The 137,697-nt window shown below is 39.4% G+C and overlaps 18 protein-coding genes across 29 annotated transcripts in view; 8 read left to right on the forward strand and 10 right to left on the reverse strand.

Annotated features, from left to right (window-relative positions):
• The first annotated feature begins 5,638 nt into the window (after positions 1-5,638).
• Positions 5,639-13,414, forward strand: LOC116254192 (pumilio homolog 1-like). The gene is made up of 9 exons (XM_031629385.2): positions 5,639-6,609; positions 8,223-9,739; positions 9,824-9,965; positions 10,053-10,160; positions 10,629-10,841; positions 10,940-11,050; positions 11,832-12,026; positions 12,203-12,377; positions 12,953-13,414. Exons 1-9 carry the CDS (start codon positions 5,959-5,961, stop codon positions 12,988-12,990), a joined length of 3,150 nt encoding a protein of 1,049 aa, XP_031485245.1. The 5' UTR covers positions 5,639-5,958; the 3' UTR covers positions 12,991-13,414.
• A 1,658-nt stretch (positions 13,415-15,072) lies between these two features.
• LOC116253869 (hsp70 nucleotide exchange factor fes1-like) lies at positions 15,073-23,150 on the forward strand. Of its 5 annotated transcripts, none has more exons than XM_050077763.1 (7): positions 15,073-15,425; positions 18,143-18,285; positions 18,393-18,443; positions 19,092-19,313; positions 19,422-19,524; positions 20,760-21,328; positions 22,555-23,150. In XM_050077763.1, the coding sequence occupies exons 1-6, from the start codon at positions 15,340-15,342 to the stop codon at positions 21,310-21,312; spliced, it is 1,158 nt and encodes a 385-aa protein (XP_049933720.1). In that variant the 5' UTR covers positions 15,073-15,339; the 3' UTR covers positions 21,313-21,328; positions 22,555-23,150. The 5 variants fall into 5 exon arrangements, with proteins under 5 accessions (XP_049933720.1, XP_031484701.1, XP_031484700.1 ...); XM_031628841.2 differs by having other exon boundaries at positions 22,619-23,149; XM_031628840.2 differs by lacking the exon at positions 22,555-23,150 and adding an exon at positions 21,524-21,970.
• A 4,106-nt stretch (positions 23,151-27,256) lies between these two features.
• Positions 27,257-29,083, forward strand: LOC116254855 (transcription factor PCL1-like). Its single transcript, XM_031630468.2, has 2 exons — positions 27,257-27,517; positions 27,657-29,083. Exon 2 carries the CDS (start codon positions 27,776-27,778, stop codon positions 28,763-28,765), a length of 990 nt encoding a protein of 329 aa, XP_031486328.1. The 5' UTR covers positions 27,257-27,517; positions 27,657-27,775; the 3' UTR covers positions 28,766-29,083.
• LOC116254854 (pentatricopeptide repeat-containing protein At5g59600) lies at positions 28,750-32,579 on the reverse strand. 4 transcript variants are annotated; one of them, XM_031630462.2, is made up of 5 exons: positions 32,481-32,579; positions 30,485-32,373; positions 30,011-30,196; positions 29,846-29,908; positions 28,750-28,886 (listed from the first exon to the last, which is right to left on the reverse strand). In XM_031630462.2, exon 2 carries the CDS (start codon positions 32,305-32,307, stop codon positions 30,634-30,636), a length of 1,674 nt encoding a protein of 557 aa, XP_031486322.1. In that variant the 5' UTR covers positions 32,308-32,373; positions 32,481-32,579; the 3' UTR covers positions 28,750-28,886; positions 29,846-29,908; positions 30,011-30,196; positions 30,485-30,633. The 4 variants fall into 4 exon arrangements, with proteins under 4 accessions (XP_031486322.1, XP_031486327.1, XP_031486326.1 ...); XM_031630467.2 differs by having other exon boundaries at positions 30,011-30,159; positions 30,485-32,568; XM_031630466.2 differs by having other exon boundaries at positions 30,011-30,159; positions 30,473-32,568.
• Positions 32,580-34,151: 1,572 nt separating this feature from the next.
• LOC116254231 (thaumatin-like protein) lies at positions 34,152-35,463 on the reverse strand. 2 transcript variants are annotated; one of them, XM_050077847.1, is made up of 2 exons: positions 35,306-35,463; positions 34,152-35,071 (listed from the first exon to the last, which is right to left on the reverse strand). In XM_050077847.1, exons 1-2 carry the CDS (start codon positions 35,412-35,414, stop codon positions 34,392-34,394), a joined length of 789 nt encoding a protein of 262 aa, XP_049933804.1. In that variant the 5' UTR covers positions 35,415-35,463; the 3' UTR covers positions 34,152-34,391. The 2 variants fall into 2 exon arrangements, with proteins under 2 accessions (XP_049933804.1, XP_031485321.1); XM_031629461.2 differs by lacking the exon at positions 35,306-35,463 and adding an exon at positions 35,174-35,300 and having other exon boundaries at positions 34,153-35,071.
• A 3,897-nt stretch (positions 35,464-39,360) lies between these two features.
• On the forward strand, positions 39,361-42,504 carry LOC116254230 (uncharacterized). Of its 2 annotated transcripts, XM_031629459.2 has the most exons (5): positions 39,361-39,785; positions 41,417-41,576; positions 41,809-41,841; positions 41,966-42,060; positions 42,182-42,504. In XM_031629459.2, the coding sequence occupies exons 1-5, from the start codon at positions 39,480-39,482 to the stop codon at positions 42,389-42,391; spliced, it is 804 nt and encodes a 267-aa protein (XP_031485319.1). In that variant the 5' UTR covers positions 39,361-39,479; the 3' UTR covers positions 42,392-42,504. The 2 variants fall into 2 exon arrangements, with proteins under 2 accessions (XP_031485319.1, XP_031485320.1); XM_031629460.2 differs by lacking the exon at positions 41,809-41,841 and having other exon boundaries at positions 39,362-39,785.
• Positions 42,488-47,970, reverse strand: LOC116254229 (protein TOC75-3, chloroplastic). The gene is made up of 7 exons (XM_031629458.2): positions 46,792-47,970; positions 45,765-45,986; positions 45,550-45,657; positions 44,572-44,763; positions 44,240-44,488; positions 43,037-43,291; positions 42,488-42,958 (listed from the first exon to the last, which is right to left on the reverse strand). Exons 1-7 carry the CDS (start codon positions 47,914-47,916, stop codon positions 42,719-42,721), a joined length of 2,391 nt encoding a protein of 796 aa, XP_031485318.1. The 5' UTR covers positions 47,917-47,970; the 3' UTR covers positions 42,488-42,718.
• Positions 47,971-49,445: 1,475 nt separating this feature from the next.
• LOC116254930 (low-temperature-induced 65 kDa protein-like) lies at positions 49,446-51,604 on the forward strand. Of its 2 annotated transcripts, none has more exons than XM_031630584.1 (5): positions 49,446-49,531; positions 49,815-50,078; positions 50,685-50,747; positions 50,835-51,212; positions 51,302-51,604. In XM_031630584.1, exons 1-5 carry the CDS (start codon positions 49,477-49,479, stop codon positions 51,328-51,330), a joined length of 789 nt encoding a protein of 262 aa, XP_031486444.1. In that variant the 5' UTR covers positions 49,446-49,476; the 3' UTR covers positions 51,331-51,604. The 2 variants fall into 2 exon arrangements, with proteins under 2 accessions (XP_031486444.1, XP_031486443.1); XM_031630583.1 differs by having other exon boundaries at positions 51,321-51,604.
• Positions 51,605-52,016: 412 nt separating this feature from the next.
• LOC116254365 (putative cyclin-D7-1) lies at positions 52,017-55,657 on the reverse strand. Its single transcript, XM_031629742.2, has 7 exons — positions 55,314-55,657; positions 53,798-54,090; positions 53,631-53,717; positions 53,435-53,533; positions 53,079-53,283; positions 52,509-52,642; positions 52,017-52,365 (listed from the first exon to the last, which is right to left on the reverse strand). Exons 2-7 carry the CDS (start codon positions 54,047-54,049, stop codon positions 52,120-52,122), a joined length of 1,023 nt encoding a protein of 340 aa, XP_031485602.1. The 5' UTR covers positions 54,050-54,090; positions 55,314-55,657; the 3' UTR covers positions 52,017-52,119.
• Positions 55,658-56,801: 1,144 nt separating this feature from the next.
• Positions 56,802-61,585, reverse strand: LOC116254326 (uncharacterized). Its single transcript, XM_031629663.2, has 8 exons — positions 61,437-61,585; positions 59,736-59,791; positions 59,450-59,593; positions 57,954-58,027; positions 57,694-57,748; positions 57,534-57,596; positions 57,316-57,443; positions 56,802-57,173 (listed from the first exon to the last, which is right to left on the reverse strand). The coding sequence occupies exons 1-8, from the start codon at positions 61,579-61,581 to the stop codon at positions 57,095-57,097; spliced, it is 744 nt and encodes a 247-aa protein (XP_031485523.1). The 5' UTR covers positions 61,582-61,585; the 3' UTR covers positions 56,802-57,094.
• A 1,932-nt stretch (positions 61,586-63,517) lies between these two features.
• On the reverse strand, positions 63,518-67,476 carry LOC116254325 (ribulose bisphosphate carboxylase/oxygenase activase, chloroplastic-like). 2 transcript variants are annotated; one of them, XM_031629662.1, is made up of 7 exons: positions 67,328-67,476; positions 66,243-66,565; positions 65,812-65,917; positions 65,624-65,709; positions 64,546-65,018; positions 63,883-64,164; positions 63,518-63,755 (listed from the first exon to the last, which is right to left on the reverse strand). In XM_031629662.1, the coding sequence occupies exons 1-7, from the start codon at positions 67,367-67,369 to the stop codon at positions 63,643-63,645; spliced, it is 1,425 nt and encodes a 474-aa protein (XP_031485522.1). In that variant the 5' UTR covers positions 67,370-67,476; the 3' UTR covers positions 63,518-63,642. The 2 variants fall into 2 exon arrangements, with proteins under 2 accessions (XP_031485522.1, XP_031485521.1); XM_031629661.1 differs by having other exon boundaries at positions 63,518-64,164.
• Positions 67,477-73,472: 5,996 nt separating this feature from the next.
• LOC116254806 (subtilisin inhibitor-like) lies at positions 73,473-74,226 on the forward strand. Its single transcript, XM_031630389.2, has 2 exons — positions 73,473-73,712; positions 73,795-74,226. Exons 1-2 carry the CDS (start codon positions 73,601-73,603, stop codon positions 74,040-74,042), a joined length of 360 nt encoding a protein of 119 aa, XP_031486249.1. The 5' UTR covers positions 73,473-73,600; the 3' UTR covers positions 74,043-74,226.
• Positions 74,227-79,113: 4,887 nt separating this feature from the next.
• LOC116255163 (uncharacterized) lies at positions 79,114-87,412 on the reverse strand. Its single transcript, XM_031630934.2, has 11 exons — positions 87,158-87,412; positions 86,227-86,391; positions 85,168-85,320; positions 84,569-84,623; positions 84,385-84,440; positions 83,198-83,323; positions 80,502-80,633; positions 80,372-80,411; positions 80,085-80,257; positions 79,841-79,924; positions 79,114-79,586 (listed from the first exon to the last, which is right to left on the reverse strand). The coding sequence occupies exons 1-11, from the start codon at positions 87,278-87,280 to the stop codon at positions 79,563-79,565; spliced, it is 1,131 nt and encodes a 376-aa protein (XP_031486794.1). The 5' UTR covers positions 87,281-87,412; the 3' UTR covers positions 79,114-79,562.
• A 5,770-nt stretch (positions 87,413-93,182) lies between these two features.
• LOC116254366 (LOB domain-containing protein 33-like) lies at positions 93,183-94,702 on the reverse strand. Its single transcript, XM_031629743.1, has 2 exons — positions 94,424-94,702; positions 93,183-93,569 (listed from the first exon to the last, which is right to left on the reverse strand). Exons 1-2 carry the CDS (start codon positions 94,700-94,702, stop codon positions 93,183-93,185), a joined length of 666 nt encoding a protein of 221 aa, XP_031485603.1.
• Positions 94,703-103,420: 8,718 nt separating this feature from the next.
• Positions 103,421-109,680, reverse strand: LOC116254367 (probable LRR receptor-like serine/threonine-protein kinase At3g47570; the record flags this gene model as incomplete). Its single annotated transcript, XM_031629744.2, has 5 exons — positions 103,421-103,740; positions 104,781-105,786; positions 105,875-107,500; positions 108,801-108,851; positions 109,663-109,680. Coding segments are annotated over 5 exons (3,021 nt in total), but the record flags the coding sequence as incomplete, so codon positions are not given.
• Positions 109,681-111,749: 2,069 nt separating this feature from the next.
• On the reverse strand, positions 111,750-113,919 carry LOC116254922 (protein PSK SIMULATOR 1-like). The gene has a single exon (XM_031630571.2). It carries the CDS (start codon positions 113,787-113,789, stop codon positions 112,128-112,130), a length of 1,662 nt encoding a protein of 553 aa, XP_031486431.1. The 5' UTR covers positions 113,790-113,919; the 3' UTR covers positions 111,750-112,127.
• A 10,909-nt stretch (positions 113,920-124,828) lies between these two features.
• Positions 124,829-130,131, forward strand: LOC116254844 (uncharacterized). Its single transcript, XM_031630450.2, has 13 exons — positions 124,829-124,993; positions 125,206-125,295; positions 125,372-125,494; positions 125,820-125,987; positions 126,113-126,199; positions 126,398-126,522; positions 127,103-127,150; positions 127,267-127,329; positions 127,448-127,924; positions 128,015-128,140; positions 128,239-128,490; positions 128,598-128,681; positions 129,058-130,131. Exons 1-13 carry the CDS (start codon positions 124,973-124,975, stop codon positions 129,836-129,838), a joined length of 2,445 nt encoding a protein of 814 aa, XP_031486310.1. The 5' UTR covers positions 124,829-124,972; the 3' UTR covers positions 129,839-130,131.
• A 7,522-nt stretch (positions 130,132-137,653) lies between these two features.
• Positions 137,654-137,697, forward strand: part of LOC116255175 (protein PLASTID TRANSCRIPTIONALLY ACTIVE 16, chloroplastic) — a 3,798-nt gene continuing 3,754 nt past the window's right edge. The window contains exon 1 of the mRNA XM_031630954.2: positions 137,654-137,697. This exon is cut by the window's right edge and continues 496 nt beyond it. The gene's annotated coding sequence lies outside the window, so the exon portion shown is untranslated.

Below are 137,697 nucleotides of genomic sequence, written 5' to 3' on the forward strand. Positions count from 1 at the left end.
ATTAGGATACTACTTTGATAATATACCTAATACGCACATGTATTCCGTCTTAACTTTATCTAGTAAAATTAAGAAATGTAAATCCAAACTATAGTTAAGCATAACACCTTTGGGTGTAAAATGACAGAACTATATAATGATCTATTTTCCTATTTTACTCTACTTATTCTCCTGAACATAACACACTACCTTTAGGTAATTATGCTATTTCAAATGAGAATAAGTACAACATGAAACACTAATGTGCTTTTAAATAATGCGTAGTCACTTTAGTGAGGTATGACATGATTTAACTAATCATAGGCTCTTTACATTAGCGTTATCGTACAACTTTATGATCATGCAATAAAATTTAACTTTAGCATAATCCTAAACAAAACATGATACAAAAACATAATATGTCACAATAACACATTTAAATATGAAATACATGAATCACATGAATCATTTCTGCATAATCAACTTAATGCTATCTAAATTATTCATTAAAGCTCCATAAAACGTAATGAATCGGTCCCGTATCGATCTAAAATGATCGAACCAATCCATTAAACACCTTAAATGGGCATAAAAACACATATACCAGCTTCCTCTAGCTTAGAACTGGTCCTGTATCGGTCCTAAATGGATCGAACCGATGGAAAACTAGATGACCCGGTCCGAAAAGGGAAAGAACCGGTCTCAAACAACTCTGAATCAGTTTGAAAAAGCCTGAATCGTTTTTGAAACGGAATGAACCGGCCTGAAAATCAATTGAACCGGTCTAGAAAAGATCCGAATCGGTCCCAAAATGTTCGAACCGGTCTTAAAACAGTCCGAATCAGTCCCCAAAAGCCTGAACCGGTCATGAAACGGACCGTATCGGTTTCGAAACGAACCGAAGCGGTTCTGTTTATAAAATAACACCAAATGGATACGGATCGGGGTCGACAGGACCCGACCCGATCCAAAAAGAAATGAAAAAAGGCGGGCGGGCGGAAGACGAGCGGGAACGGGGGTTTTTTTTTTTTTACGAGACGTCTTCCACCATGGGCCTGGATCAGTTCCGAAAAGAACCCCGACCCGGACCCGCCCGACCTGTCGGGCGCGGCGGTTTCGGGAAAACGAAACGCCTCCCACCGCCGCTGCCCTAGCCCAACGGCAGGGGTGATGGGGCGGCGGGAGATGTTTCAGACGGCCCTCCCACCGGCCGTGGGACGTCTTCGGCGGTTGCTTGGTGCCGTCCAGCACCCGGGGACACCGCCGGCCACTCCCAGTTGCTAGTGGGCAAGGACGCCCCACCTCCTTCTTCTTTGATGCTGTAAACAGAAAACGAAGGGGGAGGCGTCGGGCGATCCTCATACCCGCCTCCCGCCGCCTGAGGATGGCGGCCGGACGTCGCAATGGTTTGAGCGGTCCACGGCTCCACGCCTGAATGTCCATCCCTCTTCCTGTTTCCCCTTTTCCCTTTTTTTCCTTTTCACTTCTTTCACGTTTCTGCCCTATTCCCATTGCGTGAAAACATAATGCAAAGGGAAAATGCGCAGAGGAATCGTGGCGTGGGCCCATAACCCATTGTTGGAGCTTTGCTAGAAATCTAGATAGCGCACAAATGAAAATGCAGAAATTCGAAAGAAGCATTCATGATTCATGTGTTTCAAATAGGGCGGAAGTAGAACCTGTAGAGGCGACCGCCGACTGAATGTCAGCGGCTGTAGGAAGAACGGCTACAGTCCCCATAGAGTCGTTTCCCTGCGGAGGTAGCAGCGGCGGTGGCGTTAATGAGTTTGTCTCCTCAGCCATAGCAGCCCAGTGATGGGGACAGGCAATTCACATATGGATAAGGAGACCGATTACCTAGACGGTAAAAACTGAATGTGTCTCACACCATCACAAGACACAAGTATTTATACTTAAGGGTTCGAAACGGATATGGACCCGTATCGACGCAGGACTATCGAGATGGGGAAATCCCAACAAGATAGAGATGAGTTTCCTTAAGCGCAGCCCATTGTTTCTTTTAAGCCGTCTAAAATGTTTTGGACTATGAAAAAAAGCACTTGGCTTTTATATTTGCAAGTTAGTCTCTATCTTTTAGTTATTCTTATACTTTATTATCTAAATGATTCTCATTAAATACCAGACTCTGGTATGCCAGACTTTAATATACCAAACTTTAAAAATTATGTGAGCTGTTTATTCTACAAAGATCAAACTGTGAAATTTAAGTTGCAAATATAAAAGCAAAATCGTTTGTTCAAGATTCTAAAATACCCTTCGAAGGACAGTAAGAGAGAAAAAAAGAGTAATAAACGAGTTTCTCTAAGTGGAACCCATTGTCTCATTTTGAATTCTTCAAAAAACAACTTTACTTTTATATTTGCTACTTAATCTCTACTATCTGATCTTTTTATTTTGGACGATCAACCTTTATATGTCAAACTTTGATAGAAATTATTTGGGTCGTTGTTGATTTTAGAGATATTACATAATTGAAACTAAATTGCAAATATAAAAGTGAAGTTGTTTTTTTTCAAAAAAATCTGAAATACTCTTGACAGAATGAGGGAGAGAGAAACAAAGAGAGAAATAAATGACTTTCCTTAAATGAAACCTTTTGCTTTCTTTAAGCAATATTTTGGATTTTAAAAAACTCAACTTCATTTTTATATTTGTAACTGAATCTCCACCATCTAATTTTTTTTTTTCAACAATGTAGATGATTCCCACCAAAGTCTAGTAGACCCTCATGCGGCATACTTTGATGGGAATCATTCGATTCATGAATATCAAGTAGTAGATATCAGGTTGCAAATATAAATGACAAAATGTTCTTCAAGAGTCCAAAATATTTTTCAAATGAATTAAATAAAAGGAAAGAAAGATAAAAACAAATGATTTTCCTTAAATGAATCCTTTGTCATCTTTAAGGGGTATTTTAGATTCCTTAAAAAATAACTTGGCTTTTATATATTGTAACTTAATCCTTCTAATCTCCTTATAATCAACAACCTAATTGGTTGTCATCAAGTTTAGTATATGAGAGTTTGGTGTGTGTGTGTGTATATATATATATATATATATATAAAATTTATGATATTGGCGGATGATTAAAAATCAAAAATTTGTTACAAGAAAGTATTATAAACCATTGGTACTGCTAATATGTATGTAACGACCGTTTCTAATGACAAGTTTTAAATTTTTAGTTATTTGAAAACATGGGGAATCCAAGATATGTTGACTTTCATATAAACAAATTTAATGCCAATATTTATTAGTGTTGTTTTGAATAGGCAATTAATTAGAATTAAATTCGTAGCTAATTTAAGAGTTCCATGTATCAGTTTTAAAACAACCCCAAGAACGATCGGTTCCGGTCGCTAGGAACCTCTCTTTCTCTCTATTACTAAAACAGTTTCTCTTTGTCAATGGTGAGAAAGACACGGAAAAATGACGCACGTACATGATTATGAACAGATACTAAAAGTAGCGTGTCGCTGTGATGTAGATTATTTGATATGATTTCCTTCACAATCTGCCCATATTATTTTTCTTGATGCAGAAGCAAGTGTGGGTTACATGTGGGCAAATGCCCATAAGAACTCCAAGAAAACATCTCATTTTATATTTGATATTTCTAAGCAATTTTTCTCATTTACTTATTAGCATCTCTTAAAAATTTATAAAATTTTTATACCTACTAACCTGAATTTGACGCTGCTCCTGACCGAAAATATGTATGATAAACATCCAGGCTGACGGAATTTATGGGACATCTGAACAAGTTTAAAAGTTAGGCTGAAATTGGATCTGGTACAACAAAAAATGACAAAACCCTTCTATCGAATTCAAGGCATTTGCATCTGTGATGCCAAAAATATGTAGTGGTTGGTGTGGGCAGTTGCTCACACCAACCTCACAAAAATAATTTAATTTATATGTTAATTTTTGATATATTTCATTGTTATACATATAAGTGCCTCAAATAAATTATAGGTATTAAATGAATGCCAAAAAAAAATTTTCTGGCTATTATGTAATTTTTGAATAAGCATAATACGATTTTGGGCCTTTTTATTATACTGAATTATTTTATCTGCTGATGTAAGCATTGGCCCATACCAACCCTTATGTATCTCCGCCGTTGTTTCTAAACAAGCGCCGCCAACTTTTTTTGGTAGCGTAAGAAAAGTATCCTTGGCATTGAATTTCATGTTTAATAGTTGCAGGCAATCGTATGAAAAGAGTTACTTTACGTGGGACTTTGCAATCGTGGCAGTGAATGGTTGCACAAAAAAGTATATAAATTTCACTTTAGAATGGGATTTGCCAAAGGAGCATGTATCCTGTTATTATTTATTGAAACTTCACCAAGAAAGCGAACAGATTCTTTGAATGTTTGTATAGTTGTTCCATGAAATATGTTATATTTTTTAAATAGATTCATAAAATAAAATAGTAACAAAGTTTTACTGTTGCTATATGACACATAAAAGTGTTTGATAACAAGAAGGCTTTATACAAAAAGGCTGTGTTCCATTACCAAAGCTCACCACACATCTAGAGGTGCAGCTAAAATTTTTTATGAGAAAGATCAAATTAAAGTTTTTAAATTTTGACAAGAACTTTTTTTATGAGAAAGATCAAATTAAAGTTTTTAAATTTTGACAATAACTTTTCAAAATTTTTATGTAAAACAACTGTAAATTTTTTTATATAAAACAACTAAAATTTTCTAAACTTTACATCTAATTTTTTAAATATTTTTCAACAGAGGGCTAAGGCCTCTACGAGCCCCCATGGCTCTGCACACATCCCCACCCTGACTCGCACCTATACTTATTTAACCAGATCTAATAAAAAAACCGTCCGATATGGATTTAAGCAATCAAAATTGAAAACGGGTTTGAGATACAATAGGATTCGAACCAAGTTCCTGTTGGATTTGTACCAGAATTTAAAAATCCAGATCTAAAATGCGATCACGGTAAATCTGACTAGGTCCAAACTCCTCGCCCTACTGCGGCGGGGGGTGAAGAAAGTCGCGAACTTGGTCGGGTTTTCAAGACCCCAAACGCGTCGCAGGGGGAACCGAAGACCCGCGAAGGGGCATTCCCGTCATTCGAGGCAAAAGTCAGGTTCCTTCAACACACGAACCAAAGGCAAAGAGATGCCCAAACTCGGACGCGTGCGAAGGAGACTGGGGCAAAAGTAAGCCCCTTGCGGGCCCCACAAAGTATCATAAATGACGTGGCAGTAGGGCGCTCCGTGTATCTATCCACTCCCCCCCCCCCATGAAAATGCCGTTTTAAAACCAGCTTCTGTCTTTCCTCATAAAACTGAAAAATGATTTCGTATCTCCAGATCAAGCCAAGCTTCTTTCTGCTGCCCACGTTGCGGGAAGGAAGTCCACGGTCTACGTGGGACTTTATTTTTGACTAGCATTGACGTTAGGATGCATCACAGGGTCGAGGGGGGGGTTTATTGGAAAGGGTAGAACTATTCGTTTCGGTTATTTATTGCGTGTTCTTATTTAAACGGAAATAAAACCCTAAAGGAGCGCCTCGCGAGAACCGCCCCGGTGCGATCCGGGCCGTCCGTTGGCCGATCGAATGGCTGATCTTCTCCGGGGCTGGCGCTTTTATCGCCCCTAAGTACCAAGCCGTTGCTTCCCTCTTCTTCGTAGTACTCGAACAAAGACACAGAGCGAGCGAGAAGCTACGGGGGGGAAATGGCGGCCGATCGGCAACTGAAAGCCGGGAAATCCCGCCGATCGACGCGATCGTGACAGGTGCTCTTGAATCCGCCGCCCGCGCGGGTGATTCGCCGGGACGATCGCCGTTCTCTGGTCGCTCATCGGTGAACGATAATTTGTTGTGTAGCTTCGTACGTTGAAATTCGTGTTTTTCGTGCTTGTTTCCGGCGGGCTATTGGGATAGGAGGTTGAGGAGTTTTAGGCTTTTAGCGTTTGAGGTGATGGTTACTGAGAGTCCTATGAAAATGATTTCTGAGATGGGAATGAGGCCGGGGATACTTGGAGAGAATCGCGGTGAGGGATCGTTCGGTGACGATTTGGGGAAGGAGTTGGAGTTTCTTCTGAAGGAGCAGCGGCGGCAGCAGGTGAGCGAGCGGGAGAGGGAGCTGAACCTTTTCCGGAGTGGAAGCGCGCCGCCGACCGTTGAGGGCTCGCTCGCGGCTGTCGGCGGGCTTTTTGGCGAGGGCGGTGGCCCCGCGCCTGTGGGGCTCGGCTCCGATGAGGAGATGAGGAACGATCCGGCGTACCTCTCCTATTACTTCTCGCACGTCAACCTGAACCCCAGACTGCCGCCTCCGGCACTGTCTAAGGAGGATTGGCGGTTTGCGCAGAGGTTCCAGGCCGGTGCGGGCGGAAGCTCAGTGCTTGGCGGGATTGGTGACCGGCGGAAGGGGAGCCAGGCTGCTGCCTCTGGGGGCGCACAGGCCGATGGGGGAAGCAGGTCTTTGTTTTCGTTGCAACCAGGGTTCAATTCGCAGGCGGAGGAGGCGATGCAGCAGTCGGCTGAGTGGCTTGAGCATGGGGGGGATGGACTGATCGGGTTGTCTGGATTGGGTTTGGGAAGACAGAAAAGCTTCGCTGATATTCTGCAGGTAAGATTTGAGACCATTTTTTCCCCCAAAATTTCGTTCTTTACTTAGGCAGCGGTTTCGTTTTTGAATGAAATGATCAAAATGTTGTAACTTCTCTTGATTACCAGTCGAGTGCTATTATTCTTATTGCAGTTACTGGTCGATATGACCAATGCAGAACTATCATACCCTTCTGCACCCGATGGTGCATACTTAGTCATTACCAGTCTCCGGGGATATTTTGAAACATCTTAACCATCTTTAGGTGGTGACTTCACTCTGTATTTAAAATTGATCAATCCATCTGAATAATGTTCTTTAGGTTCAGACAACATATTTATTTCCCGATATCTTTACTTTCTCCCGATATCTTTACTTACCCGCATCTGGTTGAATATAACTTGACTTGGCTATCAGGGCTTTGCAGAAAGGCCATTGGTCGGATGATACCGCCATTAGCTAGTCCGACAAGTAGATTAGTGGGTCTATCTCAGTTTCTTAGATCGACATGATGAGAGACGCAGAGATGGAATCTTAAACGTATTTTAGTCTATGCCTTGAAAGGTGCATGCGTTATCGCTTTTCATTTTTCTCATTGCGCTTTTGTTTTAACTCCTCATTAACTGAAAGTTTGAAGTTGCTCCCCTGGATTTGAATGGATTCCGCTAGTTTCTTGAAAGTTTCTTTTGCTTGTACTTCCCTACATCGTACTTTTTCAAGAACGCACCATTTGTGCGGATTAAACATTCTATAACAGCAACTTTATGTCCATCTTTGGAAAACCTCGCTATGTCCAGGAAACCATTCTCCATGAGACTCTGGCAACAGGTTCTCCGTTAATCTGTACGTATGGTACAGAAGAATAACCATTTATACTACTTTTTTGTCTGTTCTATAGTACGTACAACTAGACCCGTCATTTAAGGGTATTGTGGTTGGTACAGAGATGCATGTGAATGAGCCAATGAGGGGTGCTGGCTTGGGGCTTGCTCCTTTTGGCATTTTAAGCAAGCAGCAGTTGTTTGGTACAGCTGTGGTTAGGCACTAGTAAGTGGTTTCCTCCTTCAGACTAGGTTCTCCCTCATGTTGTTCCAATTCTGCAGCTAATCTATTCCATGTGTACTTGCTCGTAAGTTGAAAAACCACATGCTTCATGTTTGTTAAGCTTCTGGTTGAGTAAGCCTCCTAATAAAATTGTTAGCTTCAAAGTTTGTGACTCCTGGATATCAAGGCTTTTGCGGCTGCTGTTATATAACCAGATCTTGCTATACTGGTCCGGTGGTTCCACATTGCCATCTTCAACCTAAACCGTATATGCTGTTCTGTGGTTTCAAATTGTTCAATGTTCCACTGCTATTGCTTCAGCATGGCACTTGATTTGTTTATTGTGCACATGCAATCTTGAAGTTGGTGGCTGATGGAAGTTTCTCCTGTAACTTTTTGGGAGGCTTCATGGAATTGTGAAGCAAAGCATTTGCAGCACTGATTTTATTTTCACTATTCCCTTGAGTTTAACTTTGGTTCTATTTAAGAGATGCAATGAGGGACCAAAACTAAGTAGCTGTCCATTTCTTTTATGCATACAGATCTACTCTATGCTCTATCTTGGTAACTTTTTTGACTTGTGATAGCAGGAAGACCTTGGCCGCTCTAGTCCTGCTCCAGGTCATATTTCTCGTCCAGCAAGTCGCAATGCTTTTGGTGATGGTGATGAAGCCAAATTTGTGCATTTTCATCATGAAATCACGTCTTTGGAAAATCTGCAGCCTAGTACGACCATGCAAGGAACAGGTGGAGCACCACACCTTGGTTCATCAGCTTTTCCTTCTACTTTAGGTGCATCAATTCCACGAAGTGCGACTCCAGACCCCCAGCATGTTTCAAACTCTATCAATGCCAGCCTTTCAGCTGTGGGGGGCCGGCTTGCTTCTTCTGATAAGATGACTGTTGGTGGCCCAAGTTCACTAAGTCACGTTCCTCCAAATGTGACAGACTCTGACCTTGCAAACACTTTGTCAGGCATGAGCCTATCCAGAAATGATCTGGTTGATGAGGATCATCTATTGCAATCACAACTTCATCAGGAAATTGAAGGCCATTCAGATATCCTGTTTGAATTGCAGAGTAGCCATAGTAATGGCAAGCACCATCCATACTTGAAAAGTACAGAATCTCTGAATCTCTCAGTTGCATCTAAACCTATAAAAGCTTCATATGCTGACTTGGCAAAAAACAATGGAGCTGCAGGAGACCTAAACAATTCTTCAATTACTTCTGATGGGCAAGTTGACATGCCCAAACGGTCTGCTTCTTCTGGTAATTCATACAGGAAAATGCCAATTGCTGATTCCATTGCTAATACCATGGGGTCTCCTCATTATGATACCATGGATCGGTCAAATGATGGATTTGGAGGCTATGGTTTGGGTGCATATGCTGTTGATCCATTATTGTCGTCGATGATGACTAGTCAGCTTGCTGGTGGCAATTTGCCTCCTTTATATGATAGTACATCATCCATATTCGCCCCTGGAATGGATTCACAGGCATTAGGTGGTGGAATTTCCGCAGGTACAACTTTGAACAGGATTCCAAGTATGCAAAATCCCAATAGACTTGGAAGCCATGCTGCAGCTGGTCTTCAGTTGCCTGTGGTAGATCCTTTGTATATGCAAAGTTTGCATAGGAACTCAGAATATGCTGCACAGGTTCCTGCCAATTTTAATGATAGAAATTTTATGGGGAATTCTTATGTGGACTTATTACAAAAAGCCTATATTGGGGCATTGCTGGCACAAAAATCACAGTATAATATGCCATTTTTAGGGAAGCCTGGTGGACTAAATAACGGATTTTGTGGCAATCCTTCCTATGGAGTTGGTATGCCATATCCAGGGAGCATGTTAGCTAATTCTGTTATTCCTGGTTCTCCTGGTGGACCAGGAAGCCCCCTCAGACAGAACGAAAGGAATTTGCATTTTCCTTCTGGTATGAGGAGCTTGGGTGGTGGAGGTGTCATGGGTTCATGGCGCCCAGATAGTGGAGGTAATATGGAGGAAAGTTTTGCATCTTCCTTGTTGGAGGAATTTAAAAGCAACAAGACAAGATGTTTTGAGCTGTCAGAAATTGCTGGCCATGTTGTTGAGTTCAGGTGCTTGTTTGAATTTTAATTACATTTTGTAGTTTAATTGGAGCCCTTTTCAGATGGTTCTAATTTTGTTTCTGTATGAAACAGTGCTGATCAGTACGGGAGTAGGTTCATTCAACAGAAATTGGAAGCTGCCACTATTGAGGAGAAAAACATGGTCTTCCAAGAAATAATCCCTCAAGCCCTTTCTTTAATGACAGATGTGTTTGGAAATTATGTGATCCAGAAGGTACCTACTTTATCTTTTGGCAATCTGATTGATTTACTTATATCTTTTGAGCAAATTGTATATGGAATTGATAATTTGGCATGTCAGTTTTTTGAGCATGGGACTGCAGCCCAGAGAAGGGAACTAGCTGACCAACTTACTGGTCATGTTTTGACCCTAAGCCTTCAGATGTATGGCTGCAGAGTAATTCAGAAGGTAATAATTCTCTTTATTTTTGTGAATAAAAACTAGTCATGCATTCCAGTTTGTGTTTTTCTCCTGCAGCTCTTCTTGTTTTTATTTGCAATAGTATCCAATGTCATGCTCTTGTGCATTTAAGTGGAAGTTGGAAAATTCATGTATACAAGAATTTGTTTGCCATGGATGCATATGCCTTATGATACAATTTCAGTATCTATAAAAGTTTCAGGATCTGCTTCATGAGGAAATTTAATGTGGTTTTTTTAGTTTAGGAATTTGAAAAATTTGAAAAATGATAATCCTTTTGCTCATAAATGACCTGGCCTATTTTTTGAGTGGCATTGTCATAGACATGCATCAAGATTTTACGCCAAAAAAAAAAAGACAATTTATCATGTTTCTTTATCAGCATGTTTTTCTCCTGTTCTGATGTTGCTTTGAGAAAAAGATCCATTGTGGTTTTACTGATGAACTGGCATACAGGCAATTGAAGTGGTGGACTTGGACCAACAGACTAAAATGGTTTCGGAACTTGATGGCCATGTCATGCGATGTGTTCGGGATCAAAATGGCAACCATGTCATCCAAAAGTGCATTGAGTGCATCCCTCAAGATGCAATTCAGTTTATTATTTCTTCATTTTATGATCAAGTAGTAACATTGTCAACACATCCATATGGTTGCCGTGTCATCCAGGTTTGGGCCTTTCTTAATGTGTTTCATACTTTCATCTATTGTGCTGTGGCCTCCTGGTTTCATGTTTAATGAACATACTTTTTTTTACTGTGCAACAGAGAGTTTTAGAGCACTGTGATGATCCCAAAACTCAGCGTATCATGATGGATGAGATTATGCAATCTGTGTGCATGCTAGCACAGGATCAATATGGGAATTATGTTGTTCAGGTGTGTTACATGTATTTTTTCCTATTGTTGGGTTTTAGCCTGTTTCTATGATCTAGAGAAGCATGAACACTAGTAGTTTGAAAGAGCATGTTGGTCATAAAAATGGAATTCTTTTACTGAAATAGCAATTTTCCTGCCCTATGATAGTTGCTTTTTTTGTGTGCTTAAAGTGGTTCTTAAGCCATGTTAAGAGAACTTGGGGATGGCAAAAAGCTGCCTTGTTAATCAGAGCTGCTTCTTTTTTGTCTCTGATTGTTAATTTTGTCTGAATGTTGGATGCAATAATACGTGTTGAACCTCATCTCATGGAATGCGGACAAGGAAATCCTGTTTGGTTTAGTATACTACTGGATGCTACCTTTAGTGTTCCCAAAAGCTGTTTGTAGTTGGGCCTTTAAGAAAAGTATTTTGTCTAACATTTAAATGAAAATAGTAAAATGTATTCCCATGTTTCACTAAACAGGTGATGCTTCTTGGGGGTCTGTAGCAGTAGTAACTGCCTTTTGTTTTTATCATATTGTTTCTAAGTAGACATATGTAATATAAAACTGACTTCTTCTAAATGATCACCCCAAAATAAAAGTTAGGATAGTATGACACACGTGTCTGTTGACATTATGATTTCTACTTCATATAGTCTTCATTTATGATTTTTGTTTTCCATGTGTTGCTGTTGCTATTGGTCATGCAGTTTTAGGTTTTGTTTCTCTCATTTATTAGTCATTTTATGTTGACTGGCTTTCTGTAAAACTTTATGTTGGTATGAATTGCATTGGAACAGCATGTTCTAGAGCATGGGAAACTACATGAACGATCAGCTATAATAAAACAGTTAGCTGGACAAATTGTTCAAATGAGCCAACAGAAGTTTGCTTCTAATGTGGTTGAGAAATGTCTCACATTTGGTGGGCCAGAAGAGCGTCAGATTTTGGTCAATGAGATGCTTGGTTCAACTGATGAAAATGAGCCGTTGCAGGTTTGTAACTCTGTTCTCTAGCAAATGCAAAAGTCCTTATTTTTCATGGCTAGATGCTAGTTCTTAGTTTGTTGACCTATTCCAGATTATGTCCTGCAAGTTCTACTTCTGAATAGTGGATTTACTTTTTTATATAGGTCAATTATTTCCTTGATATTAATGTTGTCTGGCTGCAGGCAATGATGAAGGATCAATTTGCAAATTATGTTGTACAGAAAGTATTAGAAACCTGTGATGACCAGCAGCGTGAGCTTATCCTCTCACGAATTAAGGTTCATTTAAATGCTCTGAAGAAGTACACGTATGGAAAGCATATTGTAGCACGTGTAGAGAAACTTGTAACTGCCGGAGGTGTGTTGGTTTCTTCATTTTTCTGGTTTGTTTTCTCCTTTCTAGTCTGTAGTTGCTTGTTGACAATTCGAGGGTCTGTCATCACTTGAAAAGCCATGTTTTGGTTGGTGTTATCAACTCTAAGGCATCAGTTCTACTAAATAGTATGAGTCCAGGTTCCTTAAATTTGAGTTGTACCAATCGTCTTAGGGTTGGTATAGAACGCACAACCGAGTCTCATGACTCGAATACAGGTAGCTAATTTGACTATATTTTCCGATTTCATGACCAGGGTTACAAGCATGGTCCATCTGACATGTGATGGACATGCTTTTCTTGGCGTGCATGATAAATATTGTAGCCAATCTTACAAAAATGAGGCTGATGAGCCAACCCCCATCTTCCATGCTCGACCTACATTGTAGACGAGCTGCTTGTGGCTCAGGTTTCTTAGATCATTGATAAGAATGGAACTTCATTCTGGTTGAACCAGATCGGACCATTATAACCTGCTTTGGTTATTTATCAATGGGAGGTTTTAGCCCTTACGTTCTTCAAGTTTTGGAATTCACTAACTATACGTCTCCTGATTGCAGAGAGGCGCATTGGAGTGCAGGCTTCTAATTCATCTTAGGTGAGATGGATTGTGCAGGATGTTGTACAGCTAACCCGAGGCTTGGAGAGTGTACAAGCTTGACTGGAAATAAAGGTGTTTCCTTTGTACTGAAACTTGTACATTGTGTAGTTTGAGTTGAGAGGGTTTGTTATTGAAGATGGTAGGAGTTGCTGAGAGGCCCAGATGGTGAATATTTCACGTGCCCCTGCAAAAAAAGCATTTGCAGCAGAGACGATAAAAGAGACTGCAAAATCTCTTTGTTGTACAAAGAAGTGAGGTGATGTTAGGAGTAAATTAAGGTAACTGTACAAATGTCACCATGTGGAGAGCCGTCACTGTTTTAGGTTCGCTAGGAAATTTTCCATAGAGATAATTTATTTATTCTTATGAATATGAATTAGCCTGAATATTTGATGGTTAATTTCATGAGTTGATTTCTGTATGTGGCTTTGGTTTCATTATCTCTTTCTTTGTCTTTTTTTTTTTTTTTTTTTTTTGGGTATGCGTTGTCATGGTTGTAGATAATTATGTAATTACTGACTGCCACGACATGGATTAAGAATCAAAGCTTTTACTTAAACTGCCAGATGTGGATTTTCTCATATCTTATCACGTCATGTTGTTAGGTGATCAGACTTTTCAAGGCTCCTCTTGCTATGTTGAATATGAACTGTAAGTTCATTCAGGAGGACTGACCTCTCTCTCTCTATCTCTCTCTCGCTGAAGGGCAGGGGTCCCCCACTCTTCTTCCCTCTCATCTCTCCCTGGAGGGCGGGGAGCAACTTTCAGAAATTCGGAGGGGGTCTGTCATGTCCTTCCCTGTTGGATGGGTTGAGCCTCTCTCTCTCTCTTACACACACACACACACACAATACACATGTGCGGAGGCTTGAGGCATTTGCAGACCTCAAAGGTTGGACTACCTTCATTTTGAAGTGTAGAACATAATGGCAAAACACCTTAGGCTTTGATTTTAAACTTATCTCCTTCAATTTGAAGTTCGCAAGTCTAATAATAATTGAATAAGAGGTGGCGGAAGCCTTTGGTTGGGCTTAGGAGATTGTTAGGTATTGATTCTATTGAGATGAAGTCAACAGGTTTTGGACATTGATGTAATGGCCTATCTCCGCTTAAGTGTCCAGATGGATGGTTTAGTCACTATCATGGCGGACTTCAGTTCCTAGTTACAAAAGCACGAAACATGGTAATTGGTAGTATGACTATACATGCTCCCTGAGTGTTTTGATATGTCCTTTCCATGCATATATCAGGTGTGAAAATTCCCTACTCACCAGAACTGACCCAACTTTTTACAGGATTTGTACTCTTAAACAATTCTTTTTTCTGATTGGCACGAGATCCAATATTTACGTCATTTGGTCCGCTTCTCAGATCTCCAACGCAGTTAGTTTGGTCACTTGAAAAGCATTCCGAATCTGGCTGGTACGGCGTCGTGCCTTTTCTACTGGATTCATCTAAATAATTCCATTAAGGAACGTATGGGCTATCGTCTTTCATTATAAATAAACATACAGGTATGATCCGCCGATCCCCACTATCATAGTGAGAACTCGTCAGGTTTTCTACTAGAAAGCAACGAGTTTCTCATAATTGAGAAACGAAGTTGAAATGAGTTTCCCGTATATGAGAATTGAGAAATGAGCTTCTCTCTCTGTGGTGTTTAATAGAAACAAAAAACTTTTGAAGATGGGTGCTCGTACGCCCCGTAAACTGGCCCGTCAACCAGAAGCAGGAAGTATCCAACTTCAAACAACACGCTTTTCTATTATATAGAGGCATCACTATCGTTTATCACTTCCAATGGATTGTGTCAAACATTTTATTGTTGGATTTAAGAACAACATCCATAATCTCACCATGTTCATTGGAGGAGAACACGGTATTCTTACGTGTATTTCGCAGAAGGACAATGTTTTTTCTTTTTAAACGCTTTCGAAGGGTTCAAATCTAGATCATATTCTCAAAACCGTTTCCAAACTTCTTTTACCGGATTCGGTTCCTAGCGTGGTTCGGATTCTGAGAGCATGCCATATCCACTGCTGAGTAGGGGTGTAAATATGCGTGCAAGTGGTTGGTCGGTTTAGTTACGCTTGTTCGGGAAAGGCGGTAGAACTAGAAGATCCGAGACCTCCCTCCTTCCATGAGGATTGAGGCGTTTTTCTAAAACCTTCTCCCTCTCACTCTCCCTGGTTCTTCCTCTTCATCTTCTTCAGCAGGAGGAGTCGAGTCTAATCGCCTTGACATCTTCGTGAATACTGAGTGTAGTGGCTGCGGCAAGAGGTTTATTCGGAGGCAGTCCAAGGACATCTCACTCTTCGCTACGACTTCTGTTTTTGAAGCTTGGAAATGGCGGGAGAGAGACCGAAGTGGGACGGGTTGCTGAAATGGAGTCTCTCGCACTCTGAGGGAACCAGAACTACTCGGAATTTGAGGTGGCTATCCTTTTCCCGACGTCCTTTTTTCTTGATTTATTCGGCAACTCGGAGTCGATAACTCACGAGTAGTTGATGATCCATCAACTCGTGTCACTTCTTTCGTTTCGTACTCGGATCGATCTTGATGACAGAAGATTTTAGTTTTTACTTCTAGTTTTTTTGTTTGTTTCCGATGTCTATTAGAAATTTTCTCTGGTTTTTCGTTCTGTATTTTGTTCCTCGCTGTTTTGATCATTACATTGTGGGATTTACCAAGGATTCAGGACTTCTCTTGTCATGGATTATCCTCTAGGCCATAGTTCTTTCTCGTCCACAAGTAACGACTGGTAAGGACGTCAACGATAACATCCCTTAATTGAAAAATGACAGTTAGCCATTGGAAATGACAGTGCGTGAGTAGGCTACCGTTCTTTCACAGAACTGCAACTGAAAATCAAATATTTTATCCTTTGTTAATATCAAGCATCACAATTGTTTTCCGACGGTAGGATACAGAATTCAGAATGTGCATGGATTCTTTAAGCGAGGAATGTTGCAGGATGTAATTTTGCTTGTTCACAAATGTAACTGTGCCTAGGGAAAAGTATTTGTGCTTTCCGTTTGTATCGAAGTTCTATGTTTACAACTTTGATATGACATTGAATTATCGATACAACGGGAATTATGCATTTCGAGGAGTAATTGTTGTACGAGGATAGTTTAAGATCTAATTTTTCTAGTTGCTTTGGATGGATAGTTATCTGTTTATTTCTTCTTCACATGGAAGTTCTCGTGAAACGTATCTATCTGTTTCCTTGCATTGGAGTTTTCTGACATGACGATGCTGCAAAGAAAATAGAAATTGTGGAAATGTCTGACCCCCACGATACCTTGGAATACAAAAATCTGACCTCGTAATAGGTCTGTCCGTCTGTGATTGTCATCTAATCTTGAATTCACGAATATTCTGAGCATATCCAGTGGTGAATGTTGGTTTTGTTGAAGGCTTGAAGCAACATTTTGTGACTCTTATTCTAAAATATGTAGTTGGTGCCTCAAATAATAGTTGGTGCCTCAAATAAAATCTATCACCATGTTGTGCACTGTGAAATCCTTGAACGGTTGAACCCATGAAAAATCTGAGAGGTTTTTGCATATAGACGCTGAGAATGGTGAGATGTAGTTTAGCTGCACGGTTTGGAAATATTAGCCAAAAAGAAATAGTGATGTCTGAATCTGCCTTATAAAGAGGAAAAGCTGGTACGCCCTTTGCATTTTCCATCCATATTTGCCTTAGAAACGTCTGTCATTCATTCGTAAATAGAAATTTCAAGACCAAGCATGTATTAAAATTTGTTTCTGGAGAGCAGGTATTTGACAGCTAAAAGAGCATGAAAGGAAATGATCAAATAAGTCAGCTAGAAAAGTGATTAGTAAACTAAGAAGAAGGCATCAGAAAACTTGATATTCTCCAAGAAAAGGGATGGATGTTCGAGGATTTTGGTGAGGAGGCATATTGTGATTTTATGAAACCACTAACAAGGTTCAAGTATCTGTTTAATCGTTGCCTAAATTGTCAAAATCGGAAAGCAAACATAAGTCAGTCATGATCCTAAAAAGACTAATCAGGATTAGTCAAAACTAATACGTTTGAATTCATCCAAGTCAGTTAGCTAAAGTAAAATTAATAAAAAAAATTGTAAAAACACTGTCAGCCAGTTATATATATATATATATATATGCAAACAGTGCCATCTTGGAACTAATTTTTCCAATCCCTTTCTCTCTACCTTGCACTCTTTTTCTCTTTCTCAAAGTATTCTTCTGTTTTTCTTTTCCACAACCATGCTTCTACCCTATGATTGGTGGATCATGGGTGGGAAAGGGAAACTAGGGCTAGCTGACATGGTTAGTCAACTAGTCCATGACCTAAGGCCCTACCTGCTGCATGGTGATGGTTTAGTTAGCCGACTAATTGCCTAAGTTCACAAGAAAGTGGACTATGTGGTCTAAGTGAAGGTATCAGATGGTGAAGCTTGCCCCTTGTGAGAAATCCTACATCCATGGAACATCATTTGGGAGGCCTTTCCTTTCTGCCTTGAATTAAATCACGAATGCAAGTGCAATGTTACAACCATTTGAGTACTTAGGGGTCGGGTGTGATGCACTTGGACCTCAACCTCTTAAGTCATTACTCATATATGAGAGGTAAGTAGGTGGGTAACTGTGTGACCATCTTAAATATGTGGATAGCTTTGTTTGAGAGTTAGAGATCACTCCTTTAAAGGGTTCCTAATATAAATAAAACTAAAATATTTTAAGCAACGGACAAGAAAGTTGTGGTTAATCTAGTTTGGCCGCATGTGTGTTGCCCACGAGCTGGTTTTAGTGTGGTGCATTTGCACAATTATAACGCTTTACTGCTCAATTATGTGTCTGTGGCAGTGTAGTTTCTTATATTGTAGCCTTTGAGTTATTTGGATTATGTAACAGGTAATATACTAATTGTGTTTCTTTTGGAGAAGAGTTATGGTTTTTCTTTTGCCTCTTAAAGAGGTTTTTTAATATAAAATCTCTTGTGAGATTCCACTATAATTGTGACTACGGGAATCTGGGTTAATGGAACTTTTAAAAAAATTGAGTTATTTTAGGATAGTTATGTGAATTCCTGTAAACTACTCTTTTATGCTAAAGTCTTGGTTTTATGCTCTTATTTATGATAATGTTGCCTGCAGTGAGGAGGATAGAAAATGGTTCCTAGAAGCAATGGAAGGTCAAACAGTTAATGTTCTCAAGAGAATGAAGGAAATTACTCTTGTTATGAAAACTCCAGAGAACATTTTGGAGACTCAAGGTGTGACAGCTGCTGATATTGAAGGTATTCAATTATATTACCAATGTTTGTTAATGTGATGGTTTTAACTTCACTTGAATATTCTAGAGTTTGCTGTCAATATGTCATTTGGCCGAAGTTTTGCTTTGCAGGTATGTTAGATGAGCTGCAAGAACATGTTGAGTCAATAGACATGGCTAATGGTAAGTATGTCTATTAGCTTCTTGTATAGGCTACTTTTCTGCAGCATTTTATAAATGATGGTGGAATTATCCGCTTCGCACTTCACAGTTAACTTGCAGTCACAAAAATGTTGTATACTGCAATTCATTTATATGTTTAGTATCTCAAGACTTGAATTTCATTGTTGATAGCATGTGAGTCTAATGACCTGTAAATTAACCTTTTATTTGTTCACAGTTCTCTAGCCATTAGGTTGCGTGGGTGAATGGGAAAAAAGATATGGTACTAGTAGTTATGTTCTCTGAAGCATGGTCACAAATAACGTTTTGGAATTTTAAACGGTGTTTTTTTTTTGTTTTTGACGTTTTTTAAAAAAAACGTGTTTTTTTTTAAAGTTTTAAACGACAATTTAAGTTATCGTGTTTTTTGTGACTATGCTCGGAAGTGCTGCTGAACAGGAGGCATCAAGAAGAAAAGTGGGTTATGAGTAAAATAACACATTATTGTTCCCTCGTAATGAAGAGTTCTTGGTTTTCACTTTGTCTATTCACTTTGCCTAATTGCTTGGGTTTCTGCTCAATGTGCTCATCTTGCTCTATTGTATAAGGCATCCAATTTTTGCTCATCAATGAATATAACTATGAGATCTGTTTGTTTTGGTCAATCAGATCTGCATGCAATAGGTGGGCTGGTACCTTTACTAGGTTACTTGAAGAATTCACATGCTGGAATTCGAGCAAAAGCAGCTGAAGTGGTAACCACTGTTGTGCAAAACAATCCTAGAAGCCAGCAACTTGTGATGGAAGCAAATGGGTTAGAGCCTCTTATGTCGAACTTCAGTTCAGATCCAGATGTCACAGTCCGGACGAAAGCACTTGGTGCAATATCCTGTGTGTAATTCTTGAAACATTCTTTTTGTTGGATTTACAATTGGGTGGACCTCGTATCTACCTGTTCTTTTTATGGTAATGTGTCTACCTTTTCCTCTACACTTTCAGCTCTGATTCGTCATAACAGACTAGGACTCTCTGCATTTCGACTGGCAAGTGGATATGGTGCGCTGAAGGATGCTCTTGGTACAGATAGCATAAGATTTCAAAGGTAATCCTTGATTTGTCCACAAATTTAATTAAAATTTCACCCTTGTCTAATGATTCTTGTCTAATTAAACGAAAATTTGCATTCTTGTCTAATTAACAGAATGCAAGTCACTATGACTTGGACTTCGGAAAGTAGGTCCAGACTCCAGTTGCTGATGTGTTTAAATTTACTTCCTCTTCTAGCTACCACACGACGCACTATTAAAGAAAAATCCATGTTGACAAGCATACAATGCTCTCAAATAAAGATGTGCTTATTTGGAAAAGTAGTGATCACATCCATTTGGACTGTTGAATGAATGAAGTATTTGCTTGGGATTCCTAGTGTTCGACACAACTGAATTGAATATTTGGTGATCTAGTTTCTTACATTATCATGATCACCATCACTATCCAATAGCAAATAGCAAAAACATCCTAAACGTAAATCGAGTCATGTGTGCTATGTTTCATGGACACTTCCAAAAATATGAAGTGTCGGTATCTGGCAGTGTCTGATGCTGGCACCCGTTGGCACTTTTGAGACAATCTATTTTTGAACTGTGATGAGGCACTGTGCCGTTTTTATTTCCCTCTTTTTTTCCCTCCTTGTTCTCCCCTTCTCACTTCTCCTTTTCTTTTGTTCTCGTTTTCCCTTCTCTTTTTTGTTAAGTCACCCCCTCACTCTCCTTTTCTTTTCTACAGCTCCTTGTCATCTGTTTTAAATTGCGACAGGAGGTTTGTCGTCCTTTTAAAAAGGACAACAGGAGGTTTCTTCATTCTCTCTGCATCTCCTGACATCCCTTAAAAAGGATGATAGGGGTCTATCATCCTTTAAAAAAAGATGAGCAGGGGTCATTTTTAAAAACAATATTTAAAAAAAAATTATTTAATCAAATTTTAATTAGACTAGAATAACATTAATATAAAAAAATTTAATGTAAACAAATAAAGCTATCACATAGTTAATTAATTTATATAACGGATTTTAAATTATCATTTTATTATTTTTTATTTGTAAAGGTTTTTTATTTCCCCATAAAATTATATATATATATATATATACACACAGGTGTGTCCAGTTGTCTAATTTCTTAGGGTTTTTAATATCTGTCCCTCGTGTTTGTGTCTACCATTGACCCCCGTGTCTGTGCAGTGTGCCCATGCAACATTGGTATGTTTCTTATGCTATAGTTCAGTGTCCTTGTGAATAACTAGTACATTGGGTATTGTTGATCGTGCTAATAAATTTTGCAGGAAGGCCCTTAACTTGATCCAGTACTTGATGCAAGAGAATAAGGCCGACTGCATGGTGCTCTCAGAGCTTGGTTTTCCTCGCATGATCATGCATCTAGCAGCAAGTAAATCGGCAGATGTTCGTGAAAGTGCTCTTGGTAGCCTTCTTGAGCTGATTAAAGGGGGTGGTATGGGCATAATAAGTGGTGCTAGTGCTGAAGAAGGTGAGGAGTTAAAGCAGATCCTCCAGCAGCGCATTGATGGAATCATCACAATGGCTCCCGATGACCTTGGGGCTGCCAGGGAAGAGCGACAGCTGGTGGATTTGCTTTGGCGGGCATGCTACAATGAGCCATCATTGCTACAAGAAAAAGGATTGGTTGTGCTTGCTGGAGAGGATGAACCAGCGCCTGATGTCGCAGGCAAGATGTTCGAACCACCACTTCGCAGATGGGTAGCCAAACAAATATCAGATGAAAAGAATTATGACCCTAATCCATTGTTCCTAGGTTATGCACCTCCAACAGAATCTCACGCTGAAAATGCGAATAATGAAAATGATGGTGCTCCATGATGCTATACCGAGGGAGGTAAAAATTAAAAGGGTTTTAACCTTGCCAGTTCCTTTTGGTGCTCTCTGTGGTTGTCCGAAGGGAATTTTTTGCATGATGCATCCTTTATCACTGGTGCTTCTTTTTTCTTAAATTGATTAGAAGATATAGAAATGAAGTTGTTTGAAACTAAATGTGGACCGTGCTTATTAGCTTTCATTATTTCATTTTCAGAGGTTTCTGTCATCCATGTCGATGGTTGTCATATGTATGGCGTATATATTGAGCATCATTTTCTACCCTCATTGTTGTTTGAGCTGGGGAAGCTTTGTAACATGGATGCGTCAAAAACGGCGCCGCACCTGAGTGTTGACTTAGATGTAGGTGTGGCTTGGTTGCACCATCCGATGAGCTGAGGAAGCTTTGTAACATGCACGCTTAGTGGTGGAGTTAGGATTTTCTTGCTCGAGGAAGTGCAAGTTTGGTGTAGGCACCCTATGTAAATTTTTGGGTTGTCATGTCACGATTTCATGTCATTCATAAAAATAAAAATGACGCACATCTGCCCTCATTAGTCTCTGCCACTGGTATTACAGAAGCTCTTTATCGTACGATGTACAGATAACATTGTTAGGAACCACAAAAAGTGTTATGAATATGATGGTACTGGTTGGTGGCTTGGTTGACTGATGGAAGATTTTGTAGTTCAAGGCTCCTTTTAATTTAAAACCTTACGAACTTGAAGCCTGAGGAGGACGAACAATTGCAGGTTAACCTTGAAAATGAAAGGGAAGATGAGCGAAAACTCGATAAAAAGGGGTGTCAGGCTTCCTTTCTGAAAAACATAACCATATCTTAAGATGCAATCTCCGTATCATATATAGGTAACATATGGTCTACGATACATAAGCATTTTGTCTATCGATGTCATATTGTATAGGTTTTTCCAACCTATACGATATGCTTGCTTATTGGTGGAGATCGGATTTTTTGGCCGAACGCTGCTTGAGTCACTAGCGCAGGTTTGGTATAGGTACCTTTGTAAATTTTTGAGTTGTCATGTCACGATTTTATGTCATTCATAAAAATAAAAATGACGCACATTAGTATCGTACGATATGCAGATAACATTTCTATATGGTGGTACTGGTTGGTGGCTTTGGTTGGCTTTTGATGAAGGATTTCGTAGTTCAAGATTCCTTTTAATTTAAGACTTTATGAACTAGAAGCCTGAGGAGGACGATGACATGTATAATAAATTGCAGGTTAAGCTGGTGAAATCGGATTTATCAGTCTCGATTCTCACCTTAATGGTTTCCCCTTTGTCAGGAGGGCAAGATGAACGGCAAATGGAGAGAAGCCCAGCCGTTGCATCGCGGAAAATTTTAAAGGTCTGTAGTTCTTCCGAGAGATCTTCGACACTGAGACACTGCCAGTGGGACAGCATCCATTATTTTGCTGGGAAGATATGAAAATATTCGAGCAAGTTCATGGCTTCTCGTGGGGCATTCTAAGGGAGGCGAGCCTCTAAGTTGGCGTCAATTATTGATGTGGAACTTGTGTTCCCAAAATCTCCACGTATGCGGCGTTCCGGTGGTCTCTACTTTGAGTGGTAGATGGCTTCCCTGCGCCTGACTCATGCTTTATGTCTTCCTGGTTGAAAGGGAAAGAGCAACTTTGCTTCTCGTCTTTTTGCCTTTGTTCCCTTTTGCTCCTAACCTTTTTCTTCGTCTTTAAAGCTTTAATTTTTCTTACTCTCTGGATTTTAACAGGAGGGCGCAAAACATTATGGTAATACTTGTAACTCAGCTGTCCACTGGGTTTGGAAAAACTATTTAGCTGCTTTGCTGAAATGGGAAAATGATTTTTTTTTTTTTGCCGTTGACTATGGAAGAAATTATTCATTCTTATCTTCCCCAGAAATCATCGACAAGTCTAACTATTTTTGTATTGAACAGAATTCGACCAATTAATTCAGGATCGCACCCATTTTTACTAGGTATTGCCTGTTGCTGCTAAGTGAGCGGGGATGGGAACTGACAAACACAAAGTCTAAAGCGGGTGGATGGAACTAATGGGATGTTTATGAAATTCAATAGTAACGACGACGATGATGAAGATGCTGATGGCATAGTGGTCGGATGAGGTGACTTTATTAGTGGAAGGCAAGTTGGATCTGCGCGTCAAAATCTTGTGCAGAAAGAAGCATTGATTATTGACACCATCGCCTCGTTGGCATGAAGGCATGACAAATTTAACGCATCCACACTTGCAGTCTTCAATAAATTTTCTCTCTCAAATTGAGTGACGCGAGGTTCTTGGCCTTACCTTTTTCTCTCCTCTTGTTTCTTTCTGCTGCCTGTAATTTCCGTTGTCCTTTGATCATGACGATGATGAACTGAAAGGGCTTCAGAGTTCCAATGTGGTATCGTCCATTTAGGGCAATGCTCACGAGACGTCGGCAAAGAACCTCCCACTGTTGGGCTCTGACTGTAGAGGCCTGAAACGATGAGGCTTCATTGAATAGGGAGGATCACCCTTTGTCGGAGAGATTAAAACCTCTTTCTTTTTACCCTTATTTTCGGGCATCTTGGAGAATTTGGTGAGAGTGGAAGACTCGTCAACTTGAATGTAGAAGAATAACATTCAGAAGAATCGAATTAACGATCAGGTTTATACTACCAACTATGCCCTGGACTTCAGGGCCATGCTTTTCATAAAATATAATAATATGTCCACACAGCACTTTTTCCACTTCTGATTTGCAAATTCTTCCATCTGATCTGAGAGCCAATTAATTTCACTTGGCATCGATTTCAATGCCGACGGGGCTTTCAATGTATTTTATCTGCATCTCGAAAAAACAGTTTCCTTTGGGGCAAAGGAACTCTTTCTTCTTTCTTCTGGAAGGATACTTGGGAAAAGGTTTGTTGTTTTCCAATCTGTGATGCAGTAAAATTTAGACTCAGCCAGCTCGTTTGTATTGATGAATGCATTGGAAATTGGTATCTTGGTGATTATGATTTCTTGAAAGAAAATTGTTATTGTTTGAGACATAAAAGCTTGTTGCAGTACGTGATCGTGACCTTTTCTGCTGTTAATGGTTTAAAACTTGCATTTCGATTAGATAAACTATGTCGATCACATCTACCAAATTGTTTTGACTACCATCTGATGATCTGTTCTTAACGATTTTGAGACCGAAAAAGTGAGACACTAAAATTTGAAACACAGATCCAACTTATATAAAAACATCTGGTTGTGTCTGTGTACTGATCTTTATGAGATTACCATGTACTCCTTGGTACTTGTGTCCCACCCCACGCTGCACCCATACCTTTCTAACATAGATCGCAAGTGTTTGTGGTTAAGGGATATAGAAAAACTTTAGTTGCCGTATCATTTGGGATGTAAGGAATTCCAATTCAGGCCAGGAAATTTCTTGAAAAATCTGTGCGCAAAAATGGCTGACCAAGTCCAATTTTGAAAAAGGGAATCGTGTAAAAAAAAAAACACATTACATGAGCTTTTTTAATGCACTTTTAATATTTTAAACTGTCATTTTATTTGTATGCTAACACGCTTAGACCCATTGATCGGAGAGGGAGGAGAGGCGGAAGTAGTACCCTGAAGAGGATGAAGTCTCTTCTTTTTTCATTCTGTTTTAGAGTTTACTGTTTTGGGACTTGAATAAAAAGCAGAATACCCAATCATCTAAGCATCATGCCATCGTCCATAGAAATCGAAATGAGTCTTTCAACACTTTGTTAATTCAACTATGGACGAGCAAGGGACAAACATCTGTTTGGTTGTGAAATTTTTGACATTATAAAGTTGCAACATGGGTTGAGAGACAGGATGCTGCACGCTGAACTCTGTGAAACCATGTGGCCCTTTATTCCGCCGGCAGCACAAGGACTCACCTCGGCTGATGCATAAGGTGGGCGCCTTTTAATAAGTCAACTGAGGCTTGAAGGCAGGCTTAATCGAGTACTTATTTCGTAGACACAGCTCTTAAGTAGCTATTATTATGGACCTATCGTATTGCAGAGTTAGATGTCTGGGACCATGGAAATCCGACACCTCTATGCAAAACAGGCGGCTCGGCTGCTGGTTTTAGGGTATTCTTCTACAAAGTCTCTGCTGTAGGTACGGCACTGTCACATGGTCCAAGATGGCTAACATATAAAAAGATACTGAAGAAAAGTTTGTTGCTCAAAGAATTAGGGTTTCAGTCTTTGAAAGAGAAAATACCCATTTAGGAGTTTGAATTCTTATTATAATTTCAAGGACTACCCTTTTTTGTTTTACTTTTCTTTTTTCATTTTTCAATCAGTAAAATTATGTCTTGTTAAAACATGTCCATGCTTTTGGTACCCAGTTAGAAAAGTTTCACTTTTAAAGAAAAAAACTTCAGTTTCACTAAGTGCTCAGAATGATGTGACAACCATAAATGGTAGCTTTTATGAATGAGTTGTCATCTGTAGGTAGGTTCGTACTAGAACAATAAGAAAACATAACCCCTATTTCTGAAATTACAGTTAAAATGCCCAGGATATTTGGAAATTTTTTGTATTTGAGAATTACATTAGAGTTGAAAACTGGCTCATACCCTTTTAGTTTATGTGCATATCTGTAGATTTTGAAGGCGCTCTTTCCTCTTTATGTACAAAAAGTGCAAAGTTTTCTAATCGTTTCGGAATCTTTTTTTCGCAACTTATTATAATATTTCTCTATCCACCACCATATTGGATAATGCCCCTGTGAGAGCTCTCATAACAGGACAAAAGTCTTCCACTGATATCCTAGTTTGAATAAGATTTTCAGGACAGTGCCTCAACAACTTACCTTTTAGTAGAAGACTGCTAAATGAGACTGGTCCTGGCATTTCATGTCTTTGATATTTAGATGTAGCAAAACTGAGTTTGAGCTTAACTGAGATTGTTGTCTCAAGTTAACTGAGTTTGAACTTAGGATGCGCACTGCTCTCCTAAATTTCAAATTAAGGTATGCTTGATTCATTATACATTCTTTGTTTTAGGTGAAGGATGTTCATGTTTTTGCATAGATCATGATGCACAGGTGAAGTTATTCAATATATCTTTTTGCTTTTGTACCTTGGTGATGTACGATGCACCTTTTAAGAGGTGTTGCGATCCCATTATTTATGGTCTCAAGAAGGTAACATTCACAAGTATTTATGGTCTCAAGAAGGTAGCATTCACAAGAATTAAACCATTGACTTGCCTTTTACAACCCACCTACACTAGCCAACCAGCTACGCTTGAATAAAATTTAAAATTATAAAACTAAGAGTATTGCTGTAACATAATCTGCAATAAGAGTCACCACAACGAGTTATTCTCCCTTTAAGCTTACCCTTAAAGATATTATTTAACATAACTTCGTTAACTTTTCCAGGCTATAAAGCGCACTTGTCCCATCCAGAGTTACATGTGGGCAAGATGACACTTGTCCCATCCTGAGCTATATATGGCTCCATCTTTGTTAACTAGAACATTAACCACTCAAGTTTTAGATAATCTAAATATGAAAAATCAGATCGGATCAGGTTAGATACATTCAAGAAACCAAAAGCAGAGAAACCGTCGTGCGGACGTCTGCATCGTATGGCTGACAATCTAAAAGAACTTAATTCTTCTTGCACATCAAAATACTAACCAACCACTCTTGGCAGATAGATCCAGGAACAGTTTGGAAGAAAAAAATATTCTGGTGGTGTATACAAATTGAGAGACTTAGGAGGAAACCTTTCCAAAGTAGAGAGGGGCCAGGTGCAATTGTTCATAAAAATCTGTACTGCCATTGTGTTTCTTTTATTAGATTGGTTCTTTCTGTGTTTTTTGACAGAAGCAGGGCTTGGATTTGGTAAAGGCCCAAGAATGTAAATAATCAAAAGAAAAGGTGAAAAGCGAATCAAATATATCTGGCTAACGCTTCCACGTGGACGCTCGGACCGGGCTGCGTGGCCATTGTTGGTGCACTTTTTCTGCCTGGAACAAAGCGTTAAATCTAGATAGAATCTGCTCAGAAAGATATTTCCACTCGCTCAATCGCTCCCTTTCTTTCTTTCTCTCTCTCTCTCTCTCTGGTTTCATTCATCCGATCATTAGATGGAAGCTGGATTTATATATGGTTTTGTTCTTTCTGTGAATCTGAACGAGACCATCGCTCGCTTTTTTGCCCAATTTTTGCAGTGAATTTGAGGTATGTATAGGAGATTGCCATGGTTCTTATGGTAGGAAGAAAAAGTGATCTTTGTTTCGGAATTTGGTAGACGGGTTTGAGCAATACAGCAAAACGAGTTGCGTTCTTGAATTCGCGAGATGAATTTTGTTGTTTTCAGCGTTTGACCGTGTGGGCAGCGTCTGAATAAGGGGAAGGGAGAGCCCTAGCCCTTGAACTCCGATTGGTGTCGGTTAGATCGTAGAAGGCTTGGTTGGTGGCGGTGTTTCTGGTTCCTGGATGGGAGAAGATGAGGAAATGGTCGATTTTGATGCCGCGCAGGAGAGGGTGGTGGACTGGGAGCAGGGTTTGCCGACCTTAGAGGATTTGACGCCCCTCTCGCAGACGCTGATCCCGCCGGAGCTCGCTTCGGCGTTCAGCATCACGCTGGATCCTTGTCGGACCATGCTGGATGTGAACCGTGCTTCCCAAAACACTATCACGAGGCTCCGGCGCCGTGCCGACCCGCTCTCTGAAAATCTGAAATCTCTTCCTTCGTTTTCGATGCGTAATGGCTCGTTCGATCCCGAGGGTGAGGATGGTGGTAGTGGTGGTGATCCATGTTCCCCCCAGGAGGATGATGATGAAGCCACCAAAGGCCGCAGCTATTCAGACAGAGAGGCGGACATGGCGTTTAGAGCCGAGAATTCGAACGACGATCCGTCGGCCAGGGCGCTGAAGAGGCCGCGGTTGGTCTGGACTCCTCAGCTGCACAAGAGATTTGTTGATGTTGTTGCTCATTTGGGCATCAAGAATGCGGTGCCAAAGACAATTATGCAATTGATGAACGTCGAGGGCTTGACAAGGGAGAATGTGGCCAGCCATCTTCAGAAGTATCGGTTGTATCTCAAAAGGATGCAGGGCTTCCCCAATGAAGGGCCTTCTTCTTCAGATCAGCTCTTTGCGTCGACTCCTGTGTCCAATAATGTTGCAGGACCATCTTTCTTGGCCGGTCACCGTGAAGAATCATCAGGCGCTATGCCCATTCCGGTGCCTTATGGTGCACCTTTCGTCTCAATGCCTGTTATAGGGATGCCGCATGGCCATGGCACTGTGGCAATGCCTGTAAATCCCCCTCCACAGAATGGGTTTGCGGCTCACCCATATAACGCCTACGGTAGAAATCTTGTCCCGCAGAGAATGTCATCTGGGGAGCAGCACAGAGATTGGTCATATAACAAGTTTGAGACTGTTATGCGGTATTCTCATGTTACACCTAACAATAAATGAAGAGATCGTTGGCCGTTTGCCGTGCGTCCAGATCCTCTATAAATTTCTTAGTGCTGATTCTTGGTGTAACCTTTCACTGATAAAAAGCATAGCATCAGAAATTCCTATGTCGAATCTGTACCTGAAATTGAAAGAGCAAATTTTCAGTATTGATCCCTTGTAACGTTTTTTATTGCATTAAATGAAATCGATGTCAAGTGCCTTATGTATTCCAATACCTGTGTATTATGGTCCGTTACAGGCCTCATCTCCATAATTTCCAAGTATTAGCAGAAATTTTTGGATCTTGACCTTTTCAAGATTGTTTTCATCTATGCATCATCTTTTGCATGTTTTCATAGTGCTGTTGATTAAGAATGATTTTGTTATGGGTGCCTATGGTGGTGTATCTATGACCGTTTATAATACATGGTGGTGTATCTATGACCATTTATAATACTGCTATCGCCCAAGTAACATTACCTAACCTGCCTTACCTGCTTAAATTTTGGCAGAAACCGAATCTCATTTGGAAATATAATTTTAGTCTATGCCGACTCAGAGAATTTGACCACCTTGATGGACGCTCCTGTCTGTCAGTTGAAGAAAAACTTTTTCATCCTATTGAATAATAAGCTAAAAGTCACAATTGGGTGGAGGATGTCCTGTTATTACCATATTGGATTCACATATTATGACTTCTTCTTCATGCTTCTACTTTACAAGAGCAGCGACAAGTAAATAATGAGCATCAATGGATATCACTTCATAGGCAAGAATGATCGACAATTAATAAGCTTGCCACGGTCGCTATTTGTCTTCTTGAGATAATCCATATGAAATCATATTAGCAAATGAAAGTGCAAGACTTGCAGCAGAAAGTCGAATTAACCATTGGTGGACACTACAGCAAGCACTCCGCTTAATGCTTTTTTCTGATCAAACTCAACCGGCAGGTTTACTTAATCCACCGAGTCAGTTAGAAAGAGGCCTAGATCATAACAAATGATCCTCTCCGCTACAAGCGATGGGTATCTTCAACATGTATTAGTGACAAGAACTTTCCTTCTCTACACTGTTGAAATATGTTGATTCACCAACCTGTGAACACCTGCCTTTCTGGACCAACTAGGTGAAGTCACATGCAATGTAATCGCCCTGGAACTGCATGAAACATGCACACCATTCTCACAAAACTATTGAAGAAACGATGCCTGCATAAGCATGAAGCATGAACTTTACTCGTGTCAGAAGGATCAAGTTCACCTATTTGTTAGACTTCAGGATTGCTCCCTGCAAATACGGAGTTCGCCCGATCTTCGAACATGAGAATGTCAACTTAGTGCAGATGACGCATCACCACTTGTAGGTCTCTTCCAAACTCCACGCATACTCCAACATGCTCAAGATACATGCTGGGAAGTGGGAAACGGGGAACAGAGAATGATAAACCTAAGGAAAGAACCATTTCTCACTTTAAAAGAACGGGACAAAGTATGTTTGTGAAAAATAAAGCTCTAGAAACGGTATACAACTAGTGGATAAGTAACTTTGAGGGACTTGTAAATATAATTACAAAAAAACAATAGATTAAAAAAAAAGCAGGAACAATTTTCTCTCACTTAACAAATTTTTTTTTTTTGAAAAAAAAAAGGTCTATGGAAACTAAAGCTGCGGAAAAGGTGTATAACTGTTGCTCAAGAAAAATGACTTGAGGGATGATGTTACCAGTTCACGTACACTAAGAAAATCAAGTATGACGGTAGCATCCAGTCCCTCCAGCTACAGCCTTTTATATCTTCAACATTAATTATTCATATCAACCTTCTTTCCCCACAAGGTCATCCAGCTTCCTACTCAATTTCATTCAGCCTTCTTTCTCAACAGTGTTATCCAGCTTCAACCCAACTACATCCAGCTTTCTTTTTTATCTTTTTATTTTTCATCATCTTCTCTATGTCTGCTGCATCTCTCCACCTACCTGCTTCTGCCAGTATATTTGACAGTAAAATGTAGCTTCCAGAACCACGAGGCTCAAGCTCAAACAGATGAGAAGCTGCAATCTCAGCAAGCTCAACGTTACCATGAATCCTGCAAGCACCAAGCAAAGATCCCCAGACATAAAAATCTGGCTTCATTGGCATCGTATTGACAAATGCATAAGCTTCCAATAGCATCCCAGCTCTCCCGAGAAGGTCCACTATCGCAGCATAATGCTCCATTCTTGGCTCTATGCCGTGCTTAAGCTGCATATTTTCAAAATATGCCCGACCTTGATCTACAAATCCTCCATGGCTGCATGCAGTGAACACGATAGTATAAGTAATATGGTCAGGAATTACGCCCTCGCTCTGCATTTGATAAAAAAGGCGTAGTGCATCAATCCCATGCCCGTGCATGGCATAGCCGTATATCATGGAATTCCATGACACTGTGTTCCGCTTAGGCATCCTGTCAAACACTTTACGAGCTTCAGAAACAAACCCACATTTTGCATATACGTCTACAAGAGAGCTGCTAACGAATACCTCTTCCGCAACACCTATAATCAGTGAGTAACCATGTATTTCCTTTCCATGTTTCAAATTCTCTAAATTTGCACAAGCTGGCAATAGACCACTTATGGTTACCGAACTTGGCATAAAACCAGATAGTAACATTCTGTGGAACATTCCGAAGGCCTCCTCATTGAGATGATTCTGTGCAAAACCAGAGATCATAGCAGTCCAAGAGACAATATCTGGCTTAATTCCGTCAGCCTGCATATCACGGAATGACATTAAGGCCATAACGACATTCCCCATCTGAGAGAATCCCACAATTACAGCATTCCAAGTGACTGAATCAGGCTTAATACCTGAACTTCTCATCGCCCTGACCAACTTGAGTGCTTCCTCAACCATACCACATTGAGAATAACTAGAGACCATGGTGTTCCATGAGACAAGATCTCTCTCAGACATCATATCAAACACTCGGCGGGCGCTTTCCAGGCACCCGCATTTAGCATACATATCGACCAATGCGCTATCAACGAAAACATCTGTATCGAATCCCGAGTTCCTAACCAACGCATGGATCCTTTTACCAGTCTCTAGATCAGAAAGATTAGCACAAGCTCTTAACGCACTGGGAAAGACATACTTGTTGGGTGCAAATCCTTCCTCTAGCATCCGATCAAACAATTCAAGCGTGCCTTGCCAGTAGCCATAACGCGCATAAGCACCAAGTAGGACTACCCAAGACTGCAAATTCCTCTTAGGCATTTTCTCGAACACTTTCCTGGCGTCCGGTATTCTGCCACACTGGCAATAAAAAAGGATGAGTTTAGAATACAAATAGCTCGACTGCTTCACTCCGTTCACCACCATGATAGCATGCAGTAGCCTGCCCGCATTCACCGATCGCGTGCGAGCAAAAATCTGAAGATAAACTCCGCATGACCTGGAACTGACGTGATATGACCGACCTACCGATTGAGTTAGCCAGTAGAATCTAGAAATGGAGGTGGGTCTGCCGTGGTTTTGGCGGAAAATGCTGAATATTCCCTGTGGTCGCTGCATTCTACATTATCGAGAATGCTCATCATCGTCTCGAATTTGCAAAGAATGCCCGATCGTTATAATAAGCTGGTGCACCAAGTTGTACTAAGTTACACAACCTTCGTGTCATTTCGAAGTCCAAGACAGATTTTCCCCGTAAAATAATTAGTAAAGAATTATTTGGTCTTCCTCACCTTTTTTCTTTATTCGGCAGAAAGATCAAGACAGGAGCGTGTTTGTTTTGAGCGTTAACTGGAATCCGGAACAGACCTGTTTTGGGGGTTTGGCATTTCTGTTTCTCCGAAATTATGTATAATGTTCGTAAGATTGTGGTCAATAACAAATCATCCCAGTTCCCGCAACTTTAGAAGTTAACAACAACCGCTCAGTTTTTTTAGAGAAATTCAATCGAAAAAACATTATTTTTTTATAACAAAAATAATGTTTTACAGACAACCATGATTCGATTGACTTAGAAAATGATTTTTTACATGAAGTGTTTTGTCCTTTACAATATATTTTTTTTATCAGTAAGCAGTTTTTTTAAGATTATGTCCAAAATTGAGCGCTCATTTGTTAACTTTTAAAATTGAACAATAGAGAAGGCACGAACTGCCGATTTCTTTTTTCTCATAGGAGCCGTATAATTTTTAAATGGGAAACAGTGTGTTGAGGGAAGAACTTAGATCCTCTCCTCCACGATTCAAAACACTCTATAAATGATTCTTTCCACCTCCAGAAGTGGTAAAAAAGTTTAAACATGGAAAAATTTAACCATCTTTTGATGGTAAGAGTACTCTGAATAACTTCCAGCCTATCAACCGCTTCCTAAGACAAAAACATGTGGTAAAAACAAGAAAGAAAGAATGTGAGTGGAGTTCGCACCATGTTCAATCTATCAATTCGTGTTTGTCACTTTCACGCGGTGCTGCCCTATTAAAGCATGATGTTTAAAGTTAAATCCACTGACCAAAAAGGTTCTGCTTAATAATGACACTGACAATTTTCTCAGCCATTAGTTTCTCGTAATGATTTTAGTTTGTTTAATTCTTACAATTTCTTTCGAAAATTCTCAAAAAATCAAGTAAACTAAAAACTTGAACAAGAAACTATTATCAGATACTAATATTAGTGAGGACTTGAGTTCATTTGAAGTCCTTGCGATTTAAACTTGGAGTTCTCTTGCTAAAGGCTGAAACCATGTGCCATAAGATTCTTGTCGACCAAGTTGAGGAATGTGATTCCTTTTCTTTTCTCATATTGGTCGTTATCTTAGACGCTGGGCCGATCGTGTTCCATTCTAAATGAACTGCGCATGAGACATCTGCATTTCAGTGCTATTCTAAGTTGGTTTGTCCTGTCGTTCGATGGAAGTAAACATTTGCTTGTATTTTTGTTTGACAGGAGCTCTCCTCTGGGAATCTCCATCTTCCAAGAATTTGATATAGGACCATCAAGACTAAGTTCAGAAACTTCCAGAGTACTCAATTCACCAACGCCAATGCAAGAGATCTCCACTGCGAATCTCCATCTTCCAAGAATTTGGTATGAGACCAGCAAGGAAACTAAGTTCAGAAACTTTCAAAGGTCAATTGACCAACGCCAATGCAAGTATAAACAATTGAACCACTACTCATCGCTCGGAAAACAAAAACAAAAACAATAGTCCAGAGCTGTCCTAATAGCTACTGTTCTCCAAGGACCGCTTCAGGTCTCATTCCCAACAGAAATTAGACTGGCACAAGCTAAGTCCTGGGCAATGCTGCAGAAGCCATTGACTCTATGTGCATCTCTGTGTGTGTGTGTGTCTAAGAGAGAGAGAGAGAGAGAGAGAGAGAAAGAGCGAGAAAGGGAGAGAGGGAGAAGTCAAGTTTTCTTCACATCAACATCATGGTTGAGCCTTCTTCCAACTAAATGCCGCTTTCTATGGGCTACAATTTTGATCACCTCAGAACATGGGTGTGACCAAATCTTTTTCTAAGAAAAAAATTACAACTAGTACAAGGGCCCAAAAAAAAAAACTACAAGCCTTCCTAACTTACATCTGAAGATTTGTGCGACAACTTGGGCAGAGGCCATCATCTGCTCTACTGATCCAAATTACACTAGTAGGGACTGGGAGGGCAGAAGGTGACAAGGTACCGGGAAGCCATGCACTTGTGAAGACTACTGGAATCATCATATGCAAAGCTGTAGGCTCTTGGGCATATGGCCTTGAAGAGATGGGAGTAGATTGTGGGCTTGCAAGTATTGGGTGTAGAATAGTTTCCTGTGCAGCAAAACTTGGCTGTGTTCATGGCCAAGCATGCACTCTTGCAACCAACCACCCTGCCCCCTTTCCTCACCTCCAGAGCTGATGGGCAACACACATTCAAGTCAGACTCACATGAAGCCACGCCGCAGCCTATGCCACCGCCCACCGGAACCATGGCAACTGGAAGATTGTAGCCATCCACTAAGCTCACATCATAGAAATGCAGAGGTGAGTTGGATGTGCCGAGCGTCATCTCGACGACTGTCGCTGGCGGCACACCTGAAACACCGTTGCAGTGCAGCAGGCCAGAGCAATCCCCTGTTTCGCATTCGCCATGGCCTTGTTCATTGAAGCAGCAGCCTTGGCGGCCCCATATCCTGCCCGACCAGCCTTGAGGCACATTCAGGATGATTTCCTCACCGAAACCCAAGTGAAAGCCACCATCTGCTGGTGTGCCATGGCCAGCACCTCCCACCATACCAGGCCAGATGCTCTCCTTGCAGTTGTTCACTAGTATGAGATCTATTCCAGCTGCAACATTCCAGAACAAGCTTCCAGTTAGCCGCATTATACATAAGGAGAAGAAGCATAATGAACTCGCCAATTAAAACCAATATCAGAAAAATAGTGTACATGAAGCATGTGAATGACATATGAAGAAGAGCACAAAGAAGGAAGAGAGAGCTAGCATCTTTGGTGTTCAAGTATAGGCAATAAACGTCGCGTATGTAATGTGATATATAGTAAGAAAGCCAGTGGACTCACACTTTTGGGCCGCGCACAAACGCTGCAATGGTCTGCCAAGTATGAAGAACGGATTTCGAGGAGATTGGGAGTTTTTAAACTGGAGCTTTTGCTTTCCAACAACTGGCATATATTCTTTGCTTCATTTTTGGGGTCTCCCAGCTTTTCTATGCCTTGATATTGGCAAGAAATTGGGCACTGTCTGCGCTTTTTTAGAGAGAGAGAGCGCGCGATGAGCTTAGTGTTCTCATTGCAAGATGCACTGAATACTTAGTGCGTCAAATGACGGACTTGCTAGATCTCGTACGAGTATAATTTGTCTTTAGAGTTGTTGAAAGCATCATTATGCTTCTATAGAATCTTATCAAATTCTGCAGAAATTGAAGCAGTTAAGTTGGAGCAAAACTTTACTAAGTTAGGAGTTTTGCTCAACTGATGTATACCACAAGGTAGAACAAACATTTTAATCTTCAGAAACAGGCACATAATCGCAGATATTCCATGGAAGCACGGAGGAACCTCCTTTCTAAAAGATGTGGGCATGGGGAACGGGCATTGGTTTGCTTTTAGTAAAGAACGATAGTGACGTCATCGTAATTTGAACAAGTGCAGAAAAGCATGGTTGGCAGAGCTACTTTCCCCTATGAGTCCATGTGCTTTCTTCTTTTATGATGAAGAATGCCTCAGGCTCAGGCCATAGTTGCTGTTTTTCACTTAATGAGTCCCGGGGTGCAAAAAATACCATCTTAGTTGGATATGTAACTAAAATTTTAGTAAACCCAAATTCAAAGACTCACCAAATCCAGATTCAGTTATAGCATTCTGGCATCTCAGTTTCCAAACTGAAGCTTCAGGACGCTATTCTTTTTTCCTTTTCTTTGACCGTGAATCAGAAGAGAAAACAGAGACATGAACTCTCCTGTGAACAGCAGTCAGAACCCACTCCTCCCACAGTACCAACAGCTTATAGTTGCGAAGGAAGCTTCCGTCCAAATTGAATTGTAAATCGTAATTACCCATATAAGAGCCGCAGCCAGCCCCTTGCGCCAACAGAAGTGGATCTTTAAGCCACCAGCTTTATTATAAACTTGGGTAAGCTTCTCTTTTCAGTCATCTCTATCAGAACCACAAAGCATCTGCCATTTTTCTTGCCCAGTTTGAAATCATAGAATTTGCTGCTCTATTTGCTCTGGTCATTGGAAAACCTTTCTTCCCATCGGTGCATGATTTACTCAAAATAAGCTGCATTGGCTTTTATTAATAAAGAAACTGTCTGCACAAAGTTTTTTCTGTTGAATCATCGATCGGCCATTTCTGTTGAGAAAATGTCTGCGGAAGACATACCTTCTGTGAAGGCGATAGCTTGTGACATGATTATGGTCTATGGCAGATCGCAACAAATTGGGTTCCTTGTGTAAATATATTATAAAAATATGGAAACTTTAATACAGATAGTGAAAGAAATTTGAGAGTTAAATTGCAAATTGATAATAGTGTCGACCACAACATTTCACGAGATGAACATGGGGTTTAAAGAGCCTTAAATAAACTGACGTGCCGTTACAAAAGCTTCATAACTGATCTTCATAACCCCGTGAGGCTAGCACTCGTCTCGTTTAGAAATATGGACTAACGAGAGCTATTCTGCACTTCCACTATTTTGTCCCCTTTTCCTCATCACTTCCTCAAAAGAATTCATAGTCAAGAATTCTATGACGACTTTCCTCCCCTTTTTTTCCAGTACTTCTCTACTGAGAATTCACAGTGACGACTTTTCCAGTCAGTTTTCTTCTCATTTACAGAAAAATCGTAAAGGTGTAATTCACCATATCCAACTCAAACAGTTTAAAAGTTACCGCTGCTCTCGAACACAGAAGGACCTCATAAACGCGAAGAACTTTACTCTGCTTTGCAACGAGTCAAGTGAGTCAATTAATCGTCGGTTTCAATCGTTCACTATTCTCCTCCATTTTCAGTAGTCTTCATTTTTCAAGTACTTTTATAGGTTAAGGCAAGGCAGCAGGTATAGTTTCCTACATATCAATCATGGATATCGTCCAAATCGCAGCGTCGGGTGAAAAAACAAGGGGATAATAGTGGGGTACCGGGTTTCCGGCCCATACTGATTCTCCATTCGACAGGCCTGGAGGATGCTCCTTCCCTGCATCACCTTCGCGACAACTTTGCCCTCTCATTGCAGGAGTTCCCCCTTGTTGCATGCTGGCTTGTCTCTTGAGAGATTCAATGCTGCTTCATGTAACACCACTCTTCTTATAAAAGGAGGCTTTAATGAGAGGATTGTCCTTCCTACTTTTTGGCTAAAGCCAAAACGGTTAGGAAGCGGGTTGGATCCATCGAACTAGGGGTCCGAACCTAAGAGTGGGTCGGATCGTTATAGTGGTATTAAAGCCGGACGTCCGTGTGCCTTAAGGGGTGAATTGTAACACCCCACACTATCTCTTTTCATGTAAAACTTGTTGGAGCGAGTGAATGGTCTTCCCACCACTGCCACTCTGCTCCGAGGGTTATCTCTTTTCATGTGAAACTTGTTCGAGCGAGTGAATGGTCTTCCCACCACTGCCACTCTGCTCCGAGGGTTAGCAGGTGGACCATCTTCATTTCCTCCATTCGACTGAACCCTTGTGGGTTAGAGACATACATCGTTTGTAATAAACCACCTTTGACCCATAGAACATCTTCATCTCTCCCTCGGTATTGTCTTCCACCCTGATACGAACCAGAGAGAAAGACGTCCTGCAACTCCTCTTCTGTGTTGACTCTTACCAGAATCATATCGTTCCCAATAATGGAGGACTTTGGGCTTCCAATCTTCTTTTGCTGTTTCATTAGGGGTAGCCTGTGTGCCTGGCTTTCCCGGTCTTCCAGCAGTGCCAAAACTGAAAGGCTGAATTAAATTCATGCAAAAACATATAAGTAAATTTTTTTAAAAAATTTATATATAAATTAAAGAAAAAATGAAGTGAGGTCAGGACCCATAGAAACCCCCACCGAGCATACCCTTCTCTAGAAAGAGTCACCATCAAAACTTCTTAGTTGTTGAGAACAATCCACCTTCCTTTCACACTTATGACTCGAGATAGACCTTGAGGACTATTAATTTTAAGACCCGCCACCCAAAAACAACCCACTACTCGAAAACAAAAAACAAAGTCACAAGGCCCTTATTCCTCTTACTTTTGCTTCATGATCAATGATGACAATAACATACTCTTCAACTTAGTTACCGTGTCTTGTCACCTAAGATGTAAGGACATAATGTTCATAAGAATCAAATTAAAAACCTGTCTTAAACCAGATCCTAACCCAACCAAGTAAGTTATCCCTCCCTCGAGACAATTAAACCATTATTTGATAGGTCTAAATTTCAGTGGACTTTGTCTAAAGTCATATTCGTGCTGATGCAGTGATTCTGGCAATGATCTTGAGGGGTCGGGTGGCTGAGATTTTCACTGGGCGTTGGTGTGAACCATTCAAGTTGGTGGAGGATTGAGGAGTGATCCTGCTTCTGGCTCTAGAAAATTTTCTAACAATACAACAAAGGATGTAAACAGATTGTATTAGTTTGGACTTTGGAGATAGGCATTACTGCAGATGATGCAGTAGAATTGGGTTCCAGAAAAACACAAATCTAAGCTTCAAGCTAGAGCAAGTATTTATCTGCAAAATGAATTACAGCTTACATAAGACGAGTTAAATTTACCGGACGCATTATGCAAGAATATGCAGGAATATCTAAGATAAACCGAAGAAACACCCATGATACATTCACATGTTTACATCTTGAGGGAAGATAAAATGGGATATCAGTGCCTCAGATGTAACCTTAGATTTGATATCAATCCAACTTCAAGTCATTGGATCTCGCAAGAACACTCGCGTTGGATTAATAATCTGATTCATACATGGTATAGAATGTCAATTTGCTTATAATCCAATCATTCAAAAAAAAAAAAAAAAAGGAACGGCGGAGATAGTGGATCTCGTTTACAAGTAATTTGAAAAGTTATGTGGCAAGTCGACAACCATTTTCTTGTAGTATTCGGACGCTAGCCTCCCAGGTGGAGTTGTTCAAACAATCGACCATCCCTCCGTAGGAAAAAGAAAGATGAGGACCTCCACACGATCAGGATGATACACTAAAGGGGGAAGAAGAGAGACTCGGACATGCAACGGAATGCTGTATTCTGTAAAATCCATCTCATCGTCTCTTCCCTCTCTTCTGCCCCTACCGCCATTTATTCCCGTCCCTCCTCGAAAACCCAATTGTGGGTTCCTTTTTAGCACTGGTTTCGGGTTGCATCCACGGTCACCGACGAGCTCTAGGTGCTCATGGAAGAGAAGGAGATCAGTAGTTGTGAGGGCAGCTTCTAGGGAGTCCCCATACGATGTCTTGGGCGTTTCGCCGTCGGCAAGTCCTCAAGAAATCAAGCGTGCATATAGAAAATTGGCTCTCAAATACCACCCTGATGTCAACAAAGAGGTACCCATCAATCTTTTCACCACGATTTTGCTTTCTTTTGTTCTTGAAATGCATAACCTGATTTGCTTTTACTGAGGTAGGTTTTCACTGAGGGGGAATGATTTGTGGTTGCAGTGGAAATTATACTTGGTGGAATAACTTTTTCGGGTTTTAGAGTAGCTGGGGTTTTCTATATAGAATGAATTTTCTGGATTCGATAGTTAGAGTTACTTGAAGATGGGATATGGTTTTTGAGTGTTCCTCATTTTGGTGAAAGCAGTTGAAATGTTAGGTTTTGTAGCACTAGGAAAAGAATGGTTTAAATTATCCGATGCATCTGGAAGCTTCACTTATTCTCCTCTTCCTCACTGTAATGTCGAGACAACTTGCCTACTTTACCGAACATAATGGTGCAAGGGTTAAAGAGATTGCTAGTTAGGATTCTTTCGTTACCGTGCTTTACATCTAATGGTTCTTTGAAATCATTCCTAGGAACACTAATTCCGGAAGGTTACCAATTGATGTCTTGAGCTATACTAATGAGAATTGCCGACTTGGTGTACATGAACGAGAAATGTTAGCTGTCGTCGTCCTTGGGAATATGCCTTGATCAATTTGATTGGTAGAGAATAATCAACAGAAGAAGAGTTTTTCTACACACAAGACTGTTAGAAGATCCGGATCCAAAGGCAGCTTCGACAGCACTGCTAGGCTGAGTTGGAAATAGAGTCCTGATATTGCACGAGTGATGGTGGGCATATGCTTCACAAACCTAAAAGCTAAGATTTGGAAAAGCTGCGGGTTATGCTACATTCCAAACCATACCAGACTCTCATTATCAGTAAGGTCAAGGGTCTACACGGACTATCGAGCGAATCCTAGGTGGTTGACTAGAAAGGAAAAGTAAATGAGCTATAGGTCTCTTGACATTACTGAACAGTTTTATTTTCGACCACTTTACTTGATTTTCTTGTAGCAAAGGGAAATTATGTTTTAATTCATCGAAGTATATCTGCAACGCCTGCTAATGTGGAGAAGAATTGTTCTTCATGCTTCTTTGAGAAAACATATTAGTAAAAGAATGAAGGTATGCATTGAGGCTAGAGAAGAAAATGACCTCTCACAAGGTATACTGATGTATGCAATCGTTTCCCTTTTTATTTATGCACGAAGAAAGAAATTGATTCTGCTTTTTTTGCATCATGATCTTTAACAGAGAAATGCTCTTTGTATCAGTCCCACAGTATAGTGGCAGCCATTGCAAATTATCATCTCCTTAACAAGTTGTTTGCTTTCTGATAACAGATGGCAACTAACTTCTGTTGAGTTTTTGGCACTCGAAGTCAAATTCAACGTTGTAGTTGTGATATTCTGAAAAATGTTAAATCAGCGTTAGATGTGATAGCTGGGCCTTGTTAGCTCTTTCACAAGCAAAGAGCTTTGGACACAGTTTCCGCTTCTGGTCATCGACATGGGAGTATTGATGGCTTTTGGACTTTCATCACAATTGAACACCAAGTTTTAGTTCATTGCAGCATGTTGCTTGTCAACGAACAGGACTCTTTGACACATTAGCATTTAGAATACAACTACAGACCCTTTCCACCACTTTGTTTTATTATATGTTCACCAATTGTCTCTTCATCATACAGGCAAATGCTAAGGAAAAGTTTATGCGAATCAAGCATGCGTACAACACCATACTGAATTCCAAGTCCCAGAAAAAGTATGACTACCAGGATCGCCAGACGGGATATTCAACAAGGAACTACAATGGGAATAAACGTGAGGAAGAAGACTTCTATGGATTTGGTAAGAATTTTTTTTGTGGGGCGCTTTCGGAGTTCCAGAGCCTTTTTAACACTGACTAGTTTAATTTCTAGCCTTTTTAACACTGACTAGTTTAATTTCTTTGACAACATTCATTCTTATGGTCACATGAACCATGCGAGCTTTTAAAACGTCAACCATATGCCTGCAAAATCAAAAGCTGTTGACACGCGGTTGATAAACATGATTCTTATATTAACTCTTTATTCTGCAGGTAACTTTTTGAGAGATGTCCAAATAATGATAGGTAGAGAGATTGCCTGCTCCTTGCCGGATAGACTGAAAATATATATGCTTTTCTTATTGATAGCAATCAGCATCTCTTGTGAAAACCATACTTAGTGATACCTTTCTGACTGTTTATGCAACAGAGGACTTCTTTAGGGACTTGCAAACAGAGTTCCGCAACTGGGAAGCAAACATCAATTCACAAGGCAAGCCCAAAAGCTTGTGGGAAGAATTGGCGGTAGGTTTCGCACACACACACATATGCATCCATTGTGACGCCTCCTTCAGTCCACATGACGATATAGGAGGCCATATTGCTGAGTTCTTACTAAGCCTTGTGAAACTTTTGTTACCAACAGGACATCGGTGAAGAATTCGTTGAGTTCTTAGAGAAGGAGCTTAACATCGAAGAATCAAATGCTGACATGCAGAATGACACTGCCAAGGAAGCCTGGTCAGACAGGAAAGAGGAGAAGACAAGCAAAAGCAAAAACACGAGTAGCATCGAAGAAAACATTGATGAGATTGAGGCTGCACTTGCTCAACTGAAAAAGGAGTTGGGTCTATAAGAGGCAAACCATTTGAGAGTCGGTTGAAAGGAAGCTCACCTGGAAAGGCTCTCTAAATTTTCTTCGTCACACCATCATGTTTCTCGGAAGCAATCAAAAGTACAAATTCTATTTTTTGTGATCATATAACTTAATAAAGGTGATGGCATCCAACAAGGTCCGTTTATCGTAGTTGAAATGAATAACATGGTAATGTCGAAGACAGAGCCAATTATTTGTCTGCAAATAACTTTAATTTGTCGAGCCATAACAACAAACAAATAATCTAAACAAAATTTTCGACCCCAGGGGCAAGTCAAATGCACAAGCCTCATCGCTGTCCCTGCCTCAAAATCTCTCCCCAAATCGAAAGAACACAGCCCCTGTGCCAGAATTGTGGTCGACAGCATATTCAGCTCTCACAAGTCCCAGCTTGACACCAACACCGTAAGAGGAACCATTCCCTACTCTCCGGAAGAACTCGGTTGGGTTCCCTTTGACATCCTTGGAACTCCCTAGATCGTTTCCATGTTCAGCAAAAACATAAACATGTGTCTTCCTTATTGGGACACGCAATTCCGCCGCCAGCTGAATACAAAATAAATTTAAATTGGTTACTCTGCAAAGCAATCAAATGGAAATGAGATAATAGTTATCTGATCTTACCTCGAGGATATTTCTGCAAGCGCCTAACTCACCCATGTTATAGCCTCTTACAGAATAGGGACCACCGAGAGTGAAAGCATCGTAACTAGGGAGGTCACCTACACATCCACCATAATGTCCATGAAGCACCATCACTGGTGGTGGTGGCTTTCCGGCGCCTTCTTCCACTTGCTTCAACTGAATGAAGCGGGTTATGGTCAGCTGGTGACGGTTGAAGAATGGAAGCTTGCTCCCGATGCCTAGACCTTGGTCCAGCTGCAACAAGGAAAAAAAAAATGGGTCAATGAAGGACAATCCGTGAAGGGCAATCCAATCTTTGTTTACTGCCCCAAATACATGAACAAACATTTAAAGTGAGCTTGGGGATTAACGGGCATCTAGAGTATTTAATAAATATCTGAACACAACCATCTAGCACACATGCTGCTCCCAGAAGTAGATACAGACACGGTGACAAGGAGGCCAACCAACATAGAGGAAAAAAATAAAAAGCAGGTCAAAAATGCGTTTTTCCATGTCCAAATCAATGTAACTTTACAAGCATAATAGGTGGGAATAAAAGACCAATCAGCAAACTAATTGAAAAATTGAAAGATGGATCACCTTTCAAGAATGTATGGTAACAGGAGAGAGGGATTGACATCCTATAATCTCCTCTGCTTCTCAGTATCCTATGAATGAACTGAACACTTTTGAATAGTTTAGGCAACAAAGGCATGAATGTAAGGCATGCACGTTAGAGGGAAAAGGGGGGAAATCATCACACTATAAAGCAGAAGGGTGGATGACGGCTGAAGAAAAAGTTCGCTCAGGAGACAGAACCTAAAGATGATAGGAGCTATGCTCAATAGTGGTGTCTGACAAGACTGCTATGTGTAATAGTTTATTTAGAAGAAAGAGATTTTGTTACTTGAAAAGCCACTATTTTGATAAACTACTTGCACAACTCACTATTTTAATTGTTCTCAACAAATCCTAAGAAATGGTTATTTTCCTGCATGAACCAACAAAAGGATTGGCCAAGAGAAGAACATTTCTAGTGAAGGCCATTTCTTCCATAAATAACAAGAAGTTTGTATCGGTGTATCCTGTTCTAGCTTTGACTGCATGTTATGTTTAAGATATTAGAAAATAGTTCTATTGTCACTATGGCTGAAATAGAAATAACTATGTTTCAGACAACACTATAAAATATCAGCTTACCTGAAACACGTTCCTATCCCCAACAATAGTGCCATTTATGAACTTTGTATTGTCACGCGTAATATTTGCTTGAAGAAAAGCCATGCGATCAATTCCCGTGCCACTCAATGTTGTAGGAGGGCCATCCATGCTCAATCCTCCACTTGGCAAGGCCCTGGCACCATGGGTACAGATACTACTTGTTTCATCACGAGTAGTAATCTCTTCCATGACGACTCCATATGTGAACTTACTTTGTCTGGTAAAATTCTGATGAAAGGAAAAACAAAAACCATATATGGTATTAACGTATGATATGGAGCAAATGAAGCCCATTGAACTGCCAAACCAACCTCTGTAATATTTGCTTTAACGCCAACCCTGTCCACCCATATAGCAGGCACATCTTCCATCCCAGGGCCACCTGTAAAGACTGGACTCAACTTTCGACTGTTGAAGCAACTTGCACGGAACGTACGATTACGTGGATTATAAACGCCATCTAGATAAGGGTGCACATATTCAAGCTTGAAGGCAAGATCATCCTATCCAAAATTAGAGTAAGTGTTAAGCACAGTACAGAAGCAATATGCTGGAAATGGAACCATGAAAAGATGCCCAAAAAGCAAGTTGTATCTAAAAATAAGCTGGGCAAAATAAAACTTTTCTGTCTAGTGAACACCTAAGAAGCATTGGAATTATGTATTGATATTTGATTCATTTATCATATCTCATGAAACTCATTACTCATGTCTCACCATGTAGATTTTAAATAGACAAGCACAAATGAGACTTTTCAAATGCACAGTTCAAAACTGTTACTTTCTCCTAACATTGCAATTTCCATCATCATTCACTATGTTCTCACAATATAGAGAAGCAACAACCTTGACAATTGCATCAGCAAAATAGTCTAGCACCTGGAACTTCTAGCTTTATCTTTTAAATGGGATTAGATGAGCAACCTGCGCAACAGTGCCTACAGGATTGCATCAAAACAACCCAGAAATGGAGTAATTAGCTTCCAGTCTCTCTCCTTGAAACAGGAATGTCTAGCGCACTATTAGAAACAAGAATGGCTTGCCCATACAGTTCCAGGATGCACTCTCTGCACGTGCAAGTGAGTGAAAGAAAGAACAACATGGGAAAACCTTCAGGAGGTTTTTATACTTGACATCATCAAGGTCCTTCATACATGCATCTATATGAGAATACATATTCAAACAAGTTAAACAGTCATTGAAAAAAATTGATAATTCACGAGAACTCTTGTTGCAATCTTTCAAGCTCAGTGCTCCAGGTTTCAAGTTTTAAGTCAACAAGGATTGTACCTGAGGATTAAGAAGGTTGCTGGAAGTAACAGAACCAAGAATGGATCTGTTCAGCCCTTTTATATTCCGATGTTCAAAAGAAACGGTTCCACCAGGTTGTATAGATGCCTGAAAAAGGATGTATAAGAAGTCACTTATGCACTAAAAAAAGACTAGATTAAGAGGAAATAACAACATTGGAAAGCATAAGCAACGTGAAACCAATAACCACATACCAAGGTTGGCCGCCCTTGACGTCCAGGTACAATACTCCATTCTGTGCTGACTTCAGCTGTCTTTTGTTCAAGCTCTTTAAGTTTGATCTCCACAATTATCCCGCCTTCACTTTTTTCATCAGGTCGGGGATTTACTTCAATATTAGAGAATAAGGCAAGAGAATTAATATTTCGAAGCGCTTGTTTCCCTGCTTCTATGTTAAAAACATGTCCTGGTCGAAGCTGCATAAATCACAATGCCATGAGAAATTGAAGGAAACGCTGGCAACAATAATTTATAAGTAAAACATAATGGAAAATAAAAGATAACATAACATCTAGACATGAAATATCCTTCCAGAACAGCTTATCCTAACTTCCCCAGGTAATGGAGAATAAAAACAGACAACCATGAAAAGAAAAATGTAGCTACCGTCAACTACGCTCGTGCAGTTTTTTTTACACACAAGCAGCAAAAGCGCAACTTATCAAACTGAATTTTCTAAAAGGAAAATACGGAATCAAGAGTTTCAGAAATTTCTGAGGAAGCTACCCATATATTTACTCCATAACCTACTCAAGCCACCAAAAGGTTAAAATTTAAGAGATTGCAGTGAAATAAGCTGAAACTTACATGACTCGAAACCAACAAACTGACACCACGCAAGTAGCAAAACATTATGACAAATGAAATTCTGGGCAAGCGAGTTCCATGCAGGTTCCCAAAGAAAGAGAAAAGAGCAAGCTCGTGTTTATGTTAACAATCTGATGTAGAGAAATAATCTTATTTGCCAAACATGGAAAATGAACGGTCTGATACCCTGAAATCAGAAAGATATTAGCTACCTACATTGTACAATCAACAGCGCAAAAGTTTCTATATTAGCAACCTGGTGTTTGTCTAAAATTTCAAGCTACATTGATATCTTAGAAGAAAGTCATTTGCTACCATGATGATATAGATTGATAGATAGGTGGATAGAACTGTTAAAGCACAAACACGGAATCATCAAAATCACACAGAGTGATAGAGGACTGAATAAATTACCTGTGGTGGCAACTCCCTGCGAACAACTGGAAGCTGCGTGTTGCCCTCGCAGACATTTCCAAGTTTATCCTGGAATTGAACGACTAGCTGAGTAACATCACCCTCCACTACTTCACACACGACTTCCCTCGTGTTCAGGTTGCCAAAATTCACAACCTGAGCGCAAGCATAGCCCTCATCGTGGTACCATTTCTGCACTCGATCCCGTATCCTCTGCAGCAGCCGCGCGCTGACCTTCCCATGCTGCTTCAGCAGCAGGATAATTTCCCTTTGCACAGGAATGGGCAGCAGACACGGCCGCGATCGGTCGATCCTCCGCCGGTAATCCGCTTCCTGACGCCGAATGTACTCCATCTTCTCCTTGTCCGTCATGTCGGGGTCCATCTCGAGCGGCTTCGACTGCGGCATCAGCCCGACATTGATGCAGCGGAAACTATCGGCCGACTGCCATGTGCTCTCAGAGAAGGAGATCTTCAGCCCGAGAGTCCCGTCGGGCTTCGTCACGCCGTCAATGTCAACCTTCTCAAACATGCCACAGGTAGCAAGGGATTCAAGCTCCTTCTGAAGCACGGCCTTCGTGTACACCTTCCCCGGCTGAAGCGAGACCATCTCAAAAAATGAATCTTCGGAGGGAATAGTCCGGCCTCGGCGCCGGTCGAAGAAAATGATGTCAGAGATCTTGTAGCGCTTAAACCCGCTGAGCTTGTTCAGTTGCACCACAATGTTCGCCGGAAGTCCGTGAGAGTCCCATTCAGACGATTCCTCCTCCTTTGCATTTGCCTGCACAGAAAATATCCTACGCCACCACCCACCTTCTCCGCCGCCGCCACCACCTCCTCCTCCTCCTCCACCGCCACCACCAGCTGAGTTCCCTCCACCCCCACCACCCGAGGAGGAGGCTAGGTGGAAGACAAATACAGAGAGGAGACTCCCGCCTAGGGTTTTGCGGACGGTGGAGGAGTTCTTTTTGGCCCATTGTGATAGGTCGAAGGAGGTGCCCTTGCTGGAGACGTCGCGCAGGGACGAGGCGACGAAGGTGGCATTGGTGGGATTCTGTCTTCTTCGAGGTGGCGCCGCCGGCGTAACGCTGGGGAAAGACGGAGAAGGCCGCCCGGCGAACGCCATTGCCAAGAGGAGAGCGAAAGATAGAAAGGAGGGGGATAAGGAGGGTTTGAGGGTCCGGCACTACCCCCATTTTTATGGGTGGTCCGGCCCTTTTGTTCTGGGTGCAGGTGGGCGTGGTCAAAGTACGTAGCACACATTCATGGAGGCTCCGTTCGTTGTCTAGTTCGTTGACAACAACACGACTCGATATCGGATCAGTTGCAGTATCGGAATTTGAAGGGTTCGATAATTTAATCTCGTTTGTCAAAAAAATTGGGCATAATAAGTTTATTTATGCTTTCATAAATAATTACTCTTTTTATCATCGGAATTTGCAAAAACAAGATTCGATTTGTGTCATATAATTCTAACGCAAATATGAGTTTCTCGGTATTTTGAAAAATCAACGACTCCGCGAAGTGCTAGTTTTGAGAGCTTGAAAATTCGTTTATGATGTTCACAATATGATATCTAAAATGCAGTTTTATTAGGCGAGATTCTTTATTTTCAATTTTTATAAGTACATAATCATTTCTAAAAAATTAAAAAAAAAGCTGATTCATTTTTTAAAAAAGAAAAAAAAACCCAATAATAAGATCTTCAACATTCAATTGATTTTTATCATAAAATTGTAAATAATTAAAAAAAAAATTATGGACCGTTTGTGAAGCTATACCAAGACAATATAGGAATTTTTTGTTAAAGACACTTAGCATGATATGGTTCCATTGGTGATTTACTTGGTCACCACTTCATTTGCAAGCCAATTTTGTTTTTAATTTAGAGAAGTAATTCGAAACGCCCTAAAAAATTTGATGATAATCAAAAGTGTACTTGATTTTTTCTCATATTGTTGAAAAAATACAGGTGCTCTTAATTTGTTAAAGTTACCATATAGAATATTCATAACATCGTTCTAATGGTTCCCTCGGATAACATTCGAGCACTAAGAAGGCGTAAAAGACAACTAATCAAATGTTATTATATAGAGTGAAAGTGAATAACGCAAACTAGTAAACTTGAAATTTGGCTTTATTAAAAGCTTTTTAGGCTTTCAAATCATTTAATCGCCTAGGTATTTTTCGAAAAACCAACTAATAGTTACTTTTATGAGTTGATGAATTTTTTAATTTGGCATTTTTTATATCTGAAACTATATATATATATATATATATATATATATATTAGACAGTAATCAGATCACCGCAGGAGAAGGCGGTAAACAGATCAGACTTATCTGAACCCCACAATAAATCCAATAACCCGATAAACCCGACTCAGTTCATCTTAGGATCCACCACCGAATTTATATGTAGCTCAATTTGGATTTTCAGAACAAGGAATCATTGGACCCGATCCATTCGGATGACGTCATACTCAACGTGCCCAATTTTCGTCTGCCACGTGGAGGGCTCCCAGCAATCGATCTCGCTGATCTCGGGCGAGACGTGGTTGGTCAAGCGGGTAACGGTTACGCCGACCGTTATTCGCTGGGAAAGAAAGTCGGTGGCGTTCAAATCTGGTCCATGTTTTCTCGAACCCATAAATTCCCCCGTCGGACCGAACCAAGCGCCATGCACCATGGCTCACTTCACCGACGCCAAGTACGTTCCCATCGGACAGTCCTCACTTCCCCGTAAGTCACATCCCAGTTTTTCCTGGATAATCCCGGAAAACCACCTCCTTGAAGACAGTGCAGAATCTCATTTATATGCAACGATTCACAGTTTGGCAGCAATTTTGGCTGTTTTTAGTTAAATTGTGCATATAATTGATAAAATGGAACAAAGGGGGAGGTGGGAATTTTTATATCAGCGAACTTGGCCGGCGAGATGGTTTTTTCGGCGGAAAAAATGAGACATGTTTCGATTGTGGCATAAATTATGCCGATTGATTACTTGTCTGGCGTTTGATTTCAGGTGAGGACTCACCGCGCGGCCATTACTCAACGCCGCCCGGAGTGTCTCCAAGGAAGGGCCACCATCATGGTCATGAAGATGGCAATGACGGTGGCAAGAAATCTGTGATGGCCAAGGTGAAGGACAAGGCAAAGAAATGGAAGAACACCCTTGTGAGGAAGAAGCATGGCACCAACCGGCCGCACAAGAACGACGGGATTGCCCACGGATTGGCCGGCTTGGTAGAAGAGGAAGACGATGATGAAGAGGACAATGCAGCCGCGAGTAATGATACAAACTCTCTCTCTCTCATCTTTCTGAAAATTTTCTTAGTTTTCTAATAATTCGCCTTTCTTTTTTTACAATTTAGACGATGCATTTCTGCACAGCATTACTGTTTTGCCGTTCCTCAATATTCAGAACCGATGAACAGATCTTTTTCAGAATTTACCAATTAATTTTTTCAGAATTTTTGGTCTAAGGAAAAAGAAACAGATCCTTTTTATGGTCACAAGTTAAGAGTAGGTATGTGCGCGGATCATATACATTTTCAGTGCCGGATAACTGGTAATTTCATTGCTTCGTCTTCCAAATGTAAAATACTGGAAAAGGAAGACGGAACATACCAATGTACTTATGTATCTGCATAATTTCTAGCTCGTTCTTGGATGCACGTGTGAATTGATATACAATTCTGAAGACTGAATAACTTTATTTTTTGATCAATAAACAGTTTCTATTTCATTTCACTGATTCGCTCACTTTTTTTTCAACGATTGGGAATTCCTCTTAAAATATATTTGCATCTCTCTCCCCGTATGGACGGAATTATTCATCAATTGGTGTATGAATCTCTCAAACTAACTCCATAAGGAATCATTTTTATTTTAGTGTACGAGCCAGAGATGGCAGCAAGGGGGCCACACACCGAACCGGCAATCATACATAAGAAAGGTGTTGCTACTCAGTTCATTTCCCAACAATGAATCGTATTCATAGGCTAGCTTTTAACATGTCATCTGATTTTTCCATGAGAGCCAGACCTGGAACTAAATGGGCCATCACCTGAACAAGTCATGAACCCCAAGAATGGTGCAGAACTGAAGCACCAAGAAGCCATAAAGGAGCCAATTGAGAAGCAGGCTTTGGGTCCACACTCTCTGAAGCATGAGGGTGACCCGGAGCAGGACACGCATGAGGTTCAGTATGACAAGGGGGTATCAGTGAAGGAGTACCTGATTCAGAAGCTTGAGCCAGGTGAAGGAGATAAGGCTCTCTCTGAGGTGATCACCGATGCCATCACCCCCAACAAAGGTGCACCAGTGGAAGGGGAGAAAACCGTGGTGGAGATGGTGAAAGAAGTCGTTTCATCGTTTCTCGGTACAGAAGAGCCAAGCATCCCTGTTTCTACAAAACCTGGTGAGGGTCTTTTATTGATGCTCGCCTGTCCAAATTGGTTTTATGGAACAAGAAGCAAGTTGTACTTATTTGTGTTCAAAATCTAACAGAGTATGTTAAAACTGGCAGTGGAAATTGAAGAAGAAAGGAGACTGCAGCACAACTGAAAGCTGATGAAGTTTCAGAACACTTTTATTTTCTTTCTGCTTTTTTTCAAGAGGTTGAGACATTGTTCATAGTATTAAGCGTTTATACGGTGAATAATAAACGTATTAACGAAACTCTCGCTTGCAAGCAGGCAGAAGAGTGTTGTATCTCTTTCGATTTTCTTGTATTAACTTAATCTCCAAGTAGTTCTTCCACTTGTATAATCTGACCTTTCAATAATTTAATGAACAGCTTCTTGTGGGCTAATTGGCAGTTATATGAGCAATCATGTTTCAGTTCTTGTGGGTGTCATTCCTGACATAAACCATGTATTCGGAGAAAAACGTACAGTCAAGGGTTTGATACAAAAGAATCAAAGAGTTCTTACTCCTGCTTTCAGGAGGGTTTCAGAACAGAGTTTCATTTGAAACTAAATCCAAGAAAAATAAGAAGCAGTCAAGTAGGCTAGCGATCACTTCTATAAAGATATATTAACATGGTGGAGATCACGTGCGGTATGTGGCCATGCTTAAGCCATGATAAACAGAAAACTGGCCTCTAGATCGTGAAAACCTGTGCATCTCCTGAATTGGCAGAAGTCTGAACACTAGGGGGCTTTCCATGCCAGTGACAAGAAAGGCCCTTAGTTGGGAGAAAACAATAGTAATTACACCACGATAGCACAATTAAAATCACATATTCTTGAAGTAATTGTATCTTACAATTTGACATCAACAAGAAAATAAAGAATAACATTACTTAGTAGATCACAAGCCCATACTCACTTGCGTGCAGGAGAGTTGGCCTCGCAATTCTCTGGTTCTCGCATTCGCTTCTTTGGATTGGAAGGGAGCCCAAAAAAAATTTCTGAGTTTTTGAAGGGAGGGAGGTCGACCAAGCAATCAACGATCTTGATTCTGTCATTTGCTAGGACTGAGACGGGGCTCGAAGGAGAGTACGAGTGTCTGTAAGCCGTGGGATTCACGACGTGCTCTTCCATGAGAGCAAAGCAGGTCCCAAGTTCATCCTGTCATTTGTAAATTCAACGCGGCAATCTTGAGACTCTAGCGTATAAGAATCTCAAATGGAAGGACATGCAATTGAACATATAAGAATCTCAAATGGTCTAAATACATTAATCATTCCAACTCCCAAGTCCACAGACATTACCATTCGTCCATGCGGGATGAGTTTGTGGAGATTACACATCAATCCGTTGGACTGCAGCGGAAGCAGCTCATCCAGACCACACCTTATGCCAGCTACGGCGACAGTGCAGGGGCAGAAGTCCAAGAAATTTATGTCTGAAACAAAAATGTTGCTATTGTGACAAAAAGCCAAAGTAGTAATTGGGAGGATGTGGTAACAATACTAAGACGGAATTGCGTTATTATTCAAATGAACTAACTATGAAGTTATAATCATGTTAGGATGTCGTAATCCTACCATGTTTAAATGTGATATCCACCTGTTTTTCCAGCCTGTGCCGAGTGAGTTTGACTTAAAGCCTTCATTTTGAAGGCGGTTTCGATTTCACTATCTGAAGTGAACACATTCTACTTTAGGGTCAAAGCATTTAATAAATTTTCGTGGTGCATAAGAAAACTGTACCTAGAGGCCTTGCTTTAAAAGATCAGTGGCATAGTGCATGATAAACCAATATGTCTGAGGCTGGGTGGTTTCCTAGTCTATAGCAAATGAAATAATTGATAAATCAACACAAGAGAGAGAGCCACGTACCAAACATGGCGCCCAGCAAGAGTTGAGTCACGCGGTTCGTCAAATTAGAGCGTACTCGCGGGCAAGCCAATTCGAGGCACCCAATCAGCGGATCCATGAAGGAATATGCCGTTACGGCATTCAAGCGCCAAGATAACGATGCCGAGACATGAAGCTCCGTCCGTTGAACCAGGCTTGGCTGAAACAAATGGTCGAACCCGTCCAGCTTCAGCCACAAGTAGTTGCAAGACAAATAGTTAGGCGCCTCCTGTTTCTTAACATCAACTTCTAATGTGTATGCACGTAAAACCGAGAATCTATGTTATTGACATGCTACGCAAGAGTAGAATGCGCTCCAAGGAAAAGAAAATTAACACCTGCAATTCCAACAATGGAGGAACGTGGACCTCCTGTAATTTTGCCGCAGTGGACAAGCATGCAACCGATAGCAATTCTATCAACCAACCCTTCAATTTCTGCAACATAATTCACAATGCCCACGTGCCCAACCATTAATCAGATGAAAAGTAAAACTCAGAGAGAGAGAGAGAGAGAGAGAGAGAGAGCACTTACGCTGGAGGGATTTACAGAAATGAATCGGTCTAGTAAATTGATTGCACAGAATATTGTCTCCCAAGAGAGATTGAACCGCTCATGGCACTACAATGAAAGAGAAAAACAAGTGGAATGTTTCAGAATATTCCTATAACTCGGTTCAGAGGCCACAGCGAAACCCTAACCTGAGCCATCCATTTAACGGCCATAATCCTCGAGTCCACCAGCATGCCGGCTCTGAGGCGTCCCGCATAGCCATGCTCCGGCGCATAGGCCGCTTCCTTCTCCAGGTAAACACCAAGGGCGTCCTTGCAGTCCTCTGCTTCCAGCGATAGATACAAGCCTGAAGTCAGAAGATCGCGATGCTGCGGTTCCCACGGACACTCTGGAGTGTACGGACTATCGAGGAGCTCTTCCTCACACAAGAGACTATCCATGGTCGATCAGACAAAGAAGCTCGATTTGCCGTCTACCGTTTCTGTGAGCATTAGGTCGCAATCAGGATATTTGGAGATCTGTAATCATGCTTAATTTGGGACAGCTAAGACTTCTCGAATAAGCTTCAATCTCCTCTAAAATGAAATGCAGCCGGTAATTGCGCTTCCCTTCCAAAAAATAAACGAATTGAAAAATTGAAAGATATTATCCTCCTTGAACCTTTTTCACCTCGTTTGGTGCAAGAAATTTTCTTTTATCTTATGGAGTTTATTTGCAAACGTAACGGATTGACGCGAGAGAGAAAGAGTACACCGACCAATGATCTATAATTCCTCCAGAACAAGAGATGAGAACGCAAAACACATAGGCAGGTTTGATAACAAATTTAACTCAACAATGAAAAAATGCTTGAAAGTTCTCAAAGAAGCAGGCTTCCAGTTTCCATGAGAAGCAAAGCGTCGACCATTTCCAGTATTCAGAGAAAGGTTCGTTCGAGAAGAATTTCAGAACGAAGACTTACGGAGAAAAATTTGCTTCAAAATCCCGCAACACCTTAAATTCCAAGAGCGCCGCTTCAATCAAGCAACATGGGCGATTGATATTCCAGAGAAGAAGTTTTCAATTCTTCGAATTGCGACTGCAAGAAAAGCACGATGAACTAACGAAGAAGATGAAAGGACATCTGCCAGTTCGCTACTTCAAGCCACGCAAGAAGCAGAAATCGAGAACATAAATTTCTTGAAAAAGTGCGTCGTTTCACTGGTTTTCGAAAGTTCTGTCAAAGGAACTTTTGATCAAAGAAGCAGTAGGTAGAACATCTTGATTTTTGAGCGCATCGATACTTGAAAAATCGTGCTGCGAACCGCCACGACTAGTGCGTAATCTGATCCAAAGATACCGATCAATTATCGTCACTCAAAAAGAAAACTCAAAACAACCGCCATTTTTTAGTGAAACGCCATCAAGAACGCAGGAAAGGTAGAAAAAGAGAGAGAGAGAGAGGCATTTCACCCTGTAGCAGCTAGAGAACCGCCTCGACCTTAGCAGAAATTCGCGTTTTCTCGAAGATCACAATCATAACACAGCGGAAGAAGAAGCGAAAAGCTACTAATAAAGAACGCAAGATCGAGATCGGGTCGCCGATATCCCGAGGCAAGAAAATAACAAAATAGAAGTAAAAAAGAAGCGCGCTCCACCTCAGTGATGCCGCTCGGCTTCGCCGGAGAAAATCGGGAAACAAAGCAGCACACATGCACGCCGTACCTTTTCCTAAGCTTCCTTCCTGTGTTAAGCACGCGAACGTCGAGCGATCAGTGGCAGATCATCCTCAGCCCGGCATTGAATGGCCAGTACTCCTTTCTCGCAGCAGAGCCGCCTGGTGTACAATTCCGCAGACCAAGAGAAGCAACATAAACCTGAAGCAGCAGAGAAACGATCTGCCGAGCCAATGGAGCCCGTACACTCGTCAGAAACCACACCTCTCTCTCTCTCAGAGATATGAGTACGAGAGAATATCTGAATGCAACTCGATCCAGGTGTACTGGCAGCTCAGAAAGGAGATGACCGTCAGCGACAAGCAAAAAGAGACTGATGAGAGAGAAAGAGAGAGGGAGCCACGCGCCCATGGCGCAGGACGTGGAATTCGATATATATACCATCCTCTCGTGCCGTGTAACCTTACTGCGATAAATCACCGACGGCCCCGAGACTTGTGTGCTATTTACACCTAACCCGGCACATATGACTTACTTTTTCATTTCCCTCCTCATTTGCAGTAGTTGGATAGCTATTCAGCAAAAGCATTCGTTGAGAAAAATATAGTATTTTCAAAGCATGTCCTTATAATATGATTATGTTTAATATTTGATTATAGAATTTAAAAGTAATATCCATAATTATGAAAACATCTTGTTTAAGAACACGTCTTCATCATATCAAATTCTTTGTTATTAAAACATCTAAAAATATCTGGTTCGAGTGTCATTAGAAGATGAATTTCAGACCCTCCCCAGACAATAAGTGAACAGCCAGCGGGTCATGCGAATTCTTGGAAAAAGTAAGAACCGAAAAGAAAGAGTCGGTTGACGTTAAATAGAACGGGGAAGGTTAGGTTTGGGGACTGGGGAGAGTTAGTTACGGTCACGAAGGCCTTAAAACGGGGGGGAGGTGGGGGAGTGGTGGGGCGTCTTCCCTCATGAGCGGGTAAATGCTGGACGGGGTTTTTGGATCGACTCCAGCCAATTACGTGAGCCCACGAGAGGGTCCACGAGCCCTTTAATGCCTCCTGCTTCATTTGCATCAGAAATTTAAAAAACATGAGCGTCTTGGGATTCTAATGAGAAGTGAACCTTTCATAAAAGGGATGATACAAAACAAATAGAAAGCTGTAGCTAATTTATTTGCATGTATTATAAGAAACCAAATTTCCAAGGCTTTTCCAAGACTTCAAACTTTCGGTTTCCAAAAAGTTATTATCTAGAAGCTGGTTTCCCACATGTAAGTGAAGTTATTTTCATAATCCACAAAGCCAGAGGGTACTGACAATTTAAGATGGTGACAGTTAACACTCAACGCGTCAGAGAGAACAGAGACAGTTGAGGTGGAGGCAGTGTACCCTGTATTGGCATTGATTTCTTAAATGGCTGCACTGCAATATCACCCCACAGCTGCCCCCACAACTACGTGGCACGTATCAGTAGTCTCTCTCTCAGGCAATGTTCTGTTCACGCATATCCTCGGTATGCCTTGAGGAAAACATTAAAGCATATTTAACAGCCTTATATGGAAAGACGTCCAGAAAGATCAATTTACAACCCAGTAGAAACACTAGGATCATGAGATGATCTCATCATGTACACACGGTATTTCTCTTGCATGTTGTAAGTTTTAACCATTGAGTTGATAGACAGAAAGATCAAATTATATATCTCACAACATTTGTGTTAACATTAATTCTTTTTCCACTGTAATGTGTAAATTGAGGGCGATACAACGGTAAGCTGAAGTCCATTGATAGATTCTTCATCCAACTCTCGAGCGTTGTACTACTGTAATTGGTAAGATGAAAAGCTGAAGCCAGACCTGCCTTCACATGTTGCCTTCAGTTCTAGCTTCTGAAATGGGCTGCCAACAGCGACAAACTAACAGTTAGAAGGGTTACAGCATGGACTCGTCCGTTTGATGGAGTTTGACTATGCAAGCACATAAAGATAATGACCTCAAGTAACTTCTTTCCCGTAACCAAAAGCTAGTGCTAAGTAATTACCTGCTATGAGGGTCGTAATAGAAGCCACTGATAGACCCGTCGCTGCATGAGAAACAGACGTAGTAGAAACCGGCTATAGTTAGGCCGCAGTCTTTTCCCACATTCACAAAGTATTGCTCTTTCCATCTCTGCATATGGTTAAAATTACATTTCTGAGATAAATGTCAAAAGAAATTCATAACTGATTTGTTGGAAATATCAGATGAAAAATGAAGTACCATAAAAATGTATGGGTAGTTACTCAGGTCCAGTGATTTACCACCATCAGCCTCTACTTGGTTCTATCAGATGAGGAGAAAGGAAAAGAACCATAAGATGCATACTAGGTCAAATAATTGAAACATCAAATAATGCCACCAAATATAAGCATCAACATACCAAAAGGGGCATAAATGAGTTAAACTTAGACCAGTGCCGCACATCATTCTGTGGCCTGTCAAACAAATACAATTTAGAGCCGATTTGAAGAAGTCGGATGCCAGACTTTACAGCTTCAAGTTCTTATAGATGATTCAGTGCTTTCAAAGAGAAAAAGCATGGGAAAAGTATTCAATATCTATTTAGAATGGAATCATGCACACAGCAGCATGACAGCATACAGAGGTCAAAAGTCAATGAGTAACAAGAACTTCACATACGTTGCTTCCCACTTCCCAGTGTAAAATGTATAGTTCTTGTTGTCCACAATCTCTCCTTCCCAGAATGTGACCACCTGAAACACACATAAACATGCTTTAGTATCTCATTTTCCCTAGTGAATCTAAAACCATCATGTTGTCCGCTCGGATAATTGTATAGGAAATAAAAGAATTAGCAAAAAGTATGATCTTGATATAAAATTACTCAAAACTTACATTAAAAAGATCAACATCTAAAATGAGTGGCAATATTCATGCATATAGACATAGTGGGAAAGAGGCAAGGAAGACGGAAGATTGTGGTTTCTAGTGGGCAGTCTATGACTCTATTTTAAGGGCCACTGGTGTTCAAGTAGCTAAAACTAAGCTCAAATCCCTCTTAATAAAGTGAAGCGCAACTGCATATATCAAACTCTGGAGAATGATACCAGCATCCACCATACTTCGGTCCAAGAAGAAGTTGGACTGGAGTCTAAGACAGTCCTATGAAATAAGGAACTAAAGCAGAAGGTATTTCACTGAGAACATTAACAGGTAACAACTTTCATGGTAGCTAAAACATGGCTGTTCAGAACTTCATAAATCACAAAGAGGAAAAAAACTCAACACTGGAAAATTTCACCTAGTTGACTGTGAACCGTCCATACGGCCCAAAACCTTTACAAACTGTAGACAAAGTCACAAAAACTACCTTAACGTTTCTTCTGATATCAGGCCGATTCACACAAGCAAGAACATTTTTGGTGTAGTAGAAAGCCTTCTCAGTAGAACGCCCTTAGCTTTATGTTGTTAATCACCGTTTCCAGGTTTAGCAGCACAAACAGAAGCATACTTGCTTATGTAGTATCTATGAGTGTATTCCACATTTTGCAAGTTATTGAATGTTTTCTCTTACAGGAGAAGCATGGTCATAAGTTTAAAAATAGGAAACAGAAAACTTCAACAGTGTTCGTGAATCTGTCCCAAAGTCTACAAGCTTTGAAGTTTCAATTTATCATCTTTAATATCATTACAGAATTATTTTTACAAGTCTCATCAACTTTTCCACGAACATTGGAGTGGACAGTATAAGCATCAGTTTTTCACAAATTGCTATAAGTATGCATTTGTGCACATAAGATTTGAGTGCTTAACTTTGTTGTAAAGGTTATCCCTATCGTACAATATCTAACGTATAAGTCCAAAAAAGCCATAAGATATGCATATTTGTGCACATAAGATTTGAGTGCTTAACTTTGTTGTAAAGGTTATCCCTATCGTACAATATCTAACGTATAAGTCCAAAAGAGCTATAAGATATGGGCACGATACACAAGCAATTTGTGTATCATGCCTGTATCAGAATGATACGGCCGATACAGGCCATATCGTATGATACGTGCCTGTTTATTGGAGAAATGACCTATTGCTCTAAGAATAAAGACAATTAAAGATTACCCCCATCTTAGGCAATGGCATACAACATATGATTGTCAGAAAAGGTTAAAGCTGTTTACCGGTGTATCTGCTAATGGCACGTTTAAAGCTTCCATTGTGCCACATAGATAGCCATGCTCAAAATCACAACCTTGTATCCTCACATTCACCCTCCATGCCTCATCTTTCAACACATTGGACACATTTTGAGTTCCTGAAAAAGCCTGCACACAAGGGTTAAAAAACTAATTCCATTTAACATGCTGTTAAGCCACCAGATGAACATTAAGTTATTTATTGACCTCAAAGGCAAATGCATCAGATATAGTTTCTGAAGAATTCAGAGATAATTATGGAATTACTTACTTGTCCTACAGACAAAAGGGAGCAAGCTGGAGGAAGAGAATGTCCAGAATTTGCACCTTGAAGGCAGAGAAGTTTCATCAGAAATGCATTTCAGGAACCAAGGAACACACAAATAAATCTCATTAAAAGTTTTTAAGGCCTGACAGAGTCCTGAATTCATGGAGAAGCTTGAAACAACATGCCACAGTTGACATGCTCGATCAGCTTCATCAAAGCATGTGACTATAGAATATTAGTCTGTTAGATACACTGAATGTCACATTTAATCATCGTCGACATGGACGTAAGCACATAAACTGACATAAGGCATATTCCACACTATCTTTGATTAAACAGATGCCAATGTATCGAGTCCAGTGGACTAGCTACTAAATGGAAAGGGTATTCCATGGCACTTAGGTTCGCTGCATACGTGTGGGAGTAGTTAATATGTTACCAGGAATTTGGAGGATAGAAACACAAACTTGTAGTAGAGAAAAAACCAGCTGATTCCATGTTAATGCTTCGCACTGGATGCATTCCCTGGTCCCAAAAGAGAACCTAACAGAGTTGAGTGATATTTCTCCTCAGTAGCCCAAATATCCCCAAACCACTTCCCTCGAACAGGCAATCGGATCATTTATCTTTTCATGAGAACCATCTGACTTCTTGTTATGCTTGATATCTGCTCCATCGTCTACTCGTAGAAAAGTACCTATTATCCAAGCTTCTCTTCAGTAACCGAAATGTTCCTAAAACCCTTTTGGCATAAATCTCTCTTCTGAGATTTTATGATCAACGAACATAAGAACTCCTATGCTTTAGTATGTCCTTAAGATGCCTGGAGGATGGTCATATTGTAACACTAAACAGTTTATGAACAATTATTATTCGTATAACGACAATTACAAATTGAACATCTCTACTTCCAAAGGAGTCGCTTTTTTTCCAAAATTCACACCCAAGAATACAAGCCACAAAAGACAACACAAACCAGTGAAATCTAGTCCTACTTAATAACAACTCCAGAGCTATCAAACAACGGCTTGGAGGCTACGCTATCGGGTTGAACTTCATCAACGGAACTAAAGAAGCTTAAACCTCCAAAAACCCCACCAAGGCTACCATTCTATCTAACGGAGGGAAAGTAGCCAATCGAGCCCGCCAAAATCATAAAAATGCAGATCTAGTCCAAGTGAATGCCCAAAAAAATCAGTAAAATCGAATATCACGCTTATAGGAGAATTGAAAGAAACAAAACAATCGGCTCCATACTTCAAGCGCGAAATAATAGATGAAGAACCTAGCAGAACTGAAGAACAAAGATCTCTCAATTAGAGAGAAGACTAACACAACAAGAAAGGAGCTTCGAGTATCTCTTCAACACTGCGACAATCCAAAGAGAAGAAAAGTGCCCATAATCCAAATTCAGAAGGGAAAGATGTAGCTTGCAGCAAAAAAAAAAAGAAAAAAAAAATAATGGGTTTGATAGAAACCCCATCTGCTCAACCGTTCGATCAAAGCCATAAAAGCGATTAATCAGGAATCAGCACGAAAATATCTGGTTTCAAGTTTTCAATACAGCATCGAAGTCAGAGATCCGACGGAAGAAACACCAAACAGCATAGTGCAGAACCTTCACGCAATATAGCCCGAAACTAGCAGTCGGCCAAAATTTTGAAACAACAGAGGACCAAGAGGCACCATAAGAGATCGAAGTACCTGAAACTTGAGCGGGAGGCAAATTCTCCGCCACTCTGACCGGCATCCTGGAGATGCCGATTCGTCTCTCCTGTTCCTTCCACTTTCTTCGACGGCTCCACAGGGTTGCCTTGCCGGACGTATACCTTCGAAAGCAAAATGTCATTTCAGTCAAACTCCCATCATTTGCTCATAATGCAGACAACAGGTCACACATTTCTAATTCTTCGGATACATACCAATAATGCCAATGTCACTAGCGCCCACTACAGGAAATAGTTTATATATTAACATGCCACTGTTGTGAGTGACAAGTAACGCGGCACTTAGATTTACTGACGGCGTCTAGGCCCCATATTGAACTATTTTCCTTTTTTTTTAATCTTAAAATTAATTTGATAAGTATTTTAAAATGTTTATTAAAATGAAAATGGCAATTTTTCGAACTCCTGATTAAATAAAAGAACAAATTTATTCGAGCAGCATGAATGAGGTCCATTTTCATCATGAGTTGAGCTCAAGTCAATATAACACGGCCACTCGGGCTTACCTCATGAACTGTTTGATTAACAAACAAGTAGAACTTAAACTGGATCCTAGCTTGAGTTTGTAGTTAACGATTACGACATAATAAATGTATAATTTTATTTTGAAATCTTAAGTTGATTTTTTGTTCACGAATAAATTTTAAAAATAAAGAAAAAAAGATAATTAATTTAACAAATAAAAACACATATTACTAGTAAAAATGTTGTTGGTTTCTCTCTCTCCCCCCCTAAAATCCCTAATGTTGTGACAAGGGAGAAAACCCACCGGCCGGCAAGGGTACCATGACCTTGCACTAGTGCAATCAGCACCAACTTGAATTGCTTATAGTAGTGGCAGAGCCAAGATTTTTCATCTGTGGTACACTTGTGCAGGTGACACAACTTTGATGTGCAGTGCATATAAATTTAGAGTTATAACAATGTGAAGTTAACACATTGTAATGAAATTTTTGATGCGCTGGTGCGGGCAATGACCCACCCCAGCCAACAAGTAGCTCTGCTACTGCCTCATGGTCGTCAACCTCAGGTCCCCAAGCATCACATTCATCCATTTAGAACTCTCTTGAAACAGACAAAGCCATGGTTGTTTTACATCCGCTGAGTTGCTTGTACAAGACTTCAAGGGATAAGTGTGACCTAGAGTTAGCTCCAGACCACCACCTTGGATTGCTTGCGGCCATTACATTTATTCGCCAACTTATCAGGCTTGTCGATATGTATAGCTGCCTCAAGGGGTGTGACATAACTGGTTGGAAGAGTTAAGCAGCTAGCGGTCTATTCAAATTTCGGTGATACCTATCCGTTACAAAATCCAATATGTGTGGAGACCCTGTGAAAGGGTGAATGACATTGAGAGTTTTCTTAATTCAAATTCAAAAGCATGCAGCTAAGTGAACGGCTGAAATTGTTCGGAACTGTAGATAAAGGTCATAGTTGTCCTTTTTCTCTGAAGTGCTGGCTTTGACTACAAAGAAAAAGGATCCAAGGTTTTTATGTCCACTAAAACTTACTTATTTTGGTGTTCATTCAATTACTTGATGTAATTTTAGATTGTTAATTTTAGTTGTTTCTAATGTTTGTAGCTTATATATATTGTTATTGCTATTATAGGTCGGATGGTCTATGGCCAAACCCACTTTATGGCCACTGAAACTTACTGATTTTGATATGCATTCAATTACTAGGTGTAATTTTAACTTGTTAATTTTACTTGTGTCTAATGTTAGTAGATTATTATTGTTATTATAGGTTGGATGGTCTATGGCCAAACCCACCCAATGAATTGGTCAATATAGGAGCTGGTACGCAGTTAGTCTTTATTTTGAATGCTGGAGTTATCAACTTTCTCTGCTATAATGTAGCAAGCTAACAAGCATCTGGTGACATCGAAGACAAGCTTTGTATTGCTCCTGCATTGCATCTTATAAATAAAGATAAGAGGTTAGGTGGAGGCTTCAGTAGAAAACCCCACTCAATCGAAATGAAACCCGTGAAAATTTGTTACACAGGATTGCACAACATAAACACCAGAAAAGGACGCAGACTCCAAAGAAATTTGCAGTAACGAAAAGCACTGAAATTGGGAATAGATAGAATACAATTTCGACGTTATTGCTTGACGAAACATTCCCTAAAGCCTGACTTAGAACAGAAATACAAGGTAGAGAAAAGGGTACAAGCTAAAATTGATGGAGAAAGCTTCCATTGTCATCCATGGCTGTTGGATGATAGTTGGTTGCATCAGTGCAACCATCCGGTAGAGGAAGGTTCACTGCTAATTGACTGAAATTGTCTTCCCCAAACAACCACCATAAGCAATTTCTTCCATCTGAAGTTCTTAATATTTCTACCAGTGCTGCCCACTAGAGGAAACCCAGATCAAAGCTCCAATCCGGGCCTCCACCAACAGGGGTTCTAACCAAAGAAAGACCCTGTCTTGATGGCATCTTCATTTGCGTCACCAAGAGCTGCCTCCTTCAGGTACTTGTCTGCCAACTGAACTCGTTTCACGTTCTCCTGTTCCTGCACCAGCATGTTGCCGTACTCCAGGAGCTTCTGCAGTGTCATGGCCGGCTGCTCGAAGGTCGGTGGCCCCTCTTTTGAGTTCACTAGCTTCTTGCCGATGCCCTCGACTCCAATGCCCTCGATCCACTTCCTCACTTCGTCGTCGTAGACTCGAGCTCGGAGAGCGCCGAAGAAGTCTGCAACCACAAGAATTATGTCAAAGGCGAATGAATTGAGCTACCAATGTAAACGAGATGTGGATCAGTTTAAATTTAAGCTGCCAATCTAATTTAGAGGCAGTTCTCTTTGAATGCCACACTTACAGGCTGTTGAAAGACTGGACTGAGTCTTCTGGCCATCTGCACTTCTTCGTAATAAGAAGGAAGACCAGTTGATATACTAGGGGTCGATTGAGACAGTATTTTTCCTTTTGATCATTTATAATAATCCTCTACTTCTTATCGGTTCAAATAGTCGTTTTTCGATTTACTGGTTTTGTGATAAAAAACTATAGAAATTTGTCACCCTTCCCACTGTCTCTCCGTTCAGTAAGGAGTTCATGGAGATGGTCAATTTACCAATAGATTGTCCGGGGAAAGTGTCGACGAGTTGTACGATTTCCTGATCCGGGACATTGTCTGCTTTGAAAATTCCTTTGCAGACACCAACTCTGTCTTCCCTGGTGGGTGCCCAGTAGAACTTCTCCATACGCCCATCACGGATCAATGGCGCATACAGTGTCGAGAAGTCGTTTCCGGTGACGATGATCGGCACCCGGGGGTTGTCCTGCTTGTTGTACATGCCGGGGAGCTGGACGTTCGTGGGGTTATCGGCGATGTTCATGAGGGTGGCGTTAACCATTTGGTTGTTGACTGTGTACTGAGTGGTGCCACCCATTCTTCCTGCTCCTGCGTCGAGATCGTTGATGAAGAGGCAGCACATCTTCCCCTTCTTGATGATGTCGGCCGCCTCACGGTAACGTTGCCTGATGAGCTTCGCCGGCTCTCCGGCGTCTCCACTTTCCAGTTCTCCGGCGCTCATCATGATGGGGCTGCAATCAGAATCAGGAAGCAGAGAAAAGGGAGCCCAATTTTAGATACCAAAACAGGGGACGCCCAAATGTGAGCAGAGGTTCATGCCACTGACAAAGGATGCATTAATTTTGCAATAAACGCTGCCTATGTCAGGTGACACCGGTAAAAAATTATAGAACAAAAAAGGTACCGCATAGAATAGTATGAAGAAACGGAGAATCATATCTGCGTACAACAATAACGAAGAGAAAGGTTGACTGCCATTGTTTACGTTGTCTCGAGAACGTCAAGATCCGGTTTGAAATACAGTTTTCTTTGAGGTCAAGATTGTGGACTATTTTGAGCTCAAAATTCAGAACCCACCAAGGTGGAGCCTGCTTTTCTGACAGATTTTAGGTGTCTCTGGAAAACATCTTTCATGAAGAAATCGTATTTCTTAGGGAAAGTGTGGAATTCGAAAGTTTTTCTTGCTTATCTTCTCGAAGAAGAGGAGTAGGGAACAATACTGCTAACTACTGTGTCACCTAGTGAAGCACTAGAACTCGGAAGCACTTAAAAGATCTGGGTTCATTCACGTTCAGAGTTTTTAGCTCGAAAGAGAGGATATAAGAAAGTGACTCACTTAATTCCCATCTTGGCAAACACAAGTTCACACTGGAACGATTTTCCCTGACCCTTGCCTCCCCAGATACCAAGAATGAGGGGAACCTGTCATGATTCAGTTTGAACCAGCAAACCACCATTAATCCACAGGTGAGTTTTACTGCTTTATTATAATTTGAATCACAATAAAACCAACTAGAATCAAACCTTGATGCTTGGCAGGTTCATGAAGTTCTTGGAGATGTGAACAACAAGCTTGTCCATGAAAGCTGGTGCGATGTAAAACCCGCCCATTGTGTTGTCAAGGTTGTACCTGAATTTCATTTTATGAAAGAGATCAGAATATTAACCTTTTCCCATTCTGCTGCTTAATTTTAGGGGCAGTACTTGGTTCTCATCAACCTCTGAGACCTTATTGTCATGAAAGTGCAAGTACCCATTTCTCCCTGATCTCAACACCAATGAAGCATGTATAATTTCATTGCATTAATTTCTTTGAGATAGAGAACGGGATAGAAGAAAGAAGTGGGAGTCGAATTCATCATTTCATGGTAAAATTAATGGCATATATCTCTTTGAGATGGAGAATATAATAGAAGAATGACAGTGGGAATTGAAATTGGATATGATGCACTTACTGTCGAAGACCTTGACTGAGGTACTCATAAGAACTCATGACAGCAAAGTGAGTCCCAGTGCCCATTGGTGCCTGGAACAATGAGTCAACCATACCCTTTCCTCTGGTGATATCTTGTTGGTCATCTGAGACATCAGTGACAAGGCCCCCCCATCTGTCCTTGCCGGTCTGTTTGGTCTCATCTTCCTCCTGAGCTGCCACCACCTTAAAGCCGCATGCCTGTTGGCGGATGCTGACCAATCCGGAGTTCACCCTCTTCAAGCTGCTGCCGAGGAATGAAGAGCTTGAGATAGATGGTACAGACCCTGAACCAGGCCTGTTCAACTGCATGCCAAAAACGGAACAGTATTTCAGCAAAGATATGTTTTCTTGAGTCCAATTCTATACTCAAATTCGTGAATAAAACCCCATCCATGGTTTAAGTTCAAGATTGAAGAAACAAACAGATTCTACTCTTGATCCGACAAAAACTGAACATTGGTGAATTTGGTGTGGTTCGTTTACTTGAAAGTGGACTAGAGTATCTCATATTTACAATAGCAGACACTGAATTAATATAAACGTTCCGTGCACATATATAAGATATATATCTAGACAACAACTTTACAAATATGATCGATCATTGGGAAGATGTATCTTCAGTAAACATTTCATTGAATTGAATAAATTAGGTTTCCTCACTCTTGCAAGTAATTCTCACATTTGCACAATGCAACTATAACCACTGACAACAGTATGATTGCGTCAGATGTAATACTGAAACAAAAAACAAGTGCTTCTGCTCTAGATAATGGAAAGTTAAAAAGAAAGTTTTCAAGCTTTCGGATGAGCAGGAGGTTAACAACCCGACACCCGAATCGAGGTCCTGGATTGCATTGGGACCAGGGTGGAATACGATACACCCTTAAATTGCTACCTTTATGGTCCAATACAGTAGGAGTAGCCCCCACCAGAACCGAACAGGCGATGTGTTTTCTACATGTCTATGTTTGCCTGATCAGCTACGCTATATCGCTTGAGCCAAAGAGAAGCCTAAGCATTATTTTCCAAACATTCAAAACACTAGAACAGCCGAAAGTAAATCACCGTGGTTGCTACATTCACAGCGCCGGCAAACGCGGTGGCCATGATCCCAGACCGGTGCTACTGAGCTCTAATCTCTTTTCTCTTTTTGAGTACAAGTGGGAGACTCTGTTCTAGCAGGAAGTCTTATAGTTGGAGCTCTCGACTGCAGTTTGTGGCGTCTAGTGCCCATAATTCTGTGGTTGGCCTCATGTTTCCCTGAGATCCACACAATGAAGATTAGCTGTTGACACATGGCAACACCTGAATCCAGTGCCCATTTGGGATAGCTGATGAAGAAAACATACACCTCTAGCAAGGATCTTGGAGAGAGGGTGGCCAGGGATGTTGGGTTCTTATGGTCCACTTAAATATGGTATGAAAAAATTGCATAATCATGCATGGTAACGCTTCATGACAATGTAAGCCGTCAAATCATAAAGTCCCAACATTGCCAGATTGACATCACCCATTTGTGGCTTGCAATTTAGTGAGCAGAGAAAATAGTAAGTTCGATATATTTAGTGGTTTTATTCAATTGATGTAGAATTACATGATCGAGTGTATAATTCTGGATCTTATTTCATGAAGAAGCTCCATCATACATCAATATGTATGCTCATATGAGAGCGTTCTCAACCTCAAAAAAGAAAGTTGGTAGGTGCGAAAAGAAGAAAATAACATAAATTGTTAAATGTTAGAGACTTTTCGAGCCACAGAGGGACAAGTTAGATGCGGTGGCCCCTGCCTGCCTTCACTTTTCTTCTCTTTTCCTTTTTGTTCTAACTCTACGTGTGGTTCAGGTGCTGCTAAGATCAGAACCACACAGCTGTGACTCTGTAGGTGGGACTTTTTTGTTGCAGGGGACAAACTATAATTCAAAATTTTAACATAGAGTCGAAGTAAGATTTTTCAAAATTTTGTGTATAACTTGAACTAGAACTTCTCAAATTTACATAAACTTTGTTAAAAATTTGAAAGGATAGGGGCGCCATGGCCCTGCCTCCTCCCCTGCATGAGAGAGAGAGAGAAAGAGAGAGAGGGTTCACAAGGACTTGTTGATCCAAACCATATGGAGTAAAGGAAGAAGGTTATATTCATGGAATCGAACATGCATTGTGCATTCTATCGCTAAATTTAATGACCAAGAAGCCCTTGAGGGGTTTAAAGGACGAGACCTCTCCTTAAGGGCCAAAAAGGAAAGGAGTAAAAGTTGCTTTTCATAGTATCCTTTTCTTTTTTATAAATAACTGAAATACACCACCTTTCTTAAGGCTGTGAGAGGGGTCGAACATATGTGTGCCTGCTCAGTCTTGAAAGGGGGTGGGCATCCGGCCGGACCGGCCCAATAGCTCGGGTCTCAGCCCGGCTCGGCCCGTTTGATAATAAAAAATTATTTTTAATTATAAAATAATTATTTTTAATAATATAAATATAGATTATTAAGTTTAAAGAACAATAAAAAATATTTTTTATAAATTATTAACGGGCAGGATTGGGCCGGGCCGGGCACAGGCCCCGGCCCGGCTCGACAACCCGTTTTCTCGGCTCGGGTACTGGGTACCCGACGGCGGCTCGGCCTGATACCCAGGCTTAGTCCTGAACACACTGTTTAAGTAATGCTTAAATGCATGCCTATGTGAGAGAGAGAGTATTGACCCATATCACATGATGTATATCGATCGACCATATTATGGGCCAATGAATATGGTAAGAGGGCTTCTGGTAAAAATAATATTTTCTTAAAATAATATGTTTGAAGAACACCATGCCTCTTGGGACCTCATCACTTTAAAAAACTGCACTTGAATCAAGAGACTTCGTTTCTCGCCCAACGACTTAAAACCTTAAGGTTAATTAGTCACCCGGGCCTATGTATGTAGTATGCTTAGGCTTGTGCAAAGAGTTGATGTCCATAGAAATGGAACCAATGACCGGCCTTATACCAAATACTGGTCGAACCAGCTAGCCCAAACCCCTTAAGGCTAGAGAATACCACGTGACTTCAGGAGACACAACATAATTCGGATTTACATTTGATTAGTAAATTGGAAATAATATCTATGCTTTTACATCATATCTCCTAAATACGCCGTGTTTTCAAAGAGTAGACCGTGTGTTCTAAGATTTTGTATTCCAAAAATAAAATATTCTCCCCGTAAAAGACTTTCTTGGGGTATATCAAAAGGAAGAAGTCATCTTCTTTCTCTTTTGATTACCTTCCTTGCATATGTACATGACCGAATTTATTCGATTTCTAAAAAAAAGATTACTAATCTGTAACTTTTTGATAAATACTATATAAATGATTGTGAATGACTCACTTGTACAATCTTTCAAATGGAGCAAGTTAGAAAGATTAAGAATTACAACCATCTAATTTGATTCATTTTCAATAGCCATGAGATGATCATCTTACGATTGAACTTTTGGTCTAACAATTCTCCTACTGCATGCATAGTCCTTGAGCGTCTTTGCAACGATAAACCCTTGACCTCCTTTCACTTGAAGCTCTTATGCAGCCATACCAAGTGAATCAGGACTTCATTTTGAATTTCTTGGACTTCAATTCTTTGTACTGTAAAAAGTAAACTACCGATATAGAAGTTGAAGTGTGCAGGAGGTGGCAGTGCAAGACACCGAAAGTATGTTGTGCATTTTACAGGAACGAGAAGTTGGGTGGAGGCTTCTGCCTTCAGTCGAGTCGTGAGTCTCCCCTGGTTACCTAAAAGTAAATTATGATTAACTCTCTTGTCGACTAAACTAGACGGGCCAAAAAATAGGTATACATCACTCTTTCCGTGTAGGTGCTAATTCTAGTGCAAGGCTATGTTACCTCCATATCTTGCCTAATTTTATGACATATGCTAGCTAAAAGAAAAAAAACCAGTTAGAAACATGCTTTTTTTTTTTTAACCATAGAAATTACATCCTTAATTTTCCTAGCACAGACTAAGTTCTTAAACTTTGTCCACTTATCCTGAGTTAAAAACTATAAAATGATCAAAACATACTTTGTTCCACATTTTAGAAGGTCAAGAACTTGCTTTTGATAAAATTACCTAAATATTTTCCAAGTTTTGCAACCTAGTTGTTACTGGGACTTTCAAGTTGAAGGGGGTCAAGAGTTGAGTACCTTTCCCCGCCCCCCACGAAAATTCCTAACAAACAAAACAAATGGAATCAAAACTTTTAGAAAATTTTCAACCACCAAAGTGAAGGCCCAGACATGACACCCCACTTTAGCTTTTGGAAAATGGTGTTTTTTTAAGAAAAAGTTGGTGCAGTATGCACTAGCAGGCAAAAGTTAGGGTTTATGCCAGGAAACTTCTCTTTTTCCTTTCCCTTTTTTTCATAAAAACGACCCTGAAAATCAAGTCAAACTGCGTACCATTGAGTATTGAACCCTTGACCTTTTTCAACTCGATGTTGTTGAAAAGATTCATCTGGCAAGATTAATTTACTGAAACTCTTGTTAGTCTAAACATGGTGGATTCTCTGGAATGTTAGAATCTTGTCCATGGAAAAGAGAGTGGGAACACAAGAGGGAAGAAGGTTGGTGTCGTAGCTAGGAATGTAAAGGATTGCAGTCGAATCTAAATCTGATGGCCGTTCAAACTTAATTTGAATCTGACTTGATTAAATTCAAAATTATAGGTAACCAGATCACAACGTGATCCAAATCCCGAATCCAACTAACTGGTTTAAGAAGCCATGTATCTGATTTGAAACTAGCTGTCCATGCTCATAATTTTTCGAATATGTCAAGTATGCAGCAGAACATGAATCAATTTGGGGGCATTTGATTACTCCAGATTTGAAACCTACAGATCTGATGTGAGTTTGACATGTCGAAAGACCCATAGTCAGATCAATGGTTCATCAAAGTTAGAATCTTTGGTCAGACCTAAGATCCACACTTAAATCCTTATTTTACTTCACTGCATTGATAAAATCTCAGGCTTAAGATCATTGGGAAGAGGGTCCAATCTTAGATCTACAGTTCTGTAATCTTGAGCATCTTAAATCCCAGGCTATTATTCTTCCCTCTAGTTCATTAACTAGCCATCTTCGAGTTAGATCTTAACCCTCATTCAACCACGAACTGCAGAATTTTGAAAGGAAAAATATATTGTTCAGGAATTCTATCATATGGTTGCTCTTCATTTGTAAAATTACCTCAACTGGACATGATGTCATGGTCTGTTCACCAAAAAAGAGGGAAACTTCTTGTGATAAATTATCTCCATTTTTAAGTTGAACGTAGTCTCTACCCAGGCAGCAAATATTAACACAGTGTTTCACGAATCTGTCCTAAATATTCGGGTAGGTTTATAGAACAGTAGAATATTCTAGTGTTTCATAAATTTGCCTCAATATTTGAGACAGATTCATGGAATGCTTTTAGCGTTCTTGTTGCGAGATATTAAGTAGTACGTTTCAAAAAAAAAAAGCATTATTCATGTTACCAAATGGCCCCCTAGGATGCTTTTATCTACCAACCACCAAGGATCTTACCTACATGGATTTGAGGTCCATTGGACATCTAATCCACAGTTTTCAACCATTAATTAGCATGGATAGATAATCCACGCTGCTGTTTGCTGCTAAAAACCCACTGTTCGTTTGATTTCATGCAGCATTGATTTGAGATCTTAGGGGAAACAAACAGATTCTTAGACCTAATGTCCAATTTTAAAGATACCCTAAGGGGATGTTTGATAAGTCGGAATTATGGAACTCTAAAATAAAAAAATTTCCTTTTTGATGAAACGGGAATTGTGTTATCGAACAAAGAATTTTTGATTCCGAAACTAGAGGCTCATTCTTGAATCAAAATTCTGGAATTGTGATTCTATCATAAGAGATAGAATTATTCATGAATTCTAGAATTTTTAATCCCTGTTGTATCGAACAGAAAAACTATCAAACGCAACGGAAAACTAGAGCTGGACTTTTTAGTTTCAATTCCAGTTTGAGGTGGAACCATCAAACGCCCCCTAAGGAGTTTGAACCGATCTCTTGTTTGACCCTTGCAAGTCAGGTTAGTCTTAGACTCCCCATAGAAACATTAGACCGTGCCCCATACTCGGTGTTGCCAAAATCTGACTGAATCAGCTTATTTAAATCCACCCACTCTGAACTCCTTTAAAAATAAAAAAAAAAATCGGACGGGCTACTATTCCACATGACATAGAATACTGCCTTGATTTTTGTTGCTATTTTATAGTATTTTTATTTCTAATTTTTTTGCTTCTTAATTACTTAGACAATCTAAAACGTGATTCGATGGATTCACAAGTGATTCTCATTTCAATTGGAGTCAATTGGTCAACCGAATCGTTCAGCTGAAACTGAGTCAGATCGAGATCGATATAAGTAGGTCCAATTATCTTGGGGACCCTACTCGGGTTCAAGCTGGCCACCCGCTGTGTTTGAGACAGCTATCTACGTATCCCATTCAATCACGCCTTCTTCCATTTTTGACTTAACAAGACGAGAAATGAGAGAGGATTTTCCTCCGTCATCCTGTCTCTTATGCGTTACTTTGAAGTTAAAGGAATATTTATGCTAAGAGATGCACGTCGAGTTAGGAAAGTAAATAGATCGGATGTACCCTTAACTATACCTTGGGTATTCACACATTCAGATTTAAATACGAAAAAAGAAAAGTCATATCTGAAATCTGAATTTACAATCTGAATTTTCAATCCAATCTAGCCAATTTTCTAAATATGATATTTATTTAAAACGAATCCGGATATTTTTATATCTGAATTTGAATCTCGGGTGTCATTTTTTAAATTCAAATTTAATATGATTTCTTAATTGAATATATTTTTTTATTTGATTTTTTCAAAAAAGGTTCAATTAAATATCTGATCCAAATCAAATATATTAACATCTCTACCTAGAACTTGGCATCACTCTAAGTTCCTAGCAGCAGAGAAACAGAAATAATGTGGCAGTGTTGTGTTCTCATTGTGGTGAAGGTAATTCCCTTTGTTGTTTTTCTCTCTAGCACTCACCGTGATCGTCAATGGAGATCTCCCAGTGCTTCTAGATGCAGATTAATTATTGGTCCTCTTTTGTTTCCTTTTAGATGCATGCAGAATTATTTTAGGGTCCCACTTTCTTTGAAAAATTTAGCTTTCTAGAGGAACCATCCAACTCGTTTTCACACCCCAATCGAGCAATCAGCGAATCGCTTCCCTTCCATCTCCTGAGCTCCTCTTCTTGTCCCATATCTTATATAATCATCTGAATTAGACACGCTTATAGTCCAGAAAGGCAGTCATGAAGCAGATCTCTCTCCTCCTCGTCTTCTTCCTCTGCTTCCACACTCTAATGGCACAACAGGATGACACCAGGAACCATTACCTGCAACTTCACACTCAAACTAGATTGTGTAAGTCCTTTGTTTCCTCGTTCTCTTGCGGCTTTGGTCCTTCTGTTCATGTACTGATTTCTTTTCTTGTTCCGTGTGGCAGCAACCATGTTGGGAGGAATCTACGAGCGGTACTTCCTTGAAGCCAATACTGCCCCCTTGAGATCTTGGCCTGAACTGGTTGGATTTCCGGCCGCAGAGGCCGGGCACAAGATCAAGAGTGATATGCCAATGGTCAGATTGCAGATCGTGCCTCAGAATCATCTTCTCACGAGAGATTTCGACCGCGACCGCGTCCGGATTTATGTTGATGCTTCAGGAATTGTAACCAAACCTCCAAGAATCGGTTGATTCGCATGCTGTGTTCATAGTCTTTTGCAGTTTCTTTACCGGGACAGCAAATCGATTGTATGTCATACTAGTGATAAACTGAATGCTGTCTACTGTCTATAGCGTTGTAGAGTGAAGCAGATAAACAGATATGACACCCTTGTTCAGGAAAGAATAATCTTGAAGATCTCAATTGAGAGTTTGACAGGTGAGAGTAATGGATGTGTTTCATTATTGAGAAGAAAGGGAACCAGGGTTTTTGGGCAATCGTCAAATTTCTTTCAAACGTGAGAAAGATTTTTTGTGACTATGCTTGAGACAACCAAACCGGCTGCTGCTTTCGATAGCTGATTCCCATTCTTAGGTCGAATTAAAACTTTCACCAAATTCCATGCATATAAAAGGGCAGGCTTAGTGTTACAGGTGAAAACTTTTGATCCCACAGGCAAAAAATTTTCAGTTAAATTTATCCATCCTATGAAAGAACATGTACTTGTTCTCTACATTTTCAGTTGGAGCTAGGAGGCAACGTTATAAAAGACATCGCACCGCGTATTAGTCTGGTCGACCTACACTTAACACACATTGTAAACGTCACATAATGTATTTTAAAATTAATTTTTTGTTTAAAAAAAATTATAAATTTAGAAAAATTCAAGAAAATAAGAAAAGTAGAGAAAATGCATAAAAAATGTATTCTATATAAAAAAAAAAGCCATCACATACAAAAAAACATTCATGATTTATCATTCATGAGTCATAAGATATCAACGATATCATTAGAAATGAAAAAACAAAGATTGGATAACATGATAAGAATGTATAAAGTTCAAACAATTTAAAGTGTTCTACATCTCATTGATGGTTGCTTGCACGAATAGGTGTTTTTCGGCCCCAAAACTAGTAAAACATTCTCTTTCATAGCATTACCGACGTTTAGAGAGAGAGAGAGAGAGAGACTTGTACGATACGGTCCTGTATCATGCGATAAACACTGTTGTGAGATTTAAGACTATTTCTCTTCAAAGTTGAAACATTCGACCCACTGCACAGATGCGGTCCCGTATCATGCGATATGGATAACACTGTTGTGAGGTTTAAGACTATTTCTCTTCAAAGTTGAAACATTCTACCCACTGCACAGCCATAAGTGTGCCACCCATTAATTAATTAAAGAATCTCCTTAGATCCTTTCAAAAGGTCAAAGTTAGAGTATCCACAGGATCAAACCCAATGAGTTGTGGAGAAGCTTATAATCAGGTTCCCAGAACAAAAAAGCACCGTAAAATACAAGGACAAGAGACCTAAGCATCCTGCAATTAATGAACTTCTAGAAGGGTTGGTTCGATGAGAAAAAAGAAAGCAAATTCGACCACAGAAACAGAGTGCTGTCCTCCTTATGTGAACAGGAAACATCTCTGGCTTAGAAACTAAGAAATATGCAGAGCTTCCAGAAGAGAAGAAAAAAAAAAGAGCGGGAGAATGATCTCTAACTTTGGTTGAAGATTTTGGAAACTGCTGCCCTTTGCATAATCCACAATATTTGACATTCGAGCTCCATGTTTTACAGTTTTTCTACGAGTCTGTGAAGATCATCATGGAACATTGTGGAAAGTGAAATAAAAACAGATATAAAGGGATCGGCATATTATATATTCCATTGTGTCTCTAAAGCCGAAATCATTTCATTATATATTTGAAAGGTCTAAGATTTTTTGACTTAAAGAGTCTTTCAGCTAGAAATTTCTAACTCGGCCACTGGTTTTACAAATATTTTCAAGGAGATTTTATGTCTGAATTTCTTTCAAACTGATTTTGAACAACAAAAAATAAAATAAAGTAATCGCCAAAGCTGCTTTACGTAAAAGGTAAACAGAACCTGGAAAACCAGGTTTACTTGCTGGACTGGTTTGCAGGAGCACTCACTATATCTTTGAGGGGCATTTGATATGTAAATATGCAAAAAATTAGGGTTAACAGATCGGTAAATAAAGAATTTATGTTAATCAGTGTGGCAGACCCTAACTTGCCAATTAAGGATGTTAATAAATCAATTTGGATTTAATATTTGATTGAACTGGTTTCAAAAATTGGATGTAGAAAATAATTTAACATCTGTAAAGAAATCAGATTGGATTCAAATTTAAGAAATGTTATCCTATCAAAGTCAGATTCAAATATAAATTAGTTCAGATTCAGATTTGTAACAGATTTAGTTTTTTCTTTTTTTGAATGTTTACCTAGGGGAAACCATCTTTGGTTTAAAACGCCCAAGATTATACACTTATGTCTTTCAAGATTCTGACTTGCTTTGGGGCCTAGGTGGACATGCCCTACATCCTTCAACTTGGATGTCACGCTTGCTCTTGTTTGCATCCTATAGGAATAACACAGTGAAGCTTGGCAGCGACTGTGAGATTCAAATCTTGAACCCCTTGAGTATGAGCCGCCTTTGCACCATGCCCCTTGAGGTAGAATCAAACTCAGTTTGAAATAATAGTCATATATTCAATTTCCATACATTTTGAAAATCGGTTTGCATGTGGTTTAAAAGTAAGTTCAGATATTGCTGCAGGGTTAAAGGTCAGATTCGAATTGGGTTCAGATTTGGATTCAGCTATGGTATAATAGACTTTTTCTTTGTTTGAATTGAAATATGTGAATATATAAAAAAGTGGATATGGTTATGAGTATGTCTGATTTGAATCTAATCCAATAACATCCTATTGCCAATACAAACTTGGGGATTTCAAAAGAAACAGAAAGACAGAAATGAACCGACCTCTCTTAGACGGGCATAACTGGGCCCGTTAAGTTGCCTTTTTTTTAAAAAAAGAAAAAAATAAAAGATCCATAAAAGAGAGAGAGAGAGAGAGAGAGAGAGTTTAGTACAAAGGAAGGCACCCCGTAACAAGGATGCCATGATTCTCCAAAGACCTTCAGGGCAAGAAGACGGAAGGAACGACAAAAGCAGGACCGACCACATTGAAAAGCAGTCATGAAAATCATTTCACTGATAATACTTCCACTGAATGACATTAGGTTGCTTCCAAGTAATCTCAACCTCCTTACAACGAATTCCAACACTTTATATCTGCCTGCAGGTTCATGAGAGTTCACACTTGATTATTCTTCCTCATCATTTTATGCTTTTTTTTTTTCTAAAAAATAAGAAAGCTAGTGCTGTACATATCCTTTACTATTACATTAACAGTATGAATTATTAACTCCCTTAACTTAAAAGTATTAAGACGATCCCACACGCAGTTTACTACAGTACTATAGTCTGCACTTAGAGAACGGATCTGTGCCATGTACTTAAGATGATCATGCACTCGCATGGGCTCAATTACAACGTGCTATGCGAGACGCGAAAATCACCCCCTGTCCTTCACCCTCAAGGTCCAGAGCTGTAATTTGAAGCGCATGCTATCGTTTGTAGTGAAGAAGAGTAGCACCCATGGGAATGGAACTGAGGACATGTCGCCGGTACATCCCTCAAGTTTACCAGTTATGCTACACCTCCATGCTTAGTTATTAGACATGCTTGTTTTCACTATGGTTAACATCTAGCTCTAGTCTATGTTATTTAAAAAGTATCGACAAATCTAACTTCGCAAACTAATAGTTGAAAGGCAGAAGTAAGTATGTTAATGTTAATAAACCAAGAATGGATTTGTGAATTGCCAAAAAGATGAAAGCTAACTTAGAAAACGCCCTTCCACCCGCGTGGTTGCTTTTCCACCAGCTAGTCAAGCTCCTGGTTTGCTAAAGCGGCTTTCTTCCCTTTTGTCTTCTTTCATGCAGCCTTATCCTATATACACCTTTAAGTAGCAATAACCAAGTGAAGTTGACACGCTACCGTCAAGTTGGACACTTTGTTTATTCTTCTTCTCAATAATTGGCCTCTCACTAGTTTTTCCCCTTGTAACAACCATGGTGTTACGATAATTAGGGGTCCAAACGGTTCAGGCTCAGGTCAGGTCCACCGTTTGCTAAATTCGAGTTGGTTGGATCTTTCCTAATTAGACGTGGAATCCATACTCGTACTCAGACTCGATTTCAGATCCGATGGAAGGAAGGTCTAAACTTTATATAATCTAGTCTGACCATTTTCAAGCATCAGATTTGAGTTCGGATTCAATTGCCTAAACCGTAGATGGAGCTTTGAAGTCTCAACCATGGCATTCTATTCCACCAAGGGGTCGGAACTTACCCAATAAGGAGTTTCACTGCCTTAAGACCGTTATAGTTTTAAGACCGTTGTAGTTATGACCACCATTCACGTAGGCTTTGGTCTCCTCTGTCATCAAGACACCAACTTCCTTGACCATTCGGTACAAGTGTCAACCCCTTACTTATACATGGTCTTACAAATCTTATGGAAACCTAGGTTTTTGGTAAACAGTTACCCGACTTGGTCATTGCAGCCCCCTTTGTGAGGAGGCACCCATTCTCCCGAAGTTACCGAGCTATTTTGCCGAGGAGTTCCTTAGAAAAAGTTGTCTCACGCCCCTCAAAGCCAATTCTGTTGGCTGAGCGTCTGGTGCTCTTTCAGTTGATTTCTACGCCTCATGGAAGGATGCAACTCGCCTTTACAGGTAAGGTCATATTGTCCATACAAAACAAAATCTCTCTAATAATGGAGAAGAAGAATCTTAGAAGACCCTTTCTAATGTGCGTTGACTGGCATAATGGAAGGATTCCAGGGAAATGCACTTGGCCTTAAGGACTCTTTCCCCGAAGGCACACAAAAATATTATCAATCAATAGCATCAAGCCATGCTTCTAAATTCCAACAAGACAAACAAAGTTCAAGAAATCATTTACTTTTTTGGCCCCAAAAACATGTATTAGATTCGGCAGAAGAGTCCTTTTGATTTCAAGGCGCATGGGGCATACGTAACCTCATGCCCATATGGGCGAGCCGCGAACGTGCCAAATTTTTTCGTTGAATGGGACATGAATCGAAACTTGACCTTCAACTACGAAAGACGAGTGTCACCGCCAAGGACTTGATTAGGATATACACGAAAAGTAATGGAATTTCCTCGCCGTGAGGATAGAACCCAGTATCAAAGCACACGGAGTCTGAGATAGAATAGCTTGGTGAAACAACCGCTTTCTCTGTGACATCTAATTACATGGTCTTCATAAAATTGAGGGCGATATGACGAGTGTTCTTACACGATGAGCACGCACCCCATCTGCTCGGTAACGGCCCAAAAAATTCACAGTTACGGAAAAGGGCTTTTCCTTGTTTTCCAATATCTGGACTGCTATCAATATCTGGATGACTATCTGCACAACTCTCTCTCTCTCTTCTCACTCTCTGAAGAGTTTCTCAATAACGCGAATAATTTACAGCAAACAAAAATGCAGAAATGTATATACATAGGAAAAGGAAAAGGAGGTCCAAGTCTCCGACTAGTGGTGTACACGGGACCAGTTATAAGCCATCCTACAGTCGCCTTCGCCTGGCATGTTATCTCTTCAACCAAGGAAGGAAGAGCGAGCCAGCCCATCACGCGCTTTCAGACTTCAGAAATCAAATTCACCGTTTGCCTACAGATAAATTTGTGCGAGATGAAACCTCTGGGCACAATGACTAATGCTCGGACGGTGAAGATCAAAACAGAAGTGATCTTTGCTCAATTACAATACAGAAACCAATTGTTTCATCGGAATTACGGAAACAATTTTGCTGCTTGCTTTCTTAATAAAGCATCATACTTATATGTGGTGCAGAAGGAAGAGACATAGAGATGCTTTTATTAAGCAAAAAGAAAATTTTCAAGGGGGGCAAAACTCAAACTAACCTTGTTGAAAAGGATGTCTTTGTCATTGATGCGCATTATCCCGCACTTGAGTGTGCATTTCCATCGATTCTTTGTTCGTGTCACCTACACACAAGACAAGTCATTTAATCGCAAAAACCAAGACAAGAGGGACGCCACATTTGCAGCACTTAGCCAAGAAACCGGGCCATTTGGTTCAACAGTAGGATGCATGAATTCCAGATTCAAGTAACCCTCTCTTAAATTTGTAATTCACCATATATACCTTTTCAAACTGGGATAGAACTAAATGATGTGTGTCAGCATTGTCGGCACCCTGGTCAAATTCATCAATGTCATCATCATCATCCTCATTCAATGGCGGTTCATCATCATCATCATCACCAACACCAATTGCACTTTGGCCAGGTTGAGGCGTGCCATGGGTGGCATGCAAATCTGCACAAGTAGAAACGACTTGTAAATGCACCTCATCATGGTTACAAAATGAATTGGCAAAAAGCAGGAACCAACCATCTATTTAAGTATATAAAAATTGAAGCACACACTTACCATGGTCCAAAGGTGCATTATAATCTTCATTGGCAAAGCCCTTCACCAGAAGGCAGACAATATCATTTAACAAAGAGCAAGCAAGAACTACCAAAAAAGAAAGTCAATAAGGTTGTAGGCTAGTGCTTACATCTTCATAATCATCATGGATCCCATCTTGCTGTGGAATAACGAGTGTGGTTCTCCTATCTTCCATTACTTGTGTCCCTGCTTCCGAATTTCCTTTGTCCATGCCAGCCAGTGTAATTGCACCTTGACTCGCCTAAAAACCCAAATACTTAAGAATTGACTTGTTTCACATATGTGTGTGTGTGTGTGTGTGTGGTAGCACCAATTGAAGAATTAGGCAGAAAGATAAATGATAGCTTCCTAACAGATGAAAAATACACTATGCAACCATGTCAAAACAAATATACAACCTTCAGAACTACGACACCCGGTGCAACAATAGAACAGTTGCTCTTTTTTTCTCTTTTTTTTGTTTGGCCGAATCATTGACATGTTAGTTATAACTTTTTCTGTTTGTGGACTATATATAATTATATATATATATACACACACACAATTACAAATATCTGTGATATTTTTGAAATATCACGATATTAATGAAAAAATGAAAAAAAAGGAAAAATACAATATTTGGAAATAATGTTAAAAATCAATTTATCTAAAATCACGTGATTTTTTTCACAATTTTTTCATTTATTTTTTATTTCGTTTTCTGTTTTCATTTTTTTCAACTTTGTGACATTGTTTTATTTCCCCTCTTGTTTTAGGTATTCAATGTGACTTCCTATAGATGCAAAACAATGTTTATTACTTTATCATTTGACTAGATATTTTTTTATGTCTTCTTATTAGTTATTAGTTTCTCATTTATTGTACTTTTATCTAAAATTTTGATTTTTTTTCTAAATTTTTAGATTTTCCTCAAAAAAAAAACTTTGCCAAAAAATACTCAAGAAAAACTTCGTCGATAAAAACCCAAGAACGGTATTTGCAGCTTATATATATATATAGAGAGAGAGAGAGAGAGAAAGAGAGAGAATGTGAACCCTAAACTCCAAGGTTCACAATATCCTAGGGAGTAGGCATGCCCTACCAAGGCCGGTGTTTTGTCTAATTAAAATGATCGCTTTTTTTTTTTGTTCTTTCTGTTTCATGGGAAACACACAAAAGAAGGGGGATGCAGTCTCTCCATGTTGGGAGACAGCACTCCAGTCTCCACCTCCACCCCTCTACCACCCCCCGCCCCCAAGCAAGGGAAAGTGGAGGAGGGCATTGACGCCCAATACGGGAAGATAGAGTGTCTTCTCCCTTCCTCCCATGACGTTGGGTGTCCAGCGCCACAAGAGAGCAGGGTAAATTGCAGGGAGAGCACCTCCCCCTTCCTCCGCCATATTGAGCATGAGCTGAAAAAAAAAAAAAATCAAGGATGGTTACCAGAACCATCCGATCATCACACTTGGACAGCCTTGGCGGACCGTCCCTATGCCCATGTGAACTCACTCAAGGTTCACGTCCTGATATATATATATATATCTATATATATATATATAGGAATTAAAATAAAAAAACTATGAATAATTTTTTTTTATTTTGTGTTGCAAAAAAACCATCGCAAAAAGTGCATTGACGACAGTAGTTACTTGACTATGGTCTTTAACGAAGGAATACACTTTTATGATGGTTTTTAGCAACATAAAACAAAAAACTGTCCAGCCACAAAGATAGCAATTTGATTTCAATATATATATGCATCCCCTCTGGCCTCTCACAGGGCTTGATACAATGCATCGGCCTTGTGTTTAATCACATCACGACAAATGCATTGCATTGGTCATGATTGGATGGACCTCAAGTGGCCGAAGGATTTCAGCTCCTATACATATATATATCTTTGCTGCACCTGCACCCATGTTTTCTTGAAAGATGCCACACTCACACCTGTGTGACATAAATCAGATTTAGAATATAAATCCATTAACTGACCAAAATTTTAGATGCCTAATTATAACCATCTTCAAATGGTGAATCCTTGTTCTTGCTGACTGTAAGCTTTGCTAAGGCTTCATGATCATTCATTAGAAGCCCATTTCCACAATGAAAGCAGCAAAAAAGAACTTTTTCAACAACAAACCCAGCCACAGCCAGTACTTCTATATTGGAAAGAGACAAGTCGATTGTCTTCAACCAACATCACTGATGAAATGCAAAGCCAAAAACACAAAATTCAAACAGAGCATGCTTCAGATGACCATAAAATTTCAACAGTAGTTTTATCATACGTATGAAAAAAAGATTTGTGTGGAGACTATGCCACATCAGTGCAAGATGTGGGTGCAGCACTTCTCAGACAAACTTGGGTGTTGGTGCAGCAATAAATAAATATATATAATGTGTGTATATGTGTGAAAAAGTTGAGGATAAAGAAAATTCTTTTATAATAAATATCTCATTGTAATAGAAGAGAATTTTGAAAGTAAGACAGTAAGAAATTAAAAAGAAATAAAACAAAGGAAAGATTAATAAAAATCCTAATACTGTTTTCCTCTCCTGCTGCCAGGAATGCCTCTTCGCTCCTCCTCTATTTCTTTTTTCTTTCTTCCTCCTCCCTCCTCCTCTGCTCCAATTTTTCCTCATCCCCTTCCCCTTCTATTTTTGTTTTTCCTTTTTCCATGAGAGCCACACCCTATCAGCACCTCTGTCGTGACACAGGTGTGGTATTAAAGTCCCACATCCATGTGACATAGTGTGCAGAGAAAAGCTTTCAATCCGTTCTTATAAATACTATGTGTTGATTGAAATAAGGGGATGAGGGCACACCTTCAGAAGAAAGGAATCCGGTTCAACATCACCAGAACCATCTTGTTGAGGAATGTATCCACCATGATTAACCTGCTGAGAATAAGTTTCTCGCTTTCGCTTGGTACCATTCATTGTGAAGAAGTTCTGCAAAACAGAAGGCAGAAGATCAAGGTCCTGTGACAACCACAATCATTCGCTATAGAAGTAAAGGCAACATCTCATTGCTCAACTGAAAACATGCCAGAACATTCCCATGCCTTGGTCAACATAAGTAGGTAGCCAACAGCAACAATGTCTTAACAAGAAAAGGATAAATAAATGAAAATTTCATGTTTGATGTTGTTTTGCCCTTTTCCTCATCCAATATTGAACTTGTCTAATACAGAGGACAGCAATCAGATACACCTAGAATGCATTAGCTAATTATCTAACTAGCCTAGAGCATTGACTCAAATTACATGCATAACAATAAGGGAAAAGGACGAAAGAGAGGAGGTAGTTATCAGGGAGAAGCCCATGCATAGCTTGCAATGCCGTGTAGGCCCTCATATAGTCCATTTGACTGCACAACAGTCATCTATTCGTGACAGGTAGGGGATTTCTTCCTGAGCTATTTACCACATATTCAAAATTTCAAACATTTAGATTCCCCTGTAAGCTCTTATCTACAATAATTTTCACACTTATTAAGCCTGTTATAAAAAAAGATCAAAATAATTTTTGTCATATTGATATGCCAATTCACAAATACTTCCACATATTAACATCTAATGGTTCCATAACCTCCTGTATAGCTGAGTTAACCCTTCATTGAAATGTTTGACATAATTCAGGTGAAAATTATTTGGTTCACACCAATCATCTAAGGCAGCACAATTATTGTGCTTCCAGGAATAACTGTCTATACATTCAAAGGAGAAGTCTTTACTTGGCAAACTCAAGCCCCAAATGTCTCTTGAGAAGATGGTCTGCAGTTACCTGGATAAGCATGCAAATTACATTTACATACTCTAAAGGTCTTACTTTTGGATATTTAAACACCATAAGAGGCAAAAGCATGCTTTGAATGGAACATTGAAGTTATAGATAAAAATTTTAAAAATTGGAAAGAAGCATTAGCTAAGTCTACAGTAAAACAACTCTTTACAAGTAAGAATCAGAATAATGCCAAGCGAATAATATAACAAAAGAGCAGCAATGACCACCTTTGTCATGGCTGGATGGGAGATCCCATGCTCCTCCTCTTCCCGCACTTCATAAGCTATGGAGAGATTTAATAATTATCACAAAGTCCATTGCCCATGCTAGCAACTCGCTGCTCTTAATCTATATCAATTATGTATTTCTGAGAATAAAAAATCAAACTTCAGAAATATGGGTAAGACTTACCAACGTTAACATCTACACCTTGAGGGCGTTGATTCATCCAAGGAGAAGGTGGTGGCTGCAAGAATAAAGGTACAACAGAAAGGTAAAATTAGCAACATAAACTATAATATGGTCCAAAATTAATAACGACAACCAATAATGGTTTTAAAGAAAAACTAGAATCTGTTAAGAGACTATGCCAGCCCTAAAGGTTTCATGAATAAGTTGCATCAGCCTAACACAAAAAAGCCTCTGTACATCCCCACTTTTACTTTAGATGTGAAAAAGATGCAGCTTCTGACACCTAAGAGGACAATAGTGAAGCTGCTGTGCAGCTACTGAATGCAAGATGAGTTCAGACAGCTAGTCAATGCGTGATAGTAACAGTCCAATGACTACCTCCATTTATGGCTTCCCTTCCAAGTATCAATGAGAACATTCCAGCCCCCACAGGCCTACAACCCCCCCACCTACCCCCTTCTCCCAAAAAAAATACCCACACACACACACACAACACCCCCCAAAAAAAAAAGAAAGAAAAAGAGAAAAGAGGAAGTGAAAGGAAAAGGCCAAACAAATAGCGTGATAAGATCTCATAGCTTATAAGATGATGACAGTACCATATATGGGCTAGGCTTCCCATTACTTGCATCACCATTGTCCCCAGAATCATGAGCAGGACCAAATTCACTAGGGCTCGCAGGAAGATACTGGTACATTGTTGGCTCAACATTTCCAGGTAGTGGAGTTCTCATTGGAGTCTGTAAAGGAGTCTGGCAGGCAACAAGGAAGCATTTATATTTAAAGGAACAAAAAAAATCCACGAGAAAAAAGCATAACAGAAAACCAGTGATGAACCAACACAGAGAAAGCAACAGTATTTGAACTAAGCAATGAAGTACAAGCAATCCAGAGAGACTTAATAATTTCCAAAGTTCCAATATAGAAATTTATAAGGATGGAATCATTGTTCCATGGACAAACCCCATGTCAAAGGATGAGACTGACTGGTAAAAAGGAAAGGAGCAAAAAAACACATAAAATTAACATCCGAATATAAAAAAAACTTCGATTCTTTGCTAATCGATGAAATGGATGAAATATTTTTGTTTAGCTCGTAAGATCTTATTTACAAGATAAAGAATCATTAGGAATTACTAGCAGTCAAATGTTTACAATGATGAGATTGAATGAAGGTTATGGCCAAAAGGGAATTCAATGAAACACAAGAAGCCAAAAGACTTCCTCAAAAGAAGTCTTTTCATCTAGCCTGCTCCAGGCAGCATGAAGACAAACAGTACTGCACCTATAAATAGATAAGAGTAATACCACAGACTATTAGACAAGAAAAGAGAATGTTTGGTCTGCTAAAGTTGGAAATGGAATAGACGTAGCAGAATACTTCCCATCTCAAGAGCAAGCATGGTTACTATTTCAGATGATAATGAAGGGTGTAGGTGCCCAAATTGGATGTTGCAGTGCACACACATAAACAGGCACATACACACTTCTTCGTACACTCTTATACGACAAAGTAGATATATGACTATTTACAAGAGGTGGTGGTGGGGGTTGGGGAGGGGGGTGGAATTTTCTGTACAACACACTTTCACTCAAGACTAGGGCAAAGGCATTTCAAACTACATCCTTGCATGGAAAACATTTATATGACTACTTACTGGTGGAAAGAGCATTTCTGCTGTTGGAGTTTCGTACTCTTCAGTTGCCTCATAGGGCACATTAAGATCATGGACAGGAGTTATAGGACCAGTCGCTCTAGCACCTGAGGTTCTATCTGCCGCAGCAGGTATAACACCACATTGCATCATTTTCAACTCCCACCGCTGCAATTATTGTCAAAAGATGAATCAAAGAACTCAATTACTATAGACACATACAGCAACAGCAGTTCAGCGTCAGTCCACAACACACCATTGACAATTTACAATAAATGTCATTCATAAACAACTTACTGATTCATAAACTTGCAAAATACGATTCACATGAATAGACAAAAGGGAGAACAAAATCCCCCGAATTTCATAAACCATCAGACAGCCAAATGAGCTATTGCAATTTCATAGGTTGATGACAATGCTATTAAAACTGAAAACAAAGAAAAGAAAATCCATCTGCCTAACCAGAAAACAGACCTTAGGCTAACTAACTCTCCAGCTTGTGCATAACAACCATCATATAAATCGAAACAACCATGATGGCCCAAGACGATCAGAATCTATCTACCTCTAACCAAAACCAATCTGGCCCAGAACCAACAGAAAATTAGAATGTAACACTGTGTGTAATCAGAACGAAAACTATCAAGAAACGGACCCAAGTTCCTCTTCTCTGTCACTGAAGATGAAACAAAAGGTAAGAAATCGATCATATCATTCCAAATAAATAAAAAACGAAAAGATTCGAAAACGTTCAATCAGATCATCAAAAACCCCATAATGACACCAAACAATTCACCAATTGCATCATCGGCTTCACAAATCTTGCAACAGGCAGCACGACTCATCTACTTCAAGATCCAATCAAAAAACTTAATCCACACACTGGAACTCCAAAATAAAGGGTTTAAAAATGCAAACAAGAAAGATTTACCGCCTGCAAATCGACGAGAGCGCTGTCGCCAGCACCAGAACTGACGAACTCTTCCCGCATCTTGCCCACCACGTCCTCCACCACATGGACATAGACCGACGCGACAGACCCCGAAGACGACATCCTTCAGATATCCAGGGAACACGGCCGGTGGCAATCCCTTCCGTCGCCAGAGATCGAGTGATTTTTCGGGTGAGGACAACGCCGAGACGCAGAGAATCCAAATCCAGAGAAAGAGAGAGAGAGAGAGTGGAGCGGACGGAAAGGTTGGGGGAGGAAGGAATATAAATAGGTTTGCATCCTGGCCGTGATTGCCACGTGGCCGAATCGGATCGAATCTCCTCTCCCAGCGTTCTGTTATCGGCTCTTGTCTGACACCGCCTCTTCGGACACGAGATATCGGTTTTTATTACGTATCGGAAACCTGAACGATACGACCCACCAACCGATACCATTGGCACCTGGCATCATAGTTGTGATCAGGGGCTAAACTATGAACTTTTTTTGTTAAGTGGACCAAATTATAGTTTCAAAATTTTAATAGGAGTTGAAATACATTTTTTAAAAATTTTTATATAAATTAAACTAAAATTTTTAAATTTTACTAGTACATTACCAAAGTCGATTCCTATTGTGTCAAAATGCACCTCGAATTCGTCTTCAAATTCAAAAGTTGGATTCGCATACTATTACAGACTTTTATTTGTTCGAGTTCAAATCCTCGACAGTTAAATCTTCTTATACCCAATATCCTTACATTATGAAAGCTTATTGTTAATGTGTCAAAATGTGGCTTAAATCTGTCTTTAAATTTAAAAGTTGGATCAAGATGTTAGTATCCTCTAATTTATAAAAGGTGGACATTCGATAAATCAGATATCAACATCTCTATCTGTGCATATTTCTAGAGATGTCAATATATTCTATTTGAATAGAATGTCTGACCAAATCGTTCTAAAAAAAAATGGGTGTGGGCAGTTGCCCACACCAACCCCACAAAATCTATTTACCTTTATGTTGATACTTTATAAAATATGTTCATATATATATATATATATAAGGCTGCCCCCTCTTATGTGTGAAGGTTCTACAGTTAGTGCTCCTCATTCCAAAATTTAAGGCTCGGCCACTTGTTGCGGCTCGGTTCAAATGAGCTGTGCAGCGCTTGGGATGGTGGACCTAGGTGGGGGCTCGTGTGGGCAGTTGCCCACACAAACTAACAGAATTTATTGTATTTACATGTTAGCTATTCCATGTAGTTTAGTTTATTATGTATTATTGTCATTCAAACTTAAGATTTTGTATATTAATGCCCCCCCAACCACAAATTTCTGCGAGGCTAAGCTCCGACCGCTAAGTCTTAAAAAACAACAGTAAACAGAAACTACCTGGGCTGTACTTTGATTTAATAGTCATGAATAAATGAAAAAAATGCAAAGACTGACATGAACTAAATAAGCATTAAAAAATATTGCATGCAAAAGCCTAGAAATGGAAGGCATTTTATAACATGTTAATTCAACGACGTGAAATGTAAAAAATGAAAGAAAAATGGGGTACATTTTCTTTTTAAAAAAGGTTTTTTTATCAAAGCCTGTAAGCTCGATTATTTTGTTGAAGTTCTATACGCTTTAGCATGAGATTTTTGAGCTTTTCACGCTACCATTTGATCATTAATGACTCTTCCAAGTTAATTGTATTTTCAAATATGATGTATAAACAATATATGTTCTGTCATGTCAAGTGCTTAAACACATGCAAAATGCAGCATTAGGATGCAGCTGAGCTGCATGTGTGGTACATAGCGCTTTGTTTAATGGTTGCCTATTTTATTAATTTTAAAAATGGGTTTGATGCTGAGTTTTGAAAATAACATCATATTTGCATGTTCAGGGTGAATGAGAAGATTACAACTCTCTGTTCCAAAACTAACTTGAGAGCTTCCTATTTCCATTATTTTTTTGGGTCCTAAATTGTGTCGGCATCAGCAATAGTAATGATGTATCCTTCAACTTAAATATTGTGTCCTATCACTTATGATACAAAAACTAATTCAAACATTGTCACAAAAATCTTTGATAGTTTCTCCAGATTTGACACATGCAGTATAGAGACTTTCATGATTTTACATATTTTATACATATAAATGTACATATTTTATGCATTTATACATATTTTACACATGTAATACTATACATTTAGGATTTTATTTATGAATTTTTATCACATAATTCTAAACTATTTAACATTTTCTATAGACCGATTCAATTTTTTTTTAAAAAAAAATAATTGTTTCAGAAAATGAGTTTGGTTTATTGGGCGCAATTTTGGGCTGGGATTTAGTCATCTGGACAGGCAGGGACTTTGAGTTTGGGTTCAAGAATATTGAATACTAGGAACGGATTCAACATTAGTTGGATACGCTAATATAGGCTGCCAATTTTTTTTTAAATCTTTATGATCTTTTTTGTTTTCCCTTGCAAGACTCATGAGAACATATGGGTAGGACAAGGAGCTTTTATAAGTGCAAGTCATGATTTTTTATTTTATTCTTCTCCAATATTGTTTTGATTCTTTTACTAAATCGTTTGCTTATAAAAACTAATGATTTTTTCTAGAATAACGGTAAAAAGCAATTCATTTTCTTAGTGAAGGACCTTCTGAAGACAGAAATCTTTAAATGAGCCTTCGATCATGTAAATGAGCCTTCAATCATGAAGCCTTGAAACCAATATGAATCTAAGCAAAGTTGGGTTCAATCTTCTAAAACTTCCGTGGTATATAGCCAACGGCCCCTTAGAAGAGCTTTACTTGTTAGAAGTTATTGTGAGTGAGCAGGGGAGACTCACCATTACATTGAAGGCCGAAGTTCTCACCCGACCCCTCATTCTCAAAGAGATTGTTTGGTAGCATAGATACTATGTGAGTGTCACATGAATCTACCTAAAAATTAGGCTAAATTCATGGAATATTAGTTATAGTGTTTCATGAATTTACCTGAAACCTAAAAAACAATCTCATAGGAGCTGTTTGGGAACAATAACAGTATGCTACTGTTTCATGCATCTGCCCTAAAAAGTAAGAAAGATTCATGAAACACTTTTTAAAGTGTCTAATGAATCTAACTAATTTTTGAGTTAGATGCATTGAATAGTACAATCACGTTACTGCTTTTGGTACCTTAGGGTACTGACTACATGGTATTGAATGTACAACCTATGTTAATTTTTTTTCTTTGTCTCAGCCAAGAAAGCTGCTGAAATCATTAGTTCAGTTTAATTTATTTTCATTTAGGCAAGCAAGGAACTCATCACTTGGTTGCCTAAATGATTCCTCACTTCACAAGAGTTAGTCTCACTTTCCATTTTGTATTTCTTGGGAAATATTTCATGTCCCATAAAACAACAACAAGAATTCAACAAGATCTCCCTTTACCATTTGATATATAGGCAATCCAAAATGAAGTCAGGGAGAAGCTTACTAGAAAAAAATTGCTTCAGTTTCTTTACATAGGTAATTTCTTTTTTTGTGTACAAGTAGATATGAGATCAAATCCTAGTGACAAAGAAAAGTAGGAATCAACACAGGAGATTATGACCTTCATAATGTATAGACAAGATTTTAGACCGAGAAAGTTCAAGGATTGATTTTGAAATGCTTATAAAATCTAATCTATGCATTGAAAAACCTAATTTTTTGTGTCAATTTTTAGGTCATGAGATCACGCTTATACATTAGGTTTGTGAGAGAAATAGATCATTAATGCATCAATCGGGTGAATATGATATTTCTTCCTTAATCATTGAATTCTTAGGTATATGCAATTTTAAGGATCACGACCAAGACCAAGTGCTTTTATGAGTCAACCCCTCTCTCTATGTGTATGTGTTTATAGGGTTTTTGGATTTATCTGTCCAAACATAGATATGAACAGGAAAAGTCTCTTGACATTTCACACTACAACACCCGATATATATATATATATATATAACAATACCTGATGCATTGCATCAAACAGTAGAATTTGAGATCTATAATGCCAAAGGATATATAGATATATATATATATATATATATATATATATAGTTTTTTTTTTCACGTGACAATATCTAAAAGCACAAAAGTGCTAGATACCATAACTGGAGTTATGAAATTTGAAGCTTGGGGCGTTTTACAATTTGCTGTCTCCTGAAAAGAAGAATGATAAGTCGCCAGTTTCTTTTTCTTTTAGGTAATTTATTCATCATAATAATGTTGTGAGAGTCAGTGCCATGAGCTAGCTACTAAGAGGGAGCTGCATTCAATTTGTAAACCTACCTTATCTGTTCATCAGCAGAATCGAGAACTAGATATCATAATTAAGTCTGTCTACAATTTTTACATCATGAAACTTCACTTCGGATCTGGCGCAGAGCTAACCACGATTTTCGATAAGCTTCCACCTACTGAGCCATATAATGACCTAGCATGCCCTGGATTTCAGGACCTTTCAAACCTCAAGAAATCTACATTTGTAGACCATTTATAGGCAGTTGTCTTTTTAAATAGTTTTTGAATATATATATATATATATATATATATATATATATATATATATATATATATATATATATATATATATACTTAACAATGGTGACAATTGAATCAATATTTTTCTCACTAATTGTTCAAAAATGTTCATTTATTCCATTAACACTTATTCAATAATTTTTTAATATATATATATATATATATATATATATATATATATATATATATATATATATATATATATATATATATATATATATATATATATATATATATATATATATATATATATACACACCACACACACTTAACAATGGTGACAATTGAATCAATATTTTTTCTCATTAATGGTTCAACAATGTTCATTTATTCCATTAACACTTACTCTCTCTCTCTCTCTTTCTGTGTGTGTGTGTGTGTGACTTCTATCAGTCTCAACAATGGTGACGACTGAATCAACTTTTTCCTCATTAATGGTTCAACAATGTTCATTTATTCCATTAAGACACACATACTGTGCACCTTTGGCAGAGGTAAGTGTTTAGTTTTTTGGATTTTGCTTTCTGCCCTAACAGTCATGACTTTGTGGAACAGAAAGTGTTTTAAGGGCTAGTTCAAACATCTAGTTGCTTCTCTAGAATAAAGTATCTGGGCACTAGACATTAGTTGGCCAGGAGTTGAACTTATTCTCACTTGGCCAGTAGTGTATCGGCAAATAATTCATCCGGAGGTTTTATTTTCATTTGGGGTTTCTTTTACTTCTTTTTACTTTGTATTGATTGGGAAGTGGGGTTGGTAGATGCCCAATTAGGAAGTTTAAGTACTGAAGCTCTTGTTGGGCATTGATTTTGATTTGAAATATTATCGCACTGGTACAGTGAAGATACAAAAAAGTATCTAAAGATTTAATTTCATATGTTGTAGAAGATTGCAACCCATTCAAAATTGATTTGGAAGTTCTAAGTTTTGAATTTGTTAAGAAAATTGATACATAAAGTTCCAACACTTCATATGCTACCATGTTTGTCTTTCTTTCCATCTTTTCCTTCCTGGAGGAAACTGAACCCCGTATGGCCAAAGGATGACCAAATAAGGAAGCAGAAGAGACATGGTCAGTATCAAAATCAAGGACCAAGATTGGTGCAATGGAAGAAACAGGAATTATTCATTCATATTGGTTAGCTACATAAAGGCCATAATCATCACATCCAATTCACTTTTGCATCTTTGACTAATTAACTAAGGACTAGATATTTCTGGTTGATGAACACGGAGCACCCGCCCAAGCAAACCAAAGAAAACTGCATGGGAGTAAGATTTTGAGGGACGAGAAGTCTCAGGAGAGATTTCTCTGCATAATGAATCAGAAAAGCCTTGATTGATACAGAAAGGAAACAGACAGATGATACTCAAAGCACCCCTTGTTTATTTAAATAGACAAAGTCACCAAACATCTCAGTACACCAACCTAGCTAGAAGCATGAATTTCAGCAACTCATTTTTCAAACTTAAACCCAAAAGTAGAAAGGCATTCATCAATATTTTTTGAAGCATAAAGGCATTCGTTAATATCATTTGGCAGTGACACCACAGGCTGCTGATCCTCTGCATGGCTGGTGAACAAGCCACAATCCCAGCTCTCCTTCACACCTTCGCATGCAGCAAAGAGCTGGGGATCGATGTCTCCTTGCTGGTAGGGAATGTAGAAGGAGTGATCTTCATAAGGTTGAGGTGCTTGTGCAATTCCAGAGTAGGATGCATTCACATAGTCCTGTTGGTCAGTGTATTGGTTCATAACACTGAGATCTTGATAGACAGAATTGCTTTCGCCTTGCATTATCTTTGTAGCAAGTGTTTGAATCTCCTCCTGTAAGTTTGCAACCTGAAAACATGGAGTGGAAGATAAGTACAGAAAAATCAGTCGGGTGTGAAGAAAGAAAGAAAAGCATCCACGCTTTTAACTAAGAAAATCAGAGTTTCAGCTGAAAATGAAAAAGAAAGAATGTTTTCAGGTGAAACCTGACAATGGTCTACAAATGTTTGGACAAACAACTTAAGTATTCAGCAGACTATTAAACAACCAGGATGACACTGCATTTTCCTTTAATGTGGAATCCCTCAGTATGATTAAAGCAAGATTATTAACTAATATTCTATGTGTGCACCCATAAACCCTCTGTCTCTCTCTCTCTCTCTCTCGTTGAGTGTGCTGAATACACAAGTTTAATTTCTTCAGACAAGCTTAGTGGTTTAGCTGAAATAACCAATTACTTACATCAATCCACAGATTTAACAAGCAGATGAGGACAAGTTAATGCCTAGTATCTACCTCTTCTTCAGAGAAAAGAGAAGAAAAATCAAAATGATGAAAAACGAACACTGAAAGGCCAATAAGCTAGCTAGCCAACCAGCTTCCAAACGTAAAAGACGCAAGTCTAGTCTAAGTTGAAAGACAAATGAAAGATATATCACATGTAAAACGTCAAATGTGATGTGCCCACAATGCAATATCAACTCCCACTTTCTCAGACAGAAAACTTTTAACCAAAGATAGAGAGTGAGAGGAAGAAAAGAAAAATTGGGTCTCAACTCTAATTCCTCAAACTGAAGAGACATAAACAAAGATCACTGAAATCACATCTCCCACAGTCTTTTCCTCAAACATTTCAGGAAAAAAACAAAGAACAAGCCAAAAGCAGGAACACCATAGGGACACAATCAATGGTCTAATTAAACCTGTTGCTGGAGTGCAAATATGTGGCCTACACAGCCATAGACAGGGTCTCGAAGCCGAGCCTGCGCCTCATAGGAGAGAGACATGGCGGCATCGCCACGGTCGTAGAGAGGGATGTGCAGCAGCAGCTTGGAGACGTTGCTCGCACCAAAGACCTTGTGAATTGCAGCGAAATGGGTCGCGCCCTGGTCGTAAGAGAAGTAAGGTGCGAAGATGCAGCCATTGATGCACTTCCTCCTCAAGAATTTGCATGCACCACACGAAGAACCGAGCCCCGTCATCCTCACAGCTTTCTCTTTCTCTCTGCACGTAAACTGATCTGAGAGGGACCAAGATCCGTGCTTCTGAACTTACTGCACCTACCAACCTTCCCCCATGCATAGGGCACATATTTATATGATCTTGGCAGCAAGAAGATGATTAGTTCTTGATGATCACATTATGGATCTGTGTAATGTAGCTTAGTTGGTGTCTGTAGTTTAGATTGGTCACCTGGGTGGCCTACATTTTCATGGCGTACGGCCACATCTATCCCTATCAAGTGCTTTTAGGATGGCCCTTTGTTGCAGATTCCTCACCAAAAGACACAAAACGCATGATCGCTCAAAGACTGCTTCTCGAACAGCGGGTCGCCGGCCGCTTTTACTTTTTTCGGACAAGGGGATCACTCGAGTGCCGCCCTCGCTTTTCTTGATCCTTGAACAGGCAGAAAACCAGTCATCAATCCAACGTGCATGCTGTTGATTGCTTGACTAATTTTTTTGCTTTTATAAGATTCAAAGAAATAATGAAGATGGTAAGGAGAGGTTATTAGGTTGGATTCAATTTTTAGACTTCCCCCACCATCCACTAGAGGGTGTTTGATAAGAACATCATGGTGGGTGTGTGATAACAACATCATAAACCATTTTTTAGAACATGTATTCTTAGAACACATGCTTCAAAAACATCACATTTTTCTTGTGAGTAACAGAGCATAAGTGTGTACAATGTTTGATTGTTAGATCTAGAAAAAGTATCTACAATCATCAAATTATCTTTCCTTGAATGTTCTTAGAATACAAGCCCTAAAAACATGTATACCAATGTTCTTATCAAACACCTCCTTAAGAACATTTGTTTGTCTTTGATCTACTTTTATATAAGATCCTCAGATTTTGAGATCCATAGATTTAGCATCACATCCTCCTTTTCTTAAATGAGTGTCAAACATGGATCTTAGGTCTGACTCAAGATCTTTACTTTAATAAACCATATACTTCACTGCAGATCTTCTACCATATCAGTAAAGTGTATCTAATATCGATCGGATCCACGTGATAACATCTGAAGTAATCAAATAAGCTGGGCAATGAACCAATGCTTTCCCTGCCCCTTCCTCTCAAGGTCTAAGGTTGCCTCCGCAGGATGCTAGTCCGACCAAAATCAAATGTGAATATTGCAGCATAAATTTTGTATTTAGGATGCCAACAAAGTAATAAAGCCTTTGAAGAGACTGAAGAGGCCCTAAGTCTCGTACGAAATGCAAAAAAAGGCAAAAAATGTGAAAACATTTAATTCCTTTGTAAGAATAAAATCAGAAAAAAAAAAGTGCCTTTTTCATGGCTCCACCAAAAGTAATGTGGCCTATTATTAGGTTGGAATAATATATGAACGGTATCAATTCTCATTTTTCTTTTTTTAAGTAGTTCCCCATAAAAACCAATGAACTTCATCCTGAACTGAAACTAGCTTACTCATTTTTATTAATCTGAAAAGACAATTCATGTTCTAAAGATGCCATGCAATAACTCCATATATAACTATCATAATAACCATAATTTATTGAAGCGAACTTTCTTTACATAAAAGAGTTTTCTCTTTTATCACGTACCGCAGTCTCTGAAAACGATACAGAGAAACGACCAGCCTGAAGAACTCTTCAAATGCTTTGTTCAAGAAAAAAAAAAGGAAAAAAAGTAACTTGCATAAAAATCTTAACCTTGAAATAAATTTGATTAACATGAGTGTGTGTTCTATTAGATTTTGAAAGTTTTGGAGAAAATAGATCAACTTTTAAAAGGGTAACAATCACAAGCTCAAGTTATTCAGGTTTGAATATGTGCAATGTAACCAGTACTTAAGCAATATAGTTAAATGAAAGGAACTCTAACTCCTGCAAATTATTATGCCAGTAAATTTTCTAAATAGGCTTTAGATCTAGGTCAGATTTAGGGTTCATTTTTCTGACTCCCACATAATTTTAATCGAGTAGCAATAGTTGTTACAATCAAATCTTATCCCCACAAACCTAAACCACTGATTGACATATCAGCTTAAGAAAAGAAAAAAACAAGAACAGAAGCAATCATCCACGCAATCTTCTTTTTATTATATCATCCAGTAAAAATCATTCCAGCAATCCTGCATTTTGGGTATTTCTCCCTTCTTTTCACGTTAGAAAAGGAGAAAATATTCCCTTTTAATATTTAACTCCCCATCGGAAAAGATATCACCTATATAAAGATAAAAAAGGTTCTTGAAAATTTTTTAAAAAAATTGTCAATCAAACGTGCACTTCATATAGATGTGACTTGACAAGGCACATGGATCAGCCTAGAGCATCACCTTGTACATGTTTTAAAATAAATAAATAAAAAATTCAAAGCTCAGAAAGAACCAATTACAGTAAGATGGATCCCCATGGAGTCGCACACATTTAGGACTTGTGTGCATGGATTTAGGGCGCTTGGGGAATATTTTCAGGTCGTCTAGGAAACCCTACGCCTGTGGGATCCCCACCACTCATTGTTTTAGTTAGTCTGTGAGGAGATGATGACCAGTGAGTGAGAGAGGTCCTAGACGCATCTCCTTTTGATAATCTTCGGCCCCCTAAAGAAACGGGGGTGTGGAAGGCGATCGATCGGACAGTGTGGTCTCATCTTTCCAAAAAGAAAGAAGAAGCTTATTCCTTTTCTCTTTTCTGTTCAGGTGCTACGGTTCGTAGGGCTCTAGCCTTGTTGGTGCAGGCGTGTAAGTCAATCTCCTGAGCAGATTCTCTCATGCCATTTTTGTTTCCCTTGTTAGGAACAATGGTGGCCTTCTCCCCTTGAACTGTCCACAACCTTCCATGCCTGCTGCTAGCTTTTGAGTTTTAATGGAAGTGACAACATTGTCTTGGTGCTTGTAGCCTTCACAGAAACCCTCATTTAATAAATGTAAATAAAAAATCTAAAACACTTATCAGTTGTGAGCACGCACGCATTTATTGCCTACGAGAAAAATCAGAGAGAGAGAGAGAGAGAGAGAGAGAGAGACTTTGACAGTATATATTTTCAAGATGGTAATGGTGGTAGCACCTAACAAACAATCCAAAAAGCTCTCTCTCTCTCTCTCTCTCCTTATATATATATATATATATATATAGATATATATACACACTGAATTTTATAAACTGTCAATTATAAGAAGAGCAAAGAATAAAGATTAAATTGAAAAAAAATGGAAGACAAACTTTTTTTTTCAATAAAACAAAGTGGCCCTCAAAGAAGGCAAAAATTAAGTTCTTAATCAAGGAGACTTATTTGTGTTTCTGATGAACAAAAGAGGGAGACAAATGAATTTCCTTCAATGAGACTGTTTGCCTCCTTTGGTGGGTATTTCGGTTTCTTGAAAAATCAACTTTTTTTTTTTTTTTGCATTTTCAGCTTAATTACTTCCTTAAGGTCAATATCTTAGACAAATATTGCAATTAAGTATGGTATATAGGGTGTGGTAGTAACCAGTTTTTCTCTTTCTTTATATATATATGTATAAATATAAAACAAAAGAGAAATATTTTGATAGTATTTTCAAGAGGACATGGTGGTTAGTTCCTAACACGAAAGAAGGTACAGTCGCCATCCATTGAGAACCATTATGTTAGCATAAATAGCTCATGGGAAGCAAGGATGCAGTTTAAAGTAAGAAGGGGAAGTGAAATTTCAGAAAGGACTCGAGTAGGCATTAAAATGAAGGATGACTGTACAGCAAAAGGTCATTCTACCACCGTGAAACCCATAAGAAGCATTATCATGTCGGCATCTTCACATTACGGTGCTCCGTATTTTTTCCATCTTTAGGTGCTGCACATCCCGTGTATCATATATTTATATATATGGATGGCAGCCTTTGCGAGTTCAAATTTGTTGGAAAATCATGAGGAGCGTTGGCATGAACAGTAGATAACTTAGGTGACTCGATCTTTATCCATGTCAGTTACTGTTCCCTGGTTTGGTTCAGTACAAAGAATATGCTGTTCCCCTTTTTAGTTGAGAGAAAGGAACAGTGTCGTCTTCACGTGACAGTTTGGGAAGCCAATTGCGAATCCAACTGAGCTAGTTAGTGTATGGCCGGATTAGTTTCTACTGGATACGGTATATGCCCTTTTTGGCTTTTTCTGTGATAATTTTAATTAAGAGGCCTCTCTTTTGTCCTTCATTTTCTTTAAAAGACTCATACCTTTCAGGATTTTTTTGATATAGACAGTACGCACAGATCTCTTCACATCTCTCTCTCTCTCTCTCTCTCTCTCTCTCTCTCTCTCTCTCTCTCTCTCTACATCCACCGTCTACCACTCTTTACTTTCTCCCATGCTACTGTTATACCTTGAGCAGTTGTTGTGGTCTTATGGGCTTCGCCTTGAACCAGACTGCTTGCTTGGTTCATTTGTTTGTACAACGCATCCTGCCATCACCCCTTGCCCATTGTCTCTTCGTCGTCCTTTGCTCGGGACCTTTTGTTTGCACAATTGAGTCGCACATTACTATGTCATGGTTATAGAATAAGCTACTCAATTTACACTTGGTTCGAGTCATTAAATCTCTGTCTTAAATGGGCCTCAAGAGATATAACATAACAAGAGATATAACATAGCTGGTCAAGTTAAGAACATGTGAAAAAACGTTTAATTTGATTCCTGTGAGTGCTATGTATATGTGTTTTAAGTAGTGGGGCACATCATCTAAATTGAAAGTGCATCATTGCCATCGCTATGCCCATGCTTCCTGAAACTCCAAAAGTAGGGGGACTTGGGAAGCCATGGGCCCTCATTTTCATCTAATGGATTGTTAACCTCCTTCTCAACTTATGTCAATTTCATGGGTTCATCATCATTATCCCATGTGATTGGTGGATCAGATGTAAGAATAAGCTGACAAGGGTCAGACTGGTTTCCATATGAGATCATGATTTGGTCGAGCCAAAGTATAGCTAACTCTGTTAGAACATGCTAAATCAAGGCTTGATCCAGTATAGTCAGGTCATGAGCAGGAGAAATATCCTACCACTGGAAGCGGAGTTGAAACCGATCCCATCTTTTACCTTGTGAAACCGATCCTATCTTTTACTTTGCCCTTAGGGTTTAGGTCTTTATCGGGATCTGAATCCGAGATAGTATACCTTGAACTCGCAGAAGCATAATGTTTGAAGTATCAAACTGACCACCGGACTCTTACTGACCTGTATTTTTTGAGCAATTGGCAAGTCAGCTGCTCATTTTTCTTGACCACCGCCTGTTTTATCGCCCATAACTTTGGGGTGAACATCACCACCAATATCTCTTTTGCTATCATCATATAATCATGTGGATTTCTCCGGCTATATATATATATATATATATATAATGTTATGACCACCAGATCGGCCACATGGATGATATAGGACTGTCAACAGGAACATAAAGCTCCTCCCCAACCACATCGATAATATACGACTAACCAACCGTCACTACTACAATTATGCGCAGCTCTAACATGAAAAAGCGTCAGTGAACTACAGCACTGGCGCTATTTTAGCACCACAAAAATGGGCCAGAGGGTTACGCCAGAGATTCGCACTAATAACCAGAGATGCCCCATCTTCTTTTGTAGTGAGGGGCGATAAAATTGAACCCGTTTAGCTACCTTAGTTCTAGTCATCATCCAGTCCATTCACCGCCAACGCATCACCTTTCTAGACCAGTATATTTTCTTAGCTCAAATCAAATGATTTGACCAAACGTTAAAAAGAAAAAGAGAAAAGAAGGTTTTTTGAAATTTTGGTCATCACTGTTGGAGGGGTTCAAGGCCCATCACTCATCTCACTCACCTATAGTTGGCCCCACAGAAAAGGTTGCCTGTATGGTGCAACACACACACGTGTATATATATATATATACATATATATATATATATATATATATAGAGAGAGAGAGAGAGAGAGAGAGAGAAAAAGAGAGCTAAGACTTGATGAATTAACGGGTGCCTCTAGATCAATGGCTGAAAATTTAGCTAAGTAGCACTAGTCAGCCTCTGACGTGGTAAAATGAGTGCGTGTGGTGCACTGACTTAAGTTTAGTGTCAACACAACATATGACTGAACTTCGGTTCAGCTCAGTCACAATAAAGTACTTCAAGGGCTGGTGTGGGCAGTGGCCCACACCAGTCACACAGTAGCTCTGCTGAGCTATTGCCGTGCCCTAGATTGGATGTGGATAAGATATATGACTGAGCTACTTAAAAAGTAGGGTATGAAAAGAACTTAAACATCTTATTAAGAAATCAAATTACATTTGAATTTAAGAAATGGCATCTGATTGGATTTTGTTTCAAGTAGTCTCCGATATGAATGAGATTCAATTTTAAGTATATCTTTTATCCAATATTTATACATTGTGGATGTCGGTTCTTAACGTATCATAACGCAGTTTGAGTTCGACTGCATAGTAAACATGAACATGCATGAACATTTTCTTTCGTTCATTTTGAATTTGAATGCGTGAACATGCATCCGATAAATTGAATATGGTAAAAGGTACTCCTGGTTTCAATCGGACGTGCTAAATATCTTTAGGTGAGTCCACACCCTACACTAACATAGGTCGGAATCAAGTCAAATCTAAGCTTTAATAAGTTTAAATTGATCCAAATAGAATGTGCCGGTTTTGGTGATCAGAGCGAACTCTGGTCCCAACTATATGAAATGTTTGTTGGTGGGCAGTAGTGGAGCTACAGTATGGCTGGTATGGACATTGACAAATTATTTCCTTGCTGTGAAACTAGGCCCAGCTTTAGACACATGCAATGCCCACACCAAACCCTGGTTGGCGACTCAAAGTGCCTCTCAGCCAAAAAATCCTACTCCGTCACTGTTGATGGCCACAGGTAAAACCACTGAGATTTCTACATTCAAACAAGAAATAAGCAGGGCAATAAGCTCTCTTTGTGGAGGAAACAGGCCAAGGTACTTCCAGTGAGCATGAGGTTAACAATCTATCATTCAAAAAAGACCCGGAGATCCCGCCCCTATTTTCCCTGCCTCCAAAGTCCTGAAGATTACAGTACAGTCTTTAACTTGAGTGTCGCGATTTCACCTCTTACAGCTTAGGATTGTAGCGCTCTGAAGAATCGAATCGGCGAAATGTCTTCTATATGTTTGCTTGCCTAACCAGCTATGCTATGCCCTTTGAGGCGCCTTACAAAGGTACTTTAAGACCAAATGATACAAAAAATTCATGCAACCCAAAATAAACGGAGCTTCACTCCTTAAGTTCAATTTTTATTTCATCAATTCTAACACAAAGAATCAACCCAAAATGCTAGAATTAGTCAGACATTGGACAGCCAAGCATAAAACTCACTAGCTAGTACTCTCGCCTCTAGAGCCTATATTTGCTTAAGCCTATACATTGGCTTCTGACAGTCAAAACCCAACTCTCTGCAACAACAATCTTGTTAGGATCCCTTTCACATTCAACTCATAGTAGCAATGAGTACCACAAGGAAAAGATGGCATGGTGATTGATGATGAAGTTCTTGGCAACAGTCACCATATAGAAAGCTACAGCGCCCTTCAAGCATGTGGGCCTTCTTGGAGGTCATGTCATGGTCAAGGATTTGACTTTGATGGGTGACCATGCATTGAACTTTTAGTTTTAGCCTTTTTCTTTTTAATTTTTCATGATGGGTAGGTTGGATTTAGGCGGACCCAACCATGTCATGCCAAGATGCATATACTGGGACTTGAATGTTCATAATCATCTATAAATCTTCAATTTGTAACTAGGTGGATATTGGAATTTTTATTGGGTAGCTAAGCGCTCACTTTTCTTTCCTTTTCTCTTCTTTTTTTTGACTAAGTACAGAACAAACTATAACAGACTACACTTGTGGTTAGCAAAGCATCTTCTTCTGTATGACCCTTTTTGAATCAATAATAGCTACAAATAGGGCTAGATCTTGGGCTGGGCCAGCCCAAGAGTATAAGTTGCAAGACAACCTCTGCATTACGTGCTGATTCAACTTAGATGAATCGAGTCAAATTCCACTCTTTTATATATATATATATATATATATATATATATATATATATATATATATAGAGAGAGAGAGAGAGAGAGAGAGAAAGAGGGAGAGGTGGATCCCTCTGGCCAGGAGGGATCTCCTCCCTTAAAGCATATGCGGCTTCTTTTCACATGTGTGCCCCGATGAGACCGGTGGATTTCTTTGGCCAAACCATGTGTGTTTATTTTGTGTGTGTGTGTATGTGTGTGTATTTTGTGTGTGTGTATGTGTATGTTTATGTGCGTGTGTTGTGTTCCACCAAATCCAAATATTAAATCTGGTTCAGGCGTCAGGTCAAGCATTAAATTTCGTAAGAGAAACCTAAACCAAATATACAGCAAATTACTAATTGGATTCAATTCCTCTCTATCGTAAGAATCTCATTAAGCCTGATTGTGATCAGATATTCGGCGGAATTTACTTGTTGATATCCAACCTTAATTAACGATACATGACTGCTTAAGCGCTTAATGCAAAGATGCTGAATTTTCCAATCCTTGTCAATACTTTAGTCCAACAACAGAATAGTTTCATAGGTTATATAATCACATTGCAGTAAAAAGAAAAGATAAGCATGCCTAAGCAAGTTTGTTTATACAAAGATGAGAACAAGCAAAGTATGGCAGATCATAAAATAACTCTCATTTACTGTCATAAATTTCATTCGGCAATGTGCTTCAACATTGCCGACACTTGTCGCATGTCGGGTCGATCTTCTGCCGCTTCAGCTGTGCATAGCAAACCCACCTGGAAGACTGAGACCAGTGTTTCTTTCTTCAGGCCACCTTCCTTCATCAGCAACTCGGTATCTGCAACCTCATAAACTCCATCGGGGAATGCTTGGGACACCCATTTTTGCAAACTCAAAGTTTCTTTGAACAGATCGTCTGTTGGTCTTTTCCCAGTGAACATCTCCAGCAACAGAATCCCATAGCTATAGACGTCTCCCCTTGTAGACACTCCAAGCCCCTGTCCATATTCTGCATACAACCACAGCCGAACCTCTAAGTTGCCTAGCTCAGCTTGACTCTTGGGAAAATATCTTCACTTAATTACAAATGCTAGTGTGCATATATATATATATATATATATATATATATATATATATAAGAAAATACATATCTATGAAACAATGCAAGTAAAGTATAATAATATGTATGCATATATTGTTATTGCCAATATCATGTTAAAATGTGTACTAAAAGTAGCATAACTTTATAAAATTATTTTTGTTAACAGATTGTATTTAGGTTATGAAAGATCAAATCTGTTACTATGTCTAACCAAGTAAGAAACCCCTGAGTCAATGTGATGCTCTGTAGACCTTTTGGCTTCAAATAGTTGCGGTCACCTGCTCGACACCTTTCACATGACTGTGTGAGAGGCATTTGCGTCTTCCAGGAAGAAGAAGAAGAAGAAGAAGATGATGAAGAATTACTCTTCCCATTTTTGTCCTTATAAGGCTGGTCTTGCTTTTTCTGATGATGGGAAACCAAGCAACTAGACAAAGTATTGCGTGGAACTTCAATATTATCGGCATGGCCACATCTTTCTTGAGGAATATACAAATGAACGTATCAAACTATTAGCACTTGATAATGGAGACTGCGGGTCCAGCAATAAATCCAGAAGTTCAACATGAACCACAAGATTCCAATGCATTGACTTAATAGTCCATAGTTTCTGACGACTCCGATGGTTGAGAATCGTGCATATTAAGCTAAGGCAGCCAAACAAGCATATCCGAAAGCCTCCAACTCGTGGGGTTTGACCTTATGAGATCATCATATGTGTATAAAGACAAAGATCATGTTGTACTCAAATTAAGCAACACCCAAAATGTAGAAGGAGAGAGAGAGAGAATGATAGATGGATCATATTAAGCAACACCCAAAATTTAGTTTTCCTTTAATTAGCAGAATGGCTTCAAGAAAATCAAGGTGTATCACCATAATTATGAAAGTTTCATGTATGTGTGTGTGTTTGTGGTTGTGTGTAAGAGAGAGAGAGAGAGAGAGACCTGGGGGTATGTAGCCAATAGAGCCTTTCAATCCAAGAGTGCTGCTAATATATCCATGAACTTCTGTAGGATTAGGCAACAGCCTTGCAAGCCCAAAGTCCCCCACATGTGCAACCATGTCTTCATCAAGAAGAACGTTGCTAGGCTTGAGATCACAATGAACTATCGGGTTTTCACAGTCATGGTGAAGATACTCCATTGCACTTGCTACATCTCTTGCTATCTCAATCCTGTGCTTAAAATCTAATCTCTGCAACTTCTCAATTGATTTACTGTGGAGCCATTTCTCCAAACTGCCATTTGACATGAACTGCAGAACCAGAGCCTTGAACTCACTACTTGAACATGCAGTCAAGATCTTGACCAAGTTCCGGTGCCGGACGTTGCGGAGAGCCTCGCATTCTGCTGTGAAGCTCTTGCCGGCGCCGTGCTGTTCTATGTTGAACACCTTGACAGCGACATGACTTCCATCACGCATGAGCCCTCTGTAAACACAACCAAAACTCCCCTCACCAATTAAGTTTTCAGAACAAAAGTTGTTCGTAGCGTTTCTGAGGTCGAAATATGTATACATCCGATGAGGTCCTTCAAATGATATCACGACATCAGATTGGGAGAGACTGGCTTGTTTCTTTCTCCACATCATTATCAACACAATGAATAAGGAAAATGAAATGAGAGATGCGGCAGAAGCAGTCAGTGCAATAATCAGATTTTTCTTGGTACCATTGGAATGTCTTCTAGGAATAGTGCAGTTGGGTAGCTTCAACTGTGGCAAGCCACCACATAGCTTGTCATTTCCCATGAGGAATGCTGAAGTCAGATTCATAAAAATGCCTGCTTTAGGCACTTCTCCTTGGAGATCATTCATGGACAGGTTCATGAACTTCAGAAATTTAAGAGATTGCAGTGAAGCTGGAATCTTGCCAGATAATTTGTTAGATGAGAGGTCGAGGTACTCCATACCCTTCAAATTACCAAGAGAATTGGGAATTGGGAATTGGGCCTTCCAGCAAATTATTCCTCATGCTTAAATATTGAAGATTATCGCAAGACCCAATTGAATCAGGAATACTTCCTGTTAAACGATTCGCCGACAAATCTATCTGCGAAATGGCTTTCATAGTCCCAATTTCTGCAGGCACAGACCCACTCAGGGAATTCCATGAGAGATTCAGCACTTGTGCAAATGAAGGTATGTTAAGAATTTCCTTTGGTATATCGCCACTGAGGTTGTTAACTGAAAGATCAAGCATTGTGAGGCTCTTGCAGTTGCCAAGGCTTGATGGAATTCTTCCAGTAAAGTTGTTCTGGCTCAGGCTTACATGAAAAAGTAGACTCAGATTGCCTAGTGATTCTGGTATCGATCTATCAAACATGTTCCCATCTGCAAAGACCTGCTGCAGATTGGGAATTTTACCAATTGAATCTGGAAAACTTCCAGAGAAGGCATTGTATTCCAAAGATAACAAGGTGAGGCCATTCAAATTACCTATTTCCTCTGGTATGCTCCCCTCCAACTCATTTTCTGCAAAGACCATAAGAGATAACTGACTTGAAAGGTTGCCGATGGATGAAGGAAGCATACCAGTTAACCGATTACCAGCTACAGAGAACACTTGAAGTTGAGTTGAATTTGACAGCGATTTGACGAAATCCATGCCACCTCTGCCACTATTGATTAGCTGATTATACTGCAGACTTAAAATTTGAATTCTAGGCAAGTTACCCAAGTGGGGAATCTGTCCACTAAAACTGTTATAGCCCAAATCGAGGCGCTGGAGCATGGAAGCATTTGATAGAGAAGCTGGTATTGATCCAACAAGTGCATTGCCGCCCACAAAAAGGGTATTCAGTTCGTGCAAAGTAGAGAACAAATTGGTGGGGAGGCTTCCTGAGATCAAATTTGATGCTAATCCCAACTCCACTAAAGAAGATAGATTGAATATTGAAGATGGAATCTCTCCTGTTATATTATTTTGACCCACCTGTAACTTCAACAGTTTGTGAAGCTGGCCTAATTCTGATGGCAGTGCTCCTCTAATGCTGTTCTTGAACAAGATCAGATTCTCCATGAAAGAGAGGTTACCAAGAGAAGGAGGAATGGTTCCAGTGAGATGATTATCACCCACGCTGAGATTCCGAATTTTGGAAAGACCTGCCAATTGGCTTGGAATTACTCCTTCAAGTCTGTTACTGGAGAGATCAAGAGCTGTAAGACTCGAACAGAGGCCGATCGATGAAGGAATGCTTCCTTGGAGTAGATTAGTATTCAAATTGAGCGTGTGCAAGCGATACAAATTCCCTACCTCTGAAGGAATGTTTCCTCGAAAGCTGTTGTTTTGAAGATACAGAGCCTGAAGAAACGAGAGATTGCCGACACGGGGAGTGATAGAGCCTTGAAGATCGAGATTTGAGAGGTCAATGGCTACAACCCTTTGTGTTGTGGAGTTGCAGGTCACTCCCTTCCAAGTGCAGAAGGAACTACTTGTATTCCAGCCAGACAACGCGTTATGTGGATCGTTGGTGATATAAGATTTGAAGGAGAGAAGAGAGGCGTGGTCTGTGACATTGTTGAGTGTCTGAAGCACCATGAGATGAGCTTGGTCTAATGAAGAACAAAGGATTGATGAAGAAGAAAGGATAAAGAAGAGGAGAATTGGCAGAATGGTGGTGTGGGTAGCCATTGTTTCTCTGTATGCAAGGAGTTGATTAACAATCTACAAATATTTAGATTTTGCTGGTAACTTAAAGCAATCTCCTACAGTATCTTCCGACGCAGAAGTCAGCCCTGGCCAAATTGTCCACGAAAACGGCAACAGGGAACAGGGGAATCCTGTTATTGGGTGAGTTTGAATCCTATGAGCTGACATTAATTTGTCAATGATCTGCTGACTTCTAGTAGTAATCTTCAACTATATCCTTTTTCTTCTTTCTATAAAAGCTTGGACCCTAAGATCCGCGTAAATACGAAAACGAACTCCGGATGTGTCGTTGACCTTCGACTCCTCTGGTTAGATCTCAGGTCCAGGGTTTTCTAATATATAAAGAAAAAACATCCACTCTTATCTGAACAATGGATCTTTTCCAGTGTGAAACTCAGATCGTCCTCTGGCCTTAGCAAGCGCAGCCTTCGTCTTTAATTTTTTGTTTTTTTTCTGAAAGAATCCTTGAAAAAAGTGTGTTAGCATGGAAACCTGCTCTATATTCTCACCGCTACGGATGTTCACAAGTCACTAACTCGAACTCGAACTCACCTGATAAACTGGACTTGTTTATTACACGAGTCAAGATTGAGTTAAGAAATCAACTCCACAACATAAACGAGTCGAGCTCCCGGTCAATTAAACTCGGTTAAGCTTGAAATATATATATATATATATATATATATATATATATATATATATATATATATAATACATCTCATTAAGTTATTTGAAAGTAGGTTGCTCAAATGGGCATGCAGGCGTCTCATGTTCATATTTACATGTTGCCTTTTAAAAAATAATTTTTTTAATGAAATGTTTTTTTTGCTCAAGCCAATCTTCGTTTCAAGGTTAATCAAGCCGAGTTCGCGTTTTGAAAGCTTGAGCTAATGAAATCGAACTCGACTCAAGCTCAAGCGAGTTTGAGTTTCTTTCAAGACACTTGAGCCGAGTTTGAGCTGGCTCAGCTTGGCTCATGAACATCACTACTCACTGCCCAAGTAAAAAATTCAAATTCAAAGTCATATGTTAAAAGTAAAAAATCAATTTTTGGAAAAACAAAATTCAAAGTCATATGTTAGCCATTTACATCTGAAAAAAAAAAGAACGAAATTGGTGGTTGGAATGTCGATATATTTGATGTAGATCAGATTATCCAATTGAACTGTTCTGAAAAAATCATATATAAATCATATTGGATTTGAATTTAAGAAATGACATTGCATCAAATTCGAAATATACATAAATATCCAATCGAATTTGGATTCAGATTTGGATCAGATTTATTTTTAAGTAACAATGTCCTTACATTTTAGAAATTGGTAGGATTTGATTCAAAATTTGGATTCAGATATAAATATAAAAACTGTATTCAGATTGGATTTATATTGTGAAATTGGAATTGGATTTCGATATGGCTTTACTTTATTCAAATTAGAATCCGATTGAACATATGAATATCTCAAAGAATGGATATGGTTAACACTGCATAGTCACAAATAATGTTTCGAAGTTTTAAACGGTAAGGTTTTTCCTCGGGTATAATATATCAAGCTTTAAAAAAACGAAAAAAATATGGTAAATTTTTAAAAAACTAAAAATAGAGAGAATAACACAAACATACAAATATACGTAGATTTGCAATAAGCAAGAAATGAAAAATGAAAAAAAAAAACTGCTTGACATTAAAAAAACTGAAAAAAAAAATTAAAGAAACCTGAAAAAAACAAGCGAAAAAACGTGTTTTTCATTTTAAATGTTGTTTTAAAAAAAAACGAGTTTTTAAAGTTTAAAACAGTAAATTAATTCATCGCATTTTTGAAACGAGTGGGCAGTCGGGGTCTCTGTTTTGAATTTCAAAAATTCCTTATAGTAAGAAAGGCACCACCTACATACAAATTAGAACATAGCGAAGGCATTAATTATCCCATAAAGCTGAAAGAAGACCTGAAGAAAATGTGAGCACATTTGTTCACTTCTTAAGATGAAATAAAGAAACATCTCGTCCCTCACAAGAGACCTTGTGGAGAGAATGAAGTAGCAGTCACATGCCGTGGGCACGTCGTCGAACAAACGGGCGGACAAAGTTTGTGACTTTATAAACTAGCCCTTGTCATCAAAGTCCTAAACTATATAACGTGACCACGTCGGACCTAAAAAATCGCAGATTAAGTCACGAAAATAAGAAAGACAGAAATTAATAAGAAAAAATTAGTTAAAATACTTTATGAAGAACATGAATTTCATGACCTCAAAAAACAAAACACACACATGTTACCTACAACATGCACACTTTTAATATTAGAAACAACCAAAATTGACTATTTAAATTGTTCTTAATACTTAAATAGGTTACCTCTATGGTTCTTTTCTTAAAATCTTATTTCGTTAAAAAAATCATCACAAAAAATGCATTCCATTGTTAAAGACTGTGGTCAAGCAATTATTATCGCCAATACACCTTTTAAGATAGTTTTTAATGACAAGAAATAAGAGAAAAAAAAAGCCATAGGTAAAAACTAAAAAATGATCAACTTACTTAATATATATTTTGTATCAACTTATAAGATCATATTGGTAAGGTTAGAAACACTTTAAATATCATATTTAACATTTTTTCGTATTTTCAATCTTTTTATTTTAAATATGTATAATGACTTTCACATGCAACATAATATTGAATTTTTTAAAAAAATATCTAACTTTGGGACTTGAGTTCCCCCCAAAAACAAAAAACCTTCTTAACATTTTTTATAAGTGCATTGTATCGTTGTTCTCCATAATACATTATATAATGCACTATATTAGACATAGCACTAGTTGCCATTGAAAGCGGATCCCAATTAAGAACGCTAAATTCCTCAAAGCAAAGAAGTAAGAACCCTTCTTTTACGATAAGCATGTCCATAATAGTGCACATATACAAAAAAGGTCGTGCTTGTCAACCAATAAATCTCTGTAGCACGGAAGTAATCAAGTTAATACAACGGCAGTAAGGAAGGGCAGGTGTTTGGGAGTTAACGGCGAAAGTTCGGCAGTCAAATGCATACTCTGTTTTGTTAGGTGTGCTTTTGTAAAATGTTTAGTCGCTGGCGTGTTTCGTAATCTTTATCTCTTCAAATAATAAAGAGAATTGCAGAGACCAATTTTCGGTCGCTGACTGATGCTTGCAGACACCAATTCACTGCTCTGCGATTCTTGAATCGTGAACCGGTCATCTGGTGATGCCTGGAATAAGGCCAATATACCGAGAAGGCCAAAAACCATGGTTGTCAGCGGGGTTTCTGCAAATTCTTTGACCTCATCAATTTCCAGAGTACCAATCGACCATTTAATGCAATTGATTGGGAGTTGCCAGATACAACCATCTAAATAATGAGGAGAACATCCCTTGAAACTAAAGCTTCAAAAGCTTCTCGTGCTTCATACCTACATACTTTTCTCTGTACCATCTTTGATTTTTTTTTCTTCATTGATGCTTCAATCTGTACTTTCTGCAAATCACTAAAATGTATAAATCTAATATAAAATGCAATAAATGCTGCTATACCATGAAGATGCATGCTAAAGGGTCCCTCAAGTGACAGCAATGCAATACATATACATACAAAACATGCACACACAGAGGCACAAAATAGGTCGACAGCCCAAACAGAGAATTGCAGGTATGACAGGCTCGCTTTCACAGACATGGAAACCTTTTAAAAGGGGGATGAATTGATACTGCATTTTTGAGCATCTTCCAATCCAAACTGCCATAACAAATAATATACATTCCCAGGCATGAAGTTTTCTTGGATTTGCAGCATGACCAAAAACCATGTCATCTCAAGGATCCTTTGAGCTGCAGGAGAATAAGAAATCTTAAACCATAAGCTCAAACCTGAAATGGCGTGCATGTTTTCCAATGAGTTTCATGGGTAACCTGAACCAAAAACTTAGAACTTTTTCAAGAATGCCTCCTCAATCTTGTTTGTAAATCGAGTCACTTGGCAATTTACGCAACTCTGTCAACGAACCAAAACTAAAGAATCATCACGCAGTGGCTTACATTGCTAGTGACAATAGGCTGCCTAGATGTGCGGTCTCTGTACACCAAGTTGTCCAGTTATTTTTCTCCATTTGCACAAAGAATGATACCCATCTCCAAAGCGCCATGTTTCCCTCAATCGTTTTGCAATATCAGCCTCAAGGAAACCAATTTTGTCCAATAACCCATATCAGCTGTTTAAATGGAGTTTTCCTTGCAGATGCCCAACAAATGTATTCTCAAAGATAAGCTGCATGTTGGTGAGATTTAAGAGCTTATACATTTACAACAAATCAAACCACATCGGGTTTTTTATAGAGATATTATTATCAGCAAAGAATTTCTTTCCACATAAAACTTTCGAGAATATAAAAAATTATATACACCGAAAGAATCAAACCTGTAAAAGGAAAAGTAATTAGGAGACTCTGTATAGGCCTCTCATAAGATGTACCACGACGAAGAGCTGATTCTTTACGCACACGACACTCTTTTCGACGAACTACACGCATTGTTGCTGCATCGAACTTCCTGAAAATTGTGGAATTCCTACGACAATTAACGAGAAAACTGACTTTTCCGGTTTCACGCTTGGAGACGCTGTCACCAGCATCAACGCTCGAGAACCACGTTAAGATCTTCACTAGCAGACCGGCGATTTTCATAATGGCAGATGAAACTGAGCCCTACCAAGAGCTCCGCCATAGCCTCCTCCGTCTTCTCCCTATCGGCGAAGTAGAGAGTTTGCATAAGCAGAACGTTGGTCCTGGAGATAAACTGCTGCTGCTCGAAATTCCGCTCGGATTGCCAGCGGACCATGTCGTGAGCTAGCGGCGACAGCCACTCCAAGATGTTTTCAAGCTTTTCTCTGCAGCAATCGGCAGCCTGATCGTCGCAGTCGGCGGATTCTTTTTTCATTCCGCGCTGCCTGTGCTTCGTCTTGATTTTCGCTCGCAGGCTTGTGGGTAGCAACTGATAGAGATCGCACCTGGCATCTTCGCCGACCATATGAGGAAATTGAATCAACCTCTGTACAAGAAGTATGACGTTGGCGTAGCGCAAAGCCAGAGCGGAACCACCAACGGTCGATGGAGAAGCGTTCAATAATCGGTTCTTCTGCCCCGGCACCCATCCTTGACCCTCCAAGAAGTGAAAATTTTGGGTTTCCGATCCATCTTCTGGACCAAAATCGTGAATTTTAGACGATCGAACGCTCTGTTTGTGCTTGACATCTGAGGAGCGGAACAAGCTGTCCGAGTAAAATGCCGTCAAATCCCCGCTCTTTACGGCAAGGCCTGATCCGATGCTCTGAAAAAGCGGCCCAGACCTAGTGACACCAGCACTCTTTGCCGTTGAGGTCCTCTCCAAGGGGCCGGAAAAGTTTCCCCTCGGTCTAGCTTCTGGGAAACGGAAAGCACAATCCGACGCGCGGGGAAAGACTATGGAACGAGACCCCGAATTTCGACCGCTCCCACCGGAAGCCACAGGCATGATCACGATGGCGCTCACCTTGGGTAATCCGGGAACGTGAGGGCCGAAGATGAAGCAGATCCTGGCGTAGATCGTGCAGACCATCCTAGCCATTAGCCCGACGGCCATATCAAAGGTCTGGTTCCAAAGAGATACCTGACGAAGATGCCGGACCCGCTGCTTCTGCCACGCGAACTTCTGCCTGAAAAGCTCGACGTTTGCCTTCGGCCCGCCGAGCGCCCGCCATTGCTGCATCCTCTTGTCCGACGCCTCCATATCCTTCAGCGTCTCGAGCTCCACGAAGAGATCGGCGGTGAGCGAGACGTAAGTCTCCATGGACCTCACCCTCTCGTCGACCTCCACCGCCGGGAACCCCAATTCCCCGATCCCCGTGCCGTCGCGCGCCAAATCGGCGTATATGTGCACGAACCCCCTCAGGCTCGGCTCCGCGCACCGCTGCCCCAGCCTCGCGACGGCGTCGGCTATCCGGCCGAGGTCCTCGAGCTTCTCGGCGCAGGCGAGGCCGAGAAGGAACCCCTCGTCGCGGGAGATGAGCGACGCGACGCCCTCCGACTCCATCGTCTCCGATCGGAGCCGCGACATCTCGTCGTCGCCGAGGGAGCGGTGGAGGTAAACGATCCTGGACATGATCTTGGCGACCTCAAGGGATAGTATTCCTATCTGCCCGGGCGGCCGCTCGGGCTCCGTAAGGCGGCCCTTCTTCTGGCTCTGTTTCTGGTTCTTCTTCCGCCCCTCCAAAACCTGGCTGCGCAGGCGCGCCAACCAGGATTTGACGGTGAACATTGTTCCCCGCCGGCAACCTCACGGTTTCCGGCGCATCTCCGGCGGAAGGAGAGGAGATAGAGGAGCGACCGGTGGGCTGTTGGTGGTCAGGGCGGCCTTAAAGGAAAGAGCTCAAGAGGCGGAGACGCGGTGCGGACCTCGGACAGTTGGATTACAGCGATGGAGGGGAGAAGCCAGCCTTTCATTTGGGGGCCCCGCCTTTCCCGCCAACTGGGACGCACTGAGACGCAAGGGAAGGGAAGGAGCTTCCGATTTTTGTTCTTTTTCCCCAAATTCTGTTTCAGGACCTTATTTCCTCTATTATCATTTAAAGCGCCTTATTTTTTTCGAATTCATCGATTTGACTGCTCTAAAGTCTAAACCTTTTTGTTTTTCCTCTCAAGGGTCCATAAATAGAAAATAATTGTTGTGTTTTTCCTTTTTACCTTGCCATGTGTTGGCCAATTGACTGCCACACGATAAAGAAAGAATGTTTTTATGTCCTTGAGTGTTTGATTTTATGAATACCAATTACTTTTTAAGAACCCAAATTTGTGACTTTTAATTTCGCTCAAAATATTACATATTTGTTCCAAACTTTTAATTTACAAACACTTGTGAGTGTTTGATTGTTTCAGCTTTTACATTTTGAGATTCTGAGTTAACTTAAGTCAACTTCTATTTTATGGTTCTAACAAACTATAGATTTCAAAATGGTGTTCTTAAGATCTTGTTCATGTTTTAGCTCTTAAGTTGGAAAAAAAAAAGGGCGAGGTTTGATTTGAGATCCATCTAGGTAGGTTATTTGTAATGTCATTTCATCATAGTCGGTTGAATGTGAAAAACAGCTAATTGCATTTAAGTAAGTTTTGCTACATACCATTGGTTGTTATGTGCATTCTACCTGCGATGGTTCAGCACCAAAAGTACTTTATGAAATCTATGAATTTCAAATAAATCTTTACAATTAACGACTTACCATTATCATTAGTTGCTATGTGCATTCCACCTGCGATGATAAAAATTGTTCAACACTAAAAGCGCATTGTAAAATCTATCAATTACAAATAAATCTTTACAATATTCAAACCAAATATTTTATATTCTTCTTAAAAGTCGAAGATATAAACTATAGTTATAAAGTCTTCTAAGAAAGACAGAACACAACAGTGAGAGTAGGAGAAGAAAATGGTTTTGGAAACGTAAGACGCGTTGGGGATTTTAGATGAAATGTTGGTTTTGAAAGGAAAGAATTTCCCCTTCCCGTAACTCTCGTAGGGCGAGTGGACTTGGAAGGAATGTCCATGTAGGGACGGCCCGCTTCTTCATTTGTCCATTTAGACCGACTTTTGGTTGTTTGGATATGGGAGATCTACTTTTATCTGGTCCGACGCCGTGGTCCAAACTGGCAGGGCATGGACGCTAGTGGCGCTCAAATGATAAGGGGGTCGGTTGGCGTTATTCGCTTGGATCATGATCCGAACTGTATGGACCTCGATCCATTTAACTAAACTTTTAAATACTGCCCTAAAAAAAAAATATTTGGTTGTTTTTAAATTCGACCAAACTTTAGAATACTTCATATCCTTACAATGATAAGAAAGTCATATATAAGCATTTTTTCGTAGATGAAATAGTATGTAATTGTTACGTGAATTTGTTCTTAAAATTGAGGTTTATTCATCAAACACTTCTTAAGTTGTTTTATTATCTTCATGAAATAGTTAGATATTATTTCCCTTACTAAAAACCCTAAAATTTATGTTGACATTCTTTGTATTTTCTCTTGTTGTAATGCCTAAGAATTTATTTACGTCGATGTCAACATGAATTTTAAAATTCGTGCTTCAAGTCCCACCATGTTGATGGAATATGAGCTGTTTGTCTTTTATTAGAGTAAGATTTAAAATATTATGATACATTAAGGTGATTCAACCTACAAACTTAGCAAAATAAAATTATACAATTGTTTTATCAAAACATGGTGGCAAGTTTGTTTGATGTACTAAATTCGACCGAATCTGATTTTCTAATATTATTTAAATTTTATTTGAGTCCTGACCTTTGGCAGCTCCAATGAAGAAGATGTGTTCTTTCCAGTTGGAAAACTGCTAGGACTTTGGGATTTGGGTTGGCGGTGACCACTCTTTTTATGTTATGTCTTTGTTTGAGATTCCTGTTCTCCTTCACTTGACAACAGCTTCTTTTTTTGGTGTAATATATTTGGCTTGCCTTAAAAAAGAAAGTCTCAAGGCAAAAAGAAAGTCTCAAATTCAATGGAAAGAATAAGTCTTATTATGGCGGCAAAGTGGTCCGGCTTGTCTAATAACTTGGGTTCGAGTCATAGAATGGTCATTGTCACGTTGCAGTACACGGCATTTGCACCAACTCCTTGTTAAGCCAAAGCAGGCATAAGGCTTGGAGATGAAACGTTTTACGCTGCTAGATGAGCGACAAAGTTTATCAACTTGGGTACAGTTTCTTCGAGTTAGAAATGTGAAAGAACATTAAAAAAAAAAAAAAGAAGTCTCCCTATATACACATTTGATTGAATTACCTTTTTAAAGTAAGTTTACGTGCATACTTGGTATATTTTTTCATTTTGATTGGTAGATTATATGGTGAATACGGAAGTTGATTCTATTATATATTTAAGAGTAATTGGTACATCCCATACCACTAGGTCGGGAACAATAACAAGATATCTCAAAATTGATTGTTAAAACATCTTTTTGTACAATCCAACTTTATAAATATGATCTTAAGAATGTTTTGATGAGAAACATATGATAAGTTAAATAATTTTTTGAGTTCAAAATGTTTTTGTGATAATGAATGATTGAATGACTTCAAAATTTTACTACTAAAAAAGTCAATATTTTTCACGAAAACAACTTGGACTAAGAATCATGCTCTAATAAAGAGGCACCTCTAATAAGAAGTTATATATAATATGCCTTCTTAGATAACTTTTAAGCCTTAAATATTCATATTATTAATAAAATATGCCTCCTTAAATGAGCCAATTAATGAAAAGATTTTCAAATCTTTTGCCAACAGATCTTGATACGGCTTTAGAAGCCCTTTAATCTCACCTCTTGAAGAGTCACATAAGGCATGAAGAATGCCAAATTGAATGCAGAATCTGCGCTCGCTATACAGATCTATATCTAACAGTGCCTTGTTATTATCATCAGACTCCTGATCACAGAAAAGCACAGTAATAAATAAATCAATCAACTTCCAACCAGTTATTTCTCATCAAATCTTTTCAACTTCGATTCCTTGTGCCCTTAAAACTTCAATAATTTCTTGATCTCATTTAATCTCAAAGATCTTTAATCACATTACTTTGTCCTTATCAACCAAGAGGGAGAAATGTGTTTGTCAATTATTTGCGCCGACTGAGCCCGGTTGACCCAATAAAAAAATTTTAATACATATTTTGTTAATTTTTATATTTAATTATAATATTTTATTACTATCAATTATATTTATATATTACATATATTAAAAATATATGTTTTTTTAAATTTAATCAGGCCGGGTTCGGGTTTGGGTTTTAGGTGTTAGGTTGGAAAAAAAAATGAAATAAGTGAGAAACTAATAACACAAATATCAAAAAAATAAGTAGATTTGTAATAAATAAAAAATTAAAAATTAAAAAAACTGTTTGGAATTAAAAAAATTGAAAAAAATGAAAAAGTGAAAAAATTGCAAAAAAAATCGTTAAAAATGGGTTAAAAACTCATTTTTTTTAACTTTTTTTTTCTAAAAAAACACTTTTTTTAAAAGTTTTAAAACGTCATTTAATTTATCGCATTTTTTTCGAGTTTTTTTCGAAAAAAAAAACGAGTTTTTTTCGAAAAAAAAAACGAGTTTTCTGTTATTATGATTATGAGTTAGAAAGTATCAAAATGCTCTTGTTTGCTAAATGGAAGACCCCACCCTTATAAGGACAAAAGTTGTCTGAAAAAAAAAAAAACCTACAAATGACCAAAAGCTCCCATGAGGGAACACGATTTCCCATGTTTTGAGCATAACAGGGAAAATCAACCTCTCCCATATAAGAGACTGTTAAAGAAAAAATAATGAAAAATATTAAAACAAAAGAGTTGATTGGACCTGTCACAAGAAATTATTCAAATAAAGAGGGCAAAAAAGGAAAAGAGGTGATAGTGATGGTAGTAGCGGTGCACTAGTGGCGAATGTGATTATACTCGAAGTCTTGTAGTTATGAAATAAAATAAATGAGAAAGGTACTTTAAAAAATGATGTTTATTTAAGAAAGGTAGTTACTCTCATAAAAAAAAACAAAAAAAAAACAAGGTATGAATCGATCATTTTAAAAATAAGTGTCTGAGCTTGTTCTGCCAAGACATCAATGCTGGTATTCGACCAATGTAGGTAGAAGTTGAGCAGATCATATAATTTGCTAAACCACATTATTTATTAAGATTTTTTTTTTTTGATTTAGGAGGTTACAGTTTGGATATAATCCTGCCTTGTGTTTTTGCTTTTTCTTGATATGAGCCTCAACTTTTTTGAGTGGCCTTTTTTGAAGATGAGGTTAACAACCCACCACCCGAAAAAGCGCAAGAAGGACCTCTCCATTTCTTCAGTCTTCAGGGTCCTGCGTTGCATTGGGACATGGGCATGGTATGGTATACCTGTCAACCAGAGCATCACAGTCTCACTTTTTACGGTTCAGGAGTGTAGTACTTATAGGAATCAATCCGGCATTCTATGCATCCATCCGTTTGCCCAACCAGCTACATTAAATCTTTTTTGCAACATCAGTAAATTCATGTCGCGTCAAAACCGATCCACGGATTTCAAATCTAGAGTAATCAAAACGCTCCTTTAAAGTATGTAATAAGATCCCCATAAGTTCAATAAAACAGCTAATAGTTAGGTAACAGAAGAATCCCCAGTGAGAGGTAACCTCCAAAAGCCAAGCGTGGAAAAGCCCAACAAGTGTTAGATTTGGATCTTGTCAAGTGGGTCTGCTCACACCGATCACGTACTCCAGCTAGCAAACAGCCAACGAATAAAATATAAAGCACTCCCTTGATTGGCAAGTAAAACATAGCTTTCTCTTATCTTATCTTATGCTTCTTGGTGACATTAATTAATGCTTAGCTAATTATTGTATGTGCTCCTGCAAAGATTCCTTCACCGAACAAAGAGAATATCAAGTTTCTTTTTCCTTGTTTATGAGTCTATTATTATTAAAGGGTTCAAGGTCTCTCACTTCAAGAGTCGCTTTCCCCTTTATAAAGGGCAAGGAATATGAATGATGTGAAGAAGTTGAAAGTTTACCAAACTAGGGGGGAACATGGCTAAAAATGTTGATGCATATTTGGTATTTCTTGGCCTTAGTCTTTCCTTCTTTCTTCTTTTCTTTTTTCTGAGATAAAGTTTACTGAGCCTTCAACTCGTGTAATTAGTGTACAAATATTTACCTTAGTAGAGTTACCTAAACTCTTCAAGTTAAAGAACCTAAAGATGATTGTGGGTGATTTGGAGAAGCATTCCATCTTATTGCCCAAAAAAGAGCCAAAGCTCCCATCTACTTTGCTGTCTTGGGGTGTTGTATTTGTTGTGCTTAAGCCTGGGCACCGGACCGAGCCGCTGCCTAGCCGGTACCCCGCCCAATTCGGGCCTGAGCCTAAGCCTGAGCCTGGAAAAAAGGAACCCATGCCGGCTCGATAATGAGTTTTTTACTTTTTTTATTTTTATATATATTTATAATATTTTATTTTAATTAATTATATTTATATAAATTTTTTATTTAAAAATATATTTTTAAATTTAATCAGGTCGAGCTCGAGCTTGGTTTTTCGAGTCGGGCTGGCCCGGGCCCGGGTTTGGAATGTTGGGCCGGCCTGGGCGCGACTCATTATCGGGTCGGGTCAGCCCGATGCCCAGGCTTAGCTGTGCTTGAACTAACTAACTGCCTATTAGCCCTTGCCCAGACTGCGGCACCAAAGAAGGTGAAGGTTGTTGTTGTGGACTTCTCTCCAAGCAGTGCTAAGCATTTGGAGACTTATACTACCCTAAGAAAAGAAGAATGCCTAAAGAAATTGTTTGATGGGGAGAAACATATAGAGCAACAACTTTCTTGTGCCGTTCCATGCGTTCTAGGATGAGTTAAACATAAACCTCATGATTTCTCCCCTGTCCTGTAAAAAAGGGAACACCACCTAACAAGCAACGCCATTGATGAATCTCTGTTTTTTTGCTTAAGTTTTCCGCGTTTCTGTATACATATAGGGCTGCCAATCATCATCTGATTATGAGTTAGGATATAATATTTTCAAGTAAACTTCAGCTATATGATTTCTTATCTGCAACTGGTAGTTAGTAAACTTCAGCTATATGATTTCTTATCTGCAACTGGTAGTTGTCCGCATAACCCTAATTTGCCTATCAGAAAAGCAAAGGAAGGATTTTAAAAAATTTTACTTGTTATACATAAAAATTTTGACATAAAAATTTTGAAAAATGATATTTTGACCTTAGTCAAAATTTAGAAACTCTAATTTAGCCTCCCTCATGAAAATCTTTTGGCTCCATCCCTGCTCTGCGCAAGTAGGGGTGAACAACGAGTCGAGCTACTCAAGCTCGTGAACGAGTTCGAGCCGAGTCTTTGCTTAACGAGTCGAGCTCGAGTTCATGAGTCGACTCGTTCAAATAATTGAGTCGAGACGTAACTAACGAGTCGAGCTCGAGCCTTAATCAAGTTGATATATTCTAATGAGTTTATGAGTTTGTCGAGCCTTAATCGAGTTGAGTTCGTGCTCAATACGTAACAATGAGTATAAATTCTATTCAAATGAGTTTGTTGAGCCTTAATCGACTGACTGAACTTGGGCTCGACTCGGCTCGGGTTCAACCCTACACGCAAGGATGACACACACAAGTAGAAATATATTCCTTTACTAAGGCTGGTGTTTGGTGGACATGGATTCCTAAACTCTCTTGTAGTATGCATTTCACCTTTCAGGTTGAACAAAATGTCACGGTCGATAGAACAAAACAGGGACAGACAGTGCCATGAAGATCATCTTGTCTTCATTATCAGGCTTCTGATATTTCTAATGGAACCGTTAGGTAGCCCGCAGTGAGAGCACTGCTTTTTAAACAAGAAACAGAAAGGACCATTTTCATGAACCTTAATCTACAAGTAATTCCGCCAACCTGGCCGGCGGTTCGAGTTAAAGACCTTTAAGTTGAAGAAAGTCAAGAGTTCGAGATGTGGTCAACACGGTGGGCGTATGCTTTGGCGAAATTAAATTGGTAAGAATCTGCCTAACTCCAGCTTGCCTATCCAACTGTCTCCAAATGAGAGACTGAGGCTGGACAGCTAACCCGCTGCTCCGACCCCACGAAGCTTGTTCTTTTCCTTTTCTTTCCATCCATTGTTGTATGAATCCGAACCGCCGGCATCAAGGAAGGGAGGCGAAATACAACTTGTTGTTGGCCTGTTCATACAGTCAAAAGATCGATCTCGCGTGGACCAAGTCGAGCTTGCTCGCATTCACAAATAGGCTGAGTGTGAACTCAGAGTGCGAAACTTCGGCCTTTGCTCACGTAGGTTGGCTTATATATGTATAGTTGGCAAACTTGTTGATCCGAGTTGGAAGCCACTTGAGTCGGCTAGGACTGTTCATTTACAGGTCATGAGTTAGGGTTTTGCAGAGTCAGCTGCGATTATCAACAAATTACAAGTTCTTTTTCGTCATGTGTTGTTGAATGCTAAATTTTGTTACTTTTTCAATTGTGAAATACCACAAATTTTACTAAGTATAACAAATACTCTTATTATTCAGTTTTAGTTGACTAAAAAAAAATCAAACATGAGTCCCAACAAACTTACTTTTTATATCTATTTATAGAAAAAATGCATATATATATATATATATACACGTCAAACATTTGTAGTGGACGTTTCGGCCTTCTTTTGAGCGGTGGGTCAAATCCTGCTTATTGCTCAACGTGGGCCAGTTCAGCTCATAGATAGAGATGTTAATTGATTGGACTTATCTAGTGTTACCGGATGTTAAAATATTTGGATTTGAATTCGGATTTTAAAATGAACGAAGACAAGTATGTGCTATATCTGGATCTGAATCTGATCCAAATCTTATAATTCACATCCAAATTCGAATATGAAACTTTTAAACCAAATCCCAACTGCACCACAATATATTGAGCGCCGACTTTCAAAATGTGTGGATATTAGGTGTAGGATATTTATTTAAAAGTAAATTTGGTTCAAATCTATTCTGAATTTGAACAGGTATTTATTTAAATCTAAATCTGAATCTGAATCTGAATTTGATCTGGTTTTTCAATCATTTTTTTTTTCATATACTTCTTTTAGGTAGTTCGGTTAGACTGACGTCGAGTCCAATTCGGATTCATTGACATCCCTAACATTCAACTCGACACTAGTCAGTGGTGCAGATCGAGCTGGTTCGTTCAGCTGTTTCCCTTTGCTTCGCACTACCCGCTCTGGATGTTCATTAGGATGATTTCACATGCATCTGCTCCATGGAGTTCTTGCCATTTCAAGATGTAAGTGATCATTTATGTGGCATGGATTTTTTTTATTTATCTTTATTAAAAAATATAAATACAAGTACACAGGTCTGAGAATAATTAAGAATATGCACAAAATAATGTGAAATGCTTCGAAAATAAATATTTTTGATAATTTTACACAATTACAATGTCTTAATATCTTAGATCAGCTTATACGTCATCAAATCGAGTTGGGGTGGGTGTGAAGGGGAAAAGAAGGAAACAGAAGCTTTACAAAAAGATTGGCATAACCAAAGTTGAACATGTTTTTTATTACTCCTTCAAAATTAGATGTGTTTCTATAAAATTTTCAAAAAAAAAAAATTGTAGCACAGATGCAACTGATTTAAATGTTGTTTTAAATAAATAAAAACATCGTTTTTGTGGTTGATGATTGAGCAATTGTACTTTTTCGAAGATACGAAGATCTTAGGCATTAAAATTTCAAATCTTTAAGTATCCAATTACATATGGAAACTCTTAAATCATTGCATCTTTAACAAATCAATCCTCAAGTTTTAAAAGCTAACAAGGAGACCCTTACCTTTGAGCCAATCACCACCGACACGTGGGAAAATGGGACGTCAGACGTCCGCCAGTAAATGTTGGTGAAGATTAATTTTTGCCAACGTTCAGAACAGGACATCGGTGAAAGTAGTTTTCAGCGACGTGTGCCACTAAGATGTCGTTGAAGTTGAATTTTTACCGATGTCCAACTCAAAAACGTCAATAAACATTCACTCTTACCCAAGTCTAAACGAAGATGTCGGTGAAAAGTAGCTTTTCCCGACGCATGTCACTAGGATGTCGTTGAAGTTGAGCTTTTACCAACATCTAGCTCTAAAACGTTGGTTAACATGTTACTATAATCGACGTTCAGAACAAAACGTTGGTAAAAAGACTTTTACTGACGTCCATTTCGCAGACATTAATAAAAAATAAGATACTTTTACAGACATGTGGTTATGCTTGCGTCTCCAAGTCACTTTTACCAACATGCATCAAATGTCGGTAAAAGTTACAACAAAACTTTTACCAACGTTTTTAAGTGCGACCTTTTATCGACGCATCCCGGGCAAATTCTCCGCCAACTCTATAACTCCACCCGTGCCCTTCTTCTTCCATCTTTTCATTTCTCCTCTCTCTTCTTCCCACTGATATTTACCGAAGTTTTTGAGCAATTTCAGGTGTTCTTCATCAATTTTTGACGTCTAAATGATAAAAAGGTAGGTTGCTTGTTAAGTTTTTTCGATTTGTCAATGATTTTATGTTATGATATTGTTTTAGAGTTTGTAGGTTGGTTTTGTTTTTGTAAATGATGTTTTGCTTGTGGCCTATATTTGCTTATTGTATGTATTGATTGGTAGTATCTTTTACCATTATATACTTTTTCTTATAAGTGATTTTTGCCATACTGCACACAATCCAGGGAATATCATCAGCTAGTCTTCTTCTCCAAGCAACATATGCAGTGTTGCCCAAGCAGAAAAGAGCATTAGCTGCTAATGAGTTTAAACATTAGAATGATGAAGAATCAGGGAGTCCTAGACAAAAGCTATTTTATTTGGTTCATGTCTTCTCTATCTTGTTGTTGTTTTTGTTTTGCCTTTTAACTATTTCTTCTCTGTTTATTAGAGATAATCATTTTAGGTTTTCTATTTCACTCTTTTTTCATTTTAGGTTTTAATACTTGCAGAATCTTATATGAGTTGTACCTCTAAATGCAATACACATGGATATGGGTCGATAAAAAAAATAACAAATCTTCACCAACACATGAAATTGCATCGAATATTTCATGTGTACATGACCTCTTGAGATCAATGAATATTATATGATTTATATTACACAAGAAAGAAGTAACAATTTTATGATAGTCATAGCAGTTGGCATCTCTTCACTGGGCATTAAACATGCTACCTCCATAAAAGAGTCGAGCTTCCCACTCTTAACAACGTTAAATCAGAAGTTATTAAAGGATGGAAAGAGAATTTACTAATAAATTCAAAGTTGGTGTTCATTTGCTGCCATTGTGTGCATAAACAACAAATACAATTTAAAAAAAAAAAATGCCTTGAATTGCATGTAAAAAATAATCTAATGATCTTGGCCCGTAGCTAGACTTTAATTCTTGCTTGGTATCAGCATGATTTAATTTTCATGATTATCGCTTTTTACATGTACCTCATATATATATATATATATATATTATATATATATATATATAATGATACTCAACATATGATTGTCGAAAGACATTATATGATATTGTTTTTACTGTACAGTCGTTCGCTTATATTTAAGTTTTTGCTTATGCTTGTTCAGTTGTAAGGAGTGGTTTTCACCGGTTTTGGAGATTTTATGGTAGCCCGTGGCAAATAAATCGATATCCGGATCCGAGCGCTCTATGATCTAAACCGTATCCGACCCGCTTCCTTCTCAACACTTGCCTCCCCGAAGAGGTGGAGCTCTTCCCCTCCGACGAAAATATCTTTCGAAGGCGAACCCTAGAGGTGTTTTCTTGAGACCGAGGAAAACTCTCTCTCTCTCTCTCTCTCTTTCTCAGCTCTGGTTAGGGGTTCCGGCAGCCGGAGCGTGCAATCGGAGCCGCGAAGATGTCGGGCGGTTTCTTTCGAGTAAGCATTATTGTCCTAATCCTGGTTTTCTCCTCTGATTTGCTTCTTCCTCTTCTCTAAATTTTCTGTTTCTTGGCGGCTTTCGCTTTTGAAGTAGAGAGGTCTGATTCTATGGAGTGGCCCTCCCCTTTGGAGTTAGAATTCCATTTTTGTGTGTATGGGTGTCTTTTGGAGTAATTTGGAGTCTTCCATTTTTTCCTTTTTGTTTTAAGGGCACGTCGGCTGATCAAGACACTCGTTTCTCGAACAAGCAAGCGAAGCTACTCAAGTCCCAGAAATTCGCAGCAGAGTTGGAGCATCAGGTTCGTGGTTCGGCCTAATATGGGTGGTCGTTTTGTAATTACGGTACTCATTCGGTTGCATTGTCTTCCTGTGTAGGTTGATATGACGAAAGTGAAGGTGGATGTTATTAGGCCATGGATTGCGAATCGAGTGACTGAGCTTCTCGGTTTCGAAGATGAAGTTCTTATCAATTTCATATTTGGACTGCTAGAAGGAAAAGTAAGTCGTCATGCGGCATTGGGGTTTGTTTATAAGAACATGCTTTTCTTGGTTCATTTGTAATTCTTCCCTAATGTTTCAGTTTTTTTTTTTCATTTATGAATTACTTTGCGCATCGTTAGAGAGGTCCTTTCAGGTGTTCATAATTAGTCAGGTTTCGTTACAAATTTTGAAGTTTTCGTTGTTTGATTATCCGTGAATGAATAAATTCCGTTGCTTACTTGTGAAGTTGGGGTGGGGGGATCGAGAAGTTCAACTGCTACAGTACTTTCGGGCACTGTTTGTACGTTTGGGGCCTCTAATTTGTTCATTTGTTTCGTTGAAGAATGTGGATGGGAAGCAAGTCCAAATACAATTGACTGGGTTCATGGAGAAAAATACGGGGAAGTTCATGAAGGAGCTATGGAGTTTATTGCTTAGTGCACAGAAGAACATTAGTGGAGTACCTCAGCAATTTTTAGATGCCAAGGAAGAAGAGACGAAGAAGAAAAAGGTTTAATTTCAAACACGTTATTTTGAGCGATCAGTTCCATAAAGCACGACCAGTTTCGGTTTATACTGCTTGGCTTTCTTTAAAATAAAATTTTTCTCACTTTTTGAATTTTTGGTGGACTTTAGGCTGAGGCTGATCGTATTAACCTGGAAATTCAGAAAAGGAAGGAGAAGGATAATAGGGAAATGGAGCAAGGCCATAAGAAGGAACTGGTAACAAATATTGATAGATTGTGATATCTTTTTAGACATTGTAATACATGATCAGTAGCCTCTATTTTCCTTGTTTTGCTACTTTTATCTGTCTTCAACAGTTCATCTAGAATTAACATCACTTATTTTTTGTGCTCCGTTCAGCTAGCTTCTGCAATGTTTTGGGTTCATATCCTTGTTTACCTCGAACTGCTGTAGGATGGTGAGACTGATGACTCGAGAGCTGCTTTCCGTGCTTCTGATGCTACCTCAATGCATTTGTTGACCAACTCTAGCCTAGAAGACAGCAAAGTAGGGGCACATAAATTGCAAGGAAGAGAAAGGTTAGATATGTTACAACGTTTCCTATGCCTTATTTTGACACAGCTTAAATGATTCATGAACATGTCTTTCTTCAGATTCAGCAGATTCTTTATCCTCTCGTATGCTCTAATCAATGTCATTATTTTATCACATTTTCCTGCTTTCCCTTTTCTATTACTCCTACCACTACTACTATATGATCAAGGAGGTACTGAATATTACTTTAGACATTTATTTATTTATCTTTTGGTGAACGCATCTCTTTACTGTTTCTTCAGCTCCATTCTTCCTTACGTTATTCACCTATCTGCAGATGTTTTAGTTATTACTTGTTAGTTACTTTCTCTCCTGTTTTCGACCTTCTGAAAAGTAGTTCTAATAAGTTTTCTTTCAGCATGTAGGGTTTTCCATGATTGATATTTTAAGCATTTGCTTTTTGCCACTGCTGTTTAAGGTAAATATTGTGCTTGTATTTGTTGTTCTAAGTTGATGACATGACAAATGGACATTATGTTGAAGAAGATTTAAAAGAGTGCATCTCATATAGCATCTGTGATTCTGTTTATCCAGTATTAAAAATAAGATGTTCTTTTCATGCAGGATTGCAAGTTCCCCACATGGTTTGGACCAGTCGCCCACACATCACAGGCATGCTGTTGTTCTTATTTTTATTTTAACTGTAATTTTGCTTGCGTAGTTAGTTATGACAAATAGCTTTGGGGCTGTGGGCTAATTTGTTTTCTGGTTGTGGTCTGTTGTTCTAGAAAATCTTCACATTCCCCTCGGCCGAGGAGCAAGTCCTTCTTAAATAACAGGAGCCCCTCAAGGTATGATCTCCATACCCTCTCTCTCAAACGCACACATACAGACACACATGTCACAAAATTCTTGTGCCATGTTTCATTTTCCCTTTTTTATCATGGATGCATGTGTTATTGCTTCTAGGTCTGGCTCTTCTAGTGAAAGATCTAGATTGGAAAGTGTGTCAAGATCTCCTAGACGTCGAAGGCGCTCCCGTTCTGTTGATAGGCGCTCTTTTTCTCCAGTACATTCTCCACACGGTAAGCATTCATCACGTTATGCTAGGTCACCGCCTAGACGCAGACCACATTATCCAAGGCGGCGATCACCCTCACCATTGCCAGTAAGACGTAGGTCTCAAACTCCTATTGAGCGTAGATCCTCTTCTCCTCTACGCCGCAAATCGCCATCCCTTCTGAAGAGAAGGTCTCGATCACCAAGATATAGGTCTCCTTCACCTGTGCGAAGGAGATTTTCTCCAGCACGTTCTCCACCTCATCGCAGATCTCCTTCTCCTTCTAGAAGGAGATTGCCTTTGCTTCAATCCCCAAAATACCGCCGATCTCCTGTTCGGTCACCAAGAAGACGCCATGTGGAGGTTTCTCCTGTTCGAAGAAATCGGTAAGATGATCATATTTTCAAATAACATTTGCTTGCTTTCTCATTTCTGCAGTATGTAACAAATGCATTCTTGCAACCATATGTTCTCAGGAGTCGGAGTCCATACAGAAGTCACAGTCCTCCATATAGAAGTCGTAGGAGCTTGAGTAGAGAGCGTGTTGCTCATGCAAATGGTTCAGATCCAAGAAGATATAGAAACGAAGAAAAGAGTCATAGGTATCAGAATCTAACTTTTGTATTCCACTAGCGGTACTAGAAATCCTCTTTCATCTTATTGTCCTGTTGATCTTTTCATTTTCCCTCAACATGTCCAGGGCATATGGAAGAAGGTCCCCAGATGCACATGCTATTGAGAGAAGTGAGAGTAAACGCTCTGGTGGAGGATACGAGCGTCATGGTCCTTCAGTGCGGCCACTATCTATTAATTTGAGGTCACCACAACGTGACGTAAAGTTGCCACCTGATTCCTCTCATAAAATCTCCACATTGTCACCTTCAGAAGAGCCAGTTCGCAGTCAGTTGGACTCACCTGTGTATGACAGGAACAAAAATATGAACCAGAGGAGGTATGTATATGATCTTTTATAATTTCAAATTTTCAACTCTATATCACCGTCGTGAATTTGCTTCTCTTGTTCTGTTGTGACTTGTTTGATTCTTCTACTCTTCTCAGTGATATGGTTCAAGGTGACAGCTCTAGAATGCTTCATAAGGAACAAAGGGTTCGCCAAGACAGTCCAGAGACAAGTACAGATGAGTAAGACGTCTTATCTTCTAGTTGTGGAAAATGTTCCTTTACATACCAGTTGCCACATTAGTTTACCCTGACAAAGTGCATATCATTGGCAAAATCCTAGTTGATAGAGTTTATTAGAAAGAAAAAGGAAAAGGGCAAAGGTCCAGCTAAGGTTGCAGAGGTGGATTAATTCTAGTAGGTCAACTCAGGAAAACCTCGGCTGCTAGCTGGTTTTCATAATCTGCAATGTTAGACGTCATGGAGTTCAGACATCCAGCAGCCAGTATTCAGATTCCAAGAGGGCGATCCATCCTTTGGAGATGCTTTATCTTTAGTCCTGGTCCAATGTATGGGTTTGTTGCTTTCTTCTTTTCCTGACATTGTATTCCGATTGCAGGGATGGTGTTCCTTACCAGAAAAGTCCCTCACAGAAGCCGGTGCAGCAACCTGCACGCATGCTTGAAGAAATTGAGTATGGCCCTGGTCGGCTAGGGAACACTGTTTCTCATAATCATGCACTGGTGAGGCAGTCATCTTCAAGACGATATGCTAGAGATAATTCGTCTCCAGAAGAAAGGCTTGATGATGCACATGCCACTCCAAATAAATTTGACACAAAAGACAAGAACGACAGAAAGATGAGCCGATCACCTGCAGATGATGATTTTGGCATGGAGTACGAAAAAGAGCACACCAAACGATCCACAAAGATAGTGGAACACGCTGATAGGATTGGCAGATATGAGTCAGACGCTGAGGAAAGTGCAGATTCTAGGTATCGTAATTTGGGCAGCAAAAAAAAGAAGAGGGAAGGAGATGAAAGATCACCTCGTGATGATGATGACAATTCACAAAGTGATGAGAGGAAGCAAGCAAAAAGAAGAAGGAAGGAAGAAAAAAGGTTGCGGAAGGAGGAGAGAAGGCGCAGACGGGAAGAGCGGCATAGGAGGAGGGAAGAGCGACATGCAGCAAAGATGAAATCCAAATCTGGTGTTGCTATTTCCGTTGACATTCGGGAAAATGACAGAGGTGCTGATCAGTTGGACAGTGATGATGCGCATGAAAATTCCCATCAAAGTGATGCAGAGGAAGCTGAATCAGAGCAAAAAAGGTTGGAGATTGAGCTTCGGAAAAAGGCTCTTGAATCATTGCGAGCAAAGAAGGCTGTTGTTCATTAAATCTCATCCCAACATGTTGGAACAGCTTTGTTTTGTAGCAACCTAGTCAGACAGCGGTGGTCGTTATGGAGAATGTAAGTGTTCTTTCTTTAAGCCATTATTATGATGTATTCTGTGTTTACTTTTGACAGTAAAAGTTTATCCCCCCTGATTTCCTGAACAATTGAATCATGTAACCATTCCAAAAATTGTTCTGCTGGCCGTGAGAATTCAACCTTGCCTCTGATGGCCATGACCTTACTTACACTACTATGCCAACTTTTTAAAGTGTAATTCGATATCGATTTTCTTTCTGCTTTTTTTTTGCTCTGATTCCTTTCTGCCATTATCCTGGCAGTTCTATTCGGAAGTTTCTGCCATCTTAATTGACAACAAAAATTGAATATTTGGTCATGGGCTCCAGTGAGATCTTGTTCGTCAACTTTTCCCAGCAATGACATGAAAGAGGAGAAAAAAGAATGGCTTATTCAAGTGCATATTGTTGGAGATTAAAACTTGACAACTTGGTCTATATCAAGCAAAAAACATGACAGACCTGATTAAAAGGAACCTGGAGATTGCTCTGCTACCATTTATGCGCATGGGCATGCCTCTTTGTGTACGACATGTTTCATGGTAAGAGTAGGATACAAGTGAGTGCCTACAGAAGACTCGAACTAGGGATTTCTTTTTAGATCGTCTCCATGTATATTTACGGGCATGCGGAAGTTTCACATTGATCCTGAGATGCGTATTTGCACATTTTCTCAGTAAAAGTCGGTGGCAGGTTACCAATAGCCGGAGTTCTTCCCAAGCATGTCTTACCTGCCTAGTTAAAGTTGCCCATGCAAATTGTGGGTCTAACTTCTCGAACACAGAGTCACTGCTAAACTCACCAAACTGAATTCTCCTAAGTCTGAAATCTGGGTCCAAATAGACCCTAGCCACCAAAAAAAATTCGGCTGCTGCTCTTCTTGAACTGCAGCAGAATCCAATATTTTGCTAAACAGTATGCACGACCAATTCAAACATATCTTCTTTCTATGGAATCTAGATTTTAGCACAAATTCCATCCATTTGGATATCTGAGATTGAACAAAAACCCAAAAATTTGAGATGGATATCTGAGATTGAACAAAAACCCAAAAATTTGAGATGGATATCTGAGATTGAACAAAAACCCAAAAATTTGAGACCGAGTCTCCACAACGCACTACCATCTAACTTGTCTCCACCAAGATAGCTATATATGCTCAACAGAACAGATCTTGTTGACCAGCTCTGCCTGCAATGCGGCTAGTGTTCCAAGCAAGTATCTTCATGTGTAAACAAAGAGATCATCCTTCTTTGCTCACACAAATTCCGCAAGCATGTGATGTTGTTCTCCTTGCCGTTTATCAGGAACAAAGTCCTTCACCATTGCAGCATCGCCTTCAGGCATTTGTGCATCATCTCCTTCTACCATCGGACTCATGCCATCAGGTTCAGGGCATTCGTCCTCTTGGCAGTCGGCTGCCGAGGTTTTCCACTGTCGGCTGAACATTGTTGACAGCTTCAATCAGGACATAATTATTCCAAGATTTGCTTGCCGATATTCTCTTCGGGGTGCTAACCTCCTTGGATTTCAGGGTCCTTTGATTAATCTGAGCGTTGTGGTCGGATCTTCATCTCTTTGTTCCTTCCTGAATTTTATGCCCTCGCCCTGACTCTTTTCATGTTGCATCTCTTCATTTCGTCTTTCATCTCCCCCATCTCTTTTCTACCATGATCCTGCAATCGCATGTCCATAGCCTCCGGATTCTGTTGCGCATCCATGATTAACCTATTTTACTTCATGTTGCCTTGAGCATGCAAAACTGCTATAGAAAGAAACGTCCTCTGCAGCAAGTGCAGCGGAAGTGATGGCCATTTGTGTGCATACTTTTGGAAGGAACTTAATAAACAATGTCCGTTGGAAAATTAAGAAGAAAAGAAAACTGAGATTTAACGTGGTTCGGCCACTGGCCTACGTCCACGAGAGAAAGAACTCTCACTCATGATCTTATTTCTTCCATCAAATACACAGGGCACATATAAAGCTACAAGGCAAGGCTTCATCGTGAAGCTAAACAACTAATTTCAAAAACAGATTGGATTACTCATCCAAAACCGGGCAAAAAAGAAGAAGGAAGGAAATCTAGATAAGGCAAGATCAACTTCAACAATAATTTTGGTGGACGTTGGTGAAGATATCCTTCCCTTTCAACACTCACCCTCAAGTGGGGCGTAAAGTTTCCAAGAGCCCCACTTGACTTTGATTTCATTAAACATATATCTTTCTTTTGCACTTTTTCCCTTACATAATGGCAGTCGATTTCCAAATGCTTCGTTCGTTCATGAAATACCGAAATTGCAGTAATGTGGATAGCAGCCTGATTGACACAAAGCATAGGAATAGGGTAATCAACCTTGAATCCAAGCTTTTGAATGAAATTCTTTATCCAAGTGAGCTCGCTAGCAGCATTGGCCATAGACATGTATTCAACTTCTGCGCTTGACCTTGGAACAATGTTTTGTTTCTTACTTTTCCATGAAACTAAATTGCCTCCAAGAAATAAACAATAGCCTGTGATGGATTTTCTATCCAATCCTCCTGCCCAGTCTACGTCAGAATAACCTTTGATGTCAATGTTTTCATTAATTTTATACCTCAATCTTTGACCGGCCGTTTTCTTTAGATATCTCAAAACTCGATCCACCATTTTAACGTGTCTGGGTTTTGGAGCATGCATGTGTTGACTGATCAAACTTACAGCAAAAGTAATGTCGGGTCTAGTCACTGTAAGATAAATAAGTTTTTCGACCAATCTTTGATACCTACTTATATCTTCAATGACTTCGCTCTCAGGATCCTCTAGCTTACAGTAAAGATCAATAGGAATGTCAATAGGCTCAGACTCGAGTTTTCCCATCTCCTTGAGCAGATCGATGATATACTTGCGTTGAGACAGGTAAATACCTTTCTTTGATCTAGAGATTTCTATGCCCAAGAAGTATTTAAGTTTTCCCAAATCTTTGATCTCAAAGGCTTTGTGGAGAAATTTTTTCGTCTTGAGCATGATATCTAGGTCGTTTCAAGTGATGATGATGTCATAAACATATATAAGAACAATTACCACATTTTCTCCAGTTCTCCTGATGAAAATAGAATTGTCTGTATGGCTGCGGGAAAAATGTTTCATTTTAGCTACTGGTGCGAAAGTTTTCTCATAGTCTAGCCCTTGAGTCTGTGTGTATCCTTTAGCAACTAACCTGGCCTAGCGTCTCTCTATGGAACCATCACTGTTGTATTTAGTTTTGTATACCCACTTACATCCAACAACTCTCTTGTTCTTAGGTAAAGTCATAATATCCCAAGTGTGATTTTTCAGTAGAGCATTCAGTTCTTCATTCATCGCTTCAATCCAAATAGATTGTTGTTTTGCTTCTTGATAAGAGCTAGGGTCATGTTGACCAGCAATAGAGCTTAAGAACACAACATGTCTCAAAATACTTGTTCATAGGGTACTCACAGGCAGCAAACGCAACATAGTCTTCAAGATACTTGGGGTGTTGAGTTGTTCTTTCATATCTTCTAATGTTACTATCTTCTTGAACTTGACTTGGTTCAAGTTGTGAGGTGTTTTCTTCAGGATGTTCAATAGGTTAAAGATGCTGATCAGCCGAATAAAGAGTAAAAATCACAACATCAAACTCCTTGTAGTCGCCTATGCAAAGATGAACAAGGTTGTGTGTGGCTTTTTCCCCTTGCCCAACATAATCAATAGGGTGAAAGAAAGGAGTTTGTTCATGAAACACCACCTCACGAGAAATGAGCAGACGACTATTCTTAACATCATAGCACTTGTACTCCTTTTTTGAGGATGAATAACCTAGAAAAATGCATTTAGTAGCTCTAGAACTTAATTTGTCGCCCTCTAGATTTTTAACGTATATTGTGCACCCAAAAACACGCATGTGAGAGATGTTAATTTCCTTTGCACTAACACTTCAAGTGGCGCCTTACCATGTCGCATTTTTGAGGGAGAGCGATTTATGATATAACATGTGGTAAGTACAACATCACTCCAAAACCACTTGGACAAATTCATTTGAAACAAAAGAGATCTTGTTACCTCTAGAATGTGTCGATTTTTCCGTTCAAAGATACCATTATTACGCTAGGGTGTTTTAACACAGGAATACTATACCATGTTCTTTCTCAAAAATATCAAAATGGTGATTTTTAAATTCTGTTCCATTGCCAGACCGAAAAACTTTAACATGTGTTCCATACTGAGCTTCAACCAACTTGTAGATTTCCTTGAACTTGGAAAACACATCATCTTTGGACTTTAGTAAATACATCCAAGTAACATGGGAAAAGTCATCAATGAATAACACATAATACTTAAAATTGGAATAAGAATCCACAGGCGCAAGACCTCATATGTCAGAGTGAATTAACTCAAAAGGAATACTAGGCTTGCTTTTAGAGTGAAAAAAAGGTAATCTTGTCATTTTTGCTAGTTTGCATATCTCACATAGGCTGGAATCAAGTTGTAGACTAGGAAAAAAAAATTTAAAGTTCTACTCAAAATATGTTCGAGACGTTGGTGCCACACTGAACCATCATCTTGCACCTTTGCCGAGAGAGCTTGCACTTTATCTTCTAAGATGTAGAGGCCATGATCCATGTAACTTTCACCAATCTTCTTCTTCGTCACTAGGTCCTGAAGTATAATATTAGAGGGTGAAAAAATAACTTCACAATTCAAGTCTTTAGTGATTTTGGAGACAGATAGTAAGTTAGAGGAAAGATCAGACATGTATAAGACATTTGAAGTGCAAGAGGAATCAAAGAACCGTGATTTCCTCATACCTTCGACATTTATGTGTGACCCATTGGCTATAGTAACAGTACTTTTGTGGATGAGTAATATCATATAAAAAAGAGCTATTCATAGTCATATGTTCGCTGGCCCCTGAATTGACAATCCACTGGTTAGGGATGAACATACCTTTTTCAGCTGCAGAGTTTAACTGGGCTGAGGTAGCAACAACAGATTGAGTTCCTTTGACACTTTGAAGCAGTTCATTGATTTTTTCTAGAATTATAGGAAGGTTCAGTGTATTAGATTTTTCCCTTGTTGTAGCGACTTTGACACTTGGCTTAGCATTCTTAGGTTTGTCAACCCTCTTCATGTCATTAGGCCTCCCATAAATATCCCAGCAACGGTCACATGTGTGACCATCCTTTTTGCAGTAAGTGTAGATCCGTTTGGGTCGGGTTCTACCTTTAAGATCATGAGTCCTGAAGTTGCGATGAATGTAGCCCTTTCGGTTTGTTCCGCTTCACTAGTTCTAGACGAGGGATTCATCACAAGTTTCTTAGATTCATCACTTATGAGAAGGGAACATACCATAGATAGGGGCAAAGGGGTAGGAGACATAAGAATCTACTCCCTTGTATATTCATACTCAGGTTTGAGACTGGCCAGAAGCTCAAAAATTTTTTGCTGCTCACAGATTTTTTCTTTGGAGTTCAATCTCTCGAACATGGCCATAAGATAGTCCAACTCGTCCCATTTTCCTTGTAGTTCCCCCAAATGCTCGCTAAGAGATTGAGTTTCCTTTTTGGTGTTGCGGACGCCTTGGGATAGGTGAAACATACGAGCAAGTTGGTTTTTCTCGCCATATAGATCATTGGCTTTCTTCTACATTTGAGATGCAGTTTCAACAAAGTAGAATCCTTGCGCAATCTTGGGCTCCATGGAATTGAGGAGCCAATACATGACAACATGATTATTGGATCTCCATTCCTTGTAGGATGAGTCGTCCTCGTTGGACTTGGGAAGATCATTATTGACATAGTCCACCTTCGATTTGCCACTGAGGTAGAACATAGCAGACTTGGACCATGCTATGTAATTTGAGCCATTTAGCAAAACAAGTGATTTTGTTGCCAGGATTTGAGTGTTCCTAAACCACTATTTTCTCCACCATCTCGGCCATGGAAAAGATGCCTGTAACAGGCAGGAAGAAGAAAGAACCCACATAATGCTATGATACCATGTTGGAAAATTAAGAACAAAAGAAAACAGAGATTAAACGTGGTTCGGCCGCTGGCCTAGGTCCACGAGAAAAAGAACTCTCACTCACGATCTTATTTCTTCCATCAAATACACAAGGCATATATAAAGCTACAAGGCAAGGCTTCATGGTGAAGCTAAACAACTAATTTCCAAAACATATTGGATGACTCGTCCAAAACAGGGCAAGAAAGACGAAGGAAGGAAATCTAGATAAGGCAAAATCAACTTCCACAACTTGCTATAATTTTGGTGGACGTTGGTGAAGATATCCTTCCCTTTCAACACTGTCCAATTATCAGTTTCACAAAGGCTTCCTCTATGTTAATTTCTGATTTTACATGCAGAAACTGCAACTATAAAAAAATTGAACAAAAATCTTGCCACCGTCAAAAGATATCATGGCACCCTAGAAGATAATATTGATACTGCAGGTTGGAGAAGGTTTGTATCTGAACAGGCCTTGTTGCTGTCTTGATCCAAGCTCATCAATAGTTTCATGTTTCTTCTTTATTTTTTTCTTCCCGGGTGAGCAGGGAGTTCTGTGCAAGCCCCCTCTATCTCCCTCGGCCCTGGGGTTTAGAGCTTGCTTTGAAACCAATATGGTTAAGGAGAATGGTTCCCTAAGCGAGGTGACCGCCACGAAAGTCTACACAGCGACCACCTTTTATGTGCATTGCATGCCCAACTCAGTTGCGCTACACCAAAGCGATGTGACCGCCATGGAAGTCTACACAGCTACCCCCTTTTATGTGCATTGCATGCCCAACTCAGTTGCGCTACACTATCGGGGTTGTGTTCCTTCTTATCGTGCAACCAACAAATGTTTTTTTTTTTTGGGCCAAGGTTGGATGACATCCTTGTCCTGGCTGGAAACAGTCGAAATTTATACAAGATGTGATCCATTTGCAACCCTAATTGGAAACGTTCGAACACCAATGGTACCCTGGCTTAAATAAAATTGCCTTGTGCGACTGCTAATAGCAACGAGTTGGTGCTGGAGATTTTTATTAAGTCAGATTGTCTTTCTGATCTCAGTGGAAATGTCAATGAGTTGGATTTAGATTGACTATCTAGCCAAACTATTTCAAAAAAGTTGAATATGCAAAAAATCTCAGCATCCAAATTAGAAAAACGGATCCGATTCAGATGTGAATCTAAAAAGTTGGGTTTGGGTTGTAATTTAAAAATCAGATAAGGATATAATATAGACATGCGTTCAATTATGAATTCTAATCCAAATATATTAACATCCAATAAATCATATATGGTATGACGTACATTTGACTTGAATCCTAGCTTTTGACAACCTTGTATCTCATGAATTTGGTTACTATACAGCATGCAGTTTCATCACCAACTTCGAATTGTGCTTAATATTTAACTTAGATTTAACAAAATCAACCGCGTTTATATATAGATATTACTTCTCTTGCCAGTTTGATTAATATTCCGTTTCAAAAGATAGAATCGAATTTGAGCTCCGACGCAAAATTTTGTTCTGTGGAATATGATTGTGGAATTCCACGAAGACTGGATCCTAGCTCAAGCTCGAACCAGTGACTTTCCTACAGCACTAATGGATTTTGTGGCGAATCTACAATTCCGTGGTGGAACGAACGTCTGGTCTCTGCTTCACCTCGAGTGGATAGAGAAGAAACGACGTGGCACCGCTTCATAGGCCACTATACTCTCCTACTCATCTGATCCTCCATGCTGGCACAGTTCATGGCAGCGGAATCTAAAGCCCGGACTCAGAAGAAGAAAGGA

Source organism: Nymphaea colorata, chromosome 5 (assembly GCF_008831285.2).
Source record: "Nymphaea colorata isolate Beijing-Zhang1983 chromosome 5, ASM883128v2, whole genome shotgun sequence".
In the NCBI taxonomy this organism is placed as follows: Eukaryota; Viridiplantae; Streptophyta; class Magnoliopsida; order Nymphaeales; family Nymphaeaceae; genus Nymphaea; species Nymphaea colorata.

What these genes read in the sequence shown, in the direction of transcription:
- LOC116254192 (XM_031629385.2), top strand. Translation starts at nt 5,959, where the DNA reads ATGGTTACTGAGAGTCCTATGAAAATGATTTCTGAGATGGGAATGAGG. An exon ending in GCTTCGCTGATATTCTGCAG is followed by an intron (nt 6,610 to 8,222) that starts GTAAGATTTGAG and finishes TTGTGATAGCAG; the next exon opens with GAAGACCTTGGCCGCTCTAG. An exon ending in GGCCATGTTGTTGAGTTCAG is followed by an intron (nt 9,740 to 9,823) that starts GTGCTTGTTTGA and finishes TGTATGAAACAG; the next exon opens with TGCTGATCAGTACGGGAGTA.
- LOC116253869 (XM_050077763.1), top strand. Translation starts at nt 15,340, where the DNA reads ATGGCGGGAGAGAGACCGAAGTGGGACGGGTTGCTGAAATGGAGTCTC. An exon ending in AGAACTACTCGGAATTTGAG is followed by an intron (nt 15,426 to 18,142) that starts GTGGCTATCCTT and finishes TGTTGCCTGCAG; the next exon opens with TGAGGAGGATAGAAAATGGT. An exon ending in GATAGCATAAGATTTCAAAG is followed by an intron (nt 19,525 to 20,759) that starts GTAATCCTTGAT and finishes TAAATTTTGCAG; the next exon opens with GAAGGCCCTTAACTTGATCC.
- LOC116254855 (XM_031630468.2), top strand. Translation starts at nt 27,776, where the DNA reads ATGGGAGAAGATGAGGAAATGGTCGATTTTGATGCCGCGCAGGAGAGG.
- LOC116254854 (XM_031630462.2), bottom strand. Translation starts at nt 32,307, where the DNA reads ATGCAGCGACCACAGGGAATATTCAGCATTTTCCGCCAAAACCACGGC.
- LOC116254231 (XM_050077847.1), bottom strand. Translation starts at nt 35,414, where the DNA reads ATGCCAGTTGTTGGAAAGCAAAAGCTCCAGTTTAAAAACTCCCAATCT. An exon ending in TTTGTGCGCGGCCCAAAAGT is followed by an intron (nt 35,072 to 35,305) that starts GTGAGTCCACTG and finishes GGAATGTTGCAG; the next exon opens with CTGGAATAGATCTCATACTA.
- LOC116254230 (XM_031629459.2), top strand. Translation starts at nt 39,480, where the DNA reads ATGCTGTATTCTGTAAAATCCATCTCATCGTCTCTTCCCTCTCTTCTG. An exon ending in ACCCTGATGTCAACAAAGAG is followed by an intron (nt 39,786 to 41,416) that starts GTACCCATCAAT and finishes TTCATCATACAG; the next exon opens with GCAAATGCTAAGGAAAAGTT. An exon ending in AGATGTCCAAATAATGATAG is followed by an intron (nt 41,842 to 41,965) that starts GTAGAGAGATTG and finishes TTTATGCAACAG; the next exon opens with AGGACTTCTTTAGGGACTTG.
- LOC116254229 (XM_031629458.2), bottom strand. Translation starts at nt 47,916, where the DNA reads ATGGCGTTCGCCGGGCGGCCTTCTCCGTCTTTCCCCAGCGTTACGCCG. An exon ending in GCAGGGAGTTGCCACCACAG is followed by an intron (nt 45,987 to 46,791) that starts GTAATTTATTCA and finishes TGATTTATGCAG; the next exon opens with CTTCGACCAGGACATGTTTT. An exon ending in GGGATAGGAACGTGTTTCAG is followed by an intron (nt 43,292 to 44,239) that starts GTAAGCTGATAT and finishes TCCTTGTTGCAG; the next exon opens with CTGGACCAAGGTCTAGGCAT.
- LOC116254930 (XM_031630583.1), top strand. Translation starts at nt 49,477, where the DNA reads ATGGCTCACTTCACCGACGCCAAGTACGTTCCCATCGGACAGTCCTCA. An exon ending in CGGACAGTCCTCACTTCCCC is followed by an intron (nt 49,532 to 49,814) that starts GTAAGTCACATC and finishes GTTTGATTTCAG; the next exon opens with GTGAGGACTCACCGCGCGGC. An exon ending in CCCTGTTTCTACAAAACCTG is followed by an intron (nt 51,213 to 51,320) that starts GTGAGGGTCTTT and finishes TAAAACTGGCAG; the next exon opens with TGGAAATTGAAGAAGAAAGG.
- LOC116254365 (XM_031629742.2), bottom strand. Translation starts at nt 54,049, where the DNA reads ATGGATAGTCTCTTGTGTGAGGAAGAGCTCCTCGATAGTCCGTACACT. An exon ending in CCGTTAAATGGATGGCTCAG is followed by an intron (nt 53,718 to 53,797) that starts GTTAGGGTTTCG and finishes CTTTCATTGTAG; the next exon opens with TGCCATGAGCGGTTCAATCT. An exon ending in TTTCTGTAAATCCCTCCAGC is followed by an intron (nt 53,534 to 53,630) that starts GTAAGTGCTCTC and finishes ATTATGTTGCAG; the next exon opens with AAATTGAAGGGTTGGTTGAT.
- LOC116254326 (XM_031629663.2), bottom strand. Translation starts at nt 61,581, where the DNA reads ATGACATTTTGCTTTCGAAGGTATACGTCCGGCAAGGCAACCCTGTGG. An exon ending in CCCTTTTGTCTGTAGGACAA is followed by an intron (nt 59,594 to 59,735) that starts GTAAGTAATTCC and finishes CCTTGTGTGCAG; the next exon opens with GCTTTTTCAGGAACTCAAAA. An exon ending in ACTGGGAAGTGGGAAGCAAC is followed by an intron (nt 57,749 to 57,953) that starts GTATGTGAAGTT and finishes TTTGTTTGACAG; the next exon opens with GCCACAGAATGATGTGCGGC.
- LOC116254325 (XM_031629662.1), bottom strand. Translation starts at nt 67,369, where the DNA reads ATGGCCACCGCGTTTGCCGGCGCTGTGAATGTAGCAACCACG. An exon ending in CTGTGAATGTAGCAACCACG is followed by an intron (nt 66,566 to 67,327) that starts GTGATTTACTTT and finishes TTTGGCATGCAG; the next exon opens with TTGAACAGGCCTGGTTCAGG. An exon ending in CTCAGTCAAGGTCTTCGACA is followed by an intron (nt 65,918 to 66,242) that starts GTAAGTGCATCA and finishes AATGAAATTCAG; the next exon opens with GTACAACCTTGACAACACAA.
- LOC116254806 (XM_031630389.2), top strand. Translation starts at nt 73,601, where the DNA reads ATGAAGCAGATCTCTCTCCTCCTCGTCTTCTTCCTCTGCTTCCACACT. An exon ending in TCACACTCAAACTAGATTGT is followed by an intron (nt 73,713 to 73,794) that starts GTAAGTCCTTTG and finishes TCCGTGTGGCAG; the next exon opens with CAACCATGTTGGGAGGAATC.
- LOC116255163 (XM_031630934.2), bottom strand. Translation starts at nt 87,280, where the DNA reads ATGTCGTCTTCGGGGTCTGTCGCGTCGGTCTATGTCCATGTGGTGGAG. An exon ending in CTCTCGTCGATTTGCAGGCG is followed by an intron (nt 86,392 to 87,157) that starts GTAAATCTTTCT and finishes CAATAATTGCAG; the next exon opens with CGGTGGGAGTTGAAAATGAT. An exon ending in AGGTGTAGATGTTAACGTTG is followed by an intron (nt 84,441 to 84,568) that starts GTAAGTCTTACC and finishes ATCTCTCCATAG; the next exon opens with CTTATGAAGTGCGGGAAGAG.
- LOC116254366 (XM_031629743.1), bottom strand. Translation starts at nt 94,702, where the DNA reads ATGACGGGGCTCGGTTCTTCGTGTGGTGCATGCAAATTCTTGAGGAGG. An exon ending in TATTTGCACTCCAGCAACAG is followed by an intron (nt 93,570 to 94,423) that starts GTTTAATTAGAC and finishes CCATGTTTTCAG; the next exon opens with GTTGCAAACTTACAGGAGGA.
- LOC116254922 (XM_031630571.2), bottom strand. Translation starts at nt 113,789, where the DNA reads ATGTTCACCGTCAAATCCTGGTTGGCGCGCCTGCGCAGCCAGGTTTTG.
- LOC116254844 (XM_031630450.2), top strand. Translation starts at nt 124,973, where the DNA reads ATGTCGGGCGGTTTCTTTCGA. An exon ending in TGTCGGGCGGTTTCTTTCGA is followed by an intron (nt 124,994 to 125,205) that starts GTAAGCATTATT and finishes TTTTGTTTTAAG; the next exon opens with GGCACGTCGGCTGATCAAGA. An exon ending in AAGAGACGAAGAAGAAAAAG is followed by an intron (nt 125,988 to 126,112) that starts GTTTAATTTCAA and finishes GGTGGACTTTAG; the next exon opens with GCTGAGGCTGATCGTATTAA.